General features: G+C 42.6%; 4 protein-coding genes across 16 annotated transcripts; 3 read left to right on the top strand and 1 right to left on the bottom strand.

Moving 5' to 3' along the window:
- Positions 1-2102: 2102 nt before the first annotated feature.
- vkorc1 (vitamin K epoxide reductase complex, subunit 1) lies at positions 2103-5152 on the bottom strand. Its single transcript, XM_021611729.2, has 3 exons — positions 4809-5152; positions 3641-3750; positions 2103-2626 (listed from the first exon to the last, which is right to left on the bottom strand). The coding sequence occupies exons 1-3, from the start codon at positions 4994-4996 to the stop codon at positions 2415-2417; spliced, it is 510 nt and encodes a 169-aa protein (XP_021467404.1). The 5' UTR covers positions 4997-5152; the 3' UTR covers positions 2103-2414.
- A 2820-nt stretch (positions 5153-7972) lies between these two features.
- LOC110529500 (pleckstrin homology domain-containing family A member 1) lies at positions 7973-41368 on the top strand. Of its 9 annotated transcripts, none has more exons than XM_036985482.1 (13): positions 7973-8133; positions 17111-17328; positions 19703-19759; positions 19868-19913; positions 22547-22644; positions 23026-23157; positions 23301-23441; positions 23565-23633; positions 34203-34267; positions 34372-34435; positions 34588-34677; positions 35060-35130; positions 36432-36916. In XM_036985482.1, the coding sequence occupies exons 2-13, from the start codon at positions 17188-17190 to the stop codon at positions 36583-36585; spliced, it is 1128 nt and encodes a 375-aa protein (XP_036841377.1). In that variant the 5' UTR covers positions 7973-8133; positions 17111-17187; the 3' UTR covers positions 36586-36916. The 9 variants fall into 9 exon arrangements, with proteins under 9 accessions (XP_036841377.1, XP_036841380.1, XP_036841376.1 ...); XM_036985481.1 differs by lacking the exon at positions 36432-36916 and adding an exon at positions 39370-41368 and having other exon boundaries at positions 7974-8133; XM_036985480.1 differs by lacking the exon at positions 36432-36916 and adding an exon at positions 39367-41368 and having other exon boundaries at positions 7975-8133.
- A 7974-nt stretch (positions 41369-49342) lies between these two features.
- Positions 49343-85767, top strand: LOC110529506 (serine protease HTRA1A). The gene is made up of 9 exons (XM_021611753.2): positions 49343-49990; positions 59463-59562; positions 60123-60327; positions 78325-78519; positions 78609-78641; positions 80610-80724; positions 80976-81033; positions 81276-81371; positions 85131-85767. The coding sequence occupies exons 1-9, from the start codon at positions 49531-49533 to the stop codon at positions 85297-85299; spliced, it is 1431 nt and encodes a 476-aa protein (XP_021467428.1). The 5' UTR covers positions 49343-49530; the 3' UTR covers positions 85300-85767.
- Positions 85768-88187: 2420 nt separating this feature from the next.
- On the top strand, positions 88188-116909 carry LOC110529516 (wings apart-like protein homolog). Of its 5 annotated transcripts, none has more exons than XM_021611780.2 (21): positions 88190-88589; positions 89366-89751; positions 90410-91130; positions 92685-92989; positions 94007-94128; positions 101455-101550; positions 101892-102056; positions 102694-102830; positions 105669-105780; positions 106033-106266; positions 106347-106458; positions 106848-106945; positions 107123-107199; positions 107347-107519; positions 107723-107838; positions 108120-108227; positions 108273-108542; positions 110410-110623; positions 110729-110817; positions 114771-114866; positions 114969-116909. In XM_021611780.2, the coding sequence occupies exons 2-21, from the start codon at positions 89388-89390 to the stop codon at positions 115032-115034; spliced, it is 3675 nt and encodes a 1224-aa protein (XP_021467455.1). In that variant the 5' UTR covers positions 88190-88589; positions 89366-89387; the 3' UTR covers positions 115035-116909. The 5 variants fall into 5 exon arrangements, with proteins under 5 accessions (XP_036841405.1, XP_021467455.1, XP_036841407.1 ...); XM_036985512.1 differs by having other exon boundaries at positions 88191-88589; positions 108120-108258; positions 108394-108542; XM_036985510.1 differs by having other exon boundaries at positions 88188-88589; positions 89366-89679; positions 108120-108542.
- The last annotated feature ends 23784 nt before the right edge of the window (positions 116910-140693 follow it).

Consider the following 140693-nt stretch of genomic DNA (forward strand, 5'->3'; position numbering starts at 1 on the left):
TGGCCCATTTATCTGTAACAGTCTGGATGATGTAAGTATATTGTGAATTGGTCAATAAAGGTGGATGGAATAACTGCTTTCACTTCAGAAAAGGGGTATGTAGTATCATAATTATAATGTACTCAAACCTTTGTACCAGTCCCAAGAGCACCCAATGCAAGAACAATACGGCTGATCTGTCACTGATGCATCAATGTCCTAAGTAATGCTAAGCCGGGTCTGAAAGATTCCTATGCTTCATTTTCACAGGATCCGTTTAGCTTATTTTCTTTGCCAGTAACCAATTTTTTGTAACCAATTCAACTGCCTGCGGCCACGTAATAAAATGCAGGGTGCATCTCAACAATGTTAAGTGGCTGCCTCACCTCATCTCCTTTCCTCACTGTTTCCACTGATTGGAAAAGGTTTGGTTGACTGGTGAAAAGCAATAAGTATCAGGTCTATTGGGGGATTTGCTTTCACCTGTCCAGTTCTTTTATCAGTCAAGATTAGTGCTGGTCCTGGGTGGCTCAGTAGGTAGTAGTGCATGGTGCTTGCAACCCATGGATAATGGGTTCAATTTCCCACTGGGGCCACCTATACAAAAAATGTATGCGCGCATGGCTGTATGTCAGTTTGGATGAAAGTGTCTACTAAATGGCACATTATAACTGTATACAGTGCATTTGGAAAGTATTCAGGGCTCTTGGATTTTTTCACATTTTGTTACGTGGCCTTATTCTAAAATGGACAAAAAAATTATAATTCTCATCAATCTACACACAATACCCCATAATGACAAAGCGAAAAAAGGTTTGTAGAATGTTTTACTAATGTATTCAGAGTAAAAAACATACTTTATTTACATAAGTATTTGCTATGAGATTCTAAATTGAGTTCAGGTGTATCCTGTTTCCATTGATCATCCTTGAGATGTTTCTACAACTTGATTGGAGTCCTGTTGTCAATTCAATTGACTGGACATGATTTGGAAAGGCACACACCTGTCAATATTAGGTCCCACAGTTGACAGTGCACGTCAGAGCAAAAACCAAGCCTTGAGGTCAAAGGAATTGTCCATAGAGATCCGAGACAGGATTATGTCAAGACACAGACTGGGGAAGGGTACCAAAAAATGTCTGCAGCATTGAAAGTCCAAAAAAACACAGTGGCCTTCATCATTCTTAAATGAAAGAAGTTTGGAACCACCAAGACTCTTCCTAGAGCTGGCCTCCCGGGCCAAACTGAGCACTCGGGGGAGAAGGGCCTTGGTCAGGGAGGTTACCAGGTCTCTCTTTATGTAGTGTTGTGTTGTCTCTCGTTGTGTTGTGTGTTTTGTCCTATATTTATATTGTATTTATTTTTTATCCCAGGCCCCTGTCCCCTGCAGGAAGACTTATGCCTTTTGGTAGGCCGTCATTGTAAATAAGAATGTGTTCTTAACTGACTTGCATAGTTAAATAAAAAAATAAAACCAAGAACCTGATGGTCACTCTGACAGAGCTCCAGAGTTCTTCTGTGGAGATGGGAGAACCATCCAGAAGGACAACCACCTCTGCAGCACTCCACTAATCAGGTCTTTATGATAGAATGGCCAGACGGAAGCCACCCGCTTGGGGTTTGCACATGACAACCCGCTTGGAGTTTGCCAAAAGGCACATAAAGGACTCAGACCATGAGATACAAGATTCTCTGGTCTGATGAAACAAGATTGAACTCTTTGACCTGAATGCCAAACATCACGTCTGGAGGAAACCTGACGCCATCATGCTGTGGGGTTGTTTTTCAGGGGCAGGGACTGGGAGACTAGTCAGGATTGCGGGAAAGATGAACGGAGAAAAGTACAGAGATCCTTGATGAAAACCTGCTCCAGAGCGCTCAGGACCTCAGACTGGGGTGAAGGTTCACCTTCCAACAGGACAACGACCCTAAGCACACGGCCAAGGCAATGCAGGAGTGGCTTCGGGACAAGTCTCTGAATGTCCTGAGTGGCCCAGCCAGAGCCCGGACTTGAACCCGATCGAACATCTCTGGAGAGACCTGAAAATAGATGTGCAATGATGCTCCCCGTCCAACCTGACAGAGCTTGAGAGGATCTGCAGAGATGAATGGGAGAAACTCCCCAAATGCAGGGTTGCCAAGCTTGTAGCGTGATACCCAAGAACACTCAAGGCTGTAATCTGTGTCAAAGGTGCTTCAACAAAGTACTGAGTAAAAGGTCTGAATACTTAAGTAAATGTTATATTTCCGTTTTTCTTAAAAGTGAAAAAATTTCTTAAATCGTATTTTTAGAATAAGTCTAACGTAACAAAATGTGGAAAAAGTCAAGGGGTCTGAATACTTTCCGAATGCGCTATATATTATCAGTGCAGTAGGGTGGAAGGCAAGGGGGAAAAAACTACTTAGACTATTGAGATGCACACAAAGATAGTCTCTCAGCCAGTCTTTGTCTTGACTGCTTCCAGTCCCGTCCTCCTCTTCAGATTGGTGAAGAGCAGCAAAAAGTTAACCACATAGGTTGAGACGCAGACCACGCAGAAATCTCCCAGAATGAAGGCAAGTACTCCGGCTAGGTACAGCGATCCAGCCATGGACACCCAGGAGGCCAAGACCAGGAGGAACGCTGCCCTACTGGACACAGACTGACCTGTAGACACAAAGAGACAGTGAATGTTGGTTGTGTGTCCCAAATGGTAACCTATTCTCTATTTGGTACACTATTTTTGACCAGAGCCCTATGAGCCGCCATAGGGCTTTGGTCAGAAGTCTTGCAAAACGGGAATAGGGTGCCATTTGGGATGCAACCAGTGAGTAAGGAGACATTATAGCATCCCTGCATAACATAAAATAATCAAAATGGGGAACTGTCGTGGGTGTCTGAAATGTTGAATAATCGTATATGACAGGGTTGGGGTTAATTCCACAAATTACATTCTAATTCAATTCCCTCTCCCTGTAAATTCCATTTAAATTCCATGTCCGTCTTTGAATTCAGAGTGAATTAAATTCCCCTCAACTCCAACGTTAGGTAAACTCTAGTAATTCAAATCTACAAATTTGAATTCAATTCCCCGGGGCTTTCAGGCTGATCACGTCACTGTTCAGAGAGCCTAGTTATACTGGAAATATAGAAATACAAGTTTATATAATTCAATACAAATCCTTTAGTACATTTTGTTATACTAAGTGCATTAATTCAATTAAATATACAAATATTGAATTCCAATGAAAAAAAAACTGTTTTACAAATTTAATTCCAATTCTAACAGTCTAATACCAATTCCATAATTGAAATTCTTGAATTTGCTCATTAAATGGAGAATTTATCAACCATCTTCAAATTCAAATTGAACTCAACATAAATTCTCCACTTAATGAGCAAATTCAAGAATTGAATAGTAGTGAAAAGCACTTGAAAGCACTTGATAAGAAATTCTCGTGTACGACCTAGTGATAATTCAAAACAATAACCACTAAAATATATATGGACCCCCAACCCAGTAAGATTAGCTGTCATCACGGCGTCAGCTAATGACAATCCAAAGGGGGGTGACAATTGGTCAGTTGAGCTGTATTGTGTTGGTCAAAAGTTAGCCTAAACTGATCAGAAACAGACATCTCAACTCACAAGAGAGTAGCCTACATAGAGTATTTGACCTACCCAGAGCCAGTTGCAATGTGTAGAAAATGATCCCCAACAGACTGTTGGGTTGATTCAGTACACTGTCTTTAGCAAAGAAGAACTGTACAAGTCCAAAACCACGTCCCCATCTGACAAAAAAAAAGAGGCAAAACACAACGCTTTGTCATGCATAATGTGATAAGTATGATACAACATGTCATTGTGTGGCATCAGTGCAGCTTTTAAATGAAAATGGATTACTGTGACTGTGTAGGCCTATTTTTATAAATACTACAATGCACTGTATCCTATCTGTCATGTGTAAATTGTTTGTCTAATCTGAATGCCACAATTTAATTCAAGATTCTACCAAAGACTAAACTACACACCCAAGCTATAGAAAATAATAAGTAGGCCATAACAGCGATAGAAAATCAGACTTTCTTTGGTATCATCTTGACTAAGATTCACCTAACAAAACAAAAAAAAGTAAATAATTTAAAAGCCAGCATGTGTTGCAGGTCATCAAAATAAATAATAACTAAAAAAATGAGAAGGACCTGTGCAGTGCAATCAGTGCTGCCCAGATAAAAATGTAGGCTGTACGTGGCATTGAGAGGGGGTGGAGATTCTACAGGAAGAGACGAAGCGAGAGGTTTTACGAAAATAACCACGAAGTGAGGATTTTTTTAATTTGGTAAACAACAAATGTAATTGCTAATTTGCTACGTGAGGCTTATTTGATCGAATAGAAGGTTCGTAATGCTTCGGTTGTTATGAATCCCCTGATAACAAGACGCACGTGTCATTTCAGCAAATAAAAAAAAAAAACGACTTTATATCGGAGTTGTGCCCCTTGTCACTCGCGTATCTGCCCTGTCATTGGCTAGAATGGTTCCACCTGATCTCTCCTCCCGACTGCCTTCCATCTTCGAGGACATGTATTTCCATTGTTAGAGTGGTCACTCGACTCTTTTAAATATTATAATCATCTTTATCTATGAATTATATGAACAACGTTGTCTATTCGTATGCTACGGAACTGCGATAATTGTGTTTAGCACGCTGGTTGAGTTATAGAAGTGCGTTCATTGCCCAACATCGCACACATATAGGCTAGGCTACTAATAAATATGAAAACGGCTTCAAAACATACCAATAAACTATAGGCCTATGCATGAAGAAAATACATTCTCCACTATTTTACCTCGAGGTGAAAACTTTAGAGCAGCTCACAGAATCTCCCAGGTCGCACATCGCCCGATACTCAGGGTCCCTCTCTCGCGAAATCTCAACGTGCAGAGCATAGAATGACAAAAACAAACCGAAGATACAAAGAAACAAACGTGTTTTTCCCTCCCATTTGGGAACTCCACTGCAACTATTCGATGCCATGTTCTATTGCCTTTCAATTAAGTTATTCGAGCCTACTACGGACAACCTTTTCAATCCCGGCTGGTCGCCAGTCAGAGAGTCGGTGTGTTTCGTGAACGACAGTGTGAGCAAAACATTTGGAATCAACGGTTCGCCTTCAAAAATAAAAGTCCCCCATTGAAACTGATGCAAACGGTGAGAAGTTGTGGAATCATGCCACAATTGGCCTAGATAATGCTATACAATGTTGGAATGTTGTTTTATAAATTCAACACAACTGTAAACAATTCAAATTCATTCAAGAGCTAATATTTGTGTAAACTATACACACTGAAAAAAATATAAACGCAACATGTAAAGTGTTGGTCCCATGTTTCATGTTTCATAGGCTGTCATTGTAAATAATAATTTGTTCTTAACTGACTTGCCTAGTTAAATAAAGGTTAAATAAAAAATATAAAAAATGAGCTGAACGAAAATTGCAATTGGCGTGCTGACTGCAGGAATGTACACCAGAGCTGTTGCCAGAGTATTGAATGTTAATTTCTCCACCATAAGCAGCCCCAAACGTAATTTTAGAGAATTGGGCAGTACATCCAACCAGCCTCACAACCGCAGACCAACTGTGTGGCATTGTGTGGGCGAGCGGTTTTCTTGATTTCAACGGTGTGAACAGAATGCCCCATGGTGGCGGTGGGGTTATGGTACGGGCAGGCATAAGCTACGGACAATGTACACAATTCGATTTTATTGATGGCAATTTGATTGCTCAATCCATAGGTTGGGCTGTACATTGCAATATGAATGTTCAATACACAGATTGACTGGTGAGCTAATTTGTTGCTAATTTCAGTAGTTTTAGAGTCCCACAATAAGAGCTAAGGCACTAATATTTGTGTCAACTCTACACAGTTGTGTTCTGTGAGTGTCACTGAGTAGGCTGATACCCCATTTCATGCACAGTCCATATGTGAGGCTGTACTGTAACCCTTCCTGGTTAAATAAAGGTTAAATAAATAAATAAATAAATATGTGAGATTTCAACTGATTTTTACTTTTCGGTGGGTCAAATTAACACAATTGTCTTGTTAAATGTATATAACATCTAGTCCAATGGTGGCATGATTCTGCTATTTTTATCCGTTTGCATCAGTGGGGACTTTTATTTTGAAGATGAACCATCGATTACACTATCGTTGCTCACGCTAATATTGTTCACAACACACTGGTCCATTGGACGGCAATGCAGATGTTACGCCAGAGGTGATACAGAACTCCACAAAGAAAATAAACATTCGCATGCCATGGCCTCCAGGGTGCGGACTTTGATAGCTGTAGCAGAGATGTGGGCTGTTTACACAGCGCAGCCAACTCTTTTATTCAGGCACAAAATCATTGATTGGCTCTTACGATTTACGGATGAAATGATTAGGTGTAGTTGAAGCAGTAGCGGTGCATGGGTAAAATCACTGAAAAAGCCAAGCCAGGAATAAAAGCCTTATTACAACCCGTCTTGTGATAATTGCATTGTTTGCTCTATAACCTGTTACTTCATATGCTATGACACCGTGATATATAGGCCTAAGGCCGAGTCAATAAGAAGACACAGTGGCAGAATAAATTAAACCACAGCTTTGTTTCTTCACTAAACCGGAGAGCAACATCAGTCGGTGAAGTCCACAAAACATATTTAATGTAACAAACAGTTTACATGACCTACAGTATGGTCAAGCAAGTTAATGTTTCCGAGATTTTCGGCCAACTAAACAACTATTGATTTAGAACCAGGGAGAGTTACTGCAAGTTGCAAAGAACTGGCACTGCCTCCACTATTCCTGCGCCATTTCAACTGCAACATCATCTAATCACCTATGCTTAGTTTAAAATAGTGAAAAAACGATTTAGTCCAATCAAAGCTAAATATGACGTTGCTGTCCATGGTACTGATTTCTGTATGCACAGGAAGTGTTGACTCACCCTACTTGTAGAGAAACGTCAATGCCATCCTCCTCTTTCATGTTGCCTAAAAGGTCTATGACTATGTCATACAGTACACATTTTTAGTTTTTGTTGTCCAAGGCTACCTGCCTATAATGCCAGGCCAGCTAGTTTATTTGTATTTGTGTACCTTTATTTAACTAGGCAATTCAGTTAAGAACAAATTCTTATTTACAATGACTGCCTACCTTGGCCAAACCCTAACGATGCTGGGTCAATTGTGCGCCACCCTATGGGACTCACATCCAGTTATGATACATCCTGGAATCGAACCAGGGTCTGTAATGACGCCTCTAGCACCGCTGTGCAGCTCGAGAGTTAACATTAGCCTACTACATCAAGCTACATGTTGAACTTCAAGCCTTTCAGGCCAGGGGCATAATGTATGTATTTATGGTTGGATCCGAATTGCCATTATAATCATTGGCCAGTACAGAGAATGAAGTCCAAATATCTATCTCCATCCACGGTTAATGTAGGAAAGGGACACTTTTAGCTAGCTAGCTACAAACAAAAGGAGATGCAACAATTCCATTTTTGTCTGTAAATTACATTTGGATTTCGGTGTGATGTGAATGGTGTGAAGCCAAATCCAAGCTGTCTTCCCTTGACACTTTTTTTGGTGCTCCAGGACCATTCACAGTTCAGCTCGCTCAGTTTAGCTAAACACTGATTGGTTATTTTATAATTTTTTATCAAGGGAGGCCAAACGCTCACCGGCTTCCCTTTATTCAACGCTATGGGCGCCAGCAATATCATATCATTTTTCACCAGACAGCACCCATTCAGCCTCTTGCGAATTGAAGGAAAATTATGAAGCACAGAGACGAAATATACATTATTTTGTTATTTTTCGGGTCCATCCATGAATACACGCCACTTAGTTGATGTGACGGCAATTAGATCAGGCAAAGGAGCTACGAGCGTACTTTAGCGGGAAATTATGCTGAATATAAAGTTTTTCGCTTTGCAATTGTTTTTATAAAAAGCAGTTCTGATTGTGGCCGCTAGATGGGGCAAAAAATCCATGTTTAACACACGCAGTATCAGCCTAAAGTTAGTACACTAGCTACGTTTTATACAGTGAGTGGGAACTCAACCAACCCAGCATAACAAGAGGAGAGGCTGAATCAATGAGCTCCTGTGTGAAGAAAACTTGAGTAAGTTGCACTGGTTGCAAGCCGCCAAATATACATGTAAACGTTTATTCGAGACAAAGTTTTGGTAGCTAGCTAGCTATAGTTAAAGCCTTGACGTGAAGCTGGCGAACAGTTGAAGTGCGTTTGTTAGCTAAGGTTTACCTTTCGAAAACCCTTCTGATCCGTAGCAGTTAGCGTCTATGAATGGGTTAGCTACAGTTATGCAAATTAGCTAACTAGAGCTAGTTGTCAGAGCTCATTCTGTGCCAGGCCAGTAACGTTAGCTAACTACGTTAGTGAAGGAGAAAAAAGTCCGTCCGCTGCATTCTGTGTTTCACTAGTTAGGTAAAGTAGTAGTTTGCAAAGTAGAACTATCACTACACGAGAAGCGTATTGTGTTTTTAGCTGCTAACTAGCCTTATACTTCCTAAATAAAAGCCACAATTCGTTATAACGTTTTTTAGCCAAACGACTACTACTTCTTCGGTGGGGTTTATCGGTGGTTGGCATCCGTCGTTTTTATTTTAACTAGGCAAGTCAGTTAATAACAAATTCTTATTTACAATGACGGCCAAACCCGGGCGACGCTGGGCCAATTGTGCGCCGTTTATGGGACTCCCAATCACTGCCGGTTGTGATACATTTTGTATTCGAACCAGGGTGTCTGTAGTGACGCCTCAAGCACTGAGATGCAGTGCCTTAGACCGCTGCGCCACTCGGGATTTCCCCCACCTACTGTACTGGATTGGATTGTGGGCCAGAGACTGGGAGATACTAAATCCAGCCAGCCAGCCCCATTTCTTTTAAAATATATAACAAATATTTGAAACTGTATCTAATGACATTCTACTCAGTATGCTCCTTTATACAAGGCGTGGGTCTAATCCTGAATGCTGATTGGTTAAAACCGCATTCCAGCTGGTGTCTATTCCACAAGTTACCACCTGCTAAATCTATGACCTTAAAATGCCTATTTACTCTGTTCCATCTGACTGCGCAATCCACTGTCTCATCAGCCCCACCCAGGCACTTTATAAACTTGATCTCCACTATAAAAAGCATGTGGACATTATCTCACATTTCTTTTAGACTAACATTTAGTTTTCAACAGTAGAGATTTGTATAAACATTGTCTGTCTCCCCGATATTTGCAACATTGTTTCAATATTCAAATTTGATCTCCAACTGTCCCATAGTAATGGACATGTCGGGACAAGACGGGCAGCGCCAATACCGATTATTGGAGGACCAAAAAAAAGCCGATACCATTAAATCGGGCAATTTTTTTTAATTTTTTTTTTATTTAAATTATTATTATTTTTTATTTTTTGTAATAATGACAATTACAACAATACTGAATGAACACTTTATTTTAACTTAAAATAATACATAAATGAAATAAATTTAGCCTCAAATAAATAATGACATGCTCAATTTGGTTTAAATAATGCAAAAACAAAGTGTTGGAGAAGAAAGTAAAAGTGCAATATGTGCCATGTACGAAAGCTAACGTTTAAGTTCCTTGCTCAGAACATGAGAACATATTAAAGCTGGTTGTTCCTTTTAACATGAGTCTTCAATATTCCCAGGTAAGAAGTTTTAGGTTGTATTTATTATAGTAATTTTAGGATTATTTCTCTCTTTACCATTTGTATTTCATATACCTTTGACTATTGGATGTTCTTATAGGCACTTTAGTATTGCCAGTGTAACAGTATAGCTTCCTTCCCTCTCCTTGCTCCTCCCTGTGCTCAAACCAGGAACAAGGACAACAGCCACCCTCGAAGCAGCGTTACCCATGCAGAGCAAGGGGAACAACTACTCCAAGTCTCAGAGCGAGTGACGTTTGAAACACTATTAGCGTGAACCCCGCTAACTAGCTAGCCATTTCACATCGGTTACACTAGCCTCATCTCGGGAGTTGATAGGTTTGAAGTCATAAACAGCGCAATGCTTGACGCACAGCGAAGAGCTGCTGGCAAAACGCACAAAAGTGCTCTTTGAATGAATGCTTACGAGCCTGCTGCCTACCACCGCTCAGTCAGATACTTGTATGCTCAGTCAGATTATATGCAACGCAGGACACGCTAGATAAACTAGTTATATCATCAACCATTTGTAGTTAACTAGTGATTATGATTGATTGTTTTTTATAAGATAAGTTTAATGCTAGCTAGCAACTTACCTTGGCTTACTGCATTCGCGTAACAGGCAGTCAGTCTTCTTGTGGAGTGCAACGAGAGGCAGGTGGTTATAGCGTTGGACTAGTTGACTGTAGGGTTGCAAGATTGGATCCCCCGAACTGACAAGGTGAAAATCTGTCGTTCTGCCCCTGAACGAGGCAGTTAACCCACCGTTCCTAGGCAGTCATTGAAAATAAGAATGTGTTCCTAACGGACTTGCTTAGTTAAATAAAGATTAAATAAAGGTGTAAAAAAATATATGACATTTTTTAAGCCGGCCAAATCGGTGTCCAAAAATACAGATTTCCGATTGTTATGAAAGCTTGAAATATGCCCTAACTAATCAGCGATTCCGATTAATCGGTCGACCTCTAATAAGAACGTTGCCAGCCATTATGGGAATGGAACATTTAGAACGAACAACTGGGCTGCGTCTCTAGCAACCGAACCGATAGAATGAACGACCAGCTGGCTTAGGTAAAAACCCTAGATTTGGGTCGGGACTATATCTTGTGGAAGGATGAAATATTATGAATAAATTCATAAAAATGTTCAATCATTATTTGAATATGTTGGTAAACTGTTGTATAAAAGTGATACAGCTGTTGTTTGTAGGATATTTTGGCACAGTTTGCCGGTCACACTTTCCTGTTGGATGGTTTCCTACAGTACAACATTTATACATGCTCCACTGTCTCTGTTTCCTGGCAATAATCACACTTTCCTGTTGGATGTTTTCCTATAACATTTAAAGTCTTATTCAACCGGCTGTGTCCCATCCGTAGTCTTGTAAAAATAGCCTCCTCTCTTCCTGCCGTCCCCCCCTCCCTGACTTATCTCTGTATTTGGGATATATGTTTTCCCTTAGTGTCCCTATTCCACTGCTCCTGCCATCTCTGCACCATCACTGTCCATATCAATCTTTTTGCCTTGCTCATTGAAACTACAACATCCCCACTACTAAAAATGTAACTTTAACATTATCGTGTAGTTTTCCAATAAAATGGTCTAAAGTGTACATACTCGGTACTCGTATCCCAAAATAAATAAATGATCTCACTACAAAACATTTTTAATAGAAAGTTAGCAAAAATAGATAACATCTTGCTACCAAGGATATGAAAATACCTGTCCTTTGGTGGAAACATCTTCACGATTTAACTCTTTATAGTCTTGTCCCACTTAACCTATTTGCTTATGGCCTACACTTAACGACTTGTTCATTTAAATTATATGAGCAAAAAATATTTGTAATGTTAACTAGCGAGCCAGCCAGCTAACGTTAGCTAGCTAACAGTACACTTTAACTTGACATTAGGCTTATGCAGTTTTACTACGCAATGCATTTTTAAAGCTGCATTAGACAGGATTACCTAGATATACTGACCATCTCAAATAGACAGAATGGTGCTAAATGGCAAACAAATCCATACTCATCTCTCAGCATGTCCAGCCCACTCATTATCTCAGCCAATCATGGCTAGCGGGACGTTTAGTCTTTTTCTGTGGCTAAACCAACTAGGCTCGTAATTTAACAATTTTATTCGTATTTACAAATGACATACACGTTTGTAAATAAGGCACATAAGTTCACGTTCGAGAAGGCATTTCTACCAAAAAAAAACATTTTGATAAAAAATAAATAAAAAAGTTTGTTCAAACGGCTTTCCTTTGACGTAGTGACCCTATGTGCCTACTTTCCTGAAACGGGTCACATTTAGTCAATTCTTTGAAAGCTAGCCAATGTTAGTTTGACTAGCTTAGCCAGATATTTAAATGTCAATTTACCTGCTCAGGAGGCTAGTGTTTTATTAACTTTCTCTGTCAGTGAATCACATTTTTGAATCATGTTTATGCATGATTGTCTCATTTCAAGTAACTAGCTGCAGGCTCAAAGAAACATTCAATCATATACTTTGCATAGAAACCCAAATAAAAGTATGAAGATAGAAAGACGTGTGTCATGAATGCTAGAGTGGAGGTTTAAAAACCTACAGCTGCATATATATATTTGCCAACACAACATATCCTGCTGTGTATGTAGTAACCAACAAGGTGTTAATCAAAACAAAATATATTTTATATTTGAGATTCTTCAAATTGCCACCCTTTGCATTGATGACAGCTTTGTTTTTGTTTTTTGTTTTTTGTTTTATTTCATAGTTTTGATTTCTTCACTATAGAAAATAGTAAAAAAAAAAAAAAAAAATCCTTGCATGAGTAGGTGTTCTAAAACTTTTGACCAGTAGTGTAGCTTACATTACAATCTTTTCTAACAACTTGGCAAAATGTATACAATGTGCTATGCAATAAACCGGAGGAGTTCTCAAAAGTCAGCAGTTGCCTAACCTTCTAAAAGTTGACTGCCACATTATATCCAATCCATTATGAGTGAGTGTGATGCATATTTTCCATAATGTATGTTTCATGCAGGGGTTGGCACTTCTTGGTTTAACGTTGGACCAGAGCAAATGTTAGCTAGCTAACAAGCTTGTGTGTTCAGAGCAGGACTAGAATTATTATTATTTTTTTTAATTGTAGTAAATAAATCCAAGGCGACGATACAGCCTGACCGGATGATGCAGTTGGTGATACAGCTCGACAGGATGCTCTCAATGGTGCGTCTGTCAAAGTTTGTGAGGCTCTTAGGGTCCAAGACTAATTTCTTCAGCCTTCTGAAGTTGGACAGCTGCTGTTGGGCCTCCTTCACCGCACTCTGTGCGGGTGGACCATTTCACATTGTCAGTGATGTTTAAGCCGAGGAACTTGAAGCTTTTCACCTCCACTGCGGCCCTGTCCATGTGGATGGGGGCGTGCTCCTTCTGACTGGGCTTTGCTTGGAGGGCTTTCAAACATCCTATTACACGTGTGTTGTGTTGCCTAGTATTAAAACTATCCAATAGAACTTCTGTTGATTTAGTGAGAATACTACCTTTTCTGTTTCTATAGCTAACACTAACCAACGTGTTAGGCATGGGATGTAGCCTACTCTTGCATCATATGGTCTTGCATCAAGTACTGCCTAGTGTTTATGATGGACCACATCATCCAATTTACAGGGAAACTGTGTATCAAACAGTGTGCAAAGCCCAGGCCTTTTGTAAAGCATGACAAAAATAAAACCAAGCTAGCTGGCAAACAGAATTGAATTTACCTGTATATTTAATTTACACAGTGGAGTGCCAAGCCACGGATATTGCAGATGCAAATTGTCAACTCGGGATGTCAATTTTCCTGCTGACTTACCAACCCTCATTAACCGGTTAACAAACGGTTGAATTTGTTCCAAATATTAAAATGGTGACCAACAGAAAATACTATGCGTGCATACAAGAAACATACTTTTTCCATTATAGAGCTTAATTGAAACATGCAATAGCATCAAGCCAATTGTCTCACAGCCGAAAGGCTAAGTTATTGAAAATACAACTACTGTAATAAGCAGCCAATGTAAAACATAATTTCAAACATTTGGCAAAATGTAATTCTCTGTTCTACGTGGGGCATCTGATCCATATGTGACAGAAACTTTAGAAACTTAAAGAGAGGGAATAAAGATGCAACAACTAGGATGGGTTGCGAATATGATAAGGATTGTGCCTCTGGCTTCTGGACAACTAAAGAAAGTTGATATGAAAACCAATAGAACAGGAGAGAAATAGTGGTTTCTATGGTCGGATTTGGCTAGGCTGGCTATTTTGATACAATGTAAGACATGCCTCATAATATGAAGTAAAACGTCCAGGTTTCAAACAATGAAGTATCCTGTATGTTTTCAAAATGCATGCTGTCTCCAATTGCAAGGTGGTGGGTGACATGCCTGCCTACCGTATTGCCTATACACTAGAATAGCTAATGCATGACGGGCTTCAATTAGGAGTTGAGAAACAAAAATGGTAGCCAAATAAAGCTAGGATCCTCTTGTTAACCGTGGCTATGTTTTTAACATGCGATTGCATTTAGAATGGTTGCGCAATGACTCAGCCTATCCAGCTGTTCTGTCCGACAGGTGATATTTTTCCGCTCAAAGCCTCAGGAATTCACAAGTGCATACTGACACAAACACACGCTATGGCAGTGTAATGCTGTGATATTTTATTTTGAGACTGGCCGGCTATGGTTTTAACAATATTTTGTGGGTGGACTGAAGTGCTTGACTTGGTTGTTGGTCGATTCCTGTGTGAAACCCCACCAAACTGCAGATAATGGTGCATGCCAGCAGGAGCGTGACCAGGCTTCTCGGTAGCATTGTCTTAACTGTCTGTTAGTTAATTTGTGGACCTTTTGGCCTGACTTCACCAGGCGTGCTGAGACTGAGCATATCGTGAACGAGAGGCAAATAAATATTTAAAAAAATATATAGCCTAAAAGGCCTAGTCTGAGCAGACGGGCAGAGTGAGAGACTGGTTATGGGATCGTTCCATTTGATTTCAATCACTCTTTGACCGCACCCCTTCTGATTTGAACGAAACTTGCCGTACATATTTGCCCTTGGTAGAAGTGGTCAGAAAATGACTTTTTGTACCTGAATGCCAAAACATTCAAGAGCATGCTGTATGTCAACTGATGGCGGGCACAACACACAATCACCTCAGATTATGTAAATTAGGATCTAAGATAAAATGTAGAATTTTTCAAGAAATGATCAAATAGTTTGACAAACCTGAATAAGCTTTTAAACGATATCAAACACAACCGTTTATCTTTTCCAGTGATGAAAACATGGATGTCTCATTGAATGGTTGGGAATGCAAAATGTGTGAACTTTCAGCACCTCTATCTAATGAATGTTTTGGCATTCAGGTTCACAATGTCACTTTCAGGCCACTTCTACCATGGGCAAATATGTATGTAAAGGTTTGTTGAAATCAAAGTGGTACGGTCAAAAAGTATTGATATCGACAGTCAAACATTGAATAAGATTACTTCCCAAACAAAATCCAATTTCTTTAACTCCTTGAATTTAGAAGGTCGTAGCTCATAGAGACAAACCAAAGATATTCCAATGTGCATCAGTTGTGTCTTCCTAGGGCATTTTATCACTTGTTTCTGGCCTAAAAAGCATCATGGATTTATGCATTGTTTTAGATCAGTATAAACATTTGTATTACATTTTTACCCCTCAAATCAAGGAATGTCCCCCCCAGTTGGACTAGTCTCTTCACTGATTGCTCTGCTAGAACACAGAGTAGGTGCCTGGGACAAGAATCTTTACTCTTAATAAATATTAGGCTTGTCAGCCGCAATCTTAACAAACTCATTGCAGAATCTTTTTGTGAGACTGGAATTAATTTGACCTATTCGAACTAGTGAAGAATGTTTAGATGAAAGTCGCACAAAGTTAACCTTCGCCCTCCCTTACTCATGATGACACAGTAGGTAGCCATGGTTCTTCATCACAAGCCCCATCCCACTTCACTCCCTTACCGTTTCCGTCGTTCTCCTGTCTCACATCCCCAATGATCTCTCCTTCTTTTGTCACTTTCTTTCTCCCTCTCTCTCTACACCTCTCCTTTTGTTCTGTTTTATTGCCCAGCCGTTGGTTGCCAGTGGTGGACAAAGCCACTCTCGCATTATACGAGGAATGAATGTGGACACTGATGTTTGAGTTGGGACCAAGCCCATAGTCCATGATCTGCTTCACCCCCCCCTTGACCTTCTCTTATTTGACCTTTCTAACATGGTGGTTCTGTAGTCTGTTGCTTGCCCCCCTCTTCTCTGTTTTTGAGCTCTTTCTCTCACTCTCTCTCATCACAGATGGGAAGCCTACTTTCTATGTTGCCTGACAGTCAACGTGTCAGTTGGATTTAGAGGCCTCGCATGTTGCAATACTATAGAAATCTCCCCCTGAAAATCTTATGGCACTCTTGTGTAAGTGTGGACGTACACATGCTCCAGTCACCGTTGACCAAGAAGCATCTCCAGCTAGTCTGAACCTCCCCTTCATACACTCTTTAAAATCAATGTTTAGGATCAGCCCTGACAGTGTTTCGTCAAGCGTCTGTGCGTGTGTCTACTGAATGACTCCAGGGGCTGCGGGGGCTAGCCCTGATGTCGTCAGCCCTTTACACAATGCACAACAAGCAGGCCTTTTGTCCCAGCTTTACCCCTATCCTCCCACACAATGCTCATAATGTCCCAGCCTCTTTATCTGAGGCAGAGGTAGGGAGAGAAAGAGGGTCCTTTATCGTGGACTCAAAGGTCTGTTAATAACTCCAATTCCTTCAATCAGAAATTACAGAAATGTATACAGTAAATGCCCCCACAATTTTTACTTTGAACTGCATGTCTTAACCTTTCACTAGTCTTTGAGTTGGAGAGCTGATATCTGTAATACAACTTTATCCACCAGGAGATGTCAGTGAGTTAGTTGGCTGGCTGCTTAGTCTTTGGGTTAAATATTGCTCACCCCAGCTCCTCAAGAGTATTTGATTGTTGTGTTGATGACTGAGCTCCTGGACTGTACTGTAAATGAAATTGTGATCTCTGTCCGGTTACCTTCAAGGAACTGAATGAATAACTTAAGTAGACCTGGGCTAATAATTCTCAGCTCTGATTTTGTGGAGGTAAAAGAAGGAAAGGCTTGGGAAGACTGCAAAGGCTTACCAGATGTGAATGAAGAGCCGGAGGGAGGAGAAAAAAGGAGCAAGAGGGGGATGGTAGAATGGGTGACCGAGGGATAAAGGAGGCGGGGTTGAAGTTTGTCACATGATCCCGAGTGTAGCCTGTACCAGGGGGCAGAGTAGCAGAGAGGCAGGCAAGGCTTTCTAGCACTAGACCGCAACTCTTCAGTACCCCCTCTCTCCTCCCTCCAGGCTGTCCTCCATCTACCCTCTTCCCCTCCTCTCTCCTCTCTCCCGGCCCCTGGGCCAGGGAATGTGCCGGCTGGGAGATGCCTTACGTGGATCGGCAGAACCGGATCTGTGGCTTCCTGGACATCGAGGAAAACGAGAGCAGTGGGAAGTTCCTGCGTCGCTACTTCATCCTGGACACCCAACCAGGCAGCCTGGTGTGGTACATGGACAACCCTCAGGTAACACAGTACGACTGATGGCTAGCATTAGCTGGGTCATTTTTTCACATCTGAGATTAGCATATGTTCTTATCTATTTCATAATTCTGTTTATTGATCAGATAATATGCATTTGACCACAATTTCCACATCATTGTCATTACTGCAGCAGTCCAAAAAAGTAATACACAAATCAAATTCAAGTATTTTTCAACATTGCTCCCCTAATGAAAAGACCTGAGGTGAACATAAAACCAAATAAAATAATAACATTATTATAACTTTAAATCAGACTTTTTCCTGAACTTTAGCTTCTTTGTCGTTTCGGTAATGAGTGTTTTGAACATAAGAACCCCAGTCTGAAGGCATATAAGCGAATAAAATAACTTTTACTACTCTAGATGATACCTCATAGGTGAATAAAATGTTATTTAAAAACTCATTGGGGTTTTTACAGGAACTTGTAAAAGTGTTACGTAATGAGACTCATGTCCTCAGAGAGTGTTTGTACCAGGGTTTCCATTAGCCGGTAATAAAAATGAAAAGCAGATCAATTAAACTGCCACCGACCAATTGTCCGCTATAAGGGGGGGAAAAATCCCATTGCAAAATAATGCTTTGTAGCCTATTCATTGATGGAAATGCCAGTCAATAGAAATATATTTGACCGGTCATGCTTATCTGTCTATAGGTTCATCTCTGTCACATGAAACCGCGTGTATGTGCAGTGTGGTTTTGACTACAGTGTTTTTCCCGCTAATTGCATTATGGAATGAACATTTGTGTGTTGTCTACTGCCTTGTGCGCATTGCTGCGCTTATAATGTGAAGAAATAAGTTGATCAACATTTTCAGCAAAACGTTCTGATCGGTTGCATCAGCCTCATTTGGTTTTTAAAGTTTGTTTTTGATGTTGCCATGGCCTACTGCTTGTATGAATATGGGATCTATTGTCCCAGAGTCTGTTTGGAATAGGCTATTCTCTTGCACAGATTGACTAGGTACAATGCAATTAGCGGCAAAATACTGTTGTCAAAAGCGAACTGCACATACAAGTGGTTTCATGTGACAGATTAAAATATCTGTTAGAAATTTAGAAAGAGGGGAGCTCTAAAGATGCAACAACGAGTATGGGTTGCTAATATAACTAGGATTGAGAAAAAATAGGGTACTGGATTCAACATGAGAATCACCCAGGTCTGTGGATGTTACTTGTAGGGATGGGCATTTGAAATAATCTCTCTCTTTCTCAACTCTCTCTACTGAATTAAAATATAAACGCAACAATTTCAAAGATTTTACTGAGTTACAGTGCATATAAGGAAATCAGTCAATTAAAATGAATTAATTCGGACTTAATCTATGGATTTCACATGACTGGGCAGGGGTGCAGCCAATCAGGATTAGTTTTTTTCTCCACAAAAGGAGTTTGAGATAGAAATAGAGACAGAAATAGTCCTCCAGTTCATCAGCTGTCCGGGTGGCTGGTCTCAGAAGATCCCGCAGGTGAAGAAACCGGATGTGGAGGTCCTGGGCTGGCGTGGTTGTGAGGCCGGTTGGATGTACTGCCAAATTCTCTAAAATTACGTTGGAGGCAGATTATGGTAGAGAAAGGAACATTCAATTTGCTGGCAATAGCTCTGGTGGACATTCCTGCAGTCAGCATGCCAATTTCACTCTCCCTCAACTTTAGACATGTGGCATTGCGTTGTGTGAAAAAACTGCACATTTAGAGTGGCCTTTTATTGTCCCCAGCACAAGGTGCACCTGTGGAATGATTGTGCTGTTTAATCAGCTTCTTGATATGCCACCCCTGTCAGGTGGAGATATTATCTTGGCAAAGGAGAAATACTCACTAACTGGGATGTAAACAAAATTGGAGAGAAATAAGCTATTTGTGCGTATGGAACATTTCAGGGATCTTTTTGGTTTCAGCTCATGAAACATGGGCCAACCTTTTACATGTTACATTTTATTTTTGTTCCGTATACATATCATTTTGAGTATGCTTGTTGGTGTGAAACGGGGCTGAATGCAAAAAATAACTGGTGGTTCTGAAAATGACTTAATATATTTCCACTGCACTGACACTCCACAAACATTAAACACATCTTAGAGTTTGAAATTCTGTTAGTGCTTATACATTGAACCTGCTAAAAAATTGAACCTGCTTAAAAATTTTGTTCTTGTATTAGATTATCAACAATGGAATAACCTTGAATTGATTACTGAAGTTCTCACCCCCATCCAGTCCCCTCCAACCACCAAGTCGCTCTTCTTTTGAGTAATACAAATACATAATATGATAGCACCCCGCATATTATAAGGCAAGGGTTTGCAACAATGGACAGTATTCAATGGTATCTAATAGTTCCTCACCCACATTTTCCCATTAGAACCTGCCCATCAGTGCGGACTGTGTTGGCTCACTCAAACTCACCTACATCTCCAAGGTAAGAGATTTGCTGAAGAATTTGCAAATAATTTATTTTATAGGTGCTTGTTGAAAAAGGGATATTAAATTAATTAATTTAGGTTTTTGTACTTCTCTTGCCTCGTAGGTCAGCGACGCCACTAAGCAGAGACCCAAGGCAGAGTATTGCTTCGGTAAGATTGAGGACAACTATTCTCTTTCCTCTCAGTTCCTCTGCTCAATTAATAGGGAAGTGGTTGTAACTTGGCTCAACTTTTTTCATGACCTTCAGTATTTTTAAACTCATACTAAACCACAGCTATAGATATACAGATTTCAGCAAACTTAGTTTCTAGATTTAGAATGTTAGTGGACAGCAAAACTTCCGTTATTTATATGGCCATGGGCTCTTTTTCCCATTTGCATGAGTTGAAATGACTAATGATATTGTGGGGTAGGTGAGTCCATGTTTCTGTTCAGCAATAAATCCAGCTTTTTTTCAGGATTGACATGACAGTGACATCTCAAAGAGACAGAATTTCTCAGTTCAAGGTCTGCCCTGACAGATGCCACCATGTACACAAGGCTGGGTCGTTTAGATTGACTTGAACCTAAGGGAGGAATGCATCCTTCTTGTCCTTCTCTCACCTCTATCACCTCAGCTTGATTTTCCTGTGGCTTGTCTCCACGCTACGGACAACCCAGCATAGCTTCAGCTGTTTATCCAAAAGAGACATGCAGGATAGCAGCTGATCAGGATACTGTACATCAGGGGTCATCAACTGGTGGCCCACGGACCAATTTTTATTTTTTTCTGTTCCCAAGAACTCCCACGAACAAAAAAACAGACATAGGCCTATGTGATCATGTCTCAATATAATAAAAGGTTTGAAATTATTATTTTAAAATACAATCTCTTTTTGGCCTGTGTGTGTGTGTGTGTGTCAGCATTCCCCCCTTCGCCCTCAATAGAAGGAAACACAAGTGTGTGTGTGACAGAACCGACCCCGTCATCACCACACCGTTGTGTGTGTGTGTTGGGGTTTTGACAGGATGCTGGCATCCGAATCAGAACCCATTCTCAAAAGTCTGGGGTATTTTTAAACCACTGTTTGCATGCCATGTTTTTGTTGATTTCCACATTTATTACCATCGCACCCCTTCCTAACTCCCATGTCTTTTAAAAGTAGCTCTTAATTGGTGTTTTCAGGAAAAGTAATTTGGGAAAGGCTGTCATACTTCCAGATGGGCTTACAGTAAAACAAGGATCAGTGGCAATCTAGGATTCCTGTCCGTGTGTGTGGCTCTGATGCTGCGGCCCAGCTGTGTGACTCAACAACACACATGTTTTGTGTGTGATCGCAGCTGTGAGTCAGATCTTAGATATGGCCCTCCCAGCTTATTATTCACTTCCTTTGAGAGCCCCCACCACCCTTGGTCTACACACCCCTTCAGTCAGACTTACAGTTTATAGTGGGGTAAATTGTACGTGGTAATGTGGCATACACACCCGGCATACATGCCACATTGGTACGATTTTGGTTTCTTCTTGTTTCGATTCTGTCACTTTTGGATTGATTTATCACCTCGTCTTTCTTTTTCCATGATTCTGTTGTCAGTAGGTTTAACAAAATGCCCATGGCATGACAGCCTCTTACTAATCATCTCCCACTCATTGAGTCACTCATTCATTCCACACCATTAATGTTCAGTCAATGGTCACGATGTCTCCTTTCAGTTTCCATCACTGCGGTTTTTGTGTGGTCAGAACAAGTGGGACTTAGGGATGGTTTTTCGAATATCCAAATGGACGTTGTTATTCGAATAGTTACGAGAATAAAAAATGGATTGATTTTGAATGGAGTTGTAGACAAGGATGGGAAGAGCATCAAAATAGCCTAATTTCGCCTTGGTAGCTAGCGAGCTAGCTGGCTATCTTAGCTAGCTTCATTACATCGATTTGATGCGGTCAAAACCGGCACGACCAGATGGAATGATAACCTATGGCATGTACAAGTTTGACTAGCTAGTGTGAGTCTGTTTGGTCACTGGTGCAAGCAACACACGTGCACACCCACGCTCATAGAAACTAAAAAGAATGATGGCCATTGTGTCACAAAGTTCTAGTGCTTAGAGCTATTCGCTGCACCATCACCCAGGCTATAATGCAATGTAATTTAACCCAATGATCTGAAAGCGAAAGCGGGAACGTAAAGGGAGGGATCAAATAATTAAGAGATACTGAAAGATGGCGACAGGAGACTCTGTGCCAGAATCACTGGTTCAGAGCTAATCAGGCTTTGACCTAAAAACCCTTTGTCATTGGTCTGTGTAATTTGCAATTGTCTTGAGCCCCTTTTGTTAACATATTGGTGGAAGGTCATTAGAATGGGCTGATGATTGCCTTGATGCAATTCTCCACTCTCATATAATGGACCCAATGCTCCTGCTATGCCCTGTCCTATTAGGAACAGCATACAATCCAACCTGGTCAGAGCATTTTCTATTATTTGCCTTAAGTAACCTGTCTTATGTAACCATACAAAATGGAAAATCTCATACTAATTTTAGTGTCCCGGATTTACATTTGCTATGTTATGTGTAGTCTGAGAGCAGGCTGGACAATCCACTCTATTTCCTCTCAACCAGCTCTAATTAAGCTACAGCCTTTTAACTTCTATATTGTCATCAGGGACCCAATTTTATTTTTTATATGTATATATATATTTGTGCTATTTTTTTCTCTCTTTTGAATGTGTCACTCCCTATTAGGCCTATTTTTGATGTCTTCCATCCCTTTCTTGGTATTTCCCTTCCTCTTTCTCAGTCATCAACGCTGGCATGAGGAAATTCTTCGTCCAGGCCAATGATCAGCAGGACCTGGTGGACTGGGTGAACGCTCTCAATAAGGCCACCAAAATCACTGTGAGTCTCTCACTAAATGCTGCACTGTCTTTTTTTGCAGAGGACTTGTTTCACACACAAGAATACATAGCCTAGTCCTCTTTAGAAAATTTACTTCCTGTTAATGACTGAAGTCATAGACTCCTAGTAAAGTGAGTAAAATCTCAAGATTTCCCATGTGTGTGATAGTCAAGAGGGTGACTGGCAGGATGGTTATTGTTAGGAGAGACCTTTCTGGGCAGCAGGTGGCCTAACGGTTAGAACGTTGGGCAAGTAACCGAAAGGTCGCTGGTCCGACCACAGAGCTAGAAGCAGGAGTAATCAGTAAAAGTAGTAAAACAGGAGGAATCAAGGTATCCTGTACATGTTAGGAATGTTTTTTCACACCATTTTCTCTTGCAGGTGCCAAAGTCCAATGATGGCCAACAGAATGTGGAGACCCAGAAAGCCCTTCTGGACAACCTGGGACCCAAGAAGCAGGTCTCCTACAGGACTGACATCATCGGGGGAGTTCCCATCATAACTCAGATGCAGGTAGGCAAGGCTAGCCCCCCTATTTATCCCTAACCCTAGTTAGTTCATTTTCAGTAGAGTTGCAGTTGATAGTTTGAGCATCTATAGACCATTTTTAGGGGACTACACAACTCAGGTGTACCCCCCCCCCCCCAACCCAAAAGCAGGAAAGGGGAGAGGGCCAGGAGGGTTCCGAGCGAGAGTTGCTGCAGAGATCCCACAACCAGCTGCCATACTTCCTGGGCAGGCCGACCCAAGACAAGACGGTCATTAAGTCTGGCTATTGTGTGAAGCAGGGAGCTGTGGTGAGTGCAGGGGACTATAGTGGGTTACAGTAGGGGGGGCTCTTAGTTTGAGGTCTGGAGTGTTACAGTAGGGGGGCAGTAGAATGAAGAAGGAATGTGTGTTTTTATGCTCTTTTTCCCCAGATGAGGAATTGGAAAAGGAGATATTTCTTACTGGAGGAGAACTCAATGAGTTACTTCAAATCAGACCTGGTAAGTCCTTTTCATCAACACTGGAAAGCATACTAGAATGACTTATGACTCACACACTCGCTTGTCCTGGCATGCTCCACCTCATGTTCCTGGAATCTTGTGCCTCTTCTACACATGTCCTAGCATGTCCTTGTCTATGTGCCCTACTACACACACACTCCACAAAGAACTTCCATGCTTGCCCATATTTTTCTCCAGCATGGGTCTATTTATCATCAACAATGCCCAAGGACAGTTTTTCTCCCTTGTCTTCTTTGCGTTCCAAATAATACTGTATCAATAAGGCCTTGAAAGTTGGTTTTGCTCAACAGAAAGGAGTCCAAAAGACCCGTGCATTACATTTTTATTTTTTAAATAATAATTGTCCAAGGTGCACTTTGAAGTGGCTAAAACAGTCCACATTTACATTTCATCTGCAAACAAAACAAATAATGAATAGAAAAATCAGACAACCCCATTGTAAAATAGTTTATCTATTTACCTAGTCAGCTTGTGTGTGAGAGAAATATTCCTCTCGAGGAGCATTCAGGTTAAGAGTGCCATAGGGAGGGAATTCCCAGAGTCTAATATACAATGCATTCGGAAAGTATTCAGACCCCTTCCCTTTTTGCCCATTTTGTTACGTTACAACCTTATTCTAAAATGAATTAAATAACACATTTTCCTCATCAATCTACACACAGTGCCCCATAATGACAAAGCGAAAACAGGTTTTTAGAAATGGCAAATTTATATATAAAAAAAAAAACAGCCCTTTTTTACATAAGCATTCAGCCCTTTGCTATGTGACTTGAAATTGAGCTCAGGCGCATCCTGTTTCCATTGATCATCCTTGAGATGTTTCTACAACTTGATTGGAGTCAACCTGTGGGAAATTCAATTGATTGGACATGATTTGGAAGGGCACACACCTGTCTATATACAGTGCCTTGCGAAAGTATTCGGCCCCCTTGAACTTTGCGACCTTTTGCCACATTTCAGGCTTCAAACATAAAGATATAAAACTGTATTTTTTTGTGAAGAATCAACAACAAGTGGGACACAATCATGAAGTGGAACGACATTTATTGGATATTTCAAACTTTTTTAACAAATCAAAAACTGAAAAATTGAGCGTGCAAAATTATTCAGCCCCCTTAAGTTAATACTTTGTAGCGCCACCTTTTGCTGCGATTACAGCTGTAAGTCGCTTGGGGTATGTGCAAAACTGATAGAGACATCGAGAGACTGCAATTTTTTCCCATTACTCCTTGCAAAACAGCTCGAGCTCATTGAGGTTGGATGGAGAGCATTTGTGAACAGCAGTTTTCAGTTCTTTCCACAGATTCTCGATTGGATTCAAGTCTGGACTTTGACTTGGCCATTCTAACACCTGGATATGTTTATTTTTGAACCATTCCATTGTAGATTTTGCTTTATGTTTTGGATCATTGTCTTGTTGGAAGACAAATCTCCGTCCCAGTCTCAGGTCTTTTGCAGACTCCATCAGGTTTTCTTCCAGAATGGTCCTGTATTTGGCTCCATCCATCTTCCCATCAATTTTAACCATCTTCCTGTCCCTGCTGAAGAAAAGCAGGCCCAAACCATGATGCTGCCACCACCATGTTTGACAGTGGGGATGGTGTGAGCTGTGTTGCTTTTACGCCAAACATAACGTTTTGCATTGTTGCCAAAAAGTTAAATTTTGGTTTCATCTGACCAGAGCACCTTCTTCCACATGTTTGGTGTGTCTCCCAGGTGGCTTGTGGCAAACTTTAAACAACACTTTTTATGGATATCTTTAAGAAATGGCTTTCTTCTTGCCACTCTTCCATAAAGGCCAGATTTGTGCAATATACGACTGATTGTTGTCCTATGGACAGAGTCTCCCACCTCAGCTGTAGATCTCTGCAGTTCATCCAGAGTGATCATGGGCCTCTTGGCTGCATCTCTGATCAGTCTTCTCCTTGTATGAGCTGAAAGTTTAGAGGGACGGCCAGGTCTTGGTAGATTTGCAGTGGTCTGATACTCCTTCCATTTCAATATTATCGCTTGCACAGTGCTCCTTGGGATGTTTAAAGCTTGGGAAATCTTTTTGTATCCAAATCTGGCTTTAAACTTCTTCACAACAGTATCTCGGACCTGCCTGGTGTGTTCCTTGTTCTTCATGATGCTCTCTGTGCTTTTAACGGACCTCTGAGACTATCACAGTGCAGGTGCATTTATACGGAGACTTGATTACACACAGGTGGATTGTATTTATCCTCATTAGTCATTTAGGTCAACATTGGATCATTCAGAGATCCTCACTGAACTTCTGGAGAGAGTTTGCTGCACTGAAAGTAAAGGGGCTGAATAATTTTGCACGCCCAATTTTTCAGTTTTTGATTTGTTAAAAAAGTTTGAAATATCCAATAAATGTCGTTCCACTTCATGATTGTGTCCCACTTGTTGTTGATTCTTCACAAAAAAATACAGTTTTATATCTTTATGTTTGAAGCCTGAAATGTGGCAAAAGGTCGCAAAGTTCAAGGGGGCCGAATACTTTCGCAAGGCACTGTAAGGTCCCACAGTTGACAGTGCATGTCTGAGCAAAAACCAAGCTATGAGGTCAAAGGGATTGTCTGTAGCGCTCCGAGACAGGATTGTGTTGAGGCACAGATCTGTGGAATGGTACCAAAAAATGCCTGCAGCATTAAATGTCCCCAGAACACAGTGGCGGGGCCTCCCGGGTGGCGCAGTGGTTAAGGGCGCTGTACTGCAGTGCCAGCTATGCCACCAGAGACTCTGGGTTCGCGCCCAGGCTCTGTCGTAACCGGCCGCGACCGGGAGGTCTGTGAGGCGACGCACAATTGGCATAGCGTCGTCCAGGTTAGGGAGGGCTTGGTCGGTACGGATATCCTTGTCTCATCGCGCACCAACACATTGGTGCGGCTGGCTTCCGGGTTGGATGCGCGCTGTGTTAAGAAGCAGTGCGGCTTGGTTGGGTTGTGTATCGGAGGACGCATGACTTTCAACCTTCGTCTCTCCCGAGCCTGCACGGGAGTTGTAGCGATGAGACAAGATAGTAGCTACTAAAAACAGTTGGATACCACGAAATTGGGGAGAAAAAGGGGGGTAAAAAAAAGAACACAGTGGCCTCCACACTTCTTAAATGGAAGAAGTTTGGATCCACCAAGACTCTTCCTAGAGTTGGCCACCTGGCCAAAGGGCCTTTGTCAGGGAGGTGCTCAAGAACCCGATGGTCCTCTGTGGAGATGGGATAACCTTCCTGAAGGACAACCATCTCTGCAGCACTCCACCAATAAGGCCTTTATGGCCAGACGGAAACCAGACGGAAGCCACTCCTCAGTAAAAAGGCACTGGACAGCCTCTTGGAAGTTTGCCAAATGGCACCTAAAGGACTCAGACCATGAGAAACAAGGTTCTCTGGTCTGATGAAACCAAGATTGAATTATTTGGCCTGAATGCCCAGTGTCATGTCTGGAGGAGACCTGGCACCATCCCTATGGTGAAATGTGGTGGCGGCTTCCTGCTGTGGGGATGTTTTTCAGCGGCAAGGACTAGGAGACTAGTCAGGATCGAGGCAAAGATGAATGGAGCAAAGTACAGAGGGATCCTTGATTAAAACCTTCTCAGGACCTCAAACTGGGGTGAGGGTTTACGTTCCAACAGGACAACGACCCTAAGCACACCGTCAAGACAACGGAGTGACTTCGGGACAAGTCTCTGAATGTCCTGAGTGGCCCAGCCAGAGCCTGGACTTGAACCCGATCGAACATCTCTGGAGAGACCTGAAAATAGCTGTGCAGTGACACTCCCCATCCAACCTGACAGAGCTTGAGAGGCTCTGCAGTGAAGAATGGGAGAAACTCCCCAAATATTGGTGTGCCAAGCTTGTAGTGTCATACCCAAGAAGACTCATCGCTGAAATCGCTGCCAAAGGTGCTTCAACAAAGTACTGAGTAAAGTAGAGGTCGACCGATTATGATTTTTCAATACCGATACTGATTATTGTAGGACCAAAAAAGCCGATACTGATTAATCTGCCTTTTTTAATTTTTTAGTTTGTAATAATGACAATTACCATAATACTGAATTAACACTTATTTTAACTTAATATAAAACATCAATGAAATCAATTTAGCCTCAAATAAATAATGAAACATGTTCAATTTGGTTTAAAAAATGCAAAAACAAAGTGTTGGAGAAGAAAGTAATATGTGCCATGTAAAATATGCGCCATGTAAAATATGCGCCATGTAAAAAAGCTAACGTTTAATTTCCTTGCTCAGAACATGAGAACATATGAAAGTTGGTGGTTCCATTTAACATGAGACTTCAATATTCCAAGGTAAGAGGTTTTAGGTTGTAGTTAATATAGTATTTATAGGACTATTTGTCTCTCTACCATTTGTATTTCATATACCTTTGACTATTGGATGTTCTTATAGGCACTATAGTATTGCCAGTGTAACAGTATAGCTTCCGTCCCCCTCCTTGCCCTACCTGAGCTCGAACCAGGAACACATAGACAACAGCCACACTCGAAGCATCGTTACCCATCGCTCCACAAAAGCCGCGGCCCTTGCAGCGCAAGGGGAATAACTTCTCCAAATCTAAAAGTGAGTGACATTTGAAACAGTATTAGTGCACACCCAGCTAACTAGCTAGCCATTTCACATTGGTTACACCAGCCATTAGGCTGATAGGCTTGAAGTCATAAACAGCGCCGTGCTTGCGAAGAGCTGCTGGCAAAACGCACGAAAGTGCTGTTTGAATCAATGATTACGGGCCTGCTGCTGCTCAGTCAGACTGCTCTATCAAATCAGACATAATTATAACATAATAACACACAGAAATACCAGCCTTTGGTCATTAATATGATCGAATCCGGAAACTATCATTTCGAAAACAAAACTTTATTATTTCAGTGAAATACGGAACCGTTTGGTATTTTATCTAACGGGTGGCATCCCTAAGTCTAAATATTCTTGTTACATTGCACAACCTTGAATGTATGTCATAATTATGTAAAATTCTGGCAAATTAGTTCGCAATGAGCCAGGCAGCCCAAACTGTTGCATATACCCTGACTCTGCGTGCAATGAACACAAGAGAAATGAGATAATTTCACCTGGTTGCCTGCTAAACTGGATCTGTAGTTATAACTAGTGATTATGATTGATTGTTTTTTATAAGATAAGTTTAATGCTAGCTAGCAATTTACCTTGGCTTCTACTACATGCACATAACAGGCAGGCTACTCGTGGAGTGCAATGGTTAGAGCGTTGGACTAGTTAACTGTGCGGTTGTAAGATTGGAACCCCTGAGCTGACAAGGTGAAAATCTGTCGTTCTGCCCCTGAGTTCCTAGGCAGGCATTGAAAATAAGAATGTGTTCTTTAACTGACTTGCCTAGTTAAATAAAAGGTATAAAAAATAATTTAAAAATGATCGGAAATCGGCGTCCAAAAATACAGATTTCCGATCATTATGAAAACTTGAAATCGGCCCTAATTAATCGGCCATTCCGATTAATTGGTCGACCTCTAGAGTAAAGGGTACTTATGAGTACTTATGTGATATTTTAGATTTTAATTTGTAATACATTTTCAAAAATTTCAAATGAACTGTTTTTGCTTTGTCATTAAGGGTTATTGTGTGTAATTTATTTTAGAGTAAGGCTGTAACATAGCAAAATGTTGAAAGAGAAGCTACATTGGTGTGTGTGGGGAGGGGGGTTGGTTTTAGTAAAATCCATCAGCGTCTCCACGGTAACCCTGTAAATAGCAGGAATGGGCAGATGAGGTTAAAGCCCAGTGTACTCAAACATTTCTTTTTTTGTTTTATATATATATTTTTTAAATATATGTTCACACTGAGTTTGGTATAATATTGTGAAAATTACAATAATGCCCTTTTAGTGTAAGAGCTGTTTGAAAAGACTGCTTGACAGTTTTGGCCTTCTTGGTGACATCACCAGGCGGTTAATGAGTTAATAGACCTATAAGAAAGAGTTCCACATCTCTCTGCCAGTAACAGATAGTTTTTAGTTTTTCCACTGGACGAAAAGGGTCATTATCAGGGGATATACTAACCCTTAGTAAGGAGATCAAAACGGGTCTTCTTCAACTTGGAATCCTATGGGGGAAAAGGACAGCGAGGCGGTAGGAAATCCATACTTAAGCACTGGAAATCCACACAGAACGTTATGTCTCTCTCTCTTCCCCCTCTCAATAATGCTTATTGCTAATAGCATACCTGACAATATGGACTTAAGGTTAGAGGGTAGAGGTGCCTGCAGCATTAAATGTCCCCAGAACACAGTGGCGGGGCCTCCCGGGTGGCGCAGTGGTTAAGGGCGCTGTACTGCAGTGCCAGCTATGCCACCAGAGACTCTGGGTTCGCGCCCAGGCTCTGTCGTAACCGGCCGCGACCGGGAGGTCTGTGAGGCGACGCACAATTGGCATAGCGTCGTCCAGGTTAGGGAGGGCTTGGTCGGTACGGATATCCTTGTCTCATCGCGCACCAACACATTGGTGCGGCTGGCTTCCGGGTTGGATGCGCGCTGTGTTAAGAAGCAGTGCGGCTTGGTTGGGTTGTGTATCGGAGGACGCATGACTTTCAACCTTCGTCTCTCCCGAGCCTGCACGGGAGTTGTAGCGATGAGACAAGATAGTAGCTACTAAAAACAGTTGGATACCACGAAATTGGGGAGAAAAAGGGGGGTAAAAAAAAGAACACAGTGGCCTCCACACTTCTTAAATGGAAGAAGTTTGGATCCACCAAGACTCTTCCTAGAGTTGGCCACCTGGCCAAAGGGCCTTTGTCAGGGAGGTGCTCAAGAACCCGATGGTCCTCTGTGGAGATGGGATAACCTTCCTGAAGGACAACCATCTCTGCAGCACTCCACCAATAAGGCCTTTATGGCCAGACGGAAACCAGACGGAAGCCACTCCTCAGTAAAAAGGCACTGGACAGCCTCTTGGAAGTTTGCCAAATGGCACCTAAAGGACTCAGACCATGAGAAACAAGGTTCTCTGGTCTGATGAAACCAAGATTGAATTATTTGGCCTGAATGCCCAGTGTCATGTCTGGAGGAGACCTGGCACCATCCCTATGGTGAAATGTGGTGGCGGCTTCCTGCTGTGGGGATGTTTTTCAGCGGCAAGGACTAGGAGACTAGTCAGGATCGAGGCAAAGATGAATGGAGCAAAGTACAGAGGGATCCTTGATTAAAACCTTCTCAGGACCTCAAACTGGGGTGAGGGTTTACGTTCCAACAGGACAACGACCCTAAGCACACCGTCAAGACAACGGAGTGACTTCGGGACAAGTCTCTGAATGTCCTGAGTGGCCCAGCCAGAGCCTGGACTTGAACCCGATCGAACATCTCTGGAGAGACCTGAAAATAGCTGTGCAGTGACACTCCCCATCCAACCTGACAGAGCTTGAGAGGCTCTGCAGTGAAGAATGGGAGAAACTCCCCAAATATTGGTGTGCCAAGCTTGTAGTGTCATACCCAAGAAGACTCATCGCTGAAATCGCTGCCAAAGGTGCTTCAACAAAGTACTGAGTAAAGTAGAGGTCGACCGATTATGATTTTTCAATACCGATACTGATTATTGTAGGACCAAAAAAGCCGATACTGATTAATCTGCCTTTTTTAATTTTTTAGTTTGTAATAATGACAATTACCATAATACTGAATTAACACTTATTTTAACTTAATATAAAACATCAATGAAATCAATTTAGCCTCAAATAAATAATGAAACATGTTCAATTTGGTTTAAAAAATGCAAAAACAAAGTGTTGGAGAAGAAAGTAATATGTGCCATGTAAAAATATGCGCCATGTAAAATATGCGCCATGTAAAATATGCGCCATGTAAAAAAGCTAACGTTTAATTTCCTTGCTCAGAACATGAGAACATATGAAAGTTGGTGGTTCCATTTAACATGAGACTTCAATATTCCAAGGTAAGAGGTTTTAGGTTGTAGTTAATATAGTATTTATAGGACTATTTGTCTCTCTACCATTTGTATTTCATATACCTTTGACTATTGGATGTTCTTATAGGCACTATAGTATTGCCAGTGTAACAGTATAGCTTCCGTCCCCCTCCTTGCCCTACCTGAGCTCGAACCAGGAACACATAGACAACAGCCACACTCGAAGCATCGTTACCCATCGCTCCACAAAAGCCGCGGCCCTTGCAGCGCAAGGGGAATAACTTCTCCAAATCTAAAAGTGAGTGACATTTGAAACAGTATTAGTGCACACCCAGCTAACTAGCTAGCCATTTCACATTGGTTACACCAGCCATTAGGCTGATAGGCTTGAAGTCATAAACAGCGCCGTGCTTGCGAAGAGCTGCTGGCAAAACGCACGAAAGTGCTGTTTGAATCAATGATTACGGGCCTGCTGCTGCTCAGTCAGACTGCTCTATCAAATCAGACATAATTATAACATAATAACACACAGAAATACCAGCCTTTGGTCATTAATATGATCGAATCCGGAAACTATCATTTCGAAAACAAAACTTTATTATTTCAGTGAAATACGGAACCGTTTGGTATTTTATCTAACGGGTGGCATCCCTAAGTCTAAATATTCTTGTTACATTGCACAACCTTGAATGTATGTCATAATTATGTAAAATTCTGGCAAATTAGTTCGCAATGAGCCAGGCAGACCAAACTGTTGCATATACCCTGACTCTGCGTGCAATGAACACAAGAGAAATGAGATAATTTCACCTGGTTGCCTGCTAAACTGGATCTGTAGTTATAACTAGTGATTATGATTGATTGTTTTTTATAAGATAAGTTTAATGCTAGCTAGCAATTTACCTTGGCTTCTACTACATGCACATAACAGGCAGGCTACTCGTGGAGTGCAATGGTTAGAGCGTTGGACTAGTTAACTGTGCGGTTGTAAGATTGGAACCCCTGAGCTGACAAGGTGAAAATCTGTCGTTCTGCCCCTGAGTTCCTAGGCAGGCATTGAAAATAAGAATGTGTTCTTTAACTGACTTGCCTAGTTAAATAAAAGGTATAAAAAATCATTTAAAAATGATCGGAAATCGGCGTCCAAAAATACAGATTTCCGATCATTATGAAAACTTGAAATCGGCCCTAATTAATCGGCCATTCCGATTAATTGGTCGACCTCTAGAGTAAAGGGTACTTATGAGTACTTATGTGATATTTTAGATTTTAATTTGTAATACATTTTCAAAAATTTCAAATGAACTGTTTTTGCTTTGTCATTAAGGGTTATTGTGTGTAATTTATTTTAGAGTAAGGCTGTAACATAGCAAAATGTTGAAAGAGAAGCTACATTGGTGTGTGTGGGGAGGGGGGTTGGTTTTAGTAAAATCCATCAGCGTCTCCACGGTAACCCTGTAAATAGCAGGAATGGGCAGATGAGGTTAAAGCCCAGTGTACTCAAACATTTCTTTTTTTGTTTTATATATATATTTTTTAAATATATGTCCACACTGAGTTTGGTATAATATTGTGAAAATTACAATAATGCCCTTTTAGTGTAAGAGCTGTTTGAAAAGACTGCTTGACAGTTTTGGCCTTCTTGGTGACATCACCAGGCGGTTAATGAGTTAATAGACCTATAAGAAAGAGTTCCACATCTCTCTGCCAGTAACAGATAGTTTTTAGTTTTTCCACTGGACGAAAAGGGTCATTATCAGGGGATATACTAACCCTTAGTAAGGAGATCAAAACGGGTCTTCTTCAACTTGGAATCCTATGGGGGAAAAGGACAGCGAGGCGGTAGGAAATCCATACTTAAGCACTGGAAATCCACACAGAACGTTATGTCTCTCTCTCTTCCCCCTCTCAATAATGCTTATTGCTAATAGCATACCTGACAATATGGACTTAAGGTTAGAGGGTAGAGGTTGGTCCCCCTCCTATGTTATAATATTTTTTTTACAAATACTTTAACCCAAAACCAATTGCTCCTTTGGCCGCCTCTCCTTCCAGTTCTCTGCTGCCAATGACTGGAACGAACTACAAAGTAGTATTTCTACTTTGCACATTCTTCCACTGCAAATCAACTATTCCAGTGTTTTACTTGCTATATTGTATTTACTTCGCCACCATGGCCTTTTTTTGCCTTTACCTCCCTTATCTCACCTAATTTGCTCACATCGTATATAGACTTGTTTCTACTGTATTATTGACTGTATGTTTGTTTTACTCCATGTGTAACTCTGTTGTTGTATGTGTCGAACTGCTTTGCTTTCTTGGCCAGGTCGCAATTGTAAATGAGAATTTGTTCTCAACTTGCCTACCTGGTTAAATAAAGGTGAAAAAAATAAAATAATAATATGTTCTTTAGCTCGATTCTGGAGGTGGACATTATATTTTAGATCGTCAGCATTTCCGTCATTTTGGAGTAGAATGTCTTTTTAAAAAGTCACCAGAACTGAGCTATAGCACGTTAAAACAGTTTGTTATTAATTTGGGGTTCTTAAAATAGAATGTAATTACTTATATTCCTCTTGACCCCCCCCCCCCCCCCCCCCCCCCCCCCCCCCTCTCTCTCTCTCTCTCTCCAGGAGAAGGACCCTCTGAGAATTATTCCATTGAAGGAGGTCCACAAAGTTCAGGAGTGCAAACAGAGGTACTGCACAACTCTCAGCATTGTCATGGTTGAAGGAAGCCTCTACATCCACATATATTGCATGTAACTTTAATTTTGATCACTGTTTATATTTGTATTTCCAGTGACATCATGATGAGGGATAATCTCTTTGAGGTTGTCACCACTTCTAGGACCTTTTACATTCAGGTGAGAAGAGATTAAACATATATTTTTTTTCTATGACATATGCCTAGATTAATATTAAGAAATATCCCACTCAGTTTATGTGTTTCTCTCACCTCTGACTTTCCCCCTTTACAATTTGCCCCTTTTGTCCCCTGTCTCCTCTCTCCCTGCAGGCTGACAGTCCAGAGGAGATGCACAGCTGGATCAAGGCTGTCTCTGGGGCCATCGTAGCCCAGCGGGGACCTGGGAGATCTGCAGCCACAGTACGTAACCACCCACCACGTCACTGGGATTATAGGGCTACTGCATGCCCTCTGGCTCTTCAGTCTCCCGCCTGTCTGGTCCTTAGTAGAAACACATTGATCTGTTCTCTATTTGTGTCACGTGTTCATGGCAGCCCAACACACACAAACAGTGAGGATGCAGGGAGGAGTGTAAAGTATGTGTCACTTTCTGTACTCACTACAGAGGGTAGAGGTTGGTCCCCCTTCTACTGTAGGTGTTAGCCCCCCTGGCATAGTATGGGTAGTGCAGTCGCCACATATCCTCTTTTCTCTTCCACTCCCTCTCTTTTCCCCCTGTACTGTGGGCAAGCCTGGCCCTTCCCAACCTGCTCTAATCCAGCTGTCCACTGTGTTGTTGCAGATGCGGCAAGCCAGACGGCTGTCGAACCCCTGTATACAGAGGTATACGGCCCGAATCGGGGAGTGCAGCACGTATGTCAGCTCCTGTTCCCCAAAGCTTCTTCTCTGTACTGTTGTTTTTCACTAACCTTTGGTCTCTGATGTCATGGAGTAGACTGGAGAGTCACCACTCTGCCTCCCTAAAAACCAAACTGTAAATTACCTCCCTGTGTGGGCTCTAACCTCTCCACCCCGCTGCCCATTCTGTAACTCCAACTCAGACCTTCTCTCCTCTACCTCTGCTTCTTTGCTTTTCCTGTCGTCCTGTTCATGCTCTACCTCAGCTCTGGGGTTAGTCCCATAAACTCATTCCCTTAACTTAATGTAGCTTAAAGGGATACTGCGAAACTCTGGAATTTAGAGTCCGATGAACTCGTTGATACATTTTTTGATCTCTGTGTGCTGTGTTAGGGACGTTAGTGGTAGTTTCGCAATGCTAAGGTACCTGTAGACTTTGTCATTACAACTAATGCTAGTTAGCATTGGCTCACAATACTACCGCTAACTTCCTTCATACAGCACGCAGAGACATAAACATGGTATCCAAGAGTTCATCTGACTCTGAGTAAGTAGAACCACAATCTCCCAGTATCCCTTTAACTTCCCTGGACCTCTGCAGCTAGTCACGGCCTCCCATTCACTTCCACACCCACTCATCCCGCTCTTAACCGCTGGTAGCCTAGCGGTTTAGAGCATTGGGCCAGTAATCGAAAGGTCGCTAGGAGCCGACTAGGGGAAAGATTTGTCTTTGACCTTGAGCAAGGCACCTTAACCCTAATTGCTCCTGTAAGTTGCTCTGGATAAGAGCGTCTACTAAATTCATAAAATGTAATTTGCTGTTGTTGCTCTGTTAACATTTGAAGATGACAAAACGTTTTAAACATCCCTCTGCAACTTTGAAAACCCTTACCACACACACACACACACACACACACATTTGAAATCTGTACTAACGCATCTCTGGTACTACCACAATTTACAAAAGGTATAAAATCACTGGTTTCCCCTTTTGATGGTCTTCGTATTGATTGTCCAAGGGGTGTATAATGGAGCCAGCCTGATTTGAATCTTACCTTAGTGTGCACTTGTTCCCTTCTCCTGATGGATTTACAAGTAAAGGACAATATGGTGGAAACACCCAATTCTTTTTAAATGCGTCGTAGGGAGGGAGTGTATGAATGCACACTTCATGAGAATTGGGACGCTACCTCTCTAAGATGTGCTGCAGTGTTGTGTAAAAAATGTTGTACAGACCCGTTTCCTGTTTCTGTCTATCACTTCATATGTGCACTCACACTCTCCTTGTCTCTCTTTCTCTCTCTGTGTCTCTGCAGTCTCCTGCAGCTGTATACCTGTCTTAGACGTCTCACATCTTGCCTGTCACTAGTTCTACTTCCTGTCCGCTGCCTGTATTTCTGTTTACTCTCTCACACCGTCGACTTGCATAACCCAGTTACCTTCAAACTTTATTTAGAAAATGAGAATTAACTTTATCTTTGGGAGCTAAACCACAATCATCTTCACATAAATAACTGTTTAGCTGTTTATGTTTATGTTTGTGTATGTTTTGTATGATGACATCCACTGTATATGTACACTTGGAAGCTCATGAACTAACCGACCTAGCTTACCTGAAGAATCACGTAGCCCTTTGTTTGCTCTCACACAGGCCGTTATGGTGTAGATGTTTCTGTTGAATGGTCTGCCTCTTGTCATGTAATTAAACTGCTCTTTCAGTACCAGTCAAAAGTTTGGACACACCTATTCATTCCAGGGTTTTTCTTTTTCTTATTTTAATAGTGAAGACATCAAAAGTATAAAATAACACACATGGAATCATGTAGTAACCAACAAAGTGTTAAACAAATCAAAATATATTTTCTTTTTGAGATTCTTCAAAGTAGCAACCCTAGAATTTCTTTCCTTCCTAATGCGTTTGAGCCAATCAGTTTTGTTGTGAGAAGGTTGGTGTGGTATACAGAAGATAGCCCTATTTTGTAAAAGACCAAGTCCATATTATGGAACAAACAGCTCAAATAAGCAAAGAGAAACAACAGTTCATTACTTTTAGACATGAAGTTTAGTCAATCTGGAAAATGTCAAGAACTTTGAAGTTTCTACAAGTGCAGTCGCAACAATCATCAAGCACTATGATGAAACTGGCTCTCAGGAGGACCACCACAGGAAAGGAAGACCCAGAGTTACCTCTGCTGCAGGTAGGTACCTCTAAATGCTTCACAGCGTTCAAGTAACAGATACATCTCAACATCAACTGTTCAGAGGAGACTGTGTGAATCAGTCCTTAATGGTCTAATTGTTGCAAAGAAACCACTACTAAAGGACACCATTAAGAAGAAGAGACTTGCTTGGGCCTAGAAACATGAGCAATGGACGTTAGACCGGTGGAAATCTGTCCTTTGGTGTGACATGTCCAAATTTGAGATTTTTGGTTCCGACCTCTATGTCTTTGTGAGACGCAGAGTAGGTGATGATCTCCGCATGCGTGGTTCCCACCATGAAGCATGGAGGAGGTGGTGTGGGGGTGTTTTGCTGGTGACACTGTCAGTGATTTATTTAGAATTCAAGGCACGCTTAACCAGCATGGTAACCACAGCATTCTGCAGCAATACGCCATCCCATCTGGTTTGGGCATAGTGGGACTATCATTTGTTTTTCAACAGGACAAGGACGCAACACACCTCCAGGCTGTGTAAGGGCTATTTGACCAAGAAGGAGAGTGCTGCATCAGATGACCTGGCCTCCACAATCACCTAACCTCAACCCAATTGAGATGGTTTGGGATGAGTTTGACCGCAGATTGAAGGAAAAGCAGCCAACAAGTGCTCAGCATATGTGGGAACTCCTTCAAGACTGTTGGAGAAGCATTCCAGGTGAAGCTGTTTGAGAGAATTACAAGAGTGTGCAAAGCTGTCATCAAGGCAAAGGGTGGCTATTTGAAGAATATTAAATCTAAAATATATTTAGATTGTTTAACACGTTCTTTGGTTACTACATGATTCCATATATGTTATTTCGTAGTTTTGATGTCTTCACTATTATTCTACAATGTAGAAAATAGTAAAGGAAAACCATGGAATGAATAGGTGTGTCCAAACTTTCGGTTGGTACTGCACATTTTTACATGTTCTCTGTCCGGCTGCATGTTTGAATGAATGGTACAGAATTATGATGACTTTGATGTTTTACATATCATTTTGAACTGATTGGGGGGGGATTTGAAATGCCAGCATGGGCAATCAGGCTTTATTTTATTTATGGTCACAAACTGTTTTTGCTGGGTGAATGGATTGGGTTAACATCTAATAAGTGCTACTTGGCTTGCTCCCTCCTTAACAACCTCCACGGGACGGTTGAGCTAACGTAGGCTAATACCATGAGGTTGTACATTTCCCAGGACATTGACATACCTGATATTGGCAGAAAGCTTAAATTCTTGTTAATCTAACTGCACTGTCCAATTTACAGTAGCTATTACAGTGAAATAATACCATGCCATTGTTTGAGGAGAGTGCACAATTTTGAACATAAAGTTAATAATAAACAAATTAAGCACATGGGCAATTTTTTTAACAGAAAGGAAATGGTTCATTGGATCAGTCTAGAACATTTCACATACACTGCTGCCATCTAGTGGCCAAAATCTACATTTCACCTGGGCTGGAATAATACATTATGGCTTTTCTCTTGCATTTCAAAGATGATTATACAAAATGTTTTTTTTCTTTCTTTGTATTATCTTTTACCAGATCTATTGTGTTATTCTCCTACATTCCTTTCACATTTCCACAAACTTCAGTGTTTCCTTTCAAATGGTACCAAGAATTTGCATATCCTTGCTTCAGGGCCTGACCTACAGGCAGTTAGATTTGGGTATGTCATTTTAGGCGAAAATGTAAAATATATATATTTTTTAAAGGGGCAGATCCGTAACAACACCACCAACTGGCCACTGACATGGTCTTTCTTTATTCCTCACCCCCTCTTGTTTTTACAGAGAGTGAAATGACAGTGAAATACTAACTTTAAAAAAACAAGCACTACTGCTACTACTACTTGCACTACCACCGTCACAGCTTTACCAGCACTTCTACTGTCTGCTACTAGTACCACCGCTGCTGCATCAGCCGCTACACCACAAGTCTGCCACTGACTCTATTCACAACTGTTTTCCAAATTAGATTTTCGTCACCACCCTTGGTGCCTGTCTGACTGTGATTCTGTGGGACACACCCCTCTGTCCTCTCTCAGCAGGAGCACTGTGGCTGTTCCTCCTCTTCCACATTCTACAGCAGCCACCCGGGGCCCCCCGTCCCTCGCTCGCCCATATCTGCAGTGCCACCCTACCCAGAGTGCCCTGCTGTCACGGGCGGCGCATGCCCGGAGCCTGGCGTGGGACAGCGAGCATTTCATGAGCCTCCTGCCACGACCCAGCCACGCCCGACTGTCACTGCAGGAGACACGCCTGTCCAAGTGACTGCTGCCACCACACTCGAGTCGCCATGGAGACGGTGCAGCACCTTTGAGGGCTACACACCAGAACCCCCCCCTTGACTTGGACCCTACCGACCTGCCAGTCAGTGAAGTCTGACCCCTACCAACAAACTAGGAGATGATGTGTGACAACAGTGATAATGGAGGAAATGAGAGGAGTGCTTTTGAATAACCGAGAGAAGCAGAACCAGGGGGTTGCTGGTCTCCTCCACCAAACTGACCAGAAGTAATCTGGATAGAAATGGCAGAAAGCAGGAACTGGACTCCATGCCAAAGTGAATGACTGTATAATATGTCTGACCTCCATCCATCTCGTTACCTAACCCAACTAGTCAACCCTGGTCAGATATTAGAGTTGAAAGTCACTCAGGGACAGAGGGGTTGCGTTCTCTCCTGGTGTTTCATTGTTAGTCATCTGCTCAGTTGAAGTTGAGGCCTGTGTACACATGCATAAAGTCATGCAATCAGGTGTGTGGGTGTGGGTGGGGTGGGATTCACACTGAGCTCTATGCCAAAGATACGCCATTTTCTCCCACCTCAGATCACACGTTAATGTTCGCCTACACATTTAGATTTAAAATGCAATGAAGAGTTTTACCTGCAACTCCTGACTACACACAAAGATTAATTCAACAATTTGTGTGTTAGTGAGTGTATATTTTAAGGGAGCAAGCTATATTGTCTGAGGGAATAGTTGTCAAGCTACAGAAATAATCATGCCTGGTCATTTCATACATTCACTGTTGTTCTTATTGAACATTGTCTTTATTTTTTTACTTTACTGTATGGTGTATGACCCAAATTATTCTAACAGACATTTCCTTTTTCTGATTTTACAATACCACTCAAGATCCACACCATAGTATTACAGTTAGAAAGTTGTTGGCACACACTGTGGACTGGTACGAGAGGACTGTGCAGCTCCAATGCAAGCCATGTGGGTCATTCCACCACTTCGGTGCCTTTTTGAGAAGTATAAAGTGGTAAAAAAAATAATAATCACCTTAATTAGCATTCTGTCATAAAGAGCACATTTCAACTTTAGCAAGTCTTTATTCAGATGCAAAAAAATCAGATTTATTGAATTCTTTGTGTTGTCTATATTAAAGGCTACTTCATTTAATATAACAGACTTAAATGTGTTGTTGGTGCACAATTTTTACTTAACATATCAAAGGGTAGCAAAAGGCACTCATTTCGTGCAACGATCCACGGATGTTTGCCTAATCCTGCAGGGTACTGTTTTGGGGTTATCTTCTGACTTGTACCAATAGGAGCTTAGTGGGGGAGTGAGTTGAGCGACAGAGTGAGGTGGCTTCAGTACGGGACCAAAGTCAACAGCAGTCACTACTAGGGAAGGGATGGCCAGAGTGTCTTGCAGAGATGATGTTTAAATAAATACTGGTCACCAAACCTGCCTGACCTCTTCAGACCTGTATACTGTACAGTGGCTTCAACCATTTTAATGACTGCTGCCCTATTTGTTGAGTTATGACAATGACAGCTGCTGTTTTGTGCGTGTGATAACATTGGTTTTCTTCAACAGTTTGTATGGGATGGTTTTATTTTATGTTGTAAAATGATGTGGTAAGATGTATATTTCCGTTTGAACTTCCCTGTGCCTGTATTGCCAGGTAGTGGAGGTTAACCCAGCAATACTACTCAAAGGTCTTATTTCAATAGCTCTCAGTAGTGGTTTTGCAAAACCATATAGCTGCTAAAGTGCCATAAATTCTATAAAAATAAAATGTTATTCTAATCCTTTTTGTCTTGTGTACTAGATTGTAATTGTGTTGCTATTTATTACGTGGATAACTTGAAAGAAATACTTTGATAATGTTCATGTGTTGATTAAATTATTGCAAATCAGTTCAATCAAGATCAGCAGCAGCTCATACAACTCCCACTAGTCATTAACACATTTTGAAATAAAATCAAGGAGGAAGTCCAGATAAAGCAGACAATTCTATGAATGCATAAAAAACTGGAATAAACTTCTAAATACTAAGAAATGGTTCAACTGCTCTTACGTAGCCTCACACTTAATTGTATGACCACTCTGCCCCCTGGTGGTGAAATGTACACGGTTAACTTTCTTCCCAGGGTAGAAATGCCACTACATTTGACTCCCTCCTATACAGACTGAACTTTGGTAATGATGGTCAGTCAGCATTATTTGTGTGTCCAATCATTGACCTGTCAAGTCTGAACAGGGTGTGGTGGTATGAGTTGTGTTTAGTCGAATGGAGGCTCACAGTGACCAATGATGATGCAATACGGTTGCTTGTGGAAAACAGAAACGACTACATCTGGATTGACTCAGGGCCAGTAAGAAGTGGGTGAGGTAGCCCAGTCTGTTTATGCTTTTATTGGCCTGCAACAGTGACTTTTGTTGGGCTTCTGAGAGACTCCAATCGGAGTCCATGCTTCAACATTGTTTTGATCACATGGACTGGGATATGTTCCGGGTACCCTCAGAGAATAACACTGACGTTTACACGGACACGGTGACTTGGGTTCGTCAGGAAGTGTATAGGGGATGCTGTTCCCACGGTGTCTATTAAAACCCAACCAAACCAAAAATGGTGGATAGATGGCAGCATTCGCGCAAAACTGAAAGCGCGAACCACCTCATTTAACCATGACAAGGTGACTGGGAATATGGTCGAATACAAACAGTGTAGTTATTCCCTCCATAAGGCAATCAAACAGGCAAAACGTCAGTAGAGACAAAGTGGAGTAGCAATTCAACTCGGAACTGAGAAGTCTCGGACTTCAGTGAGTCAAGACAACTGGGAACTTGGGGGAAAAACTAGGTCAGACTGAGAAAATAAATTTTGAACAGTCATCCAACTCGGAATTGTAAATTGGGAACTCGGGCATCTTTCTAGAGCTACGACCTGAAGATCAATGATGTCATCATGATTCAACCTTTTTTCAGAGTTCCCAGTTGTCTTGAAAGCACCATAAATCCAGAGAATGCCAGACGTTGATGACAAAATTTACCCAAGAAGGACCGCCAGGAAGGACCGCCGCTCCACCTTCCTGTTCAAGTGAGCACAGCACAACAAGGTGTCTCCAAAAAATTATTATATGCTACTGCATAAATTATGTAATATGCCAGGGAGATATGTATACTGTAGCTAAGAAAGTAATACTAAGTGTATGTTGTGTAGTAAGCTGTTATTAGCCCATGTGCCTCACCCTAATCATTTGGTCTATTTTCCCCTCTTAATTTGGCCTGCTGTTATAACTTGGTGGTGTACATGTAGCCTATAACCTGTTTTAGAGAAATGTAATCATCGAATTTTGTAAGAGCTTTCATTGTCTGCTTTATTTATCCCATGGTTCTGACTTGGTGTACAGGGAGAACACCCATGTTCTGAATTCGCTGTGCATTTCAAAAGTGCTGAACAAATGGTTATATTGACTGCGTCCATCCTAACTTGCTCATTAATGTCTTAATCGAAATTACCGATTGCCTCTTATCCGCTTGTTGTCCCCGTATGCCATAGTTTGTACATTTCAATTGTCAGTAGAAACCAACATTTGTTTAAGCAAGTCAGCCAAATCAGCAATGTTTTTTTTAAAGGCATTAAATGAGAATGAATGAACTGTTTCGCTGCCAGACAAGACTGCTGATAGCCAGCTGTAGCAGTGGTAAGGTGTTGGGACTGCTGTTGGGACAGCTTTACAGTTTGTGTGCACTGTCTGTCACCGTTATAGTGTAATAATGTATTGTTTAGTGTTGTGTAGTGTAGTGGCCTTGCATGCCACATATTTATTTTTTTCCCCCACCAAGATTTACATGCTAAAATCGCCACTGTTGGCAGGGACAACAGACATTCACGGATTACAAAGGGAAAAAAACACCAACATCTTGCTCCCAGACAGGCTAAACGCCTTCGCCCGCTTTGAGGATAACACAGTGCCACCGATATGGCCCGCTCCCAAGGACTGTGGGCTCTCGTTCTCCGTGGCTGACGTGAGTAAGACATTTAAGCATGTTAACCCTCGCAAGTCTGCCAGCCCAGACAGCGTCTCTAGCCGCGTCCTCAGAGCATGCGCAGACCAGCTGGCTGGAGTGTTTATGGACATATTCAATCTCTCCCTATCCCAATCTGCTGTCCCCACTTGCTTCAAGATGTCCACCATTGTTCCTGTACCCAAGAAAGCAAAGGTAACGGAACTAAATGAATATCGCCCCATAGCACTCACTTCTGTCATCATGAAGTGCTTTGAGAGGCTAGTTAAGGATCATATCACCTCTACCTTACCTGACACCCTAGACACACTTCAATTTGCTTACCACGCCAATAGATCCACAGACGATGCAATCGACATTGCACTGCACACTGTCATGGACTTCCTGACGGGCCGCCCCCAAGTGGTGAAGGTAGGAAACAACACCTCCACTTCGCTGATCCTCAACACAGAGGCCCCACAAAGGTGTTTGTTCAGCCCCGTCCTGTACTCCCTGTTCACCCATGACTGCGTGGCCACGCACGCCTCCTACTCAAGTTTGCAGACGACACAACAGTAGTATGCCTGATTACCAACAATGACGAGAAAGCCTACACGGTAATGGCCCTGGAGGAGTGGTGCCAGGAAAATAACCTCAATGTAAACAAAACGAAGGAGCTGATCGTTGACTTCAGGAAACAGCAGAGGGAGACTGCTCCTATCCACATCGACGGCCGCAGTAGTGAATGTGGAAAGCTTCAAGTTCCTCGGCGTACACATCACTGACGATCTGAAATGGTCCATCCACACAGACAGTGTGGTGAAGAAGGCGCAACAGCGCCTTTTCAACTTCAGGAGGCTGAATAAATGTGGCTTGGCCCCTAAGACCCTCAGAAACTTTTACAGATGCACAACCGAGAGCTTATTGTCGGGCTGTATCACTGCCTGGTACGGCAACTGCACTGCTCGCAAACACAGGGCTCTCCAGAGGGTGGTATGGTCTTCTCAAAGCATCACCGTGGGTACACTGCATGCCCTCCAGGACACCTACAGCACCCGATGTCACAGGAAGGCCAAAAAGATTATCAAGGACATCAACCACCCGAGCCATGGCCTGTTTACCCCGCTATCATCCAGAAGGTGAGGTCAGTACAAGTGCATCAAAGCGGGGCCTGAGAGACTGAAAAACAGCTTCTATCTCAAGGCCGTCAGACTGTTAAATAGCCATCACTAGCCGGCCTCCACCCAGTTACGCAACCCTGCACCTTAGAGGCTGCTGCTCTATATACATAGACATGGAATCTCTGGCCACTTTAATAATGGAACACTAGTCACTTTAATAATGTTTACATACTGCTTTACTCATCTCATATGTATACACTATTCTACTCTACTGTATTTTAGTCAATGCCCCTTATAACATCTGCTAAATATGTGCATTTGACCAATACAATTTTATTTGACTAATATAGTGGCTGTTTGGCCCTAGAGAGACCTCTGCATGTGCTCATTCGGAATCATACAGCTCACATCAACAATGGGTCCAATTTAACAAGACAAATCTCGTCTTATTGAACTTATTAGGGTGTAACCTAAAGCAGGTTGTTTTCATCTGAATATGTTTTAATGGGTTGATGTTGACCTTAAAGGTTGCCATGTCATTTCCACAACATAATATTGTCCTCCAAAGCTATACATTCCAATGGGAAGAGTGTTTATAGCACCAAACTTCATGAACTCAAGTGTCACTATTGTTCCACATACCCTCACCCTTTCAATGCAAGACAAAGCAATGCAAGACCCCTTTGGTTATGGGAGGAGCATGTTAGACAAACCCCATAGCACCACAAGGAACCTTAGGCAACCTCCATCTCAATGCCTGGGCCCTGAGTATTGGTCCAACCACCTCATTAAACCATAGTCATTAAAATATCCCTGGCCCATAACCAATCATAGTTTATGGCAGTGATTCATTGGTCCACTGTTTACTGGATCTTTTACAGCCCACCACAGGCATCCAACTTGACAGAGATTTGTTGTTCGCTACACTACAGTATATAAGCCACGAGCTATAACATTGGAATACATGCTTTTCATGCTAGAAATTGGCCAATATTTCTTCTAATGAGAGCAATTTGTTTAGTCTTTAATTTGTACAACTTCAGAAAACAGTTTAAGCTTTCTGTTAGAAAACCACAAAAAAACTGTTTGCTAATGATCTTATGAACAATGTTGGTTGAATGAAAAGGCTTTGAATGTTAGCTTTGCTTACAAAATTGGTAATGATTCATCATCACCCAAGTTCCCTCAAATATTGGTTTCTGTTGATTGTTTCGTTTCTGACCGCACATGAAATTATTAATGAATGGGCAAAGTGTGTACTTTTTAAAATAAGATTGAGATAACTAATTATTTTATAAATGGTTTATAACCCACAGCAATCCTGGAACGCCTCACAACAACCCTCTCAGTTATTTTTGTAGCCCGATTATATGAGTTGAGTAAGTTGCCAAGAGTGACTAAGTCATGTAGGAAACAGTAAAAAACAGCATGTTTAGAGCTGAAAATCCAGAATCCAGAATTATACATGCTTCATGACCTCTCCTGTGATTTCTCCTGCTGTAGACGGTCTATATGTATAGCTTCCTATTGATTGGGGAATTATCATATTAGTTCGTCGTGAGCAATGTTATGATGGCACACACATACCTGAATGGATTCTCTGAACAGCTACATTTAAATGTTTAAAGATATAATATAAAGGCAAATGTTTTCAGGACCACATAAAACATGGACCTGTAGGCTGCCACTTTAAAATAAAAAATGTAAGAAATACATACAGAGTCTAACAGGTGACATCAATAAGGTATCATAGCTTTCACCTGATGAGTTTATGCCATGGAAAGAGCAAGTGTTCATGTTTTGTACACTCAGTGTATACTGTATATTTTTTTTGCATGTGATGTATGTGTTGGGCTTTAGCTGAGATTATTCTTTACAGAGTCAAGTATATTCGTCCAGGCCTCAAATGTTTCTTGACTAGCACCATTCAGTCTCGCTGTCGATAATTCTAACGTTATAACTTCTAACAGTACCTGTACTCACTGGCGCACTGGGAGAGAGTGAGGTGATTGCCATCTAAGAGCCAACATCATTTTTGTGGCTGTGCTGCATGCCATCAGTAATCATCTCTGATTGTTTGAGATATTTAAAGAGCTAAGGTGTTAAGTAACATAATAGATGCAATGCATTGAATATTTACTGTATAATTTGTCACCAGCAGCATTCAACTGCAGGGCACTCCCGCATCATATGGAGGAATGTGCCTGCCTGATTTAGGAGACACGGTGAATAGTTGGAAGTTGGGGCCAATTTCATCGTAAAACATTTCCTTCGTATAAATAGAGTCTGCAAACAAACTTTAAATGTTTATGTTGATGGTTCGGACTATGGGATTCCAAGGTCATATTATTCCATATTCTGTTCAAGTACTTTTCATGGCTTGCTCAGAATATCAGCTTTCCAAAAGTATAAACACAACATGCAACATGTGGAGGTCCTGGGCTGGCGTGGTTACACGTAGTCTGTGGTTGTAAGGCCAACTGGATGTACTGCCAAATTCTAAAAAACGACATTGGAGGCAGCTTATGGTAGAGAAATTAACATTAAATTATCTGACAACAGCTCTGGTGGACATTCCTGCAGTCAGCATGCCAATGGCACACTCCTTCAAAACTTGAGACATCTGTGGCATTGTGTTGTGTGACAAAACTAAACATTTTAGAGGGGCCTTTATTTGTCTCCAGCACATGGTGCATTTGTGTAATGATCATGCTGTTTAATCAGCTTCTTGATATGCCACACCTGTCAGGTACATAAATTATCTTGGTAAAGGGTGAATGCTCACTAACAGGGATGTAAACAAATTTGTACACAAAATATGAGAGAGAGAAAAAAAATAAGCTTTTTGTGCATATGGAACATTTCTGGGATCTTTTATTTCAGCTCATGAAACATGGGACCAACACTTTACATATTGTGTTTATATTTTTGTTCATTGTATTATAGAGATCAGTCCTTTCGGGAGCCCAGATAATTTATTTCTAAATCCCATCATTGGATGGTTCGGTAGTTGGATTTCCCAAGGTGCTCCATAGGCCAGCGTAGCTGACCTGAGTTCTAAATAAGTGTAAGTGTCTTTCAAATCTTGGAATGTTCTCAAACCATTACTGTCCATGATATTGGCAAGCAGAAGGATTCAACATTTCGACCATTGGGTTGATGCAAAAGGTCGCCCCCCAGATCGCAAGGCGTTATAGGAACCTTTTGGAGTATGGGCATGCCATAGAAATTGTGTGAGCAATAATAGGACCAAAGCGTAGTTTACATTGTTTAAGGTATATCAGTGAAGACCACCTCTTCCAGGGCAATAGAAGACACCATATGTATCTCTATACTCAGCCAGAGGGTGGACTAAATGCTAGTGCCTGGAAATACAGTTTTAAGTTTGGTATGGATAGTCCTACGTCTTTCACTCTTTCCAAGTTTGTTAATTTGATCTGGAATCACTTAGCTTGCCATATACATTTTGAAACTGCACTATGGTTTTTATCACAATAGCCAGAAGGGGGAGACAAGGGAAGCATTGAGCTACAGAAATTCAGCTGTGGCAGTGTATGACTTTTTACAATAGATATTCTGCCAGTTAAAGCAACTGGGATATTGAATTGATTTGAGTGTTCTGTTAAAGTTTCTGCCAATGATTTTAGGAAGGAAGGAAATACTGTATATCTATTCCCATATATTTAAAATGGGAAACGATTGGGATTTCACAAGTAGAGATGGAGTCCTCATCGGGGTCTTGAGAGGCAGTAGGGCAGATTTGGTTAGATTTATTTTACACCTTGAGATGGCGATTAATAATTTGTCCATGATTTTTAAAGCGTTAAGGAGGGATTGCAGTACATTGTCTAGATAAAGTAAGATATTGTCGGTGTATAATAAATTGACGTGATCCGTAGAATTGAGAGATATTGGTCTATTTTTTTGTGTGTGTGTCAGGGGCTCCATCGACAATAAAAGTAGCGAAGGTGAGATGAGATCACGTTACCTGCTACTTCGAATGATTCTCAAAGGAACAGAGCAGGTATTGCCTGTTATTACTATGGCGAGGTATTGGCATATAGTATTTTAATAATCTGAATGAAATTGGAGTCAAATCCCATTGGTTGCAAATTCGAATCTAATTCGTAACATATAATACGAAATGGGCGATGGACATCCTCAAATTACTACATAGCATACGAAACGTCACATATTATACTAAATAAAGGTTCTCGGATTTACGTACAGAATAATACGAAATGCTCTCAGACTAGGTTGAAAAGAGTAGTCACTACCTGGTCTGAAGAAAGTGTTTGCTTTTTGTGTCATTAACAATTTTTTCAATTCAGATATCTTTTTTAATTGTGATTTATTCAGCTCAGATGCAAATGCAGTTGCATTGTTTTTAATAAAACATGCAATGGCTTCCCATAAAATCAAATTTTGATCCAGGATAGGCCTATTCCAAATGTGTAGCATATTCTAAATTTCGTCTATTTCAAAATAGAATTCATTCAAATAGGCCTAATGAAAAAAGGTATGAATACATACCAAAGCGCTTCCCTCTAACACGTGACACACACACCAACCATAGAAATGCGTATTGTTATTGCCTAGAAAGTGTGCCGGGTCATGTGGAATTGAGTAGGCTTTTGTATAAATGCAGTGCCAGCTAAAATACTCAGTTGCTTATTGGTGCACAGTGGAAGTGGAGCTTCTCTTAATCCCTTACATCAACTGCTCTGCTCTACACTCCTCAGCTCACATGTACCAAAGTACTGCAAGTTTAGAGAAGCCCGGACACTTTTTGTTTACTTTCCCATATTTTTAAACTGTGTTTCACAGTAAACCACCATGTTTTGGTCAATATTTTGCGTAACCGTTTGCTTGGCATCCCTATTTGCTGAAGCACAGATCTCCAATAGGTACGTTATCAGCTGTCCCAGTCGTTGTCACAAGGCGATGTGTCCCCGTATGCCAGCGGAGTGCTTAGCAGGACAAGTCCTGGACCACTGCAACTGCTGCCCCGTGTGTGCCTCTGGAGAGGGCGAAGCGTGCGGCGGCAATGGAAAGCTTGGAGACCCGGTGTGTGGAGAGGGGTTGGAGTGTTCGGTGTCCGGCGGAGTGGGGTACTCTGCCACTGTCAGAAGAAGAGGGAAGAGCGGCGTTTGCGCCTGCAAAACCACGGATCCTGTATGTGGTAGCGACGGCGTATCTTACCGTAACATCTGCGAGCTCAAGAGAGTCAGCAACCGGGCACTGAAACTTCAGCAGCCACCTGTTATGTTCATTCAACGGGGAGCTTGTGGGAAAGGTAAAGGCTTTGAAGAATATTATACATATAATTCCCATTTCACCGTCTTGTCTTGAATGTGCTGTTTGTGTGTATTTCATAATCATTATTACTGGTGACTTCCTAACTTTAAATCAGTGAGCATAACTCGATTACGCATAATTGTTCCATTCAATCTATATCAAATAAGATTCAGCCTTGCTGATATTTAGAGTCATGAATTCTCACCAGAAAGGAATCAGTGTGTGACAGTATGGTGGGCAACAACATCCAGATGTGGCAGCTGGTTATGCATCCCACGGGCACAAACATCAAGTGTCCTTTGACAGTAAAACAAAGGCTACCATTGAAATGCGCTGGTTTTTGTTTTTGTTCATTCACACATGAAAAGCAGTAATCCTTGCTTAGTTTTGCTTGTTTGAACTAAGTCACTAATTATATTAACTTGTTATTAACGGTATGGATTAGCTCTGGTATGCGTACAGTCACATGGGAATAACCCTCCAAATTAATTGATCTAAAGTAGCATAATTAATGCAATAGGTCATTGTTGCTGACTTCACCATGGATAATGTATTATTTATTTCTTTGGACTCCACTCTGTGAGTCCTCAGTTTCAGCCAGTGCAGCTGACCTGCAAACTGAGACACTTGTTATCAGAGTCAGTGGGACACAACATAAACCAGACCATCTATCCATCCCAGATTTTTTTTTTCCTTATGAAATATCATAACATTAATAGATTTGTGACAGCCTTTTAAGTGGTTTCTATTTCCCTCAACTTTCTAATTGCACGTGCATTGTGTCTCTGGGGAGGGTACAAAGACAACCTTCACACTAACAACTCACCTACAGGTGGTAGAGAGATGAGCCAGTGATCTTTAACTGTGTTTGTGTGTTTGATGTGCTCCAAGGGCCCGATTCTGACCCGAAATGGAATGGAATTCCCTTTATAGTGCGCTATTCACCTGTTATTCATTGTGGGTAGAGATACTTTTATATATATAATGTATGTGGACACCCCTTCAAATTAGTGGATTTGGCTATTTCAGGCACATCCATTGCAGACAGGTGTATAAAATCGAGCACACAGCCATGCAATCTCCATAGACAGAAGAATGGCCTTACTGAAGAGCTCAGTGATTTTCAACGTTGCACCATCATAGGATGCCACCTTTCCAACATGTCAGTTCGTCAAATTTCTGGCCTTCTAGAACTGCCCCGGTCAACTTTAAGTGCTGTTATTGTGAAGTGGAAACATCTAGGAGCATCAATGGCTCAGCTGCGAAGTGGCAGGCCACACAAGCTCACAGAACGGGACAGCCAAGTGCTGAAGCATGTGGCGTGAACATTTTTTTTATCCTCGGTTGCAACACTCACTACCAAGTTCCAAACTGTCTCTGGAAGCAACATCAGCACAAGAACTGTTCGTCAGGACCTTCATGAAATGGGTTTCCTTGGCCGAGCAGTCGCACACAAGCCTAAGATCACCATGCGCAATGCCAAGTGTCGGCTGGAGTGGTGTAAAGCTCACCACCATTGGAATCTAGAGCAGTGGAAACGTGTTCTCTGGAGTGATGAATCACACTTCACTATCTGGCAGTCCAATAGACAAATCTGGGTTTGGCGGATGCAAGGTGAACGTTACCTGCCCCAATGCATAGTGCCAACTGTAAAGTTTGGTGGCGGAGGAATAATGGTCTGGGGCTGTTTTTCATGGTTCAGGCTAGGCTCCTTAGTGCCAGTGAAGGGATATCTTAATGCTACATCATACAATGATATTCTAGACGATTCTGTGCTTCCAACTTAGTGGCAACAGTTTTTGGAAGGTCCTTTCCTGTTTCAACATGACAATGTCGAGATCGGTGTGGAAGAACTTGACTGGCCTGCACAGAGCCCTGACCTCAACCCCATCGAACACCTTTGGGATGAATTGGAACACCAACTACGAGCCAGCCCTAATCATGCCTAACCTCACTAATGTTCTTTTGACTGCATGGAAGCAAGTCCCTGCAGAAATGTTCCAACATCAAGTGGAAGGCCTTCCCAGAAGAGTGGAGGCTGTTATAACAGCAAAGGGGGGACTCCATATTAACCCCATATTAATGCCCATGATTTTGGAATGAGATGTTTGACGAGCAGGTGTCCACATACTTTTGGTCATGTAGTTTAGACTAAATTAAGGTGATGCAGAGGTATGTCTACAAATATGCTGTATTCTGACCTTGACTTAATTCCACCACCTTTACACTCGAGGAAACCATGAATAAGGTCTAGCGAACCTACCGGTTCCAAGTGGAAAATCTTCTTTCTTTTTTTCTGATCTAAATAATAACATACTCCATGCAACTTGATAAGAGCTATTGATAAGAGCTAGGTCAATGACTAATCTGATTGACACTTGTTTCAGATACATTTGACATTAGAATTGCTGGAGTCAAATCAAATCAAAGTTTATTTGTCACGTGCGCCGAATACGACAGGTGTAGGTAGACCTAACAGTGAAATGCTTACGTACAGGCTCTAACCAATAGTGCAAACAAAAAGGTGTGTGTGTGTGTGTGTGTGTGTGTGTGTGTGTGTAGGTAAGTAAAGAAATAAAACAACAGTAAAAAAACATTTGAAAATAACAGTAGCAAGGCTACATACAAACACCGGTTAGTCAGGCTTATTGAGGTAGTATGTGCATGTAGGTATGGTTAAAGTGACTATGCATATATGATGAACAAGCAGTAGCAGTAGCATAAAAAGAGGGGTTGGCGGATGGTGGGACACAATACCGATAGCCCGGTTAGCCAATGTGCGGGAGCACTGGTTGGTCAGGCCAATTGAGGTAGGATGTACATGAATGTATAGTTAAAGGGACTATGCATATAACAGAGAGTAGCAGCAGTGTAAAAAGAGGGGTTGGAAGGGCACACAATGCAAATAGTCCGGGTAACCATTTGATTACCTGTTCAGGAGTCTTATGGCTTGGGGGTAAAAACTGTTGAGAAGCCTTTTTGTCTTAGACTGGGCACTCCGGTACCGCTTGCCATGCGGTAGTAGAGAGAACAGTCTATGACTGGGGTGGCTGGGGTCTTTGACAATTTGTAGGGCCTTCCTCTGACACCACCTGGTGTAGAGGTCTTGGAAGGCAGGCAAAGCAGTGATGTACTGGGCCGTACGCACTACCCTCTGAAGTACCTTGCGGTCAGAGGCCAAGCAATTGCCGTACCAGGCAGTGATGCAACAGGTCCGGTTGCTCTCGATGTTGCAGCTGTAGAACCTTTTGAGGATCTCAGGACCCATGCCAAATCTTTTTAGTTTCCTGAGGGGGGAATAAGCTTTGTTGTGCCCTCTTCACAACTGTCTTGGTGTGTTTGGACGATTCTAGTTTGTTGTTAATGTTGACACCAAGGAACTTGAAGCTCTCAACCTGCTTCACTACAGCCCCGTCGATGAGAATGGGGGCATGCTCGGTGCTCCTTTTCCTGTAGTCCACAATCATCTCTTTAGTCTTGGTTACATTGAGGGACAGGTTGTTACTCTGACCTCCTCCCTATAGGGTGTCTCGTTGTTGTCGGTGATCAGTCCTACCACTGTTGTGTCGTCTGCAAACTTAATGATGGTGTTGGAGTCGTGCCTGGCCATGCAGTTGTGGGTGAACAGGGAGTACAGGAGGGGACTGAGCACGTACCCGTGGGGAGCTCCAGTGTTTAGGATCAGCGTGGCAGATGTGTTGCTACCTACCCTCACCACCTGGGGGCTGTTCGTCAGAAAGTCCAGGATCCAGTTGCAGAGGGAGGTGTTTATTCCCAGGTTCCTTAGCTTAGTGATCAGCTTTGAGGGTACTATGGTGTTGAACGCTGAGCTGTAGTCAATGAATAGCATTCTCACATAGGTGTTCCTTTTGTCCACGTGGGAAAGGACAGTGTGGAGTGCAATCGAGATTGTATCATGTGTGTATCTGTTTGGGCAGTATGCAAATTGGAGTGGGTCTAGGGTTTCTTGGATAATGATGTTGATGTGAGCCATTACCAGCCTTTCAAGCACTTCATGGCTAAGGACGTGAGTGCTACAGGTCTGTAGTCATTTAGGCAGGTTGCCTTTGTGTTCTTGGGCACAGGGACTATGGTGGTCTGCTTGAAACATGTTGGTATTACAGACTCAATCAGGGACATGTTGAAAATGTCAGTGAAGACACCTGCCAGTTGGTCAGCACATGCCCGGAGTACACTTCCTGGTAATCTGTCTGGCCCTGCAGCCTTGTATGTTGACCTGTTTAAAGGTCTTACTCACGTCGGCTACGGAGAGCGTGATCACACAGTTGTCCGGAACAGCTGATGCTCTCATGCATGCCTCAGTGTTGCTTGCCTCGAAGCGAGCATATAAGTAATTTAGCTCGTCTGGTATGCTCGTGTCACTGGGCAGCTCGCGGCTGTGCTTCCCTTTGTAGTCTGTAATGGTTTGCAAGCCCTGCCACATCCGACGAGCGTCGGAGCCAGTGTAGTATGATTCAATCTTAGTGTGAAACCAGTCATATGAGAGCAAACTGAAGCATATTCACATATCAACTTTTCCACAGTAAAGTTTATGAAATGCTATGCCATTATGCAGAATTTAAATTGTACAACCTTTTAACTTGCAGGGATGGGTACTCTCGAATCTTTTAATTATGAGTTACTCCGAATTTTTCTATTTCTTATTTCTATCAGGTTAAATATTAGCTTCTATCAGTATTGTCTGTCAGTAGGCTTAATAACACATATTCAACTGCCAATGTACTTTTTGTTCCCTTCAGTTGGTATGGCCTACATTATCATTCCATATAATTCCATTGTTTAGTTTACCTTAATTTGCTTCCTCTGTGCAGTATTCTCCCTATTATAATTCTATGTACACTTATCTTCCAACATTACCGTGGGTTAAAGAACTGAGTGTGGCAATTTTCAGAATGGATCAAAACACAGTTTTTTTCTTTCATGCCAAAGGCTCTCCAAGTCTGTTTTTTTATGATTCATAAATACTTTCCAACCCCTAAATAATCTACAAGATCAGAGTATTTTTAAAGCTACCAATTGGTGCTGAAACAAAGACTCATATGCATATACTGTAGATGGCTTTCTTTCATTGATTGCTAGTATTCTGAACCTGTTCTCCCGATATATTCTATTAAACCTGTCGACAAAATTCTAATTAAAAGGTACACTGTATTTAAAGGGATGGCTTAAGATAAATGTACTGAAAACCGCATTGAAATAAAATCTCTTGCCTAGTGAGTGGGAGGGTTTTCAGCGATTGAATTACATTTATTCAGCGTGCGGAATGGAATCATGCCTGCAAAGTCCTTCACACATCTTCATGTTAGTCTGAATTCCAACTACTGAGAAGTGACAAGGAAAGGAGTGCGTAAGAAAGGCGTCATTTCCTAAGTCGGAATCAGGCCCCATGTGTTTAGTTCTTAGTTGGACCACAAGGGTTCAAAAGGGTTCTTCGGCTGTCCCCATAGGAGAACCCTTTTTGGTTTCAGGTAGAACCCTCTGTGGAAAAGGTTCTACTTGGAACCCAAAAGGGTTATTCAAAGGGTTCTCCTATGGAGACAGCTGAAGAACCCTTTTGGGTTCTAGATTATTCATTGTCAGACAGTTAATGTACGTGTGCAGGCACATAATGTACAGTATGTGTATGACAGTAGACTATCTATTTTTAATATCTCCACATGTTTACCTTTTCCAACACAAGGATACACAAGGCATGCCAAAGTTATGTCAGAGAGTGTCTCCTCAGTGATTTTGCAAACATTTGGGATGCAAACATTTGATCCAGCTCCTCTCCAGCTCCAGACAGCCTAAGAAAACAGAGTGCAGCTCTGTGCCAAGCTACATGAAGGCCCCTGGCCAAGTAAAGAGAGGCTCCGGACCACTGGCCTCAATGACCTCTCTTAAAGCAAACACATTAAATTACACTGGTGCATGATGTCATTTGAATCTGTTTTCTGAAGTTGTCGATCATGCAAGTTGTTTGAGCTGGCACACGATTCAGGTCAAATCTTGCTGTCCCGTGGGCCAGTTGCGTGTTTTCTTAATGAACTCATTTAGTCACAGAATGGCATATATGGCCTGCAGAAACACGTTTGAGATGTATTGATATTTCACAAGAGGTAAGAGAATAAACATGTTGACTTTAGGATGTTGAGAACAACCCTTTCATGCATTTCATTTCAATACACACCCAAAGGAACAGCAACATAATGCATAGCTCTAGTGAGTGATTGGGGCTTGCTAGCTTTACATTGGCAAGCTGTGTTGGTGTACAGTTAGAGAATGAAAACTGTCTGTGATTATGCTTGGTGGATCATGTACAGTATGCTGATCGTACAAGTATTTTCTCTTCTTGTCTCTGCCTCTCACTTGCCACTCTTCCTTTCAGCGCTCTGTTTTCTTTCTTTCCTTTTTTCTTTCTTTCTTTCTTTCTCTCTCCCTCTCTCCCTCTCCCCTTCCTCTCTTGGCACTTTAAATTCATCAGTAGGGTTATCACAAAACAATGGTCTAGGGATTGAATTGTGATTGGGCTTTTCCGTGTATGTTCACACAGCTCAGGGAATATGTATCATGTGACTTAGGGGACCCTTTCAAAGACTTAGTGAGTGTGTATTCAGTGGAGCCAATGCATTGCTGCACCACAGCCTTGCAGCAAGGGACCTGGACTACAGTAATACCGCAGAGGGAATACAACCCCACTGACACTGCAACCCAATCCCTCTGCCCGTATGATGGGGGAAAGGAAGAGCAGCTTCCTTATGGAAAAACTCATAAAGCAGCAACAGTGTGGACAGGCAGGCAGACCAGTGTGTGTTGGGGAGTGCTTGATACAAGAATCAGGGTTATTTTCTTGGAGAGGTCAGTGAGTTTGTATAGCAGACATATGGGAATTATAGGGAGATGGACACAGTGTGTCTAATAGAGGGATGGAATGCCTCTTTGACAGGAGGTTACTGAGCTGGCCCATTGACAGCATGACAAGCGCATTGTTTCATTCTATTTTTTACATTTGAGTCATTTAATAGATGCCCTTATCCAGAGTGACATACAGGAGCAAATAGGGTTAAGTGCCTTGCTCAACGGCACATCGACAGATTTTCCACCTAGTCAGCTCGGGGAGTCGAACCAGTGACCTTACGGTTAGCCTACAGTCCCAACGCTCTTAACCACTGAGCTACCTGCTAGCTGAGCTAGCTTATGAGTGGTTTTGTGCGTTGCTATATGTTGCATAGACGTAACGAGACAAGTCGAGAGAAGATGTGGCACTACAGAGCCATTTAGGATAACTATACAACCCCCATCCTCCTCCACTCTTTCGTCTGGTTCCCCCACCTCTGAGGTGGTGAAGTTGAAGGCTACAGGAGCACAGCCAGACAGCCAGACAGCCAGACAGCCAGACAGCCAGGCCAGAAGAAGGTAACTGATAGGACAACAAGGACTACCTTTCAGGGAGCCGCAATAGACAGGCTACATCTACACCCTGATAGGATAGGCTTTGCTTTGCCTCTGTAGAATTTAAGTTTAGATTTATTTCATCAATATGACATTGTTCAATTAAAAATGAGACCTGAAGCCTGATGCTTGAATACCCTAAACCTATGTATAGCTTGTATAGCTGTTTAAGAGCGTCTCCCCTGGTCCCCCTCTCTCTCCTCTCTCTCAGTCTGTAGTGAAGCATGCCTGCCTCGGGTCAGAACACTTCAATCAAAAAGCCATTATCTCGGTTTAACTGTGTGTGCGTGTGCGCGTGCGCACATAGGATATCTTTAATTTGTATTTATTTTACTCTGTCAATTTCTGGCAGACAGTAACTGTGGGTCGACTCAACATACTGTATGTATGTAGTTCTGTAAGGCTTATGCATATGTAACTGTGGGTCGACTCAACATACTGTATGTATGTAGTTCTGTAAGGTTTATGCATATGTAACTGTGGGTCGACTCAACATACTGTATGTATGTAGTTCTGTAAGGCTTATGCATATGTAACTGTGGGTCGACTCAACATACTGTATGTATGTAGTTCTGTAAGGTTTATGCATATGTAACTGTGGGTCGACTCAACATACTGTATGTATGTAGTTCTGTAAGGCTTATGCATATGTAACTGTGGGTCGACTCAACGTACAGTCCTCCATCATTTCAGAACAGTAAAAACCGCTAGTTATTAAAACTCCTTTTCAAAGGCATTCCAATGATATTCAGGATTTTGGAGGGAGTTGAGGTTCAAGTAGATGCTCTCTTCAAGTAGATCCTTGGTCCATATGCTTTTCTATTTGTCCAGCGGTCGACTTCATCCCAGCAGTCGTTGACCTGATCTGAGCCCCAGCTCCTCAGACAGAGTGTCTCATTAAGAAATATCCTGTCACGGTCTACAGACGAGGCAACACTGGCAATAGTAACCTGCACTGCTATGGAAGAACCACACACTGACTACATCTGCTTTGTGATTTTCCCAAATCAGCAAGAAAGATTTCGTCATCAACTGGCCAAAACCCCATTCTCCTTCATTTCCAATGCAATGATGTGTCTGTGGAAACAAATCAGTCTGTCTGTGTCAAGAGGACGTGCCAAGTATCTTCATAACATTGCACAATGAAGAGGTCAAGTGGTAAAGATTACCTCTTTAGATACTTCAGATTGATCTCAGGTCTAGATACCGGAGCAGGCCCGCGGACCGATGCACTCATATCTTAAACATTTGAACCAGGGACATATGCCATCATACTATCCCCATATCTTGGGGCAAATTACAGCTATCCTGAGGATATGGATACTATCATGGAATTTCCCTTCTTACACAGGAAAGAAATGGGGTATTCTCAACATATAATTAAGTAGGATACAGTATGCCAAGACTGTGCTCATTCTACTCTTGTGTTGGTTTAACTGTGCCTCAAGCAGGAAGTTTTTTTTTTTCACAACCCATCTGCTAGGCTTATGGGCGTCTCTTTCCCATGTAATATAATTGAACTAAACAACCTTTGCAAACTACAGCAAGGTTTTGGATTGTATGACAAAACCTCTATGGTGCTTTCTTTCTTTATTTTAAACATAATTACTTGAGGGGTGTGGAAAGATGAAGGAGATGAAACATGATTATCTTATCTTTAAAAAGCCAAATGTCTATGATAATCTTCAGAGAAGACTTACTATAATTCACAGCCTGGAAAAATACGTGTATGCCTTCTCAGTATGATGTAATTACATGGTCAGTCATCAACATTTTCTGACTTATCTTCTTACAGAAGAGTCAAAGGCACTTACAGACAGAGACAGAAGCACGGGGAAGACTCTGTCTATGCCACAAATGGACTGTCATCTTTTCCATTTCTCTTTGGGACTAGTTTCATATACTGTGCTTATTCTTGCATTGCTGTTACATCATTTCGTTGTATTTGTGTTTGTGGTTGTTTTTGAGTTCATTTTTTTTATTATCCCAACGTCCTGTCTCTGTTGATGTATTTCTAGCCCAGGACAACCCAAACAGTCTGAGACACAAATACAACTTTATCGCTGACGTGGTGGAGAGGATCGCCCCAGCCGTGGTTCACATTGAACTCTATCGCAAGTAAGAGCGGCACCTGTGTGTGTGTGTGTACTTGTTTTCCTACATTATCAGGACCCCAATGTCCTAACACTTCACCTTAATGTCCTGAAAAGGTAGGAAAACAAAAACTTTTTTCAGGTCCTGAATTTGTTCAAATGCTATTTTAAATTGAAGGGTTAGGTTTAAAGTCTTGGGATTAGGTTTAGGTTTAGGGTTAGGGAAAATATAATTTTTAATGGTGAAACTTTTACACTCCAAAAAGTCCAGAAATTTCACGAAAACACAGCTGTGTGTGTGTGTGTGTGTATGTGTTTGTCCTTGAATATCTGTAGACACATACCAGAGTTTAATTTACAACCCACCTGGATGTGAGACCACACTAGTTGGTAAAACATTTAAGTTAAAACCCTCCCTTTTAACGTACTTCTCCTTCTGCCTTGCATCCTCTTTCCCTGTCTTCATCTCTCCATCCCCCTTCTCCTCCCTATTTCTATAAATCACTCCCTTTCTCTATATAAATGTATCTCTCTCTCTTTCGCTCCCTTTCTGCATATCTTTCTCCCTCTCTCCCTCTCTCTCAGGATGACATATTCTAAGCGGGAGGTGGCAGTGTCCAGTGGCTCAGGGTTCGTGGTGTCAGAGGATGGACAGATTGTGACCAACGCCCATGTTGTGGCCAATAAACATCGAGTAAAGGTGGAGCTGAAGAGTGGCGCCACCTACGACGCCAATATCAAAGACATGGATGAGAAGTCCGACATCGCACTCCTCAAGATCGACTCACCGGTAAGAGGGGACACCAGAGGTCACAGACATATCTCAACATTTCAGAATTCAGTACAAATTACTTTATTCAATCATTACACTTAGAAACAGTTGTAAAAATGTGGTAGTTCGCCTGTGTTGTATGCTACCCATTCCGTAACAAAGATCAAGTTTCAGGTTGTATTATTTATTGTCAATGTAAATTGTCCCGTGGCGATTTTTATGAATTGTTCAGCAGTCTAATGGCTTGGGAGTAGAGGCTGTTGTGGAGTCTTTTGGTCCTAGCCTTAACACTTCGGTACCGCTTACCATGCGGTAGCAGAGAAAACAGTCTATAACTTGGATGACTGGAGAGTCTGACAATTTTATGGGCTTTCCTCTGACACCGCCTATTATATAGGTCCTGGATGGCAGGAAACTTGGCCCCAGTGATGTACTGGGCCGTTCGCACTAACCTTGGTAGCGCCTTACAGTCAAATGTCGAGCTGTTGCCATACCAGGCGGTGATGCAACCGGTCAGGATGCTCTCGATGGTGCAGCTGTAGAACCTTTTGAGAATCTGGGGCCCATGCCAAGTCTTTTCAGTCTCCTGAGGGGGAAAAGGTTTTGTTGTACCCTCTTCACGACTGTCTTGGAATGTTTGGACCATGATAGTTCGTTGGTGATGTGGACACCAAGGAACTTGAAACTCTCGACCAGCTCCACTACAGCCCCGTCGATGTTATTGGGGGTCTGTTCGGCCTGCCTTTTCCTGTAGTCCACGATCAGCTCCTTTATCTTGCTCACATTGATGGAGAGGTTGTTGTCCTGGGACCACACTGCCAGTTCTCTGACCTCCTCCCTATAGGCCGTCTCATCGTTGCCGGTGAGCAGGCCGGTGATCAGACTGTTTTGTCGTCAGCAAACCTAATAATGGTGTTGGAGTTGTGTTCAGCCACGCAGTCGTGGGTGAACAGGGAATGCAAGAGGGGACTAAGTACACACCCCTGAGGGGCCCCAATGTTAAGGATCAGCATGGCAGACGTGTTGTTGCCTACTCTTACCACCTGGGGGTGGCCCGTCAGGAAGTCCAGGATCCAGATGCAGAGGGAGGTGTTTAGTCCCAGAGTCCTTAGCTTAGTGATGAGTTGCGTGGGCACTATGGTGTTGAATGCTGAGTCGATGAACAGCATTCTCACATAGGTGTTCCTTTTGTACAGGTGAGACAGGGAGGTGTGGAGTGCGATTGAGATTGCGTCATCTGTGGACATGTTGGGGCGGTATGCGAATTGGAGTGGGTCTAGGGCGTCCGGGAGGATGCTGTTGATGTGAGCCATGACCAGCCTTTCAAAGCACTTCATGGCTACCGACGTGTGTGCCACGGGGCGGTAATCATTTAGGCAGGTTACCTTCGCTTCCTTAGGCTCAGGGACTATGGTGGTCTGATTGAAACATGTAGGTATTACAGACTCGGTCAGGGAGAGGTTGAAAATGTCAGTGAAGACACTTGACAGTTGGTCCGCGCATGCTTTGAGTACACGTCCTGGTAATCCGTCTGGCCCAGCGGCTTTGTAAATGTTGACCTGTTTAACTTACCCAAACTTACCCTTGTAAAACTGACTATCCTACCGATCCTCGACTTCGGCGATGTCATCTACAAAATAGCTTCCAATACTCTATTCAGCAAACTGGATGCAGTTTATCACAGTGCCATCCGTTTTCTTACTAAAGCACCTTATACCACCCACCACTGCGACCTGTATGCTCTAGTCGGCTGGCCCTCGCTACATATTCGTCGCCAGACCCACTGGCTCCAGGTCATCTACAAGTCCATGCTAGGTAAAGCTCCGCCTTATCTCAGTTCACAGGTCACGATGGCAACACCCACACGTAGCACGCGCTCCAGCAGGTGTATCTCACTGATTATCCCTAAAGCCAACACCTCATTTGGCCACCTTTCGTTCCAGTTCTCTGCTGCCTGTGACTGGAAAGAATTGCAAAAATCGCTGAAGTTGGAGACTTTTATCTCCCTCACCAACTTCAAACATCTGCTATCTGAGCAGCTAACCGATCGCTGCAGCTGTACATAGTTTATCGGTAAATAGCCCACCCAATTTGACCTACCTCATCCCCATACTGTTTATATTTATTTACTTTTCTGCTCTTTTGCACACCAATATCTCTACCTGTACATGACCATCTGATCAATTGTCACTCCAGTGTTAATCTGCAAAATTGTAATTATTCGCCTACCTCCTCATGCCTTTTGCACACAATGTATATAGACTCTCTTTTTTTCTACTGTGTTATTGACCTGTTAATTGTTTAATCCATGTGTAACTCTGTGTTGTCTGTTCACACTGCTATGCTTTATCTTGGCCAGGTCGCAGTTGCAAATGAGAACTTGTTCTCAACTAGCCTACCTGGTTAAATAAAGGTGAAATAAAAACAAATGTAAAAAAAGGATTTGTTCACATTGGCTACCGCGAGCGTTATCACACAGTCATCCAGAATAGCTGGTGCTCTCATGCATGCTTCAGTGTTGCTTGCCTCGAAGTGAGCATAAAAGGCATTTAGCTTGTCTGGTAGGCTCACGTCACTGGGATGCTCGCGTCTGGGTTTCCCTTTGTAGGTCGTAATAGTTTTCAAGCCCTGCTGCATCCGACGAGCGTCAGAGCCGGTGTAGTAGGATTCAATCTTAATTCTGTATTGACGATTTGCTTGTTTGATGGTTTGTCTGAGGGCATAGCGGGATTTCTTATGATCGTTTGGATTAGTCTCCCGCTCCTTGAAAGCGGCAGCTCTACCCTTTAGCTCAGTGCGGATGTTGCCTGTAATCCATGGCTTCTGGTTGGGATATGTACGTATAGTCACTGTGGGGACGACGTCATGGATGCAATTATTGATGAAGCCGATGACTGAGGTGGTGTATTCCTCAAAAAAAAAATGTATACAAAAAAAGTAATTATTTCACCTTTTCAACTGCAAACTGTCCAAGATAAAGCAGAGCAGTGCTACAAAAACAACAACACAGAGTTACACATGGGATAAACAAACGTACAGTCAATAACACAATAGAAAAATCTGAATACAGCCTGTGCAAATGAAGTAAGGAGGTAAGGCAATAAATAGGAAAATAGTGGCGAAGCAATTACAATTTAGGAATTTACACTGGAGTGATATATGTGCAGATGAGGATGTGCAAGTAGAAATACTGGTGTGCAAAAGAGCAGAAAAACAAAAACAAATATGGGGATGAGGTACAGTAGGTAGTTGGTTGGATGGGCTATTTACAGATGGACTGTGTACAGCTGCAGAAATCGGTAATCTGCTCTGACAGCTAACGCTTAAAGTTAGTGAGGGAGATATAAGTCTCCAACTTCAGTGATTTTTGCAATTCGTTCCAGTCATTGGCAGCAGAGAACTGGAAGGAAATGTACCTGCTGGAGCGCGTGCTACGAGTGGGTGTTGCTATGGTGACCAGTGAGCTGAGATAAGGCGGAGCTTTATAGATGACCTGGAGCCAGTGGGTTTTGCGACGAATATGTAGCGAGGACCAGTCAACGAGAGCATACAGGTCGCAGTGGTGAGTAGTATATGGGGCTTTGGTGAAAAAATGGATGGCACTGTGATAGACTGCTTCCAATTTGCTGAGTAGAGTGTTGGAGGCTATTTTGTAAATGACATCGCCAAGTCAAGGATTGGTAAGATAGTCAGTTTTACGTGGGTATGTTTGGCAGCGTGAGTAATGAAGGCTTTGTTCCGAAATTTAACTTTGGATTGGAGATGCTTAATGTGAGTCTGGAAGGAGAGTTTACATTCTAGCCAGACACCGAGGTACAGTTGAAGTCGGAAGTTTACATACACTGAGGTTGGAGTCATTAAAACTCGTTATTCAACCATTCCACAAATTTCTTGTTAACAAACTATAGTTTTGGCAAGTCGGTTAGGACATCTACTTTGTGCATGACACAAGTCATATTTCCAACAATTGTTTACAGACAGATAATTTCACTTAAAATTCACTATATCACAATTCCAGTGGGTCAGAAGTTTACATACACTAAGTTGACTGTGCTGTTAAACAGCTAAAATTCCAGAAAATGATGTCATGGCTTTTGAAGCTTCTGATAGGCTAATTGACACCATTTGAGTCAATTGGAGGTGTACCTGTGGATGTGTTTCAAGGCCTACCTTCAAACTCAGTGCCTCTGCTTGACATCATGGAAAAATCAAAAGATATCAGCCAAGACCTCAGAAAAGAAAATGTAGACCTCCACAAGTCTGGTTCATCCTTGGGAGCAATTTCCAAATGCCTGAAGGTACCACGTTCATCTGTACAAACAATAGTATGCAAGTATAAACGCTATGGGACCATGCAGTCGTCATACTGCTCAGGAGGAGATGCTCCCAGAGATGAACATACTTTGTGGAAAATCAATCCCAGAACAACAGCAAAATACCTTGTGAAGATGCTGGAGGAAACAGGTACAAAACTATCTATATCCACAGTAAAACGAGTCCTTAATCAACATAACCTGAAAGGCTGCTCAGCAAGGAAGAAGAAACTGCTCCAAAACTGCCATAACAAAGCCAGACTATGGTTTGCAACTGCACATGGGGACAAAGATCATATATTTTGGAGAAATGTCCTCTGATCTGATGAAACAAAAATAGAACTGTTTGGGCACAATGACCATCGTTAAGTTTGGAGGAAAAAGGGGGAGGCTTGCAAGCCGAAGAACACCATCGCAACCGTGAAACACAGGGATGGCAGCATCATGTTGTGGGGGTGCTTTGCTGCAGGAGGGACTGCTGCACTTCACAAAATAGATGGCATCATGTGGAAGGCAAATTATGTGGATATACTGTAGCAACATCTCAAGACGTCAGTCAGGAAGTTAAAGCTTGGTCGCAAATGGGTCTTCCAAATGCACAATGACCCCAAACATACTTCCAAAGTTGTAGATCATTTGTGGGCAGAACTGAAAAAGTGTGTGCGAGCAAGGAGGCCTACAAACCTGACTCACCAGCTCTGTCAGGAGGAATGGGCCAAATTCACTCAACTTATTATGGGAAACTTGTGGAAGGCTACCCGAAACATTTGACCCAAGTTAAACAATTTAAAGGCAATGCTACCAAATGCTAATTGAGTGAATGTAAACTTCTGACCCACTGGGAATGTGATGAAAGAAATAAAATAAAATAAATCATTCTCTCTACTATTATTCTGACATTTCACATTCTTAGCATAAAGTGGTGGTCCTAACTGACTTAAGACAGTGAATTTTTACTAAGATTAAATGTCAGGAATTGTGAAAAACTGAGTTTAAATGTATTTGGCTAAGGTGTATGTAAACTTCAGAGTTCAACTGTATTTATAGTTGTCCACATATTCTAAGTCAGAACCATCCCAATCAGTGATGCTAGTTTTTTGGGCGGATGCGGGCAGCAATCAGTTGAAAAGCATGTATTTCGTTTATCTAGCATTTAAGAGCAGTTGGAGGCCACTGAAGGAGTGTTGTATGGCGTTGAAGCTTGTTTGGAGGTTTGTTAACACAGTGTCCAAAGAAGGGACAGATGTATACAGAATGGTGTCGTCTGCGTAGAGGTGGATCAAAGAATCACCCGCAGCAAGAGCAACATCATTGATATATACAGAGAAAAGAGTTGACCCGAGAAATGAACTCTGTGGCACCCCCAAAGAAACTACAAGAGGTCTGGATAACAGGCCCTCCGATTTGACACACTGAACTCTATCTGAGAAGTAGTTAGTGAACCAGGCGAGGCAGTCATTTGAGAAACCAAGGCTGTTGAGTCTGCTGATAAGAATACGGTGATTGACCGAGTTGAAAGCCTTGGCCAGGTCAATGAAGACGGCTGCACAGTACTGTCTTTAATCAATGGCGGTTATGATATCGTTTAGGACCTTGAGCGTGGCTGAGGTGCACCCGTGACCTGCTCGGAAACCAGATTTTATAGCGGAGATGGTACGATGGGATTCGAAATGGTCAGTGATCTGTTTGTTAACTTGACTTTTCGAAGACTTTAGAAAGGCAGCGCAGGGTGGATATGGGTCTGTAACAGTTTGGGTCTAGAGTGTCTCCCCCTTTGAAGAGGGGGATGACCGCGGCCGCTTTCCAATCTTTAGGAATCTTAGACGATACGAAAGGGAGGTTGAACAGACTAGTAATAGGGATTGCAACAATGGTGGTGGATCATTTTAGGAAGAGAGGGTCCAGATTGTATAGCCCAGCTGATTTGTAGGGATCCAGATTTTTGCAGCTCTTTCAGAACATCAGCTGTCTGGATTTGTTTGAAAAAGCTAAGCTTTGCTTTCCTAACTGACTGTGTGTATTGGTTCCTGATTTCCCTGAAAAGTTGCATATTGCGGGGACTATTCAAAGCTAGTGTAGTACGCCACAGGGTGCACTACACTAGCTTCGAATAGTCCCCGCGATATGCAACTTTTCAGGGAAATCAGGAATATGCAACTACAATGCCATTGGATGAATCCCGGAACATATTCCAGTCTGTGCTAGCAAAAATCCTGTAGTGTAGCATCCGTGTCATCTGACCACTTCCGTATTAAGCGAGTCACTGGTACTTCCTGCTTTAGTTTTTGCTTTTAAGCAGGAATCAGGAGGATATAATTATGGTCAGATTTGCCAAATGGAGGGCGTGGAGAGCTTTGTATGCATCTCTCTGTGTGGAGTAAAGGTGGTCTAGGATTTTTTTCCCCCTGGGTGCACATGTGACATGCTGGTGAAAAAAATTGTAAAACTGATTTAAGTTTGCCTGCATTAAAGTCCCTGGGCCGCTAGGAGCGCCACTTCTGGGTGAGCATTTTCGTCTTTGCTTATGGCCTTATAGAGTTGGTTGAGAGCCCCGCTTTGTGGTGGTAAATAGATGACAGATGAGAACTCTCTTGGTAGATAGTGTGGTCGACAGCTTATCATAAGGTACTCTACCTCAGGTGAGCAACACCTCGAGACTTATTAAATATTAGACATCGCGCACCAGCTGTTATTGACAAAAAGACACACCTCCACCCCTCGTCTTACCAGCGGTAGCATCTCTGTTCTGCCGGTGAATAGAAAATCCTGACAGCCCTATATTGTCAATTCTTCGTTCAGCCACGTCTTGGTGAGACATAAGATGTTACAGTTTTGAATGTCCCGTTGGTAGGATAATCTTAATAGTAGGTCATCAATTTTATTTTCTAATGATTGCACATTAGCAAGGAGAATGGAAGGCAGTGGGAGTTTGCTCGCTCGCCTCTGGCTTCTGTGTCCCCTTTCTTCGCGTCTTTTCTTCACGCAAAAGGCTTGGATCTGGGCCTGTTCCAGTGAAAGCAGGATATCCTTCTCGTCGGACTCGTTAAAGGAATTGGTTTCTTCCAGTCTGCAGTGAATAATCACTGTTCTGATGTCCAGAAGTTATTTTCGGTCATAAGAGACGGTAGCAGCAACATTATGTACACAATACATTTTTTTTTTAAGTTACACAAAACGCCCCAAAAAATAAAAAAATTGCACAATTGGTTGGGAGAATGTAGAACGTAGTTCAGTGCCAATACCATATTAACAATGTGCTGGTATACTGGAGTGGTAGGGGTAGATATAGGGGTAAGGGGGCTAGCCATCAGGGTATATGATAAACAGTTGCAGCAGTGTATACTATGATTATATGTGAGTGTGTGTGAGTGAGTACAAAAATAAAAAATAAATGAAAGGATCAATGCAGATAGTCCCTGTTGCCAATGCAGATATCCCCAAGTCTTATGGCTTGGGGATAGAAGCTGTTCAGGAGCCTGTTGGTGTCAGACTCATTGCTCCGGTACAGTTTGTTAAGCGCCAGCTCGTTGTATTTCTTGTCCTGAGGTGGAATATATACAGGCAGTCATGCTAACAGCTGCAAAATCTCTCAGAAGGCAGAAGGGTCAGCATTTGACCATCAGGTGTTCCAAGACGGGTGAACAATGGGTCGAAACTTCAGCATACCATTTGCTGTTGATGAAGAGTTATAACCCTCTCCCTCTCAATTTCCCTGAATTTATTGTCATGTCCGCTCGGTGAATGGAGAATCCATTGAGTTGGATAGCCATGGGGGGCATCTTGTCTGAACGCCATGTTTCAGAAAAGCAGAGAATATTGCAGTTACGAGCTTCACATTGATAGCAAAATCGCAATCGGAGGTCCATCTTATTACCAAGCCATTGGACAATAGAATGGAGAGAAGAGGTGGCCGGTTTTCCCTTTGTCTTAACCTCGCCTGGACTCCCCCTCTCCTGCCTGTTTTGTTGCCGACATTTTCTCATGGGCAGCCCGGAATTGAAGAAAGAGCCATGGGCAGATGAGTCAAAGTTAAAGCCGGAATTGAGGTTAGTAGCTGCCAATCTTCACAATATTCCTTCAAATTGAAACTTTATGGAATATTATAAGTGGCATAAATAAGAGGGATTGAGGAGTGTGACTTTACACAGTAGCTCCCATGCTATTTAATCCCTGCCTATGAGCGTGAGTGGGAATGACATTGAGAGTTTCAACTCCCAGGAGGCAGATTGGATTTTAAGTACAGCCTTCCAGGCCAACAGCAGCCATCTTGGTGCAGTACTGCAAATCTAGACACCACTAGCAAATGTGAGCAACAATTGAACAATAACAATGACTTAATATTATTTCCTTTTAAACATCAGCGGAGTCAGAATTACAAGATGAAGCAAGATGTTATTGGTAGAAAGTTGTTGTTCAGCTTGATAACACAGCTGGCATTCAACACATAGTTAATGTTGGCAATGGCATTCAGATAAAAATACTTCAGAGACAACAGTCATTAGGAAACGATTTTCTGAAATAAACTTGGAATACATTCTGCAAAGACTCATTACCAGCAGATGAAAACCCATGTCATGCTCCAATGAGCAAATCGTTTTGATAGCAAAAGTTCTGCTCATAAATGGCATGGAGGCAGGCCATGCAAGGTTTTTGCCGAGGCAGCGTACAGTAACATAGAGAGATTGTTGCTTTGTGGACTAGTGGGATACACATCCCACATGAATCATATTCGACAGCCATATGAAGGAATGTCTGGCACCCAGTCAAAGCCACAGGCTAGGAGTAACTGCACCGCAGAATGGCTCGCAGAGCATTCCCTCGCTTCAATACACAGCTGAAAAGACACTCACGACAAGGACAGGGCTGCACACAGCATCGGCCAAAACGCCAAGACAAGCACAAGGTTATGTTTTCTTTTATGCGGTCTACAGTGGTTCCCCAAACTGGCCCTGGAAGACCACTGTGCTATACACTCTGGTCTACATTCAATACACAAACTAGACAACTGGAAGGTGATATCAGACCCAAAGCAGTGATCCATGGACATCTGAAGAAAAGATTATGGATGGAAAATACAGCATCATTACTTCTCAAAAAACAGTTTCAAGACACTGAAAAGTCAAATGATTTGTGCCCTGTGGTAAGACTACCATCCAACTACTGGTTGACCATGACAGCCCAGTACCTGACTGTGGATTGACCATATACCCCGTGCCCCACTCTGGCTACATAGCTAAGACAGCTGTTGAAATCTTTGCCCCAGTTTTCTCTCCTGTGTGAGAAAGTGTCTACCCAGTCTGCCCAGTGGGCACAGTCCCAGTTCCATGACTAACCGCCACAGTGGGACAGGACAGAGGCTATGGGCTAGTGGGAGAGGGGAGGGGGTCTGACTCATGACACCCCAGCTAATGAGACAGTGGGTACGGGCAGGGGAGGGTGGATGTGAGGGAAAGAGTCGACTAGAGATGGAAAGTGTCAGTGAGAGAGTAATTAGAGGATGAGAGAGAGGGAGATAATTAGAGGCCAAAATAAAGGAAAGGTTGGAATTTCCTAATTTGTATGAAAAATACAGTAAGTTGTCACAGTTCTGGCCTCAGGGCTTCAGGTCTGTACTCTTTTAAGTATGTATTTCTTTCCTTATTTTCCTCACTCTCCCTCCATCTGTCCCTCTCTTGCCTCAAGTGTGCATCATGAGTATGGGTGACTTCTGTCAAACTTTGTATTTCATATCAGCACACTGAGAGAGAATCAATCACATGTTTATGACTGTGAGCTTTGAAAGTTGACTCTGAATGTAGAATACCCTCTCTTCCCCCTCGGTGCTTCATGAGAAGCAGAGTTTATTGGAGGCTGGGTCGGTCCGTTCTTGTGTGGTGTACCCTCGTCTCTGGGGAAGACATTACACGTCTGCAGCTACATTAGTCTGTCTGCAGAAGTTGGGACTTCAGAGGATGGGAAGGAGAAAGGGGAAAAGTGCTACATTAATTTCTGACAGAGAGAGAATGTGATGGAGAGGCAGACAAAGACAGAGGGAATGTGGCCTGGAAAACGGATCCATATGTCTGCAAAGCTAAGTGATCTAATAGGCTAATGAGATGGCTGTGTGATGTGACGCTGGGAAGATAAAGCTAGAAGTCATCATTGGTGGGAAAGAGCAGCTTGTTAACCCTATCCACTCCCTCACTCACTTCCTCAAATGTCTGTGGTGCAAAGTAGCGTACTGTCGGTGTCCTCAGTTTAGAATATTTGAGATGATTTTGTTCATGGAAGTCATGTCAACAGACTAAGGACAGTTAAACACACCCAAACAAATAAAGACACCACATCCTCATCAATAAATACAGTGAGTATATGTGTCTCAGTACTCAAGCACAATGTTAGTCTGTATGCTACCCAGGTCATCCACCTCTTAAAGGGTGGTAGGATGACTAGCGCTGGCTAGACCGACCACGGCTCTTATTGGTCCCTGTTAAGGAGACATCCAGGACATGCTCTGTTTCTCAGTGGAAAGAGTGGCGTCCTTCAGAAAGAAGCAGAGGGAAAATTAATCACATCCTCGTCTCATCCTTCATTTCACTCGCTCTCCCACAATTGCTTCCATCCTTGTGGAAGCAGTGTGTCGGGACGAGGGCCAAGGGAAGCAGACTGGCCTTGCTCTTTTATTCGATGCTCCAGACAAGGCCTAGTTTGTAGATGGTTGTTTCCCAGGCCAGCGATGCAGTGGAAGAGAGACCCATACATCCCAAGCGCATCTTATCAGATCTGCATGGCCCACAGATTAAAGGCGTGTGGTGTCTAGCTGCCCGTTGGTGAGATGCCATCCAGTCTTCCAGGGTGTCTGTAAATCATGCTGGGAACACAGAGGGAGCTTACGACCATGTGTTTGCTGTTGTGTTGGCTGTGGCATTTACAACAACATGTGCACCATATTGATCCCCAGAGCTGATGGTTCTGCAGGTATTATCATGTTGGATCAAGCCCCCTTGAACTTTGCGACCTTTTGCCACATTTCAGGCTTCAAACATAAAGATATAAAACTATATTTTTTTGTGAAGAATCAACAAGTGGGACACAATCATGAAGTGGAACAACATTTATTGGATATTTCAAACTTTTTTAACAAATCAAAAACTGAAAAATTGGGCGTGCAAAATTATTCAGCCCCCTTAAGTTAATACTTTGTAGCGCCACCTTTTGCTGCGATTACAGCTGTAAGTCGCTTGGAGTATGTCTCTATCAGTTTTGCACATCGAGAGAGACATTTTTTTCCCATTCCTCCTTGCAAAACAGCTCGATCTCAGTGAGGTTGGATGGAGAGCATTTGTGAACAGCAGTTTTCAGTTCTTTCCACAGATTCTCGATTGGATTCAGGTCTGGACTTTGACTTGGCCATTCTAACACCTGGATATGTTTATTTTTGAACCATTCCATTGTAGATTTTGCTTTATGTTTTGGATCATTGTCTTGTTGGAAGACAAATCTCCGTCCCAGTCTCAGGTCTTTTGCAGACTCCATCAGGTTATCTTCCAGAATGGTTCTGTATTTGGCTCCATCCATCTTCCCATCAATTTTAACCATCTTCCCTGTCCCTGCTGAAGAAAAGCAGGCCCAAACCATGATGATGCCACCACCATGTTTGACAGTGGGGATGGTGTGTTCAGCTGTGTTGCTTTTACGCCAAACATAATGTTTTGCATTGTTGCCAAAAAGTTCAATTTTGGTTTCATCTGACCAGAGCACCTTCTTCCACATGTTTGGTGTGTCTCCCAGGTCGTCTTGTGGCAAACTTTAAACGACACTTTTTATGGATATCTTTAAGAAATGGCTTTCTTCTTGCCACTCTTCTATAAAGGCCAGATTTGTGCAATATACGACTGATTGTTGTCCTATGGACAGTCTCCCACCTCAGCTGTAGATCTCTGCAGTTCATCCAGGGTGATCATGGGCCTCTTGGCTGCATCTCTGATCAGTCTTCTCCTTGTATGAGCTGAAAGTTTAGAGGGACGGCCAGGTCTTGGTAGATTTGCAGTGGTCTGATACTCCTTCCATTTCAATATTATCGCTTGCACAGTGCTCCTTGGGATGTTTAAAGCTTGGGAAATCTTTTTGTATCCAAATCCGGCTTTAAACTTCTTCACAACAGTATCTCGGACCTGCCTGGTGTGTTCCTTGTTCTTCATGATGCTCTCTGCGCTTTTAACGGACATCTGAGACTATCACAGTGCAGGTGCATTTATACGGAGACTTGATTACACACAGGTGGATTGTATTTATCCTCATTAGTCATTTAGGTCAACATTGGATCATTCAGAGATCCTCACTGAACTTCTGGAGAGAGTTTGCTGCACTGAAAGTAAAGGGGCTGAATAATTTTGCACACCCAATTTTTCAGTTTTTGATTTGTTAAAAAAGTTTGAAATATCTAATAAATGTCGTTCCACTTCATGATTGTGTCCCACTTGTTGTTGATTCTTCACAAAAAAATACAGTTCTATATCTTTATGTTTGAAGCCTGAAATGTGGCAAAAGGTCGCAAAGTTCAAGGGGGCCGAATACTTTCGCAAGGCACTGTAAATGTTTTGTTACCGCAAATCAAGTCTGACATTTTTAAGCGGAAATGAGTAACTTTAGAAGCATTTTTTTAAACCTTGAATACACTACAATTTGCGTATTGCCTTGAAGTCCCCTATAAGAAAAGCACAGTAGTGATCACAGCAAAGACTCTAGAAGTGGTTACAGGTTTAATCACCAAACAGAGGGTGTGTGTGTTTCACTGGCATGCCTCTGTGCTGTTTACAGTTGTTTTTTGTTTGGGTTGATGTAAAAGTAACCCTTTTTCTCAGGTTTGCACGCCTTCGAAATTATTAGCGACAGTCCATCAAAGCGTGAGGCTTGACAAAAAACAAGTTTGCACCTGGGATCAAGTCATAAAAGTTAATGTAATGGGTTTTTGAGTGATTCCAAACAGCCAAAGCTGTAATTTGAAACAAAGACTTGTCTATGGCAACAACGGAGGTATCATCCTCTTTGGTCCTTCCACCATCTCACATGGCAGACACTCTAGAAGTACAGTACAAGTTTGGTTGAGATGATAGGATAAAGCCTATTGTGCCATTCTCAGTTATCTTCTGTATGAGCCAGTGGAGACCTTGGGAAATGGGTATTTTTTATTAATAGAAAGGTTGAAATTTCAACTGAAAGTTTGAAGTTAAGATCTAGAACAAGGCAGTAGTGCATTTAACTGAAAGCATCTCACATGATGTTAGGGACGGCCAATGCAGGAGAGGGTTGACTGCTCCTCTTGTTGTCCCTCTCACCACCTCTCCTTAATGAGGTCATTGTCATGGGTTGACAGGGTTCGATACTGTGACCAAAGCAGTCGCTTTTGCAACCTTTTGACTGGGCAGTGCGACACACATTTTTAGTGGGTCGCAAGAGTGCCAGTGAAACAAATTTATCTGGTCATGTACATTTTTGGTTCACGGGTTGCTTTTTTTATCTTCATGATTTATTCAAACTGTAATGTGCAATTGACAAAACATAAACCAACTTTCTTAAAAAGAGGCAACAATGGCATGGGAATGCCCCTGTCTGTGTGTGTCAGGGCTTGGCATGAATGGGAGGATTTGGAAACCCTCCAGACCAGTCAATCATCATTGTTGTGGCCAGCTTGGGCCAGTGAAAAGATTAGGCCATTTTAATCATTTTTAATCTTGGCTATGTAAATGATTAAGAAGAAGGATTCCTCAAAGTTGTTTTTTTTGTGTCGAGAACATGCTGTCTATTTAGTCAGGCAATTCCCACATTATTCTGACATACACTGAGTGTACAAAACATTAAGGACACTTTCCTAATATTGAGTTGCACCCCACTCCTTGCCCTCAGAAAAGCCTCAATTCATGGGAGGATGGACTCTACAAGGTGTCGAAAGCGTTCCACATGGATGCTGGCCCATGTTTACTCCAGTGCTTCTCACAGATGCGCCTGCCCATTTGTCTTGCCCATTCACCCTCTGAATGGCACACACACACAATCCATGTCTCAAGGCAAAAAAATCCTTCTTTAACCTGTTTCCTCCCCTTCATCTATACTAATTTAAGTGAATTTAACAAGTGACATCAATAAGGGATCATAGCTTTCACTTGGATTCACCTGGTCAGTCTATGTCATGGAAATAGCAGGTGTCCTTAATGTTTTGTACACTCAGTGTATTTTAGAAGGAAAAAATTACGTAAATGTCAATGCTTAATTAATGCCATTGGGTAGGCTTATTAAAAAATGCATTATTCTTAAAGTGGAAATGCATACTTACTTTACATACATTTTTAGTTTTTTTTTTCTATAGGCTTTTTTTGTATGAAAGATCAAATGACCTGCTATTGAAATTATGCACACATTATTCAGTTTCCTGTCAAGTCTTGACCTGGGCCAGTATTTTTGTTCCTTTGAGCCAGTAGCTTTCAGTTGCAGGGCACTGGCCCTGTGTACTACTGGCAAATTTAACTGAATGTCGAGCCTTGCTATGTGCAGTGCGTGTCGCCATGTAGACTATATGTCTACCACTGTTTGTAGCCATTAGTAATGCTAATGATAGCCTAATTGTCTTTGGGTAGATGGAAAGGCAATTAAAAGTGAACTACAAAGTAGCCTATGCCTAGCTGGCAGAATCATGATTATTTGCATCAATCCAGTGGCCATTTGTTTTGAAAACCATCACAAGTATGCTACAAAAACACTGCTAGCCAAATACAACTGTCTGGCTGGTGTGCACCTGAATGAAAGTGGTACTACACAAAAAATTCTACATTTCTCAGATTTTATCCAGACCTCAAAAAAAGTTTCCCTATTTTGGTTTAAGCATTGTTGTTGACATATAACATCCAATTTGGTTGTTTTTCTATTAAAATGGGTGCTTTTGAGAGCAAAAAAATGTGGGAAATGACAGTCCAGCTCTCTATTTTATTGCCGTTGTATCGTTTTGGTATCAAGTATACTTCATATTCTACCCTCTGGAAGGTTGCATAGAAAATAACACATGGCACTTTGAAATTTGCAATAAATACATTTTGCACTTTATTTTAACAGTCTCTTGTTTTAACAGTCTCTTTTCTTTGCGGTTAGAGTTCATCTACCCAACTCAAAGAACACAAGCTAATTTGAAAGATGGCTAGCCATTGTTAGCCTGGTTTTGTATGGAATGCAAGAACATTATGGGACACAGGCCAGGTCAATTCTCATTGTTTGTAATTAAAAAAAAATTGTGCTACCAAATCATGTGCTGGTGCCACCAACTGAAAAAGTTTGGTGCAACAGTGCCACCAGTGGAAAAAGTAAGTATAGAACCCTGGATGAGTGTTAATGCATTAAGGCCAGCCCATGGTCCAAAATAACCTGGTGAGTCACTTATGGTCAAGAGAAAGTCAGAACCACCAAAATGACATATACAGTATTCGACTCGGTATCCACAAGGACAAAAAGTAGCTGAGTACAAGTGGTTAGTAGGTGATAGCTAGACTAACAGTCCTCACACATGAATAGTCATGCCATTTGATGTTTGTTTTATTCCTATTCACACCTAGACACTCCCACCCTCAAGGGCTCATATCAGCTAGCCTTGGCATCCACAGTGTATAAGTTAATGTGTGTACGCATGACTGTACCGCCCACAAATCAGTGGCCGCATTGTGTGTAAGCAGATGGATATGTGCAGGTGTGTGTCAAGTTGTGTTTTTCATTATTCACTGGGCTGAGACATTTGAATAAGCGACAGGACGATTTTATAATGACCACGCTGTTATTACCAGTATCACCACAGCAAGCGGTTGGTAGACCGTCTCAGTGTTAGGGATTCAGATTGGGCTGACTTCTCTCACTTCCTCCCTCCATCTGCTTATCCCTTTAACTTGGAGGGGTCAAGGTACGGGGTGGTGTGTGTGTGTGAGGGTGTGTGTGTGAGGGTGGGGAGTCCAGACTGGATAGCAGATCACAGACTGCTATTCCGGTGTCAAGTCTGGATGAAAGAAATTAGAGGGAGGGGTGATGGGGTTATGCACTTTCATCTTCTAACTGTCATCTTCTATTAATACCTAGGCTACACCTCAGGGGTCAAGTTCGCACTCAGTTCCCGCAACCCAAAAGCTAAAATGGCGTCTTATAGTGTTAGATGGATTTAATACTGTATAAAGACCTATTCAGCTATTGTTGGCAACGGTCAGCAGTCAAAAGTGGCCCTTATGTTGTGTCGTCACTCCGCAGAGTTGACAATCACCATGTAATAACCAAGTGTGTACACCATATTGGAAAGGAAAATGTAGTGTTATCATATTTTATGATGGCACTGCACTATGAATATCCCTGGGTAGTTGATTACAGGACTTGTTTCTGTGTTTGCATACAGAGACTTTTGTCTGTGTGTATCTTTGGCTTGTTGGCCAGTCAGTCTCAGTTACCTTAGCTTCCACACTGTGACTCTATTTATAACCCAGGGTAAACAAAATGGATACAGGGGAACAACCGGGAAAGGTCTCTCAAGATGGTGCTGTTGTCGGGAGTTTGTTGGGTGGTGTGTTGGGAACCACACACTCAACGTGATGTGGCGACGCGTAGGCTATGACCACACACTCATTGGCTATGACTGGACAGAAGGGAGATGATTTCATGCAGACAGGGAAACTGTGGATGGATAAATATACCCTCTGTCTGTCTAGGCACTGTTTCTGTCTCATGGTTTCCTTACCATGGAGTCTCAGTTGTTGAAGAGTTTAACGTGAATGGATTTGTACTGTTTTATGAGGTACTAGCTAGTGGCCACTAATAAAAGAGATGCACTGTGATAGGAGAAAAATGAGGATGGATTAAAAAAAACATTGTAGTTACTCCACAATACTAACCAAATTGACAGAATGAAAATAAGGACGCCTGTACAGAATAACAATATTCAAAAGCATGCATCCCATCCTGTTTACAACAAGGCACAAAAGTAATACTGAATAAGATTTGGCAAAGCAACTAATTTTTTGTCATTTTTTTTGCCCCAAAGTGTTATGTTTGATCCTCCTAGGTTTTGTATTGAAGTCAATGTACCAAGAGGAGGACGGAAGCTAGCTGTCCTCCGGCTATAACATGGTGCTACCCTATAGAGTGCTTGTCACGTATACTACCTCTCCAGCCTCTAGGTCATAAGGCTGCTGATTATCCCGTACACCTGTCACCATCGTCAAGCGCACCGGCGCCTCATGACACTCACCTGGACTCCATCACCTCCTTGATTATCTTCCCTATATCTGTCACTCCCCTTGGTGCTTTCCTCAGGTGTTATTGACTCTATTTCATGTCGGTGCATTGTTTGTGTTTCATGTTTACTGTTTTATTTATTTATTTAAACACTCACTCCCTGTACTTGCTTACTGACTCTCAGCGCACTCATTACAGTGCTATTGAGGCTACTATAGACTATTTGGTGAAATTAATATATTTAGTATAGTTTTATCTAAAAAGGATAACTTTTTCAATGTTTTACTATTTAAATTTGCATGAAATTCACTGAGGATGGTCCTCCCATTTCTCCTCTGAGGAGCCTCCAATGGTATGTATGTGGGGAAGGATAGCTTTACGGCCCACAGTTTCTAGTGCTGCTGCTTATCAATGTTACTGAGGGATGTGTACCTATGAAATATCTCCCCCTAACCTGTCTCCTCTACAGATCAAGCTTCCTGTGCTGATGTTGGGGCGTTCGTCAGACCTGAGGCCTGGGGAGTTTGTGGTGGCCATCGGAAGCCCCTTCTCCCTCCAGAACACAGTTACCACAGGGATAGTCAGCACAACCCAACGAGGGGGCAAGGAGCTGGGCTTACGCAACTCTGAAATGGAATACATTCAGACAGACGCTATTATCAACGTGAGTCTGTGAACACATGCACGCACATACACACACATCACAAAGGATTGTGAACTGAGAACTGAAGTAATCTTCTTTTCTGTTTACAGTATGGTAATTCAGGAGGCCCTCTGGTGAATCTGGTGAGAATACTGTTTGTTTATTGACAGCTAAACAGTTTTTGTACATGTCTAATAGACAGCAGATAATGTGTCTGAATGATGGCACATAATATTTTGAGACTGTATGCAACTGTGTGATTGCGTGTTACTGTCACGACTTCCGCCGAAGTCGGTCGCCCTCCTTGTTCGGGCGGCGTTCGGCGGTCGACGTCACCGGTCTTCTAGCCATCGCCGATCCACCTTTCATTTTCCATTTGTTTTGTCTTGTCTTCCCACACACCTGGTTTCAATTCCATCATTACACGTTGTGTATTTAACCCTCTGTTCCCCCCATGTCCTTGTCCGGTATTGTTTATTGTAGTGCTTGTACACGTTATGCTGGTGTGTACCAGGTTTTGTCCGGTATTGTTTATTGTAGTGCTTGTACACGTTATGCTGGTGTGTACCAGGTTTTGTCCGGTATTGTTTATTGTAGTGCTTGTACACGTTATGCTGGTGTGTACCAGGTTTTGTCCGGTATTGTTTATTGTAGTGCTTGTACACGTTATGCTGGTGTGTACCAGGTTTTGTCCGGTATTGTTTATTGTAGTGCTTGTACACGTTATGCTGGTGTGTACCAGGTTTTGTCCGGTATTGTTTATTGTAGTGCTTGTACACGTTATGCTGGTGTGTACCAGGTTTTGTCCGGTATTGTTTATTGTAGTGCTTGTACACGTTATGCTGGTGTGTACCAGGTTTTGTCCGGTATTGTTTATTGTAGTGCTTGTACACGTTATGCTGGTGTGTAACGGGTTTTGTCCGGTATTGTTTATTGTAGTGCTTGTACACGTTATGCTGGTGTGTACCAGGTTTTGTCCGGTATTGTTTATTGTAGTGCTTGTACACGTTATGCTGGTGTGTAACGGGTTTTGTCCGGTATTGTTTATTGTAGTGCTTGTACACGTTATGCTGGTGTGTACCAGGTTTTGTCCGGTATTGTTTATTGTAGTGCTTGTACACGTTATGCTGGTGTGTAACGGGTTTTGTCCGGTATTGTTTATTGTAGTGCTTGTACACGTTATGCTGGTGTGTACCAGGTTTTGTCCGGTATTGTTTATTGTAGTGCTTGTACACGTTATGCTGGTGTGTAACGGGTTTTGTCCGGTATTGTTTATTGTAGTGCTTGTACACGTTATGCTGGTGTGTAACGGGTTTTGTCCGGTATTGTTTATTGTAGTGCTTGTACACGTTATGCTGGTGTGTAACGGGTTTTGTCCGGTATTGTTTATTGTAGTGCTTGTACACGTTATGCTGGTGTGTAACGGGTTTTGTCCGGTATTGTTTATTGTAGTGCTTGTACACGTTATGCTGGTGTGTACCGGGTTTTGTCCGGTATTGTTTATTGTAGTGCTTGTACACGTTATGCTGGTGTGTAACGGGTTTTGTCCGGTATTGTTTATTGTAGTGCTTGTACACGTTATGCTGGTGTGTAACGGGTTTTGTCCGGTATTGTTTATTGTAGTGCTTGTACACGTTATGCTGGTGTGTACCAGGTTTTGTCCGGTATTGTTTATTGTAGTGCTTGTACACGTTATGCTGGTGTGTAACGGGTTTTGTCCGGTATTGTTTATTGTAGTGCTTGTACACGTTATGCTGGTGTGTAACGGGTTTTGTCCGGTATTGTTTATTGTAGTGCTTGTACACGTTATGCTGGTGTGTAACGGGTTTTGTCCGGTATTGTTTATTGTAGTGCTTGTACACGTTATGCTGGTGTGTAACGGGTTTTGTTTACCCATTGATTTATTGTTTTGTTTACGGTGGTTTTGTTTATTAAACTGCGCCGTTGTAAATCAGTTTTTGCTCTCCTGCGCCTGACTTCTCTGCCGCCAGTACGCACCCCCCTACAGTTATGATGTTATTAATGTGTCACTTTGTTTGATCATGAGTGATTCTGGTCAGTCTGGTTCAGACACGACATGAATGACTTTATTATTGACTGTGTTATTGAAGGATGGTGAGGTGATCGGGATCAACACTCTGAAAGTGACGGCTGGTATCTCATTCGCCATCCCCTCCGACAAGATCCAAGAGTTCCTGACTGAATCCTACGACAGACTGTCCCGAGGTAGGACGTTAAATCCCTATGGTCATCCTGTGTGTAACATCTAAATATGTCCCCTTAGTGTAAGGTCCTGTCTACACTCTTATCCACATGTTTTGAGGATAACCATAAACACTTACAGACGTTTGGATTCAAGCCCCTTTATAACTAATCTTAACCCATGGCCTAGGTTCAGAATCACTCAGATATCTTCCAAGTCAAAAGGTAAACCCCATTGCAAACCTGGTGGTTTTCTTCTTATTGTGTGTCCGTAGGAAGAGCTGTGACAAAGAAGAGATACATTGGTGTGAGGATGATGACACTCACCCCAGCGTAAGTAGATCCTTAGTCACTGGTTATACTTGCAATGAAACGGATAAAGATGGCACTTTTCCTCTCTCGGACCGTCAACTCCCGATAAGTGCAAAGAAAGATTTGAGACTGTGAATGTGTACACTAAACTGGGAAATGCAGTTATTCAAAGCTGTCAAAAAGAATGTATTTGAACTGGACCTGGTGAACTGCATTTCAGTTTGATACGGAAAACGGAGCACCTCTTCCCCTTCACTCTGTAGGTTAACCAAGGAGCTGAAGGTTCGACACAAAGACTTCCCTGATGTCACCTCTGGAGCGTACGTCATGGAGGTGATATCTAAAACGCCGGCCGCGGCGTAAGTACGAACTAACAGGGATAGTAGAAACTCACTCCGTCTCACCAACAGTGGGGGTTTATTATGAGTGTGAGGACAAGTTGTCTGACTTTTTCTGTGCTAAGGGATATTTGATTTGGCTCCTTCCGCTGAGTGTACACATGTTTCAAATTTATATAGACCCTCAACGCCCAACTCTCCCCACACAAACTCACTCACATTCACACTCTCTCTCCAGTTTTCACGTGCACACACACACACACACACACACACACACACACACACACACACACACACACACACACACACACACACACACAACCCCCCTTACTAAAACATTGCTGAGACTCACTTTAAAATTCTTGTTCACCCACTCAAGAATCCCCTCCCGACCACAGTTCTACCAGAGAGGGGTTGGGGGTTGGGGGACACTGAGGTCAGCCATCCCCTTCCTCCCTCAAGCAGCAAGGGTTATGCTGTGGTTTTCCTGGGACCACTCACCCAACCCTAGTACATTCTCTGTGTTTCATTGGAGGTATAAGTGTTAGTCGTGTTTTCCTGAGAAGTATGAGGAGAATGTGGAAGTGTGGCTGTATTATAAGTGGTGGTGGCGGCCACTGTTCACATGTGTGATTAGAGAGTAGTTGTGTGCAAATTGGAGGCCTTGATATCACTTCTGGTAACCGCTCCAGTCTTTGTGCAATTTCGTTTTACTAGAGTTCTATTCTGGGTGTGTTTGGTCTATGGGAGTGTGTTGCACAAAGCAGTCTCCACCTGACTTGCTGTAATTATTGTGGTCTTGATGAAGGATACGTGAAAGGTGTCAATTTGTGTTCATTGTAGCACTATAAAGTAAGGCATCATAGAATGTGTGAAAGGCAACAAGGCCAATGGAATCCATTCTTAGCTGATTGTCGGTGCAATAAAGAATAAAATGACTATCTTATAGCTAGGACTGAGCGGTATATTGCATTTTACTATATATAGGGTGTCCACCAACTCTGCTCTGAGTGGTTGAATATGTGCTTTGGTGATGACATTTTCCTTCATTATGTTATGAAATACATTTTACCAAGACAAATATGTTTGGATTCGTTCAGTGGGGTCTTCCTCTAACATACATTACGATTATATCCAAAAAGTCGGATTTCATAACCTAATACATCCCATAATAAGCACCTAGCTGTGTTGACAGAGCGACACAGCTTTCTTGCCGAAGCATTTGAGGATTTTACATTTTGTGGTCGCCATCTTCCAAGTTGTTTCCGCAGGTGGCACATAGCAAAATTAGCATGACCCAAGATGAATTAAATGTAAAAGGCTTTGAAAATAAAAAGATTGCGGGACGCTCAGTGCCCCATTTACATTTCACAGAGATGTGCTGGTTTTGTGAGAAGTCTTTGAAAACGAACAGGAACTTCAAATGAATATGAACAGTGTATACTAAAATATGAGAATACTACATCATGTCTCAAATTCGACATCTACTGTATCTTACCCATATTGTTTTAATGGTGATTTCAAGACAACTGAGAACTCGGAAAAGAACGAGGTCAAATCATGACATCAGTGGCCTTCAGGTCAGAAAGTCAGAGCTCTAGAACAATGCAGATTTTCCAAGTTGGATGACAGTTCAAACTATTTTTCCCCTTCAGAGCTAGTTTGTCCAGTTGTTCCCCATTATCTTGAAAGCACTGCAGTCGGAAGTCAGAGATTTCCGAGTTCTCAGTTCTCCCCAGTTGTTTTGAACGTGGCATATGTCCTCCGGTTTTGAGAAGAAATATGACGAGTTCAATGGTAAACCGTTCAATACAACTGGGAACTCAGAAATAAACAAGCTCCGACTGGGAAAAATAGTTATGAACGGTCATCCAGTTCGGATTTCCAAGTTGGAAACTCTGGCTCAGACTTTCCGATCTGAAGATCACTGACATCATGATTTCAGCTAGTTCCCAGTTGTCTTGAAAGCACCATATATTCTCGCACAGCATCCAGCCTAGCTGACGCGATGCTAGTTTCCTGATAATTGTTTTATTTACTACTTTTTTTCTCTGGCCCCCATTTAGTCACCTTAATTTTGACAATCCTACAAGGGTAAAAACGCCAATAAAGGTTGAACTGATTATGATAGAGACATGAGGTTTGGACCATTGGTTTTCTTAAAGGATTATCCACAATTAACATATTATTTTCCAATTGGTCAAAAGATGCGACAGCCTACTATATACCGGTATTGATGCATGGACCAGTTTGGGTTTTTACTTAACCTTCTATAACGGTATTTCAATGTTTGGTTTGTGCCCCCTGTCACTCAAGGAGAGAGCAGTTGCTCAACCATGGAGTCACGAGTACTTTCTTGCTGTTCACTCTGCAGTCTGCATGGTCAGATAGATGCAACAATATGTTGGTGGCATGCTGCTTTCTACAAGCATTCTATAATTACACTATTATTTTATGTTTGTCTTTTCTTAGCAAGTTGTGGCTGAAATAAAGCTTGTTAGCCGCCAATGCCAATTGCTAGTTTGCTGGCTAGCTAGGTTGCTAAATGTACAGTACTAAGAGCAGTGTTGTAGTGAATGGTATACGCATTATACCCATACGCTCACTTCTTAATTACCACGGTGCGTATCAACGTAGTGTATTAGAGGTACGTATACGCCATATGAATTAATACGTCTGATGGAATATTTCAGAATGTTCAGCTTAAAATGTTGATAAACTATTATTTCTACACATTTTCACTGCAGCAAGGTTCACAGTGGTAGGCCAATCTGCAAATGTTCCAAAACACAAATAGCAGGAAAACAGTGTTCTAAAATGCACACCGCACATGCAAGTGGTTTCATGGACAGAGATGTAAATATGAAATCCATTAGAACTATCATGGGTTGCTAATATGACTAGGATAATGCCATTGGCTGCTAGACAATGAAAGAAAGATGAAAGAAAACCAATAGAACAGGAGAACGCATATAAGTCATATAAAATAATTGCCTCCATGTTGCTATGGTGCGATTTTTGTCTATAGGCTAACGTTACTATGAAGGTAAAACTTCCAGCTTTCAAACAATGAAGGAACCGGAAAAATATAGCAGTGCTAATGATAGACCTAACCGTCTTCTGGTAGATGGAAAGGCTTTCCCCAAAACCGTATTAAATGTTAACTAGCTACAAAGTAGCCTATCCTTACCGGACAGAATGATACCATGATTATTTGCATCAATCAAGTAGCCATTTGTTTGGCCTACTCCATGTCATGTGCAACAGAAACACAGCTAACCAAATAACAGTGCTAGGTGCCTGCACACTTGAATTAAACGGTAACTACACTCAAAAATCAAAAACATGTTTAATGTTTTTATCCAACTTTAAAAGTGGTCTCCTGATGTGGTTTAAACATTGTACATTTAGTTGTTTTTCTATTTTAAAAATGTGGTGCACGTTGAGGAAATGATGACAAAAGTGCAAGAAATGGATTTAAACTGCTGAAAATATTTTTGGGGTTTGAAGTTGGATTGAACTGTATGAAACAATTAGAATGGAGAAAACCCAATTGAAATCACATATCATTTATGTGTTGCCACTCTTGGGTCTTGGGTAATGAACTACTCATAAATAATATTTAGAACTTTTATTATTAAAAAACATAAATTACTGTAAAAAATGTGAAAAATATTCTGATTTGATATTTTGTCCATATTGCCCAGCATTATACCTAACCGTTCCATCCAGCATTTTTCTTTCTGTAGTTCTCATTATGATGTGTCCTTCTCTTCTTAGTGGCGGTCTGAAAGAGCATGATGTGATCATCTCCATCAACGGCCAGCAGATCACCTCTGCAACCGACGTCAGCACCATCATCAAGAAGGACACCACGCTGCAGGTGGTGGTTCGCCGTGGTAACGAGGACACCATCATCACCATCACTCCCATGGAGATCGACCCCTGACCCCCCCAGCCCCACCAATGAGTTGGTGCTCATTACCATCACCAATAGACCTTATATGGACGTGTGCTTTTAATCACACCCTATGGAGTATCTGTGGCCTTTAGGGTTTTGTGGCGCCATGCGTCCAGCCAGGTTAAGACCGCCTTGGAAAGGAACGCTTGTATAGAGCATCTCAGCAGAGTTGTAATTCCTCATCCATGTGTATTACACTTTTATTATTATACGCTTCTACTACTGTTTACTGTTAAACACAAGCCAGTTGACCTGTTGTGATCTGCTTGTTTTGTTGTTTTATACTGACTGATTGTTCAGATGGAGGCCCACCATGGCAATCTAAAACAATGTGGAGAGCAGCTCTGGGCGAGTTGTGCAATTATTGTTTTCTAAATTCCTTACCTAAGTACTGTAGTTTTATGGTTTGTTTGTCGATGACATTTACGAAGAAGAGAATAAAGACTTGTAACTGCGTTTTATGATCGTAATTTTAATGTTGGAAATGTAAGGATCAACATGCAGTGCTCACGTCTCTCATTGACAATCTTTTTCAAGCACTCTCGCTCTCTTTTTCTCTGTATCTCTCTCATTTACACACACACACACACACTGTGATGGACTGCATCCTGACTGAGATTAGGTTTACAATATTTTATTTGAGTGAGTATGAGCTTTGCCATGACAAACACACTCACGAGGAAGACAAAGTTGATGTGGGGCTGTTTTTTAATTTAGTTGTACTGCCTCCATAAGGGTTTGATACTGGCCTGGTGTGGCAGTTGGGCCAGGGGCCCTGGCTGTAGGCTGACCTCACAGGGAGGAGAATGGTCAACCAATGTGATCCAGATGAGGTCCTACGGATGATGAGACACTCACATGAAGACACTCTACCCAAGTCCTTTACCAATACATCACGATGCAGTCGTACTATTAAAAGTCCCTGCCATCACTTCATAGGCATAGCCTACAGGCATAACATAATCATGTAAGAGGACTGGTACACATTCTAGACATCATGGCAAGCAGGTTATGGGCAGGACATGATCACAGTAAACTGGCCACTGTATGCACTTGTGTGTGTGTTATCATAAATACTATAATATTTTGGGTATAGGGAACAACATGTTATATTATCCCAAAAAGTGATGGTTTTCAGTTGATGTAGGCCTAGATTATACCTGATTTCAGTGGATGAATAGCATAAAAAGGATGTATCCTTGGGCATAAATGACAGAGACCACTTGAGCCAACCTAGTGCAGCACAGATGTTGTGGCTCAGGATTGTAATCTTCCCAATGCAGTATTCACATGTTACACAGAGTAAAATGTATAGGAGAGCGGATCTACCATGATACGTTAGATGTGTATCAAGAAACAGTGTGGTAGCGCATTTCAATAAGAGTAAAAAGGAAATGCAAGTTAAGCAACTGCTGCCATCTAATGGTTTTATGAAGCATTACATCCTTATACACAATGAAAATACTTAATGGAGGATTCAACTTGACTTTTTCTGTCTCCATCACACAGATGTTTGAAAGTGTTCCATTGATAGCCTTCACATCACTCTGCAAAAACATTGTTCCAGTGAGGTTGCTAACTGACCCAGAGACAGTGAAAACATCAAGCACATGTGACTCCATAAGTCTATTGGTGTATTCAGCTGTGAAAGGCAGGGCGTGCCTATGTATGAAGCCAGGGTTTGTGTCCAAACATTCAGTCATAAGGGCCATGACGGCATTAGCTCATGCCTCTTGTGTATTAGCCCTGCTGTGTCAATATGTGTTAAATGGCTTAGATTACATGTGTAATCAAACTCAGAGATGGATCTACATAGAAACATTTGGCTAGACCTTGTAGTGTAAAATATTGTATTTTAAATGTATCTACCTAGACTAAGCATTGTCCATGTCTAACCCAGAAATAATTTTAGTTTGATCATATAGTCCTCAGACTTGTTAGCCTGATGTAGTATCTATAGGTCAGAGGAACTTATGCAAATACTTTTCTTTGGAGGCCAAAATCACTTTCTTTTAACCATCGCCATGTGATGTCATTCACATAGCTGAGCTAAACTGACTTCTAGGGGTTATGATACCTGTGTTTTAGATTAGTCCCCTGGTAATCTCTACCAGTCGCAATGAGTCATGTTCTACACACAGGTGGCTGGTGTCACCTTAATTGGGGAGGTAGTAACACCTGGAATGGAATTTTGGAATGGTATCGAACACATTAAACACGTGGATACCATTCCGTTTACTCCATTCCAGAAATTATTAAGAGCCATCCTCCCCTCAGCAGCCTCCTGTGGTTCTAGATGAGCTTTCCTCTTCTGTTTCTGTGATTGTACATCAATCATTACATTCTCCTTGCTCAGACGTAGGCCTACAGGCCATACAATTGTTCCATGTACTTCAAGTCTGAGTAATAGCCAGTGATTTCAGCATTGACCACTTGCCCCAAAGCTGTTCATGAAGAAGTGTTCATTTAAATACATCTTGATCCCAGTTCAGTGCAAAAGCTTATTTGTATTTTAAAATGCTTTTATACATGCTACAACTTTGTTGCGAATTTGTACCTAACACACAACTATTGGGTAGGTTGTAGGCTAATAGTGGAATAGTGGAGGCACTATTGCTTGTCAACCAGTTCACCAAGCTCATCAAGCTTGACCAAGCTGGTCAACCAGGTAAACTGGATTTTCCAGAAAGGGCACATTTTTATTTTATCGTCAAGGAAGGACGTTATGATTTACAAACACTGATCTCAAATATCAGATTTTATGGTGTTACAGTAGTTATGTGCTCATTCCACACTGGGGGCAGTATACTTCTGCAGAACTATGCAGAAATGTATTCGCACACCCTCTCTTTGCGCTCCATCGAAAACACTTTTCTTTAAGTTTTTATCCAATCACACACACGTTTACTGACACAACTCGTCAAAGTCGCTTGGGCACTACAAAACATTATATTCGATGATTGGTCAACGGCTATCTTGTGGAGAAGTGACGCAATTTTCTTGGCCACATCCGAAGTCAGAGGGAGGGTAAATTTTAATGGCAGTCACTGGCGCTGTAAAATAAATTAAGTCCGGAATCTGGGAAGAATTCATGACAATTTCGGTTATCAATGTAGCTCTTTAAACGCGTTTTTTTCCTGGTACATCTGCGTCGTATTTGTAAACGGTAGCAATCGTTGTTTCACGAAGTTAAGGCTTGTTTTGTGCGATTACAGTACGCCGGAGTCAGACTAGGCCCAGCCGGGTGCAGAAGAAGCGGTCCCACTGAGTTGAGAGAGGTGTGTTTTCGGTGTTTTAAAGCGCATTTCGGACCATATCTTGTTTTAACATGTAACTAGGTACCTAATTTTGAGAGATGCATTTCGACACCTTTTTGTTACAGATAATAACATCTTTACGTTGCATTTGCTGGCTAGCAAACGTTAACGCGTTAGACATGTAAACATAGCTAGCTACAGTTAGCAGTAACGTTAGCTAACTACTATACATGGCTAATGCTGGTTCTTAGCAGATGTCCGGCCTTTTTCTTACATTGGCCCAGTCAGCGGTGTCATGAGTTGAGCGTTACTAGTTGGCCAGTGAGCTGGCTACGCAACATCGCGCCTATGTTTAATTTCAATGTGTAACTAGTTAGCTGGTTAACTAGCTGTTAACGTTACTAGTGCTGAAAATATCATAGATTGAGATCAGTGTTGAAAGGAAACGTTAGCTAACTAGAGCTGGATAGCTATCTAGCCGAATAAACTAACATTGATTGAGCTTAGTCGGCTAGTTAGATGCTGTAGGTAGCTACTGTGGTTTTAGTGAATCCATCATTGCAATGACCCCCATCACACCTAATTTATTAGAAACGTAATCTCGAACCTCAGCTGCAGAGCTAAAGCTGATAGCTAGTCGTTTGATTTAATCAGCTACTACATTATAAACGGTATTCAGGGAAAAACAACATCCAATCTATTTTGCAGGTAGGCCTTCACACCACCCACCAGCTTTGCATGAGATAAATATTGTTCTAGTTAACTAAATTTATTGTTTTCTCGTGTTACACCCACAGAGAATATGTAACATACATCAACATGACATCCAGATTTGGTAAAACCTACAGCCGTAAGGGAGGGGAGGCCAACTCCAAATTTGATGAGGTCTTCTCCAACAAGAAGGCCACACTGAGCACCAAATGGGGAGAAACCACTTACAAGGCCAAGCTGGGCTCCAAGCGGCCCCTTCAAAAGCCTGAGGTAGTCAAGTTACTCAAGAGGCCCCGCATTGAGGATGACGACAGCTCAGAGGATCCTTTTGGTTTTGACAGCGACGATGAGTCCAATCCTGTCACCTCCCACAGTGTGCCCCAGTCTGAACCAGCTGAAGGTGAGGCCAGTAATACGCCACCTGCTACAACCACAGTCCCAGTGGATAACAGTAGGAACAGCACAGCTACAGGTAAGAACTGGATGCAAGAAAACTGACTTAATGTTGGCTTTAAACATGTTGGACATGTTTTCATGGAAGGAGGCACTCAAAAGTCTAGCTTGAGCCTGTGTCTGTCTTAAAGTGCTCGTGTTTTGCAGCACCAACCACCTTCAGTAGAGCTGATGTGTGCGCTGTGTGTCTGGTGGGAACATGTTTCCACAGGTGCTTGTAGAATACTTGTATGTCTACAGTAGCTAAAGAACACCATGCATGTCTCTTGTATTTCATTTTTTGTTGTTGCATTTTTTATTATGTAAGGACAACTGCTTCACATGATCCTTGTGATATTGCTTATGATGAGAGCGGTGGTGTGTGGATATTTCTGGAGCAGATAAAGTGAAGGGCTCCCTTGTGAGCTTGTTACACTCTGCTGGCAGCTTCTGTGTCAGCTTATCTCGTCTTTGTCTCTCCCTGATAGCTCTCTAAAGAGAGATCAGGCTTTACTGTAACACTATCGTCTCAGCAGGTCTGTACCCATTTCATTTAGAATAACTGATTTAGAAATTATACAAACCAAACAACCGTGTTGAACAAAGTCTGAAACTGTATTTCACAATATAATGCTTGTGTAGAATGTAATAATGCTTCCTTCTGTTAACTTGCTTTTTCATCTGCTTTGTGCTCACAGGCAAGCAAACATTGTCTAATGAGGGTGCAGAAAAGAGTAGCCAGTCCTTGTACAGAAGTAAATCGGACAGTAACCAGAAGCCTATTGCTCAGTCCTCTGTTACAAAGACTGTGCCCAAGGACCCCTATGTGGAATGGAGCTTAATAGGGACCCAGAGGTCTTCTACCTCCTCCACTAGTATGGACCCTCTCCAGGAAAAAGACTCAGCTGAGGCACCAGGGTTTAGCGGAGACTCACAGTTCTCTTCTTCCCAGGATGGGCTCTCAGCTGGGATGAAAAGTGCTCAACAGGAGGCCCTGGCCGAGCCTGTTGTTGACAACCTTCCCCCCTCCCCGTTCCTCCTCAGGCCCTGCAACACTAGGAAATACATCCGTCCCAAACCCAACAAGGCCTCTGACGTTCCAGATGCTTCTGCTGCTTGCGACGTCAAACTGCCTGTAGCCGCCAGCGTTCCGGCTGCACTGAAGTCCAACAGTGTGTCCGCTGCCAGCGGTAGCGGCGGTGCTAATGCTAGCACGACGGTGGCCAAACCTGCTGGCAGGGGTCGGGTACGGGACTACACGGTGATGCATCCATCCTGCCTGTCGGTGTGTAACGTCACCATCCAGGACTCCATAGAGCGCAGCATGGACGAGCTCATCACCAGCACACCCCCTACTGACCTGGGGGAGGTGGGACGGCTGAGGAAGAAGGCAGACGTACTTCCAGCCAAACCCAACAGGTAAACGACTCCACGGGCTGTGGTCCAGACAGTACACTCTAACTCCTCCCTCCCACTGGTCCTTCATGACATGCTTGGTACTACTTGCTTGATATTGTACATGATATGGATATGTACACTACCGTTCAAAAGTTTAGGGTCACTTAGAAATGTCCATATTTTTGAAAGAAAATAATTAGATTTTTTTCTCCATTAATATAACATCAAATTGATCAGAAATACAGTGTAGACATTGTTAATGTTGTAAATGACTATTGTAACTGGAAACGGCAGATTTCTTTAAAAAAAATTATGGAATACTACGTAGGCATAGAGGCCCATTATCAGCAACCATCACTCCTGTGTTCCAATGGCATGTTGTGTTAGCTAATCTAAGTTTAGCATTTTGAAAGGCTAATTGATCATTAGAAAACCCTTTTGCAATTATGTTAGCATAGCTGAAAACTTGTGCTGATTTAAAGAAGCAATAAAACGGGCCTTCTTTAGACTAGTTGAGTATCTGGAGCATCAGCATTTGCAGGTTCGATTACAGGCTCAAAATGACCAGAAACAAAGAACTTTCTTCTGAAACTCGTCAGTCTATTCTTGTTCTGAGAAATGAAGGCTATTCCATGCGAGAAATTTGCCAAGAAACTAAAGATCTCGTACAACGCTGTGTACTACTCCCTTCACAGACCAGCGCAAACTGGCTCTAACAAGAATAGGAGGAATGGGACGCCCTGGTGCACAACTGGGCAAGAGGACAAGTACATTTGCATGTCTAGTTTGAGAAACATGCACCTCGCAAGTCCTCAACTTGCAGCTTCATTAAATAGTGCCCGCAAAACACCAGTCTCAACGTCAACCGTGAAGAGGCCACTCCAGGATGTTGGCCTTCTAAGCAGAGTTCCTCTGTTCAGTGTTTGTTATTTTTCCCATCTTAATCTTTTATTGGGCAGTCTGAGATGTGGCTTTTTCTTTGCAACTCTGCCTAGAAGGCCAGCATCCCGGAGTCGCCTTCTTTAAATTGGCACAACAGCCTTCAGCTGTGCTAAAATAATTGCAAAAGGGTTTTCTAATGATTAATTAGCCTTTCAAAATGATAAACTTGGATTAGCAAACACAACATGCCATTGGAACACAGGAGTGATGGTTGCTGATAATGGGCCTCTGTACGCCTATGTAGATATTCCATTAAAAATCAGCCGTTTCAGGCTACAATAGTCATTTACAACATTAACAATGTCTACACTGTATTACTGATCAATTTGATGTTATTCTTTTCTTTCAAGAACCAGGGCATTTAAGTGACCCCAAACTTTTGAACGGTGGTATACATTTACCGTTGAGCACGTAATGTCTTTTATACCCACTTACTTTAGTTTGCCCCTATAATTGTTTTCTATATGTGGTTTACCAAATTGTTCTACTACATTGAGACTTACGTGATTCTGTTCTCTCAATTTAAGCACCTCTTTTGTTTTTAGAAGACATTTGAATCCTTCGACTATGTTTTCGTGTGTTCCATGTCAGCTGCTGATTTGAAATTAAATGATTCTCCTCTTGTAACATCAGGTTCCGCACCACCCAGAGTAAATCCAAGAAGGAGACCAAGCTGGAATTTTTCGGCTTTGAGGACAAGGGTGACCAGGAGGGGGAGGATGGTGCGGACCCCACGGCCGGCGGCAGCAGCTACAAGATCAAGTACTTTGGCTTTGACGACCTCAGCGAGAGCGACAGTGACGAAGAGGATGGCACCCATGTCAAAGTGAAGAGGAAGGCCAAGAAGGCTGCAGCAGTGGCGGTAGCAGCCATGGCTGTTAGTGTGGATAGCCCTCAGCCCAGCGACTCTCAGGACAGCCAGAGCAGCAGCAATACAGGTGAGATAGATAGATATATATATATATATATATATATATATATATATATATATATATATATATATACTGTTGATGTTTATTTGTCTATAGGTAAAAAGGCTTTAGCTGTATGAAAAACAGGTGAGAGAGACTGTCATACTGTCAAAATATCAAATATTTGTTGCATGCTTCATAAACAACAGGTGTAGACCAACAGTGAAATGCTTACTTACGACCCTTCCCAACGCAAAGAGAAAAAAATGATAACACAAGGAATAGATGCATAATGAGTAATGTTAACTTGGCTATATACACAGGGTACCAGTACAGAGACTATGTGCAGGGGTACTAGGTAGATATGTACATATAACTAGGGAAAAGTGACTAGGAAACAGGATAGATAATAAACAGTAGCAGCAGCATATGTGATGAGTTAAAAGTTTGTGCAATGCAGATAGGTCAATGCAGATAGTTAACCTGGACTAATCATTTAGCAGGCTTGTGGGTAGATGATGTTCAGGGTCCTGTTGGTTCCAGACTTGTTGCATTGGCCCCACCTGCTGTGCGGTAGCAGAGAGCGCAGTCTATAACTTTGGTGGCTGGAGTCTTTGACAATGTTTAGGGCCTTCCTCTGACACCGCCTGGGTATAGAGGTCCTGGATGACAGGGAGCTCGGCCCCATTGATGTACTGGGCCATACGCACTACCCTCTAGCGCCTTGCTGTCAGATGCCAATTAGTTACCATACCAAGTGGTGATGCAGCAAGTCAAGATGCTATCAATGGTGCAGCTTTAGAACCTCTTGAGTATCTGAGTGCCCATGCCAAATCTTTTCAGCTTCCTGAGGGTGAAGAGGCATTATCGTGCCCTCTTCACGACTGTTGTTGTTTGTGTGTGTGTGTGAACAATGATAGTTTGTTAGGCTCATGCTTTGCTTACTGTCAGTTTGCCTTCACCATGTAACTGGATTTCTATTGTAGATGTATTTCTATCATGTTGATTCCACTGTTAACCTCATTGTGCTGCTCCCCCACTCAGATATTCTGGAGTTTTCTGATGACTCTAACCTTGGTGGGTCTGAAGAGCAGAAGGGTCGTTCAGGAAAACAAGGGGACACAACCAAGGAAATTGGCAGGAAGATCTTCAGTGGACCAAAAAAGGTGACTGAGGAGGGATGCACATTTCTGTCCGTTTTGCTGCCAGCTAACCTAACCTCGTTAACTGGTCAACAAACAGTTCCGTTTCTTCCTGACAGTAAAATTAGGCGACCCACAGAAAATAGCCTACTATGCATGCATACAAGGAACGGACAATAGCAAGCCTATCGTCTTAGTCAAAAGGCTATAGCCTATTATTGAACATGCAACTCTTGAAATGAAACCGCTAATAAAACGGCATTAAATATTTGCCAAAATGCAATTAGCTGGAAAACACAGTTCTAAACAGTGCAGCTAATGCGAGCGTTAAACTTAGGAAGATGGAGAATCTAATAGCAACCACTCGGATGGGTTGCTAATATGACTAGGATGGTGCTTCTGGACTAACGAAAGAAAGTTGATATGAAAACCAATAGAACAGGAGAGAAATTATGTCTTTATTAAAATAATAATAATGGCCTCCACATTTCTCTAGTTGGATTTCGCTAGGCTACTTTGAAGCAAGGTAAGAAAGACATGCCTCATTATTTGAAGTAAAATTAACTATTTAGGTTTCCAACAATTATACTGCCTCAAGCTCAAGTTGCAAAGTGGTGGGTGACTCGCTGATAGTCTGCCTACTGTTGATTATAGCCTATGCACTCGAATGAGAGGTGCGCCTGAATTACGTTGAGAAATAAATATAGCTATTTTTAATCGTGGCCATCTGTTTTAAACACTATTGCATTTAGAATTGTTGGTATTGGCACATTGCGCAATAACTGGTGCTTATAAAATGTTTTACTCCTGTGGCAGCTTTTTAAGGAGGTGCTGTCTGACAGGTGCTGTGCCGTTCCTCTCCTCAAACTAGGCTCTATATGCTGTGCGCGTGTGACAACTAAGATACTTAGCGACTAATGAAAATACATATGCACCAATTTAATACACATCATTATGCAAATTAACCTATAGACCGATAACCTGTCAAATGCATCTTCGGCGGCTAATCGATTTAACGGTTAACCATTCACATCCCTATGAGGAAGTTACGAAGTCTGATGTTTCTGTGTGTGGATTGTATATGTGTGTGTGAGATTGTGTATGGAAGGAGTTTTGTTTGTGTGTGTAGCTGTGCTCATGAGGTAACACTGATACGAGCAATAATTGCTGTCACTATGGGGACGATATGTTCAATATGTTTCAAGCACTCAAGGGTGAGTGAGCAGCCAGAGAACATTCTCTTTTGAAGGGGTAATTGTGCTGGAATCAATGGCAGGATCACGTCTGCTTTGCTTCACTGGATATATAAAAGCGTTTTTTTTGCCAGGCAGATGAATGGGACGGGCCTAATTACATGACTCTTCAGAAACGTCACAAGAACCTCTCTCCTCCACTCGAACATTTTACCAAATCAAGCGGAAAGTCGCACCATTTTCATAATTGACATGCCTAGATTGACCATGAAAATGAGTGATTAAGCCAGTTAAGAGGACCAACAGATTTGTTTTAATTCCAATAATAAGTAGTAACTGCACCAGCCACAGTAATACAGTCATACAGCAACAGTTGAACAACAGTCAATTCAGCAACAGTTCCTCAACAGTACTCTGCACTGTAAGAATTTCACTGTACTGTTTACACCTGCTGTATCTATCCAGTGCATGTTAAATCAAATGTTATTTGTTGTATGCGTCGAATGACAGGTGTAGACCTTACAGTGAAATGCCTACTTACAAGTCCTTAACCAACACTGCAGTTTTAAGAAAAAATGCAGAAAAGAAGAAACAGTTACAAATAATTTAAAGAGCAACAGTAAAATAACAATAGCGAGGCTATATACAAGGGGTACAGGTACATCAATGTGCGGGGACACCGGTTAGTCGAGGTAATATGTACACTACTCTTCAAAAGTCTGGGGTCACTTCGAAATGTCCTTGTTTTTGAAAGAAAAGCACTTATTTTTTTGGTCCATTTTAAAATAACATCAAATTGATCAGATAGTGGAGACATGATATTATTTTTTAAATATATTTACATAGGTGTACAGAGGCCCATTATCAGCAACCATCACTCCTGTGTTCCAATGGTATGTTTTGTCAGATAATCCAAGTTTATAATTTTAAAAGGCTAGTTGATCATTTGAAAAGCCTTTTGCAATTATGTTAGCACAGCTGAAAACTGTTCTACTGATTTAAAGAAGCAATAAAACTGGCCTTTAGACTAGTTGAGTATCTGGAGCATCAGCATTTGCTGGTTTGATTACAGGCTCAAAATGACCAAAAACAAAGAACTTTCTTCTGAAACTCGTCAGTCTATTCTTGTTCTGAGAAATGAAGGCTATTCGATGCGAGAAACTGCCAAGAAACTAAAGATCTGGTACTACTCCCTTCACAGAACAGAGCAAACTGGCTCTCACCAGAATAGAAAGAGGAGTGGGAGGCCCCGGTGCACAACTGAGAAAGAGGACAAGTATATTAGTGTCTAGTTTGAGAAACAGACCGCCCTCAAAACATCTGTCTCAACGTCAACAGTGAAGAGGCTACTCCGGGATGCTGGCCTTCTAAGCAGAGTTCCTCTGTCCAGTGTATGTGTTCTTTTGCCTATCTTAGTCTTTTATTTTTGTTGGCCAGTCTGAGATGGCTTTTTCTTGCAGCTCTGCCTAGAAGGCCCGCATCCCGGAGTCGCCTCTTCACTGTTGACTTTGAGACTGGTGTTTTGCGGGTACTATTTAATGAAGTTTCCAGTTGAGGACTTGTGAGGCGTCTGTTTCTTAAACTAGATACTCTAATCAAGCCATTCATTTGATGTTATGTAGTTTTGGGCTGAACTCAGACACAGACCTCAATCCCTCTATACCTCTCCCCCTCTGCGGGAGTGAGAGAGATCTCTGTAGAACTGTGATCCACAGTAACTTGATCCTCACAGGCCAGTCATGACAGCAGTGTGATGGCGATTGCATCGTCTGTGTACTTATTGGGGCCTATCCGTTCTCTCCAGAAATGTTCGATCGGGTTCAAGTCCAGGCTCTGACTGGGCCACTCAAGGACATTCAGAGACTTGTCCCCAAAGCCACTCCTGCGTTGTCTTTGCTATGTGCTTGGAGTCGTTGTCCTGTTGGAAGGAGAACCTTTGCCCAATTGTGAGGTCCTGAGTGCTATGGAGCAGGTTTTCATTAAGGATCTCTCTATACTTTGCGGCGTTCATCTTTCCCGCAATCCTGATTAGTCTGCCAGTCTCTGCCACTGAAAAACATGCCCACAGCATGATGCTGCCACTACCTTGCTTCGCCATAGGGATGGTGCCAGGTCTCCTCCAGACGTGACACTTGGCATTCAGGCCAAATAGTTCCTTCTTGGTTTCATCAGACCAGAGAATCTTGTTTCTCATGGTCTGAGAGTCTTTAGGTGCCTTCGGCAAACTCCAAGCAGGCTGACGTGCATTTTACTGAGGAGTGGCTTCCGCCTGGCCACTCTACCATAAAGGCTTGATTGGTGGAGTGCTGCAGAGGTTGTCCTTCTGGAATGTTCTCTCATCCCCACAGAGGAACTCTGAAGCTCTGTCAGAGGGACATCTCGTTCTTGGTCACCTCCAAGGCCCCCCTGATTGCTCAGTTTGGTCGGGCGGCCAGCTGTAGGCAGAGTCTTGGTGGTTCCAACCTTCTTCCATTTAAGAATGATGGAGGTCACTGTTCTTGGGAACCTTCAATGCTTCCGTCATTTTCTGGTTCCCTAACCCAGATCTGTGCCTCGACACAATCCTGTCTCGGAGCTCTACGGACAATTCCTTCAACCTTATGGCTTGGTTTTTGCTCTGACTTGCACTGTCAACTGTGGGACCTTATATAGACAGGTGTGTGCCTTTCCAAATCATGTCCAATTAATTGAATTTACCACAGGTTTGTCATTATGGGGTATTGTTTGTAGATTGCTGAGGATTTTAAAATATATATATATATATATATATATATACTACTTTCTTTATATTAATTAATTATTAAGGCTGTAACGTAACAAAGTGAAAAGTCAAGGGGTCTGAGTAATTTACCAAGACATTAGTTATTCTATCTATTAGGTAATACATTCTTTCCGCTGCCATTTGTCACATGATCTATTTCACAGACGACAAATTATCCACCCATATCTAGCGTATTTTGTTTTGTTGACATTTGAAAGGTTTACAGACATTTGCTCTTTCCATCAGCTCCATCATTATTTTTTTTGGTCTGACATACTTTACTCACATACTTGTTTTGATGGAACATGCAAAAATATAAACCGCTCATTGTAGCTCTGCCACAAAAATGGAAAAGGCAATTACTCAAAAGAGAGGAATTAATTAGGTTGTCTGCCGCCAATCAAAAACCACGCATGGCTTAAAATTACTAGTGTGAATCATAAAATATATCAGTTTCACTTCAGGTTGAGAGGTTTGACAACATACAGCTTAAAATTCAAGACAGATTTCATGTCACAATATGAACTGATACAAAACATTTGACGCATCAATCCATTATTTTCAATTTAAACTAAAATTCCCGCTACACACAAATAATGTGCAATGTATGGGGCATTGAACAGTCAGCTCTGTGAAAAGAATGCAATGAAGAAACAGAATCAATAGATCATCTCTTTTTGTACTGTCTTTCGGTGGCTCGCATTTGCAGTCAGGTCTAGCAGTGGTTGTTAATGTCTGTGCTCAGGTGAACCTACAAACAGTACTGTTAGATCTGAAAAACCACAGTCTATTCATGGAAAATATGATTATACTCTTAGGTAAAATATTTATTTGTTGGGCAATATCTGTAGACATGGTACAAATAGTGTTTCAAGACCCTTGTGACATCACAGTAAAACAAGATGTAGCACAATTGTGATAGTGGGAAAGATGGATTAGTCTGTGGACATGAGGGATTGGTTGATTTGCCGATTCACTTGGAGTCCAGAACATACTTTATACTGCATGTTCAAAACATTATGAACACCTGCTCTTTCCATGACATACTGACCAGGTGCAACTCAATATTAGGAGGGTTCTTAATATTTTATAGTGTGTGTGATATATATCACACACACAGTACCAGTCAAAAGTTTGGATGCGTACTCATTCAAGGATTTTTCTTTATTTGGACTATTTTCTAGAATAATAATGAATACATAAACTATGAAGCATATTTTGATTTGTTACTACATGATTCCATGTGTTATTCCATAGTTGTGATGTCTTCACTATTTTACAATGTAGAAAATTGTAAAAATAAAGAAACCCTTGAATGAGTAGGTGTGTCCAAAATGTGTTGACAGGTACTGTTTCCACCAGGTCCTCCCACCATGGGTGGGTGGTGAGGGCAAGGGAAGGTGGTGGTGAGGGCAAGGGAAGGTGGTGGTGAGGGCAAGGGAAGGTGGTGGTGAGGGGAAGGTGGTGGTGAGGGCAAGGAGGGGAAACGGAATCAGAAATTATGCAAGTAATGTTTTTTTCGAAACCAATCGGTCTGCTGGTTTCATAGCAACAAAAAAATCCCACATGGTTTGTGTTAATCACAACACCTCTCAATATAGGCAAGTCATATTCAGGACATGCACTAGACCAGGGTTTCCCAAACTTGGCCCTGGGGCCCACCTGGGTCCATGTTTTTTATTTGCTCGAGCACTACAAAGCTAATTCAAAGAATCACAGCTTGATAATGAGTTGGTTACTTGAATCAGCTGTGTAGTGCTAGGGCAAAACCCAAAACGTGCACCAAGGGGGGACCCAGGACCGAGTTTGCTAAACCCTGCATTAGACGACTTCAGAAATGGATAGTTTTCCATTAGAATGCAGTGTCTGAACATACCCATTTCCTAGGTAGACCTATTCGGTATCATTAAAACATAAAGCATGTCTGATGTTTGTATTCCTTCCATCACAAACTCACCACTTTTATAGCAGATCTAATGGTTTTTTTTCTCCAAATGGATAGAATTTTTATTAAAGTGAGCTTCCTGAGTCGTGGAGATGATAGGATAATAGTATAAGATGAACTTAAATGTCCCCAAGGTGCGATTTAGGGGACTAATCTATTTATTTCGGAAGTCAGTTTTGGTCAAAGTGAAAAGAAGTGACCGTTTTTGTCCAGGAGTCTTCAGAGAGCCACGTAGCGTCATAAGTCTAGACGTTATGAAGTTGTTTATTATACAATTCTACACTATTAGCTCCTATGGTATTGTGATGAGACTAATAATAAGTCAGATTTATCTAGTAACTACTGTTCCCAAAAAGTCTAGGTTTGTTTTGCTAGTTCATCATGAATCCTTTCTACTACTTCTGAAAGCTGTACTTTAATCATTCCCAGTGCTACTGTACTTCAAATCAAATCAAATCAAAATCAAATCAAATTTTATTTGTCACATACACATGGTTAGCAGATGTTAATGCGAGTGTAGCGAAATGCTTGTGCTTCTAGTTCCGACAATGCAGTAATAACAAGTAATCTAACTAACAATTCCAAAACTACTGTCTTGTACACAGTGTAAGGGGATAAAGAATATGTACATAAGGATATATGAATGAGTGATGGTACAGAGCAGCATAGGCAAGATACAGTAGATGGTATCGAGTACAGTATGTACAAATGAGATGAGTATGTAAACAGTGGCATAGTTTAAAGTGGCTAGTGATACATGATTACATAAGGATACAGTCGATGATATAGAGTACAGTATATACGTATGCATATGAGATGAATAATGTAGGGTATGTAACATTATATAAGGTAGCATTGTTTAAAGTGGCTAGTGATATATTTACATCATTTCCCATCAATTCCCATTATTAAAGTGGCTGGAGTTGTGTCAGTGTGTTGGCAGCAGCCACTCAGTGTTAGTGGTGGCTGTTTAACAGTCTGATGGCCTTGAGATAGAAGCTGTTTTTCAGTCTCTCGGTCCCAGCTTTGATGCACCTGTACTGACCTCGCCTTCTGGATGATAGCGGGGTGAACAGGCAGTGGCTCGGGTGGTTGATGTCCTTGATGATCTTTATGGCCTTCCTGTGACATCGGGTGGTGTAGGTGTCCTGGAGGGCAGGTAGTTTGCCCCCGGTGATGCGTTGTGCAGACCTCACTACCCTCTGGAGAGCCTTACGGTTGAGGGCGGTGCAGTTGCCATACCAGGCGGTGATACAGCCCGCCAGGATGCTCTCGATTGTGCATCTGTAGAAGTTTGAGTGCTTTTGGTGACAAGCCGAATTTCTTCAGCCTCCTGAGGTTGAAGAGGCGCTGCTGCGCCTTCTTCACGATGCTGTCTGTGTGAGTGGACCAATTCAGTCTGTGATGTGTATGCCATACTTACCATGTACCTGTGGTTGTGTGTTGTGCAGTCCCCTGCTAAAGCTGTGTACAATGCTCGCCACTGGAACCAGCCTGAGCCTGAGGAGATTCCCCTGCCACCACTTGCCTGCGCGCACACTGCTCCGGTGAGAACTACTCTAGGACACTGCCAGGTCTCTGCCTTACACTGGTCACACACAGATTCGCACACCACGCACACCATGTATTGAATTTGCGATCTCTAGTAAGCCGATAACATTGCGTTGTCTAACAATGCGTTGTCCTAGAAATAATGCATTGCCCAAATAGCAGCCTCACCTACTTGAGATTTCAGAGGGGGAAATTTAAATCAATATTAGCTGTGTTCTGCTTAGTCAAGACTTTGAAAATGTCCCAATAGGAGACATTTTAGATTGTCCAAGGGCACCTGGAACTAGATTTAGTTTGTCTCGTCTAACTTTGCTTTTTGATTTATTCCCCTCTCCAGGCCAGCATATCGAGTGGAAGTAGCAAGGACACCAATTCTCACAAAGACGACGGTCTGTTCAAAGCGCCTCCCCCACCGCCCAAAGTCATCAAGTCTGTGACCATCCCCACTCAGCCTTACCAGGACATCGTCACAGCTCTCAAATGCAGGAAGGAACACAAGGAGGTGAGCCAGGCATGCTGGGTGACACTTCACTCCCTCGACAGTCGGCATGATCTTTGCACTGTTATCATCACCTGACCACTTATCTGCCATTTTCACAATTTGCGTTTGCGTGCTTGTATGGATTATTTTTTTCTCTCCTGCAGGCCACTCTGTCGTTATTCATTCCAAACACAGTTTAGACTGTTGATGTCCATTTAGAGCACCGTGTAAAGCTTGTCTTCAATTTAAAACACAGTATGGGCAGGAGGGTTCCTGAGGAGCATGCTGTTTCATTAAGGCCTAGCCACAACTAGCAGATTTGTGCTCTTGACCAGACAGTTGGTTGCACATCCCCCTTACCAAGAGGAACTGAACCAAATCGATCTTGTTGGGCAGTGTCTTCGCCTTAGAAAACCTCTGGTGGCCTGTGTACACACAAATAGTTATTGATAAGGGAGTATTATCCCAGACAGCTAATGGAACTAATCGAGTGGAGCCGCTTTGCATGCTGTGAAAATGTTAGCTTTTTCTTTCTTTGGACAGACACATGCACACAGACACTTGCATTAGATAACAATTTTAAATCATGGTTATTTTGCTCAATGTTCAGTGCCATTTTCTTGTGTAAATGTCAGTCATTATCTCTTCCCCCTTGTAGCTGTACACGGTTGTGCATAATGTGAAGCACTTCAACGATGTGGTAGAGTTTGGTGAAAACCAGGAGTTCACTGATGACTTTGAGTACCTGGAGACAGGCCTGAAGAGCAGCCAGCCACTCAACACACGATGCCTTAGGTAAGATAAACCCACTCAACATTGTCCACCTTGGCAAAAAGAGCTCTTATTTAACATGTCCATATTCACACACACACACAGAGAGTGCCTTCGGAAAGAATTCCGACCCCTTGACTTTTTCCAAATGTTATTGTGTTACAGCCTTATTCTAAAATGCATTGAGGAATTTTCTTCATTTAGTCTGCACAATATCCCGTAATGACAAAATGAAAACAGGTTTTTAGAATTTTTTGCAAATGTATTAAAAATAAAAAGCAGTATTCAGTTCCTCAGACCCTATGCTAAGAGACTTGAAATTGAGCTCCGGTGCATCCTGTTTCCAATGATCATCCTTGATGTTTATACAACTTTTATTGGAGTCTACCTGTAGTAAATTAAATTGATTGGACATGATTTGGAAAGGCACCTGTCAATATAAGGTCCCACAGTTGACAGTGCATGTCAGAGCTAAAACCAATCCATGAGGTTGAAGGAATCCAAGACAGGATTTTGTCGAGGCACAGACCTGGGGAAGGTTACCAAAACATTTCTGCAGCAATTAAGATCTCCAAGAACATCATGGCCTCCATTCTTAAATGGAAGAAGTTCGGAAGACTATCTAGAGCTGGCTGCCCAGCCAAACTGCGCAATAGTGGGAGAAGGGTCTTGGTAAGGGAGGTGAACCCGAACCCAACAAACCTAAGCACACAGCCAAGACGATGCAGGAGTGGTTTCAGGACAAGTGTATGAATGTACTTCAGTGGCCCAGACTTAAACCTGATCGAACATCTCTGGAGCTACCTGAACATAGCTGTGCTGCATCGCTCCCCATCCAACCTGACCGATCTGTAGAGCAGAATGGCAGATATTTCCCAAATACAGGCATGCCAAGCTTGTGGCGTCATACCCAAGAAGAATCGAGGCTGTAGTCGCTGCCAAAGGTACTTCAACAAAGTCCTGACTAAAGTGTCTGAATACTTATGTAAATGTGAAGTCAGAAGTTTACATACACTTAGTTTGGAGTCATTAACTCGTTTTTCAACCACTCCACAAATTTCTTGTTAACAAACTATACTTTTGGCAAGTCGTTTAGGACATCTACTTTGTGCATGACACAAGTAATTTTTCCAACAATTGTTTACAGACAGATTTATTTCACTTATAATTCACTATATCACAATTCCAGTGGGTCAGAAGATTACATACACTAAGTTGACTGTGCCTTTTTAAAAATGTCATGTCTTTAGAAGCTTCTGATAGGCTAATTGACATCTGAGTCAATTGGAGGTGTACTTTTAAGTGCATTTCAAGGCCTAGCTTTCAAACTCAGCACCTCTTTGCTTGACATCATGGGGAAATTAAAAGAAATCAGCCAAGACTTCAGAAAAACAAATTATAGACCTCCAAGTCTAGTTTATCCTTTGGAGCAATTTCCAAACGCCTGAAGGTACAACGTTCATCTGTACAAACAATAGCAAGTATAAACACCATGGGACCACGCAGCCGCCATACCGCTCAGGAGGAGATGCGTTCTGTCTCCTGGAGATGAATGTACTTTTGTGCGAAAAGTGCAAATCAATCCAAGAACAACAGCAAAGGACCTTGTGAAGATGCTGGAGGAAACGGGTACAAAAGTATCTATATCCACAGTAAAACGAGTCCTATATCGACACAACCTGAAAAGCCGCTCAGCAAGGAAGAAGCCACTGCTCCAAAACCGCCAATAAAAAGCCAGACTACGTTTTGCAACTGCACATGGGGACAAAGATCGTACTCTTTGGAGAAATGTCCTCTGGTCTAATGAAACAAAAATATAACTGTTTGGCCATAATGACCATTGTTATGTTTGAAGGATAAAGGGGTAGGCTTGCAATTCGAAGAACACCATCGCAACTGTGAAACACGCAGGTGGCAGCATAATTTTGTGGGTGTGCTTTGCTGCAGGAGGGACTGGTGCACTTAACAAAATAGATGGCATCATGAGGAGGAAAAATATATGTATCTCAAGACATCCACCAGGAAGCGAAAGCTTGGTCTCAAATGTGTCTTCCAAATAGACAATCACCCCAAGCATACTTCCAAAGTTGTGGCAAAATGGCTGAAGGACAACACAGTCAACGTATTTTAATGGCCATCACAAAGCCCTGACCTCAATCCTATAGAAAAATCCTGGGCAGAACTGAAATAGCGTGTGCGAGCAAGGAGGCCTACAAACCTGATTCGGTTACACCAGCTCTGTCAGGAGGAATGGGCCAAAATTCAGCTTGTGGATGGCTACATGAAACGTTTGACCCAAGTTAAACAATTTAAAGGCAATGCTGCCAAGTACTAATTGAGTTTATGTAAACTTCTGACCCACTGGGAATGTGATGAAAGAAATAAAAAAGCTGAAATATATCCTTCTCTCTACTATTATTCTGCCATTTCGCATTCTTAAAATAAAGTGGTGATCCTAACTGACGTAAGACAGGGAATTTTTACTAGGATTAAATGTCAGGAATTGTGAAACATTTAAACTCAGTTTATGTAAACTTCCGAATTCAACTGTATATGTGGTTATATATTTTTAAACCAGTTTTTGCTTTGTCATTATGGCATATTGTGTGTAGATTGAGAGGGGTGTGTGATTGTAATACATTTTAGAATAAGGCTGTAATGTAACAAAATGTGGAAAAGGTCAAGTGGTCTGAATACTTTCCGAAGGCACTGAGTGCTCAATCCAAGAGGACAACATGGAGCGATTATTTATATATATTTAAGCATCTTTCATTATTTTTACTTGTCCACTTAATCCTTTTATGTGCTCTTGTCCTCTGAACTTCTTTCAACACTCTCCCCCTCTCTTGCGCCTCTCTCTAGTATAATCAGTTTAGCCGCAAGGTGTGCAATGCCCAGTTTCCGGATGCACCTACGGGCCAGAGGGAAGGTGGCTCAGGTCTTCAAGATGTTGAATGATGCCCCGCTGCATCCGGTAGGAATCTGACGTCTACAACCAAAATTGACTCAAACTGTAGTAACTGACCCAAACTAATGGTAACAAAACCAGTGTGTTTCAATAAATCTACCTCAGCTTATTTGTGGCGATGACCTATTTGTCCTGTAGACACTTCACATTTTGCTATTGAACCTGAATTTGAATAAACAAGGACAATATTTAAGATCTTCCCCTGCAACCAAATGCTTTTGAACTGATGGTTGCCGTTCTCCCTTCACTCTTCTCCAGAACCTGGCCCTGTGTACTGCCTCTCTGATGTACATCCTAAGCAGAGACAGGTTAAACATGGACCTGGACCGGGCCAGTCTGGAGCTGATGATCAGACTGTTGGAGCTGGAGCACGACCACTCGGGCCACCACCAGGACCAGCTCACTGCCAAGGAGATGACCAAGGTCAAGGAGAAGATCCGCAAGCTATGTGAGACAGTTCACAACAAGCACCTGGACTTGGAGAACATCACGGTACGCGGGGTTAATCACAATAATGTCTTTGTATTGATGATGGTGAGTTGGATTTCTATAGCGCTTTGTTTGTTTTGCAGTCGTGTCACCTGGCCATGGAGACCCTGTTGTCTCTGACCTCGAAGAGGGCCGGGGACTGGTTCAAAGAGGAGCTGCGCTTACTGGGAGGCCTGGACCACATTGTAGATAAAGGTGTGTGTTGTAACAGTTTTGACTTGAGGTTATTTTTTGTTAAGGCTGCCAGGTAGGTTATGAAATGTTTGATTTGTCCTTTTTACTTTGAGTTGGTCTCATCTGGCAGTCAAGTCTACAGCAATACAAAGGACTCACGTAAAAGTCAGTACTGGGAAATACACTTTTCATAAACTGTTAAACATTGAAATGACTGCAACTATTTGAATATTTTGCATTTGTTGTATTATAAAACATTAATGATCCAATAAATACAAGTCACTACTTATTATTTATTATTATTATTATTATGTTCACTTAAGATGCAACTTATGAGACTTCCTATCTAGGACATCTTACTTTGTTAGAACATAGTCATTGGCATACATGTGAATTATTGTCTTCTGCAGTGAAAGAATGTGTTCAGAACCTGAGCCAAGAGGAAGACAAGGAGAAGCTGGTGTCATCGCTATGGGGGGCAGAGAGGTGTCTAAGAGTACTGGACAGTGTAAGTACAACATCAAGGAGTGTTGGCAGGCTCAGAGGTTTGAAATCCATTCATTGAATACAAGAGGGGAAAGTACATTGACTCTGCACTCTCCGCCTCATCTGACCAGCTTTGATTTGACAATTGAAAAGGCATTTCAACATCAGTCTAGTGTGTCTTTCTGTCTTTCCATTGCAGGTGACTGTCCAGAACCCAGAGAACCAGGGCTACCTGATCGCTTACAAGGACTCTCAGCTCATAGTGTCCTCTGCCAGGTGAGACTGAAACGCATGCTAATCTTTTGACACCCACGCTCGCTTACTCCATCGCTCGCTCGCTCCATCTTGCGTTCTCTCTATCGCTCGCGCCATCTCGCTTTCTCTCTCTTGCTTCATTTCTCTCTCTTGCTTCATCTCTCTCAGAGGTTTGCGGTACTGTGAGGACATGATTCAGCGCTACAGCCGGGAGGTGAACAGCTCTCTGTGTTCGTCAGGCACGGCGCTGCCCCACTGCAGCTTCAGCAACGTGGGCAAGGCCGTTGAGGACTGCATGAGGGCAGTCATAGGGGTGCTACTCAATCTCACCCACGACAATGGTAATATCACTGCATCAACATGACCTCTACATCGAGCAACATTGTAGCTAGCGCCATGCGTTCCCAATCCTAGTGCCTTGTTTCTCTGCTACTCGTCTCTTTTGATCGCATCCCAGCTGTGCTAAATTCCTCATAACACACCCCAGCTAGCTGCAGGGTGGCGGCAGAGTGGTAACTCTGGACTGTACTGTGTTTTATTTTAGAGTGGGGAAGCACCAAGACTGGAGAGCAGGACCGGCTCATCATCACAGCACTCAACTGTGTCCTACGGGTCCCACGCTACATACCCCAGGAACAACGCTTTGACATCAGAGTCCTGGTGAGAGGCGCTGTGTGTGTTGTAGGCCTTAATGGAAATGATTACACAAATCCAGTTACTTGTACCCATCTTTGAAACATGTGGTTCCTGTGTACCCACTTCATTGAAGTGCCACTTAATGAATGCCTAGGTAGTAATTAAAACCGAAGCTTCAATGTAGTAATTGCAGGTTGTTTGTGCTCAATGTTTTATTATGGGTCTCAATGAAGTGCATGTCCTTGAGCCTTTTTAACAGCATCGCTCCTCTCCTCCTGTCTGTGTGTGTGTGCACGCTGGTACAGGGCTTGGGGCTGCTGATTAACCTGGTGGAGTACAGTGCCAGAAACCGCCACTGTCTGGTGGACATGGAGTTCACCAGTTCAACCAGCCCTGAAGGCATCCAGGGAGAGGCAGGGGGAGAAGAGACCCAGACCCCTGAAGGTATCCAGGGAGAGGCAGGGGGAGAAGAGACCCAGACCCCTGAAGGTATCCAGGGAGAGGCAGGGGGAGAAGAGACCCAGACCCCTGAAGGCATCCAGGGAGAGGCAGGGGGAGAAGAGACCCAGACCCCTGAAGGCATCCAGGGAGAGGCAGGGGGAGAAGAGACCCAGACCCCTGAACAATTCCTAGCCTCCACAGATCCAGCTACAGCAGCCCTTACAGAGGGTGAGGCTGAGAAGAAGACCAAGGGCTGCTCTTCAAGTGCCCTGGCTGCTCTGGTGCAGGTTATTACCACTTCAGAATCATTTTGAAGGGAATTTGTAGCAAGAAGATCGAAAAACACGGGTTATTGAGTTACTCTTGTGCATTTGTCTGCGTCTTCCCTAAGTACATAGAGTAGCCCCCGGCTGAATTCCTTTTTGCCGAATGAGCTCTTTTGGTGTCCTCTGGTACATTCTAATGCCTTGATTCCATTAGAAATACACAGCGACATTATTGACTTTACCTCCCAGATTGGAAAATGTGTCGTGAATTGTCGAAAGGCATTATTTTTACAATTTAAATTACTGAAAAATGTATGAATTACGTGTATTGTTAGTTATTTTGGATATCGTCTAGGCCTATATGATCAGGAATATTTAGTAAAGTGTTTTATCGTTCTGATTTTACTTAGCCTAAATTCATTTCAATAGATCATTAGGTAGGGCCCTATAAAATCTGTTTATTTGTTGCCTGATCTCGTTTAGTTTTGTCAAATTTATTTTTTGGTTTTTCCAGGTTCCCAAATTTCTATATTTTGTCAGGTTTTTGCTCTCAGATCACTTTTTTTTATATTTTTTTTTTATAGATCATCCAATTTAGTTGGTTTTCTAAGTCCACAACAATGCTTAAGCCACATGAGACCACTTTTGAGGTCTGGGAAAAATCTGAGATGTAGATTTTTGACTGTCAAAATCATCGCTAACGGCTACACAAAGTGGTAGACGCGTGCACACACACGCAGATGGGGGCATTCTCGTTGGCTTTTAGAAAGTTGCAGGAAATGGGATTCACGGATGCATTCTGTTCATGTCGTATGATTATCTCGGGAAAAGAATGCCTTTTCAATACATTTAGTTTATTCGCTACTAAGGTCAATACATTTAGTTTATTCGCTACTAAGGTCAATACATTTAGTTTATTCGCTACTAAGGTCAATACATTTAGTTTATTCGCTACTAAGGTCAATACATTTAGTTTATTCGCTACTAAGGTCAATACATTTAGTTTATTCGCTACTAAGGTCAATACATTTAGTTTATTCGCTACTAAGGTCAATACATTTTTGAATGTTGTTGAATTCTGTTTTAATACCTGGATTTCATGATGATCATATTTGGACCAGAATGAGGCTCTCCTCTACCTATTGTTCCTGCAGTGATGATTCACCATCTTCATTGAATGTTTTCATAATTTATCTGCAGATAATCACCAAAAAGCCTAGGCACATCAGGAGCCTGTGCAAAGTAGTGAGCCAAATAAACGTCTCTCTCGCCGACGCGATCGTTAGGCCACACTGACCGACTAGACGAGTCACTCACTTTTAGCATCACTGTCTGGCAAAACCCTTTGGTTTACTTGCCCCAATGCGATAATGTGGTCATAACTACTTTGCATCATTTAATAATGGTAAAGGGATATAGGAGATGGACTTGATTCAGTCAGTTGGACACCTTTTTATAAACTAGTCAACACTTGCTGTGCACTTGTCAAAGCACAGTAAATAGACTGTGAAACACCCTAAAGGAAATAAATGAATGTGCCAGAAAACACTAATTAGGCTGTTGTGGATTTCAACTAATTGTTACCACTGACATGCAGATTCACGAGCATCATGTTCTCTTCCTCTGTAAAGAAATTTGACGGCAACCAACCACAAGCACACACATTGTACTGGGAGGCAGAATGTGTTTTCCTGTCATCGCTTGCTTTGTGACTGACATGAGCCTATCCTATCAATAGATTGCTAGAAAGATTCATATTGTTCATCTTAGTTAATATGAAGTGGAATAAGTAGCCGGCTGAAAATGAGTCTGTTACCGGATGATTAGCCGACGGCCAGAGCTAATGTCTGTCTGGCAGGAGTTTGACTGTCTTTTCCTCCGCCCACAGTTCTTCTTGGAGAGGGAGCGAGCAGCCATATTGGCTGAGGCGCAGACAGATGACCTCATCAGCGAACCTCCCAAGCCCCAGGACCAGAGCGGGGAGTGGCAGGAGACATCGGGCGAGATCCAGTGGGTCGCTGCAGAAACCAACGACGGTGAGAATGACAAGGAAAAGGACACAAAGAAAGACGAGGAAGACGAGGAGCTGGATCTCAACAAAGGTAAAGATGTGGGTCTGTGTAAAATATTTTTTTGTAACGGTTTCCAATAGTATCACTACTCCATGTTGAGTGTTGTTCTCCTTCACCCTCTCTGTGGTGGTGTAGCTCTGCAACATGCTGGGAAGCACATGGAGGACAGCATTGTGGCTTCCTACACAGCTCTGCTCCTGGGTTGTCTGTGTCAGGGCAGTCAGGTAAGCTTCCGGCAAACTAGCGACAACCATGTTCCTCATTCCTCGCACTGGGGGTGCAGGCTTTTGTTCCATCTCAGCACTAACACACCTGATTCAACTAATCAATAAAGGGCTTGATTAAGTTAGCAGGTTTTAAGTACAGATGTAGGATTTTAATTTGAACCAGTTTGCTACAGCAGGAAAATAATCCTGCAGCAACAGGAAATGTGGATTATACTTGGACATTAGGAGTTGATTTGATTTTCCATTACAGAAAATGTCTTGAATTCCAAAGTGGAAATTATAAACTTCAGAAGCCTTTTTAAACCTCAAATAGCCTACAATTTTTTAATTACAGGAATGTTGTCCTGCAACAGGCTGATCAAATTAAGATCCTACATCTGTATAGGCTACTGCAAACCAGTGCCATTCTTCTGTCTTGATGGTAGGTCTCTTAGAGTGGCGTTTTTCTTAGAGCATTTTGCTAATAGTGTTATCTGTGCAGTGCTAGTATTTTCCCCTTGCAAAATATCAGGAAGAGAAATTGAATCTTGACAATGGCAATAATCTTGGACCGACTCTTCTCTGTATACATCAATGATGTCGCTCTTGCTGCTGGTGAGTCTCTGATCCACCTCTACGCAGACGACACCATTCTGTATACTTCTGGCCCTTCTTTGGACACTGTGTTAACAACCCTCCAAGCAAGCTTCAATGCCATACAACTCTCCTTCCGTGGCCTCCAATTGCTCTTAAATACAAGTAAAACTAAATGCATGCTCTTGAACCGATCGCTGCCTGCACCTGCCCGCCTGTCCAACATCACTACTCTGGACGGCTCTGACTTAGAATACGTGGACAACTACAAATACCTAGGTGTCTGGTTAGACTGTAAACTCTCCTTCCAGACCCACATCAAACATCTCCAATCCAAAGTTAAATCTAGAATTGGCTTCCTATTTCGCAACAAAGCATCCTTCACTCATGCTGCCAAACATACCCTTTTAAAACTGACCAACCCACCAATCCTCGACTTCGGTGATGTCATTTACAAAATATAGCCTCCAATACCCTACTAAACAAATTGGATGCAGTCTATCACACTGCCATCCGTTTTGTCACCAAAGCCCCATATACTACCCACCATTGCGACGTGTACACTCTCGTTGGCTGGCCCTCGCTTCATACTCGTCACCAAACCCACTGGCTCCATGTCATCTACAAGACCCTGCTAGGTAAAGTCCCCCCTTATCTCAGCTCGCTGGTCGCCATAGCATCACCCACCTGTAGCACGCGCTCCAGCAGGTATATCTCTCTGGTCACCCCCAAAACCAATTCTTTCTTTGGCCGCCTCTCCTTCCAGTTCTCTGCTGCCAATGACTGGAACAAACTACAAAATTCTCAAACTGGAAACACTTATCTCTCTCACTAGCTTTAAGCACCAGCTGTCAGAGAAGCTCACAGATTACTGCACCTGCACATAGCCCACCTATAATTTAGCCCAAACAACTACCTCTTTCCCTACTGTATTTATTTTATTTATTTATTTTGCTCCTTTGCACCTCATTATTTTGATTTCTACTTTGCACATTCTTCCACTGCAAATCTACCATTCCAGTGTTTTACTTGCTATATTGTATTTACAGTGCCTTGCGAAAGTATTCGGCCCCCTTGAACTTTGCGACCTTTTGCCACATTTCAGGCTTCAAATATAAAGATATAAAACTGTATTTTTTTGTGAAGAATCAACAACAAGTGGGACACAATCATGAAGTGGAACGACATTTATTGGATATTTCAAACTTTTTTAACAAATCAAAAACTGAAAAATTGGGCGTGCAAAATTATTCAGCCCCCTTAAGTTAATACTTTGTAGCGCCACCTTTTGCTGCGATTACAGTTGTAAGTCGCTTGGGGTATGTCTATCAGTTTTGCACATCGAGAGACTGACATTTTTTCCCATTCCTCCTTGCAAAACAGCTCGATCTCAGTGAGGTTGGATGGAGAGCATTTGTGAACAGCAGTTTTCAGTTCTTTCCACAGATTCTCGATTGGATTCAGGTCTGGACTTTGACTTGGCCATTCTAACACCTGGATATGTTTATTTTTGAACCATTCCATTGTAGATTTTGCTTTATGTTTTGGATCATTGTCTTGTTGGAAGACAAATCTCCGTCCCAGTCTCAGGTCTTTTGCAGACTCCATCAGGTTTTCTTCCAGAATGGTCCTGTATTTGGCTCCATCCATCTTCCCATCAATTTTAACCATCTTCCCTGTCCCTGCTGAAGAAAAGCATGCCCAAACCATGATGCTGCCACCACCATGTTTGACAGTGGGGATGGTGTGTTCAGCTGTGTTGCTTTTACGCCAAACATAACGTTTTGCATTGTTGCCAAAAAGTTCAATTTTGGTTTCATCTTCCACATGTTTGGTGTGTCTCCCAGGTGGCTTGTGGCAAACTTTAAACAACACTTTTTATGGATATCTTTAAGAAATGGCTTTCTTCTTGCCACTCTTCCATAAAGGCCAGATTTGTGCAATATACGACTGATTGTTGCCCTATGGACAGAGTCTCCCACCTCAGCTGTAGATCTCTGCAGTTCATCCAGAGTGATCATGGGCCTCTTGGCTGCATCTCTGATCAGTCTTCTCCTTGTATGAGCTGAAAGTTTAGAGGGACGGCCAGGTCTTGGTAGATTTGCAGTGGTCTGATACTCCTTCCATTTCAATATTATCGCTTGCACAGTGCTCCTTGGGATGTTTGGGAAATCTTTTTGTATCCAAATCCGGCTTTAAACTTCTTCACAACAGTATCTCGGACCTGCCTGGTGTGTTCCTTGTTCTTCATGATGCTCTCTGCGCTTTTAACGGACCTCTGAGACTATCACAGTGCAGGTGCATTTATACGGAGACTTGATTACACACAGGTGGATTGTATTTATCCTCATTAGTCATTTAGGTCAACATTGGATCATTCAGAGATCCTCACTGAACTTCTGGAGAGAGTTTGCTGCACTGAAAGTAAAGGGGCTGAATAATTTTGCACGCCCAATTTTTCAGTTTTTGATTTGTTAAAAAAGTTTGAAATATCCAATAAATGTCGTTCCACTTCATGATTGTGTCCCACTTGTTGTTGATTCTTCACAAAAAAATACAGTTTTATATCTTTATGTTTGAAGCCTGAAATGTGGCAATAGGTCGCAAAGTTCAAAGGGGCCGAATACTTTCGCAAGGCACTATATATATATATATATATATTTTTTTTTTTACTTACTTACTTACTTATTAACAAGTAAGTGAAAAGTAAAGGCAACTGCAGTGCTCTACCTTGTCCATCCATGGTGAATAGAATAACCCGATCGTGGTCTAAGCCACTGCCTCGAACTCCTATACCACTGCAGCACGCGATAGATTCCGGAACACTTATTCAGCAACTCTCTCTCTTTCCCCTTTACCTCTGTCGTAGCTGATAAACAAATAACAATATGAGAGGAAGCAGAGAAAAGAACCTGATCGCTCATTCCAGTTCAGTTGCATTAATGCTGCATTAGATTTCACTTGCGAGAGCTTGATTCTGTCCAAGGCTATTAAACTATTAAACTTAACACAATACAATTGCAGAATACATAAAAGCACAAAGGCTATTTTTTGACTAATATAAACAATTTATTTAACTTTTTTTTTTTACTAATATAGGTAACATAAAAGCGTAGTTCAAAGCTTAAGTATCGTTGTAGCCCATCGATAAATGGAAATTCGCGGGAAAGCTAGTAGCCTTCTCCCCTAAACACCTCATCATGAGTAATTTTCTGCTCAACCTACATCGGTGCAGAGTTGACCAAGATCTGTGCAGATACACCGAAAGGTGAGCTGAAAATAACTTGTCATTGCTTAGTTATTTCAGCTGGTTGCGTATTTTTGTGAGAGGGAAATTTTGCCCCTTAATGTGTATTTGCTTCATTCTCTCTCCTCAGGTAAATGTGACAACTGTGCGAGAAAACCTTCCCAAGGGAGATTTCTCAATAATGACGGAAATGCTGAAGAAGTTCTTAAATTTCATGAACCTTACTGTAAGTAGGTGACGTCTTTTGATAATGAGCTAGCATCTCTTTCTCCTTTTACATACGAGCACAATACAAGCTAACTTACTTTCTCTCTGATCTCTTTTTCAGTGTGCATTTGGCACCACAGGGCATAAGTCCATCTCTCGTGTCATAGACTATCTGGACCACTGTTAGTGAACCCTTCTTTGCACTCTGAGTGCAGATAAGGGGACATCTTTTCAGATCTGGCAACCCAACAAGGGTCCCACCAGATCTGGCAACCTTAGCAAGGTTATGTCAGATATGGAATCCCCAGCAGGACGGGCTGTACAGAGATCATCGGTGTCCCAACAGTGTCCCTGGCATTGCTTCAACATGTGTTCTCATTCTGAAGAACAAGACACACACCACACACACAATGGCCTGTGATGGTTGTAGAAAAGGGAATGGAACTGTAGAAAAGGGAAGGGAACTGTAGAAAGCCCCTCTAAATTTCAGTTCTGATTATGCCCATTTGCATAAGCTCGCGGTCAAGTTGAAATCTTCTGGAGTTTTCTTCAATGCTTGTTTAAGTTATTGTCACAAGGTCATGTAATGTAACATCATTCTACATTTAAGAAATCATCAGTTCAGGATGACTGATGTTATTTAAGTATTTGTTTTTAAATAATGGCACTTGAATACTTTAAAAAAAAATGTTTTACTATTTACCCTTCCAAATTTGACTTTACAGTCAAACTGAGTTTTGTGTTTTAAATTTGCAATTGGTTGTTTTTATGATTGTGGTTATGCTGTTTGAGATGCTTCAAGTCTCTACAGTTCCTTACCTTTTACATGTTCCACCTAACACATCACTTGAAGTGGCTGGATATAATAACTGCTGTTTGTACGGTTTTCATTACACTCCCAGAAACCCTGGTAAATCGGACTAACATTAATAATAACCAAACCTCGGCCAACTGGCATAATCCTCATTGAACATTGTTGTTTGCCCATACTGTGGGTGTCAGTGGTGGTTAGTGGCACTTTAAATGAAGAAGACGGTCTCATAGTAATGGTTGGAATGGCCACACGTTTGGTACCATTCCATTCACTCCATCCATTACTACGAGCCGTTCTCCCCTCACCAGCCTCCTCTGGTGGGCATTGTATCTTCCCACTTCAAGTAGCGCTGATCCAGAACCAAGCCCAGGGTTCACCACCTGGTCCTGGACAGCTGCAGGGGGTGCAGGTTGCATCCAGCCCTGCAGTAATTATCAAAAGCCTGCACACCTAGTACCCTGCGTTGGTGATCCCTGTCCTAAACCCAACCCCCCCCTAGGCACCCCCAAGTCTGTGAGCACTGGATAGTAAAATGGTGACAATTCTACCTAGTTTATCGGAGGGAAAAGTGAAGTAACTACCATACTGCTTATACCTATCCTTTCCGATCTGCTTGTGGTGGTAGCCTCTGGACAGGGCTGTAGTGTTTCTTTACTGCCCCTTGTGTCTTAAGTCATCATGTTGGACATGACCTTCCTACTCTGAGCGGTGAACCAGTACCCCTAAACCTCCTTTCAGCTACTCTAACTAGTCCTGTGCTCCAATAAGATACTGATTGAATGACTGCCATACAGATTTAATTTCCCTCTGATTTGTAGAGCTGCAATTGAACAGACATTGTTATCTGCAAGTTGAGTTGCAAATCTAGGATGTATTCATTATGACGATTCTGTTGCAAAATGTTTTTACAAACAAAACAAGGGTTTCTATTGGACAAATTCAGTTAGGTCCGTTCCGTTTTTCTGTTTGCTTCCGTTTGGTTGTTAAACGGTTTCTATAATGAAAGGAATTTCAGAATGTAAACACCTGTAAATAGTGGTTAGTGGATGTTAGAATGCTAGACTACTTTTCTGAAGCTGATATTTTTATTTTCTACAATATTTCTGAGTTGTCATTTTGAAGTAAAAACAAAAAAATACAAAGACCGCTGCAGGACGAAAAAAGTTTGTACCGGTTTTGAGGACGTTGTCTTTGATTACATATAAATAATTGTAACTCAAATAAAAAGTTACTTTCAGTACACCACTGTATCTTTCTCATGTCTGGTATTGTGTGAGAAATACTTGTGTATTCATTCTGCTATTAACATACTGACTGGCTTAGCCTCAGGAGGCAAACATTTATACATAGAACTTCGTGTATTCGTGAAAAGACACTGTATGCATGACTGTATTCTGTTTATCCCCGTGAGTGCTTTCTGGGAGTGTGTGTTGCTCCCCCCCTTTGTTCATTCACCCTATCAGACTCGGACTGAGTTGCACAATAGAAACAAGCATTTTATACTTAAAGCACCACATTGACATTTTAGACCGCTGTTCCTGCTTGACAGACAGCTGTTTTGATAGAGACGTGTGCTAATACCCCAGCCTCTTTAACCAACAAAACACTTTAGAATTGTTTGAATATCTGGCAACCTGACATAACAGTGGTGTCAATAGATGGGAGACATACAGTACACATGATTATGTCTGAACCTGACAAGATATGCCAACATAAGCTGTGAAAATGTATGGTTTCAGTGCAATGTCAAGATGGATAGTATGTCTATGGAAGGGATTGCCCAGAGTTCCAAGTGTTATTTATTTTCATAGCTCATTATGAATATGTTTGAATTTCAGGTAGACATGAGTGAGCTCTACTCTGAATTTCAATTTGACTATCAGAAGCGATGGTTGCTGTTTAAGTGTAGAAAATTTGAATACATATAAAGGGGGGGTGTATTTCCCAGAGGCTAATTGGATTGTTAATTTCTCTCCGGTCAGTCTAAATGTAAATCCGGCTATAATTTCTCTATACTATGGATCAGTCTCCCAATCTGCCTGTCTTCATGTGTTCATGTCTCTGCCACCTCTCTGTGGTTTTCATTTGGCCAGAATGACCACCAGGTGGCATGAGCACTGAAGTACTGACCATCTGTGCCTCAATATAGTGGTGAACAGGTGGAGACACTCCATTGTTGACACTGGAATAATTGCTCCGTGTATTTCTCGTACGCGCCTGTGCACACGCATGCAGGAGTCTCCTCGTCAGTGGTGCTGCCTGACATTTCTCCCACAGGCTCTTATAATGCTATGCTAGCTTTGGAGTGATTAAAACCACTCACGAAACGCCAACTTTGGAGTGATTAAAACCACCCCACTCCTGAAACGCCAAATTAAGAAGATATACACCTACACAGAAGTATACAGTCTGGGAACCAGTGAAAAATATACTGTTTCATCACAACCATCACCACACACACACTTGGGGCTCCTCTTTAATCTTGCGCCTTAAATAATTGACTGGCACAGCAGAAAGAGCCACTAGCCTATCTGTATTCCTAAGTGTGTGTGACCTGCATTGTAATGGGTGGCTTTCATGTCTTCAGACCAGCCAGATAGCTACCTAGCCCTCTATTAGTTATCTGAGCCAGGCTGGGGTTGTTTCATGTCTTCAGACCAGCCAGATGACTAATAGAGGGCTAGGTAGCTATCTGAGCCAGGCTGGGGTTGTTTCATGTCTTCAGACCAGCCAGATGACTAATAGAGGGCTAGGTAGCTATCTGAGCCAGGCTGGGGTTGTTTCATGTCTTCAGACCAGCCAGATGACTAATAGAGGGCTAGGTAGCTATCTGAGCCAGGCTGGGGTTGTTAAATGTCTTCAGACCAGCCAGATGACTAATAGAGGGCTAGGTAGCTATCTGAGCCAGGCTGGGGTTGTTTCATGTCTTCAGACCAGCCAGATTACTAATAGAGGGCTAGGTAGCTATCTGAGCCAGGCTGGGGTTGTTTCATGTCTTCAGACCAGCCAGATTACTAATAGAGGGCTAGGTAGCTATCTGAGCCAGGCTGGGGTTGTTTCTATTTTTCTATGTCCCACCTCGGACGTGAGTCTGTCTTAATTCAGTGGAGAAGAAGAGGGATGTTAGGGTGTGTGTGCGCTCGAGCGTACACGCGCATGATAGTGTTGATGAGAGATGGACGACCCATGGTCTGTCACCCATGATCTAACTGATCCCAATGTAGTGTCTTGGTTCAGCCACAGCAGATTACCTGTGGGATTGAAAACGTGTACAGTTTCAATGCATAGTAAAACAGGGAATGCTTACAAACTTGTACATTCAGACTTTATATTCAGTACGGTGGATCAACCTAAATCCTATTCCTCTCTGATATAATCCCAGTAGGATTGTACATGTTTTTACACAGTTGACCCTGACGCTAAGGGTGTGGATAGGGACTTAAAGGGAGAGGTGAGAGACTTTGTCATTTTTAAAGTTAGAGTGTAAGGTGTGAACATGAATGCAATCCCCTAGATGTAACTTCAGGGCGAGTTCATGTACTGTACAATAACACACAGGACCAGAGAGTGCACACTGCAATCTAAGTAGTCTCACTCCTGCTCTCCCCCTCTCTGAGTATTATTTTCCTCTTCTTTGCTTATGACATTTGTTTCCCTCCATCTCCATTTCTCAATGTCTGTCTCTCTGTACGCGTTCTCTCTCTTGATCCCTTCTCAAGGGGTCTCTCTCCTCTCTTCTCCATGTTCCGCTGTCTGTTTAATTTACCCTGCCATGTTCTGGAGAATTTTCTGATTGACTGCCAGCAGACCACATCTGAAGACCCAGTTACTAGCTTGACAGTATAAAATAGCAGTGGTTTTATTGACTACAGAGAGGCTGACAGTCAGAAACATACCTTGGGGCACTCTTGAGTGTCAGAAGTTTCTGTGATACCCAGGGAACTGATCTGATCAGGACATTCCATGGGATGCACCTTGATGATGACAGCGCTGGAATGTTTGATATTGAGCTGGGTTAGAAGCCAGAGCCAGATATTAGTTGTATTATTTTGCATTAGCACTGTTAATACCCCTAAGATGCCAGCCCACCTTTGAGTGTTGTGTCATTGACTATCATTAAATGTAAAGACTGTATTTTATCAAACCAATTCTCTATGTGTAATTTAATTACGCGATTAAACTATATGAAACCGATATGATGGCTTGGTAGACAAAGGAGAGGGGATGGGGACCGCTCAAGAGCGGGAAACTCATAGCTGATAACTACACTCATAGAAATTGCTAATACTTTGAATATGAACAACCGCTGATTTGAAAATAAATTACAATTGACATATTTATGAGCGTATGTCTTGTTGTCTCTCTCTCTGGTCGCCGGTCTATCTGCTGGAGAGAGTTGACAGAAAAGTCTCTGGTTGCGTTCCCCAGAAGTCACAGTCTGCCGTAGTTAGAATTGATACTTCAAAGTACCATTCGGAATTGTTCTTAGAATCGGATGCATTTACCAGACTAAAGTATTTAAACAGCTGCAGTCTGAATAATTATTCTTTGTAGATAACTTCGACATTTCAACGTGGGAATGATCTCCACGTTCTCTGGTCTTCTCCTTTGGTAGAGTTGTAGTTCTTAACCATTTCAACATGTAGCGTCAGCTCCATATTTTTTGGTCTTCTTAACCATTCGAGACGCCCGGCTTACTGTGGGTCTCTTTGGCATCGAGTAGTACTTGTTTTCTGATGAAAGTTTCAGAGTTCCAGCCATTTCAATGTGGGAACTCCCTATCTTGACTAAATGCAAATGTTGTCATGAGTCCTTTTATTCTGGAGTAGAAAAGGGCGGTTCCATGATGCCTGATGTAATGTCTGGCTCATGGAGGTGTGGCCACTGACTAGTTAAACTTTATATGAAAATCCATACTCTCATTTAGAAGGCTAACATCACATTTAATCTTTTCACAAATAGTTTCATATGTAATCACATACATTTCACAACATTTAGATGTAAACCTGATAATTGATAAGTGTACACAAGTATAGATACAGTAATGTGGATTTCCTGTCCTTCACGAGATCACCAAATGAAACACACTTGACATGACTGTCCCTTAAGTGTCCACGGACCACTCCCACATTCTCAAAAATATAAATATGGTTCAATTATTCAAATTTTTGATGTCCAAATGTCTCTCTGTGTTCCACAGTTTACATTCCAATCTCAAACACTACAGAGCATAGAGGCAGCGTATTTTACGACCGCCATAAAACAGCCGACATCCCGCTCTCCCCCACCTGATCCTTCAGATCGTCACAGGAGAGTTATGACAGTCCCCCTCTGGTGGGTTCAATCTTGTGTTTATCCTGCAAGTTGCAAACCAACATAAAAATAATGACCACGTGATGTCCTGGTTGTGGATCATTGTTGTGGTCCCCCTCTGGTGGTTGACCTTGGTAGGCTCTCTGAGAGTGGAGCGGTCCACCACAAGGATGGGCAGTGGATGTCTGGTTGGTGATTGCCGTTGCAGTTCCCCTCTGGTGGTCAACCCGGGTAGGATTTCTGCAAATGGAGCAGGCCGCCACAAGGATGGGCAGTGGATGTCCGGATTGGGATTGCCTTTCTGGACCCGTCGTCCAGGCTGGTTGATCTAGGCAGTAACTTGGGCAGATGTTAACAACGCACACACACTCATGAAATACATAATTACATTTCTTCCCAAATGAGCGGCATTGTGGCACTAAGTGACGGTTGTATGGGGAACTTGTTTATGGCTCTATCACTTCCTAAGTGTCAAAGGAAATGAAACGAAAAGGAATGAAAGCATAAACAAAACATATACAAAATACAGTTATCACACCTCTTCATCTAATTGGACTGTATTCGATATACTGGGCAAAATGGCCCTATCATGGCATTGTCTAATGCCATATCTAGGGTGTTCTTAATTTGTGGTGTTTTGCTTAGGGCACTATTTTAAGATGATAACTACATGATAAGTCTACAGCTGTAAGGACCCAGCTTCGGGCAGTCTACAGGGATGACCTATGGATCTCTGTGGGGAAACTGGTGAGTACTGTAGCTGTAGAGTCAAAAGGATGTACATTTTCAACTTTACTAAGGTTGGTATTTTGTTCTGACCCTTAAGTGATCCGAGCATGAATCTTAATTAAATGTTACATATGTGTTTGTGCTTACACAAGCGCACATACCAAGGGAAAGGAACCAAGTATCCGGGTAGGCTGCAACCTGTTCAGAATGAGTCTGATGTCATCAGATCATTTCCAGGTCACTGCCTGGAGGTCAGTAAGAATTGATGTCGACCTCAAGATGTGTAAAGGGGACCTTTAGTAATTTTACTACAAGTTAATGTGTCTTACACCATTGTAGTGGTGATAGGTATAAAGGAGTCAGTTTCATAGCTATGTTATCCACGGAGGAGCTAACCTCACCAGTTGTACGCGGTGTGATCATGGTTCATGACTTCTGATAACTTTCCTCCTGAATGGAGGGTTCTATTTATTAGTTGCATGTGTGTTAACAATCAGAAGAGTGTTCTGGAGATTCCCTTACACGTGTTGCCATCTGAGTGGCTACTAACTCCTCTATCGCTGTTATCTATAGCAATTTGACTTGTGAGAGCTCTAATCCTCTTACTGATTGTTGCTGGACTGACTATGCTGGCATTGATACTGGTACTCAAGGGGACCAGTTATCCTACCAATTTATTCTGAAATCTTATCCTACTGGAACACATGATTAGAACATTTTACTAGTTGCATTGTAGATGAAACTACACATGACAAGGCATGATTCTTTTTGCCATTTGTCTTGGAGGTGGAACATCTACTGGACTTCTTCTATAACCAGTGTCGTACACCTTAGTAATATCTTAGATGTGTTCTAAGGTTATCCCGTTTATGGGACTGTCTGCTCCTCACTGTTCTTATAGGGGAGTTTACAACGAGATTTGTTTTCTTCTCTGGCGGCCTCGTACAGTGTTGCACGTAGTCTCGACTCCCCCCCCTCTCCATGTGCCTGGGCTATTACCCCCCCCCCCCCCCCCCCCCTTTGTGTTGGTGACAAGGTCGGACCCTATGTGCAAGTTGTCAGCGTCTGCGTTATGAGAATGGCCGTAACCTTTCAACCAAATCTCCTGGTGTATGTCCTTCAAAAAGCTCAGTGGCTGTCGAGGCCTGTCAGTCACCACAGCGTCCACGTGTGGCAACCTCTTCAGTCCCTGCGAACTGAGACGAGGATATCTGTCTGTGATATCGCAAACTGTTTCGCCAGTGGGAGTCATCTGGTCAGTTGCGGGACTGACACCATTAGTGTCATTGTAAGGGGTGACCGCCCCCACAAAGCGGAAGATGTATCATTGGAAGCAGAGTACACTCTGTGCGTCAATGTTTTACTTGCTGAGACGGCCGCAGTGCTTGCGGAAGTGTCCGAAGGGCAGGAGAAGTTCATCTCAACTACAGTATTGCATGACTTCAAGGAGGAGGGAAGTTGCTCATTCACAGAGACTGCTGGCTCGAAATCATGAAAATAATTGTCAATCAGATTGGCTGATTGAATGTGTCGAGATATCGTAATATCTCCTTGGATCGGATTCAGCACCAAGATGTTTCGAAACGTCTTTATATCAAGGGGTGCTTTTGACAGATACCCCTCGTTGATGATTGCGTTGCAGCTAGCGTTAAGGAAAGCCAGTGTGGTCAGTGGAGAAGGCACTGTATCTTGTGACCATACATGGTTGGTTTTCCAATCCATCAGTGGGAGTAACCAATCCATCAAGTCTGCTCCGAGTAGCAGGGGTTCAGATTCGAGGCTGGTAAAATACACAGGGTAAACAAGTGATATGTCCTGGAAGTGTAGTTTCAGCATGATTCTCAATGAGAGAGGCGAAGTAGTCTCAGTGAAACCTTGAAGTGTATTATCGTATCATTCCACTTTTAACCAACGTTTAGTTGGCTTCAAAGCCTTTTTGAGATCATCAAACAATGTTTGAGAGATGAGCGATATTGTTGCGCCCGAATCAATTAGCACATGACAAGTTAAGCAGCACTCCAGAACTGTTTCCAGGTATGGCCATTTAGAGTTGCGTTTAGTGGACATATTCCCCACAAGAGGAGTGGTCATTTGCAACTACGTGATGTGCCATTTCTGTTCAAGGTGAAAACAGATAGACTTTTCTGATTTTGAGTGGGCTTTTAGCGAAGCTTTTGACTTTTTTCTTCGCAACCTTTGTATCAGAGTCTATAGACAAACCCTGTGGGCTTGTTTCTTTAACGAACGGGTGCTGGATAGAGTCTCGAGTGAGAGCGGGAGAAATTCGTTTTTAACTTCCTTGCTAAGGGTGTTAATTCCTGCGGACCTGGTGTCCGGCAAATCCCCATCTAGTCCTTGTGACTTATCTTTTACCCTTTTCTCAATTTCTTCTCACTTTAGTTCATCACTTGTGGAACTTCTAGAGGACATTGGTCTACGTTTTGATTGTCCTTTAACCCTTGGTTACCCTTGTGCCTTGACACTTTGTGTGGGTTTGGTGCAGGACCGTAGCGAACAGGTCGATTGTAGTGGTAGTCATTTCAATGGCGACATACATTACTGTTATTTCGATTGCGGTGGTTATTGGAGTCGTAGTTTCGTGGTAGAAACCATTGTTGTGCGTCATCTCTCAATGCTCCAATACCTGATAATGCACCCTCTAACTGGAGTGAGTGCTCCTGGTCAAACTTCAAAACCGAGTAGTCAGGGCTCTTAGCATTGCAAGCTTTTGATGCCTCAAAAGCTGTGCTTGCAAGCTCTCTGAGTTGTAAGATAGGCAAGCAAACGTGGGCTGTAGGGTTCCAAGTAGGTAATGAAGGTGGGATACATGTTTGACAGAAACATTTGTTTCAGTGGTAACAGCTCTTCCATTCCTGTTTCAGTGAGTAGGCCAAAGTAAGTTGAACAAAGCCTATGATAGTAAGCGTGTGAATGTTCATTCCGAGCTTGTTTGACAGTGTTAGCCAGTGAGCTATTGTGTTTGCGAGTTGCAGAACCACTGAATTCTAATTTCAAGGCTGTGGCAAGTTTAGCGTAGTCATTTAGCATGTGTTGCTGTTGAAGACGAATGAAACATGTCACGTGTCTATTTGACGTTCGCTACAACAGGTAAACCCTGCCAGAACCTGTAGCATTCCGGTAGCCATCCAATGCGTCCTCTATGTCAGCTAGGAACGTCTCAATATCGTTTGGCTGACCTGGAACGGGGTCAAAGGTGGGTCAATTCTTGACGAGTTTGTCAAGGCATTCCGCGCCGACCGGGCGGAGAGGGTTGGCAGCATCCTGTGGGGAAATTGGGGCCGAAAGGCCAAGAGGAGAAGATCGAGGGACACATGAGGGAGGCAAAGTCTGAAACCTTCTATCGTCTTCACTCTTTTGAGTACCGGACTCCCCCGGTTGCTTGATTGGGTAGTCACGCTGTAGTTTTTCCCGCTAATGGCATAGTTAGGGTTGGTATTGCTGCTGAGGTCAGAGATCAATCCTTTTATGGGTTCACTAATTAGCGGGTTCACTAATTAGCGGTGGAGTGGGGACCACTCCCTCTGATAGCTTGCACATTATTAGACGTATTAACGTATTAAATTGAATGAGACGATGATATTCAATCAATTGAGATTGTCTGAATTATCATAAGTGTAACCAGTAGTTCAAATGTCACCACTAGGGTCACTTAGCCCTAAGGCCGAAGCCACATGGAATTCCCACGAAGGCGGGACTTCCTTCAGTGCTGGGTGGTACTGAATGGGCTTTGCAAAAGCAAATTTAACTGATTAATCAATGTTAATGATAAATCAAACCTGTATAGGCTATTTGGGAATTAAACTTTAATTAACCTGAGAGTGTTGCTGTATCAAGGTTAATGTGGAAAGTTTAAATTGTCTCATTTGTAGAAACCAATCGATTTGGATATTATTTAAAATGTCCATTTGAAAAAGGTAAGTCTGGCAATTTTACTTATTAGTGTAATTGAATGAGACATCGATATCCAATCAGTTGAGATTGGCTGGATATCATAAGTAACCACTTGTTAAACATGGTATATGTTGTGTGTCACCTAAATATATATATTTTTTTAATAATATTGGTGATTCTTCACCCCCAGGGGTCACTGATCACAGAAAGCTGAAGTCAAACAGAACTACAAATGGCGGGACTTCCATTGCCCAATACGGAGGAATTTCAACGTGACACAGGAAAAACAAAATGGCTGTTCTCCTTTGTTAGCTTAGCAACTCGTGCAAGCTAACCCTACTTTGTACACTTTGAAGCATAACATAAGATCCCCTGAAACAAGAGAACGGTTTTGCTAGTAATCGTCTTACTTTCAAAACTTTTTGCCGATATTTTTTGCGATGTTTTTAACCGGAACGCGCAGTAAACAAAGAAATACACTTAGGCTACTCATGCTACTGAAACCGCAAGGGACAGAGAATTATCGCTTTGTCAAGCTAATATCTCCTCAAATTTCAATCGGCTGGCTCTGTGTTCTCGTTCGAGAAATTAATAACGACCGAGTCTACCCGGTTCTGAAACACAGGAGACACAAATAGCATGTTTGGCCCAAGGTGTCTATTTCTCAAATTTCTGTAGTTAGCAGGATTGTTATCCAAGTACTAGAAATGTTGTCACTAACTTTACCAACTCATAAGACGTTATCAGATACATGACACCGGCACAACTTCTATGGGGAAACACACACAACTAATAATTCCTGTCTACAACTCCCCTGCAGTTTAACATAATATGGGTGTATAATGCAATCTGCGTTTCAATTTTATATAGGCTGAATCAAAATAAATGCCTCATTCTATCTTAGATTCCTCACATGGGAGCATCAAATATCGTGTCGTTGACTATCATTAAACGTGAAGACTATCTTATCAAATCAATTCTCTATGTGTCATTTAATTATGTGATTAAACTAATCATGTAACTTTATTGCTACATAATATCGACAGAAACACGGCAAACGTTGTTTAGGATCCATCCTCAAGGTGTTTTTAACATATATATTCGATAATATATAGGCAATTGGTTTCTCATAAGAAGCGATTTGAAAAATGGCTACCTCAGTATTTTACGCAAGATTTTCTGCGGGAGACACCATGTGACCACTTGCTAAATATGCTCCCTTACGGCTATTCTTCAATGGAAATGCGTAAAAAGACGTCACAATGCTCTAGACACCTTGGGGAATACGTGGAAAACGTAAGCTCATTCGTAGCTCATTCACAGCCATATAAGGAGTCATTGGCATGAGGCGGTTTCAAAAAATGCGGCACTTCCTGGTTGGATTTTTACCAGGGTTTCGCCTGTAACATCAGTTATGTGGCACTCACAGACAATATCTTTGCAGTTTTGGAAACGTCAGAGTGTTTTCTTTCCAAAGCTGTCAATTATATGCATAGTCAATCATCTTTTCGTGACAAAATATCTTGTTTAAAACGGGAACGTTTTTCATCCATAAATTTTAATAGCACCCCCTAATGCATAACTGGTCCATTTCAACATGTAGCGTCAGCTCCATATTTTTTGGTCTTCTTAACCATTCGAGACGTCCGGCTTACCGTGGGTCTCTTTGCCATCAAGTATTACTTCTTCTCTGTTGAAAATGTCAGAGTTCCAGCCATTTCAATGTGGGAACTCCCTATCTTGACTAAATGTAAATGTTGTGACGAGTCCTTTTATTCTGGAGTAGAAAAGGGCGGTTCCATGATGCCTGATGTAATGTCTGGCTCACGGGGGTGTGGCCACTGACTAGTTAAACTTTATATGAAAATCCATACTCTCATTTAGAAAGCGAACATCACATTTCATCTTTTCACAAATAGTTTTATATGTAATCACATACGTTTAACAACATTTAGATGTAAACCTGATAATTGATAAGTGTACTACACAAACAGAGATAAAGTAATGTGGGTTTCCTGTCCTTCATGAGAAGTGTCCACGGACCACACCCACATTCTCAAAAATAGAAATGTTGTTTAATTATTCAAACTTTTGACATCCAATTGTCTCTGTGTTCCACAATTTACATTCCAATCTCAAACACTACAGAGCATAGAGGCAGTGACTTTTTACGACCGTCATAAAACAGCCGACTTCCCGCTCTCCCCCCTCTAAGAGCGAGAGCACGCTGTAGAGTGGACCCACTGTTACCTGATCCTTCAGATCGTTACAGGAGAGTTATGACACCAGACACATCACAGAAAGGCCCATTCAGCCCCATGTCACACAGGAAGTAGAAAGAGAAAACTGCATGACTGAAGGAGACACAGATGTGTCAGCGTTATACAGGGGGATGCTATTTAAAGAGGTGGATTTCTGAAAAGAAAAACAGACCTGAAAGACCTTGTATTTGCATTATCTTGCATAATTGAATCTTTGAGTTATTCAAAGGGAATTAATATTAATCCTCCCCTCTGGCTAGGTGCCCTGTGAAGTTGCTGTGCCTAGGGGCAGAGGAAACAACCACACCACAGGAGGCTTGAGAGGGGAGGACATGGCTCATAATAATGTCTGGAATGGAGTGAATGGAATGGTATCAAACACACAGAAACTGTGTTTGATACTGTTCCATTAATTTAATTCCAACCATTACTATGAGCCTGTCCTCCCCAATTAAGGTGCTACCAGCCACCTGTGAACCACACAGGAGTGAGACAACCACACCGAGGGAGGCCACGCAGAGGGAGGTTCCTGTCCAGCTAAACTAGCAGGGGTTAGACAACCTTCCTTCAACCTTCCTCCTGGAGAGCTACTGGCGTGCAGGTATTTTATTAGGATCCCTGTTAGCTGTTGCGAAAACAGCAGTGACTCTTCCTGAGGTCCACACAAAACTTGAAACATGGCATAATACAGAACATTAATAGACAAGAACAGCTCAAGGACGGAACTAAATACATTTTTAAAAATGCACACGTATCATACATATCAAAATATACATGCAAACTATCTAGGTCAAATTGGGGAGATGCGTTGTGCCGTGAGGTGTTGCTTTATCTGTTTTTTGAATCCAGGTTTGCTGTTCATTTGACAATATGAGAAGGAACGGAGTTCCATGCAATAATGGCTCTATATAATACTGTTCTGGATTTGGGGACTGTGAAAAGACCCCTGGTGGAATGTCTGGTGATGTAAGTGTGTGTGAGCTGTGTGTAAGTTGACTATGCAAACAATTTGGGATTTTCAACACGTTAATGTTTCTTATAAAATGAAGTGATGCAGTCAGTCTCTCCTCAACTCTTAGCCAAGAGAGACTGGCATGTATAGTATTTATATTAGCCCTCTGATTACAATAAAGAGCAAGATGTGCCGCTCTGTTCTGGGCCAGCTACAGTTTATCAAGGTCTTTCCTTGCAGCACACGACTGGACAATAATCAAGATTAGACAAAACTAGAGCCTGCAGGACTTGCTTTTTGGACTGTGGTGTCAAAAAAGCAAAGCCTCATTTTATTTCAGACAGACCTCTCCCCATCTTTACAACCATTGAATCTATATGTTTTGACCATGACAGTTTACAATCTAAGGTAACACCAAGTAATTTAGTCACCTCAACTTGTTCAACAGCCACTCCATTCATTACCAGATTCAGCTGAGGTCTAGAACATAGGGAATGACTTGTACCAAACACAATGCTCTTAGTGTTAGAGATGTCAGGACAAGTTTATTATTGGTCACCCATTCCAAAGCAGACTGCAACTCTTTGTTAAGGGTTTCAGTGACTTCATTAGCTGTGGTTGCTGATGCATATATGGTTGAATTATCAGCACATATGGACACACATGCTTTATATAATGCCAGTGGCAGGTCATTGTTCATGTTTTATGGCTGCAGGGGCAGTATTGAGTAGCTTGGATGAAAAGGTGCCCATTGTAAACGGTCAGCTCCTCAGTCTCAGTTGCTAATATATGCATATTATTAGTAGTATTGGATAGAAAACACTCTAAAGTTTCCAAAATTGTCAAAATATTGTCTGTGAGTATAACAGAACTGATATTGCAGGTGAAACCCTGAGGAAAATCAAAACAGGAAGTGGCTTCTATTTTGAAAACTCCATGTTCCATGGCCTCCCTTTGCTGGATTTAAAGGGATATGAACCAGATTCCTTTTCCTATCGCTTCCTCAAGGTGTCAACAGGCTTCATACATAGTTTCGGGCTTTTATTTTGAAAAATGAGCCAGAAAGATAACATCGCGTCAAGTGGTCACATGAGTTTTGCTCGCGCAACAAGTTTGGATAGGTTATTGCTTTTCCCTCTCCTACTGTGAAAGACATTTACGGTTGATATATTATCGATTATATTTAAAAGCAACCTTGATTGATTGATTATAAAAAATGTTTGACATGTTTCTGTGGACATTATGGAAACTATTTGGAATTTTCATCTGCGTTGTCATGACCGCTCTTTCCTGTGGATTTCTGAACATAACGCGCCAAACAAACTGAGGTATTTTGGATATAAAAATAATCTTTATGGAACAAAATGAACATTTGTTGTGTAACTGGGAGTCTCGTGAGTGAAAACATCCAAAGATCATCAAAGGTAAACGATTAATTTGATTGCTTTTCTGATTTTCGTGACCAAGCTACTTAATGCTAAGTGTACATAATGTTTTGTTGTGCGATCGATAAACTTACACAAATGCTTGGATTGCTTTCGCTGTAAAGCATCATTTCAAAATCTGACACGACAGGTGGATTAACAAAAGGCTAAGCTGTGTTTTCCTATATTGCACTTGTGATTTCATGAATATAAATATTTATAGTAATATTTATTGAATGTAGCGCTATGCTATTCAGCGGTTGTTGATGACACTTATCCCGTTAGTGGGATTGCAGCCATAACAAGTTAAGAATAGAAAAGAGTAGAGGTCCTAGAGAGCTACCCTGGGGTACACCACCCTTTACATGTTTAAAATTAGAGAAGCTTCCATTAAAGAGTTATATTAGATAGATAGCTCTGAATCCACGATATGCAATTTGAAAAGCTATAACACAAAAGTTTGCTCAACAACAGGTTATGATCAATAATATCAAAGGCTGCACTGAAATCTAACTGTCCAGCTCCCACAAAATTCTTACTATCAATTTCTTTCAACCAGTCATCAATCATTTGTGTCAGTGTTGAGTAACCTTCTCTACAAGGATTCTGAAAGTCTGTAGTTCATTTGTTTACAGAGAAATAGCATTGTGTTTGGTCAGGCTTTTGCTCCAGCCCTGCTTTAACACACCTTATACTGTGCATGTCATGTACTGTCATGTTGTCTTGTCTCTGTCCTTTCCCTTCACCCTGTCTCCCTCTGCTGGTCGTGTTAGGTTACCTTTTCTCCCCCGCTTTCCCCCAGCTGTCCCTTGTCTCCTCTAACTACCCATTCACCCCGTTCCCCACCTGTTCCCTTTTTCCCTCTGATTAGGTCCCTATATCTCTCTCTGTTTCTGCTCCTGTCCTTGTCGGATTCTTGTTTGTTTGTGTCATTCATGCCTGAACCAGACTGTCATCATGTTTGCTGTAACCTTGTCCTGTCCTGTCAGAATCTGCCGGTCCATCTGAGCCTACCTATGTTTGGTAATTAAAGAAGCTCTGTTTAAGTTGATTCGCTTTTGGGTCCTCATTCACGCACCGTAACAGAAGAATCCGACCAAGAATGGACCCAGCGACTTCGGATCCTCTCCACTCAGCCGTCGAGATCCAGGGAGCGATGCTAGGCAGACACAAGCAGGAATTGTCTGCTGCTCGACATGCCGTTGAGACCCTGGCCACCCAAGTCTCCAACCTCACAGAACAGGTTCACCATCTCCGCCTCGATCCACCGGCCACTTCCAGGGCTTTCGAATCTCCGGAGCCCAGAATCAATAACCCGCCGTGTTACTCTGGGGAGCCCACTGAATGCCGCTCGTTCCTCACCCAGTGTGATATTGTGTTTTCTCTCCAGCCCAACACTTACTCCAGGAGCACTGCTCGTGTCGCCTACGTCATATCTCTCCTTATTGGACGGGCTCGTGAGTGGGGCACGGCAATCTGGGAGGCAAGGGCTGAGTGTATTAACCAGTATCAAGACTTTAAGGAGGAGATGATACGGGTTTTTGATCGATCTGTTTTTGGGGAGGAGGCTTCCAGGGCCCTGTCTTCCCTATGTCAAGGCAATCGATCCATAACAGACTACTCTATTGAGTTTCGCACTCTTGCTGTCTCCAGTGGCTGGAACGAGCCGGCCTTGCTCGCTCGTCTTCTGGAGGGTTTCCGCGCAGAGGTAAAGGATGAGATTCTCTCCCGGGAGGTTCCTTCCAGCGTGGATTCCTTGATTGAACTCGCTATTCGCATTGAGCGACGGGTTGATCTTCGTCACCGAGCTCGTGGAAAGGAGCTCGCGCTCTCCGTCGCCTCCCTCTCCGCATCACTACCATCTTCCTCTGCCGGCTCGGGTGCTGAGCCCATGCAGCTGGGAGGTATCCGCATCTCGACTAAGGAGAGGGAACGGAGAATCACCAACCGCCTCTGTCTCTATTGCGGTTCCGCTGGTCATTTTGTCACTTCATGTCCAGTAAAAGGCCAGAGCTCGTCAGTAAGCGGAGGGCTACTGGTGAGCGCTACTACTCCTGTCTCTCCTTCAAGATCCTGCACTACCTTGTCGGTCCATCTACGCTGGACCGGTTCGTCAGCTTCCTGCAGTGCCTTAATAGACTCTGGGGCGGAGGGCTGTTTTATGGACGAGACCTGGGCTCGGGAACATGACATTCCTCTCAGACAGTTAAAGGAGCCCACGGCCTTGTTCGCCCTGGATGGTAGTCCTCTCCCCAGGATTCAGCGTGAGACGCTACCTTTAACCCTCACTGTTTCTGGTAATCATAGTGAAACCATTTCTTTTTTAATTTTTCGTTCACCTTTTACACCTGTTGTTTTGGGCCATCCCTGGCTAGTTTGTCATAATCCTTCCATTAATTGGTCTAGTAATTCTATCCTCTCCTGGAACGTCTCTTGTCATGTGAAATGTTTAATGTCTGCTATCCCTCCTGTTTCCTCTGTCTCTTCTTCACAGGAGGAGCCTGGTGATTTGACAGGGGTGCCGGAGGAATATCACGATCTGCGCACGGTGTTCAGTCGGTCCAGGGCCACCTCTCTTCCTCCACACCGGTCGTATGATTGTAGTATTGATCTCCTTCCGGGAACCACCCCCCCCCGGGGTAGACTATACTCTCTGTCGGCTCCCGAACGTAAGGCTCTCGAAGATTATTTGTCTGTAGCTCTTGACGCCGGTACCATAGTCCCCTCCTCCTCTCCCGCCGGAGCGGGGTTTTTTTTTTGTCAAGAAGAAGGACGGGTCTCTGCGCCCCTGCATAGATTATCGAGGGCTGAATGACATAACAGTGAAGAATCGTTATCCGCTTCCTCTTATGTCTTCAGCCTTCGAGATCCTGCAGGGAGCCAGGTTTTTCACTAAGTTGGACCTTCGTAACGCTTACCATCTCGTGCGCATCAGGGAGGGGGACGAGTGGAAGACGGCGTTTAACACTCCGTTAGGGCACTTTGAATACCGGGTTCTTCCTTTCGGCCTCGCTAACGCTCCAGCTGTCTTTCAGGCATTAGTCAATGATGTCCTGAGAGACATGCTGAACATCTTTGTTTTCGTTTACCTTGACGATATCCTGATTTTTTCACCGTCACTCCAGATTCATGTTCAGCACGTTCGACGTGTCCTCCAGCGCCTTTTAGAGAATTGTCTTTTTGTGAAGGCTGAGAAGTGCACGTTTCATGCCTCCTCCGTCACATTTCTCGGTTCTGTTATTTCCGCTGAAGGCATTAAGATGGATCCCGCTAAGGTCCAAGCTGTCATTGATTGGCCCGTCCCTAAGTCACGCGTCGAGCTGCAGCGCTTTCTCGGCTTCGCAAACTTCTATCGTCGTTTCATCCGTAATTTCGGTCAGGTGGCAGCTCCTCTCACAGCCCTTACTTCTGTCAAGACGTGCTTTAAGTGGTCCGTTTCCGCCCAGGGAGCTTTTGATCTCCTCAAGAATCGTTTTACATCCGCTCCTATCCTTGTTACACCTGACGTCTCTAGACAGTTCGTTGTCGAGGTTGACGCGTCAGAGGTGGGAGTGGGAGCCATCCTTTCTCAGCGCTCCCTCTCTGACGACAAGGTCCACCCATGCGCGTATTTTTCTCATCGCCTGTCGCCGTCGGAACGTAACTATGATGTGGGTAACCGCGAACTGCTCGCCATCCGGTTAGCCCTAGGCGAATGGCGACAGTGGTTGGAGGGGGCGACCGTTCCTTTTGTCGTTTGGACTGACCATAGGAACCTTGAGTACATCCGTTCTGCCAAACGACTTAATGCGCGTCAGGCGCGTTGGGCGCTGTTTTTCGCTCGTTTCGAGTTCGTGATTTCTTATCGTCCGGGCTCTAAGAACACCAAGCCTGATGCTTTGTCTCGTCTCTTCAGTTCTTCAGTAGCCTCCACTGACCCCGAGGGGATTCTCCCTGAGGGGCGTGTTGTCGGGTTGACTGTCTGGGGAATTGAGAGGCAGGTAAAGCAAGCACTCTCTCAAACTCCGTCGCCGCGCGCTTGTCCTAGGAACCTTCTTTTCGTTCCCGTTCCTACTCGTCTGGCCGTTCTTCAGTGGGCTCACTCTGCCAAGTTAGCCAGCCACCCTGGCGTTCGGGGTACGCTTGCTTCCATTCGCCAGCGTTTCTGGTGGCCCACCCGGGAGCATGACACGCGTCGTTTCGTGGCTGCTTGTTCGGTCTGCGCGCAGACTAAGTCCGGTAACTCTCCTCCTGCCGGCCGTCTCAGGCCGCTTCCTATTCCCTCTCGACCGTGGTCTCACATCGCCTTAGATTTTGTCACCGGACTGCCTTCGTCAGCGGGGAAGACTGTTATTCTTACGGTTGTCGATAGGTTCTCTAAGGCGGCTCATTTCATTCCCCTTGCTAAGCTTCCTTCTGCTAAAGAGACGGCACAAATCATCATCGAGAATGTTTTCAGAATTCATGGCCTTCCGTCAGACGTCGTTTCGGACAGAGGTCCGCAATTCACGTCTCAATTTTGGAGGGAGTTTTGCCGTTTGATTGGGGCTTCCGTCAGTCTCTCTTCCGGCTTTCACCCCCAGTCTAACGGTCAAGCAGAACGGGCCAATCAGACTATTGGTCGCATCTTACGCAGTCTTTCTTTTCGCAACCCTGCGTCTTGGTCAGAACAGCTCCCCTGGGCAGAATACGCCCACAACTCGCTTCCTTCGTCTGCGACCGGGCTATCTCCTTTTCAGAGTAGCCTCGGGTACCAGCCTCCGTTGTTCTCATCTCAGTTCGCCGAGTCCAGCGTCCCCTCCGCTCAGGCTTTTGTCCAACGTTGCGAGCGCACCTGGAAGAGGGTCAGGTCTGCACTTTGCCGTTATAGGGCGCAGACTGTGAGAGCTGCTAATAAGCGTAGAACGAAGAGCCCTAGATATTGTCGCGGTCAGAGAGTTTGGCTCTCCACTCAGAACCTTCCCCTTAAGACGGCTTCTCGCAAGTTGACCCCGCGGTTCATTGGTCCATTCCGTATCTCTCAGGTCATTAATCCTGTCGCAGTGCGACTTCTTCTTCCGCGATATCTTCGTCGCGTCCACCCGGTCTTCCATGTCTCCTGTGTTAAGCCCGTTCTTCGCGCCCCCGCTCGTCTTCCCCCCCCCCCCCCCATCCTTGTCGAGGGCGCACCTATCTACAGGGTCCGTAAAATCTTGGACATGCGTCCTCGGGGCCGTGGTCATCAGTACCTAGTTGACTGGGAGGGGTACGGTCCTGAGGAGAGGAGTTGGGTTCCCTCTCGGGACGTGCTGGACCGTGCGCTGATTGATGATTTCCTCCGTTGCCGCCAGGTTTCCTCCTCGAGTGCGCCAGGAGGCGCTCGGTGAGTGGGGGGGTACTGTCATGTACTGTCATGTTGTCTTGTCTCTGTCCTTTCCCTTCACCCTGTCTCCCTCTGCTGGTCGTGTTAGGTTACCTTTTCTCCCCCGCTTTCCCCCAGCTGTCCCTTGTCTCCTCTAACTACCCATTCACCCCGTTCCCCACCTGTTCCCTTTTTCCCTCTGATTAGGTCCCTATATCTCTCTCTGTTTCTGCTCCTGTCCTTGTCGGATTCTTGTTTGTTTGTGTCATTCATGCCTGAACCAGACTGTCATCATGTTTGCTGTAACCTTGTCCTGTCCTGTCAGAATCTGCCGGTCCATCTGAGCCTACCTATGTTTGGTAATTAAAGAAGCTCTGTTTAAGTTGATTCGCTTTTGGGTCCTCATTCACGCACCGTAACAGTGCAAGGCTTGGAGCAAAAGCCTTCATACCCAGAGGCTCTCCAGAGCAGGGTCAGCCACCCCCTGGGTGGTAGGTTGTACTGTAGTTAGTATGGAAGTCACGTAGGGGGAGTGAGGCATCCATATGAGTGAGATCTTTAAAGCTGAAATATGTAACGTTTTGGGCAGCCCAACCAAATTCACATAGAAATGTGAGTAATATACAGTGCCTTGCGAAAGTATTCGGCCCCCTTGAACTTTGCGAACTTTTGCCACATTTCAGGCTTCAAACATAAAGATATAAAACTGTATTTTTTTGTGAAGAATCAACAACAAGTGGGACACAATCATGAAGTGGAACGACATTTATTGGATATTTCAAACTTTTTTAACAAATCAAAAACTGAAAAATTGGGCGTGCAAAATTATTCAGCCCCCTTAAGTTAATACTTTGTAGCACCACCTTTTGCTGCGATTACAGCTGTAAGTCGCTCGGGGTATGTCTCTATCAGTTTTGCACATCGAGAGACTGACATTTTTTCCCATTCCTCCTTGCAAAACAGCTCGATCTCAGTGAGGTTGGATGGAGAGCATTTGTGAACAGCAGTTTTCAGTTCTTTCCACAGATTCTCGATTGGATTCAGGTCTGGACTTTGACTTGGCCATTCTAACACCTGGATATGTTTATTTTTGAACCATTCCATTGTAGATTTTGCTTTATGTTTTGGATCATTGTCTTGTTGGAAGACAAATCTCCGTCCCAGTCTCAGGTCTTTTGCAGACTCCATCAGGTTTTCTTCCAGAATGGTCCTGTATTTGGCTCCATCCATCTTCCCATCAATTTTAACCATCTTCCCTGTCCCTGCTGAAGAAAAGCAGGCCCAAACCATGATGCTGCCACCACCATGTTTGACAGTGGGGATGGTGTGTTCAAGGTGATGAGCTGTGTTGCTTTTACACCAAACATAACGTTTTGCATTGTTGCCAAAAAGTTCAATTTTGGTTTCATCTAACCAGAGCACCTTCTTCCACATGTTTGGTGTGTCTCCCAGGTGGCTTGTGGCAAACCGTAAACGACACTTTTTATGGATATCTTTAAGAAATGGCTTTCTTCTTGCCACTCTTCCATAAAGGCCAGATTTGTGCAATATACGACTGATTGTTGTCCTATGGACAGAGTCTCCCACCTCAGCTGTAGATCTCTGCAGTTCATCCAGAGTGATCATGGGCCTCTTGGCTGCATCTCTAATCAGTCTTCTCCTTGTATGAGCTGAAAGTTTAGAGGGACGGCCAGGTCTTGGTAGATTTGCAGTGGTCTGATACTCCTTCCATTTCAATATTATCGCTTGCACAGTGCTCCTTGGGATGTTTAAAGCTTGGGAAATCTTTTTGTATCCAAATCCGGCTTTAAACTTCTTCACAACAGTATCTCGGACCTGCCTGGTGTGTTCCTTGTTCTTCATGATGCTCTCTGCGCTTTTAACGGACCTCTGAGACTATCACAGTGCACTATCACAGTGCATTTATACGGAGACTTGATTACACACAGGTGGATTGTATTTATCATCATTAGTCATTTAGGTCAACATTGGATCATTCAGAGATCCTCACTGAACTTCTGGAGAGTTTGCTGCACTGAAAGTAAAGGGGCTGAATAATTTTGCACGCCCAATTTTTCAGTTTTTGATTTGTTAAAAAAGTTTGAAATATCCAATAAATGTCGTTCCACTTCATGATTGTGTCTCACTTGTTGTTGATTCTTCACAAAAAAATACAGTTTTATATCTTTATGTTTGAAGCCTGAAATGTGGCAAAAGGTCGCAAAGTTCAAGGGGGCCGAATACTTTCGCAAGGCACTGTATACTTTTGCATATATAGTGTATGTGGACACCACTTTAAATGAGTGGATTCAGCTATTTCAGCCACACCTGTTGCTGACAGGTGTATACAGTCGAGCACACAGCCATGCAATCTCCATAGACAAACATTGGCAGTAGAATGGCCTCACTGAAGTGACTTTGAACGTGGCACTGGCATAGGATGCCACCTTTCCAACAAGTCAGTTCATCAAATGTCTACCCTGCTAGAGCTGGCTCTGTCTACTGTAAGAGCTGTTATTGTAAAGTGGAAACGTCTAGGAGCAACAACGGTTTAGCCGTGAAGTGATATGCCACACAAGCTCACAGAACAGGACCGCCGAGTGCTGAAGCGTGTAAGAATCGTCTGTCCTGGGTTGCAACACTCACTACCGAGTTCCAAACTGCCTCTGGAAGCAATGTCAGGACACAAGAACTGTTCATCGGGAGCTTCAGGAAATGGGTTTCCATGGCCGAGCAGCCGCACACAAGCCTGAGATCACCATGCGCAATGCCAAGTGTTGGCTGGAGTGGTGTCAAGCTCGCCCACATTGGACTCTGAAGCAGTGGAAACACGTTCTCTGGAGTGATGAATCACGCTTTACCATCTGGCAGTCCGACGGACGAATCTGGGTTTGGCGGATGCCAGGAAAGCGTTACCTGCCCCAATGCATAGTGCCACTGTAAAGTTTGGTGGAGGAAGAATAATGGTCTTCTAAGGGGCTAGGCCTCTTAGTTCCAGTGGATGGTAATCTTAATATTACAGCATACAATGACATTCTAGGTAATTCTGTGCTTCCAAATTAGTTTGGGGAATGCCCTTTCTGTTTCAGCATGACAATGCCCCCGTGCACAAAGCGAGGTGCATACAGAAATAATTTGTTGAGATCGGCGTGGAAGAACTTGACTGGCCTGCACAGAGCCCTGACCTCAACCCAATCGAACACCTTTGGGATGAATTGGAATGCCAACTGCATGCCAGGTCAAATCACTCAACATCAGTGCCCGACCTCACTAATGCTCTTGTGGTTGAATGGAAGCAAGTCCCTGCAGCAATGTTCCAACATCTAGTGGAAAGCCTTCACAAAAGAGTGGAGGCTGTTATAGCAGCAAAGGGGGAACCAATTTCATATTCATTCCCATGATTTCGGAATAAGATGTTTGACAAGCATGTGTCTACATACTTTTGATAATGTAGTGTGTGTCATTCTCATTGAAAGCAAATCTAAGAAGTGGTACAGCTGTTCTATGTGCACTATTTCTATGCTTCTCGTTCTTAAGTTTCATTTTTGCATTCTTTTGCTTTCGGTTTTGTACACCAGCTTCAAAAAGCTGAAAATACAATATTTTTGCTTACTGAGAAGATATTTCACAGTGGTTTAGATGGTGCAATGATTTTCTACACTACACATTGCTTGTTTTGCCACATAAACTGACATTTGGTCAACTATTCTAATTTTAGCAACCAGGAAATGGCTGAGCGATTTCTGCATATTGCACATTTCATGTTGCCCATTGTGGAGCCTTACTCTCTGCTCTTAATGCAGTAAAGGGAAGATAGAAGTGAAGATACTGGTATTTGACAGCATTCATGAACCTTAAAGAATATTATGGAGTGAAGTGTTTTGGCATAAAGGGATCATGTAGCACAGGTCAACAATGTTAAACTCCTTTCCTCCTGGAGTCATGCGTGACTAAAACCTTTGCTTGGAAATCTGAAAACAACAATGCGTGACTCTCTTTCTTGCTAAGCTTTTGGTTCCATTAAGTCTGCTTCATAGAGTATGAAAAGTTCACTTAGAGTTTCTTAATTCTGTCTAGCCCAATTTAACACCCCCTTCAGGCACAACTACACCTGAACCACAAAAAAGTATTTCACATGGAACAAATTAACCATCAGGAAGAACAGATAACTCTGCTTCTCTCATGCGTCTATCTATTCCCCCTTTACGCCTGCTCACATATGCAATTCCTCTCATTCGCTCCATCTCAGACAAAGGAAACATAGATGGGCAAATAGAAATGAGAAAAAAAATATTGCTTGTTTATCTGCTTTATTCATGGGAAAATCGGGAGAATGGTAATCAAGGTGTGTGTGTGCATGCATGGGTGTTTTGTTTATGAGGAACAACACACTTGGCTTTGTGTGTATGGGTGTGTTTGTATACAGACTGCCCTCTGCTGTCTGGTCCCCTGAGTGTGTGTCCATAGTCAGCTAGGGACGACAGAGGGAATGATGCTTAACACTGGGGATTCAGATTCACATCAAATTTACATCCTCTTTCTCTCTTCTTCCTCCCTCATACAGTATTAATGAAGCTCTCTCTCCACTTTTAATTACCCTCTCCATCATAGCAGCACCAGCCCAGCCTGGACCACGTGGTCCTGGGACTCTTCCGCCCTCCTGGGTGGATGTGGCATCTAATTTTTGTTCCGCTGCACTATGGGGGCATCACAACAGTGATAGTACGCTAGTCGTCCTGGGCTGTATTTGTGACGATTTTATCTGCCATTCGATGTTGCTATGATCCCTGTTGTGTTTCAGCAGGATGAGGGTGGTGTGGACCTCCCACTGAGCTGATTCAGACACGAGTAAACCTTCAGAGATGCACTAAATATAACATGTGTTTTGATCCAAGATGGGAAACATGTAGATATGGATCAAGGTTAGGAATATAAAGCATCTATTTACTTTCCTTGCTTGTTAACTTCCTGTTTACTATCCCAACCACAACAGGGATCACTCAGGTAGTGTATTTCTCTAAAACCTGCTGTAAACCAATTAAGGAATCATTGACTGGAGCCAGTGAAGATGACCAGAGCGCTATATGATGGAAAACCTCTCCTCTCTTGTTCCATGGTGGC

The sequence above is a fragment of the Oncorhynchus mykiss genome, chromosome 1 (assembly GCF_013265735.2).
Source record: "Oncorhynchus mykiss isolate Arlee chromosome 1, USDA_OmykA_1.1, whole genome shotgun sequence".
Classification (NCBI taxonomy): Eukaryota; Metazoa; Chordata; class Actinopteri; order Salmoniformes; family Salmonidae; genus Oncorhynchus; species Oncorhynchus mykiss.

What these genes read in the sequence shown, in the direction of transcription:
- LOC110529506 (XM_021611753.2), top strand. Translation starts at nt 49,531, where the DNA reads ATGTTTTGGTCAATATTTTGCGTAACCGTTTGCTTGGCATCCCTATTT. An exon ending in ACGGGGAGCTTGTGGGAAAG is followed by an intron (nt 49,991 to 59,462) that starts GTAAAGGCTTTG and finishes ATGTATTTCTAG; the next exon opens with CCCAGGACAACCCAAACAGT. An exon ending in TCCTCAAGATCGACTCACCG is followed by an intron (nt 60,328 to 78,324) that starts GTAAGAGGGGAC and finishes TCTCCTCTACAG; the next exon opens with ATCAAGCTTCCTGTGCTGAT.
- LOC110529500 (XM_036985470.1), top strand. Translation starts at nt 17,188, where the DNA reads ATGCCTTACGTGGATCGGCAGAACCGGATCTGTGGCTTCCTGGACATC. An exon ending in AACTCACCTACATCTCCAAG is followed by an intron (nt 19,760 to 19,867) that starts GTAAGAGATTTG and finishes CTTGCCTCGTAG; the next exon opens with GTCAGCGACGCCACTAAGCA. An exon ending in GTTACTTCAAATCAGACCTG is followed by an intron (nt 23,634 to 34,202) that starts GTAAGTCCTTTT and finishes CTCTCTCTCCAG; the next exon opens with GAGAAGGACCCTCTGAGAAT.
- vkorc1 (XM_021611729.2), bottom strand. Translation starts at nt 4,996, where the DNA reads ATGGCATCGAATAGTTGCAGTGGAGTTCCCAAATGGGAGGGAAAAACA. An exon ending in TCTAAAGTTTTCACCTCGAG is followed by an intron (nt 3,751 to 4,808) that starts GTAAAATAGTGG and finishes TTTTTTTGTCAG; the next exon opens with ATGGGGACGTGGTTTTGGAC. An exon ending in CACATTGCAACTGGCTCTGG is followed by an intron (nt 2,627 to 3,640) that starts GTAGGTCAAATA and finishes TTGTGTCTACAG; the next exon opens with GTCAGTCTGTGTCCAGTAGG.
- LOC110529516 (XM_021611764.2), top strand. Translation starts at nt 89,388, where the DNA reads ATGACATCCAGATTTGGTAAAACCTACAGCCGTAAGGGAGGGGAGGCC. An exon ending in GTCTAAGAGTACTGGACAGT is followed by an intron (nt 106,946 to 107,122) that starts GTAAGTACAACA and finishes TTTCCATTGCAG; the next exon opens with GTGACTGTCCAGAACCCAGA. An exon ending in CTCATAGTGTCCTCTGCCAG is followed by an intron (nt 107,200 to 107,346) that starts GTGAGACTGAAA and finishes CATCTCTCTCAG; the next exon opens with AGGTTTGCGGTACTGTGAGG.